Source organism: Mus musculus, chromosome 5, assembly GCF_000001635.26.
Source record: "Mus musculus strain C57BL/6J chromosome 5, GRCm38.p6 C57BL/6J".
Taxonomy (NCBI): domain Eukaryota; kingdom Metazoa; phylum Chordata; class Mammalia; order Rodentia; family Muridae; genus Mus; species Mus musculus.
The window spans coordinates 112,203,603-112,325,933 of NC_000071.6; the positions used below are offsets into that span (position 1 = coordinate 112,203,603).

General features: G+C 52.1%; 3 protein-coding genes and 4 long non-coding RNA genes across 27 annotated transcripts, besides 1 other annotated feature; 3 read left to right on the forward strand and 4 right to left on the reverse strand.

Moving 5' to 3' along the window:
* Positions 1 to 3,160: 3,160 nt before the first annotated feature.
* 1700028D13Rik (RIKEN cDNA 1700028D13 gene) lies at positions 3,161 to 6,400 on the forward strand. Of its 2 annotated transcripts, NR_045377.1 has the most exons (4): positions 3,161 to 3,369; positions 3,695 to 3,852; positions 5,938 to 6,050; positions 6,165 to 6,400. It is a non-coding gene; the product is annotated as an RIKEN cDNA 1700028D13 gene (long non-coding RNA). The 2 variants fall into 2 exon arrangements; NR_045378.1 differs by lacking the exon at positions 3,695 to 3,852.
* A 3,225-nt stretch (positions 6,401 to 9,625) lies between these two features.
* Positions 9,626 to 25,346, reverse strand: Miat (myocardial infarction associated transcript (non-protein coding)). 2 transcript variants are annotated; one of them, NR_003718.2, is made up of 7 exons: positions 25,007 to 25,346; positions 24,707 to 24,754; positions 24,453 to 24,576; positions 20,606 to 20,754; positions 17,323 to 18,272; positions 16,981 to 17,077; positions 9,626 to 16,633 (listed from the first exon to the last, which is right to left on the reverse strand). It is a non-coding gene; the product is annotated as a myocardial infarction associated transcript (non-protein coding) (long non-coding RNA). The 2 variants fall into 2 exon arrangements; NR_033657.1 differs by having other exon boundaries at positions 24,453 to 24,612; positions 24,699 to 24,754.
* Positions 32,527 to 36,918: an enhancer, noted in NCBI's record as "VISTA enhancer mm1451". NCBI's record gives its function as "enhancer in: neural tube[10/10] | hindbrain (rhombencephalon)[10/10] | midbrain (mesencephalon)[10/10] | forebrain[9/10] | cranial nerve[5/10]" and the evidence as "EXISTENCE:transgenic organism evidence [ECO:0001131][PMID:17130149]".
* Positions 34,572 to 36,051, reverse strand: Gm52821. Its single transcript, XR_003955957.1, has 3 exons — positions 35,530 to 36,051; positions 34,849 to 35,031; positions 34,572 to 34,656 (listed from the first exon to the last, which is right to left on the reverse strand). It is a non-coding gene; the product is annotated as a predicted gene, 52821 (long non-coding RNA).
* Positions 42,890 to 60,023, reverse strand: Cryba4 (crystallin, beta A4). Of its 3 annotated transcripts, XM_006534749.4 has the most exons (7): positions 59,856 to 60,023; positions 49,784 to 49,923; positions 48,145 to 48,195; positions 47,417 to 47,535; positions 45,567 to 45,708; positions 44,573 to 44,715; positions 42,890 to 43,216 (listed from the first exon to the last, which is right to left on the reverse strand). In XM_006534749.4, the coding sequence occupies exons 2-7, from the start codon at positions 49,856 to 49,858 to the stop codon at positions 43,069 to 43,071; spliced, it is 678 nt and encodes a 225-aa protein (XP_006534812.1). In that variant the 5' UTR covers positions 49,859 to 49,923; positions 59,856 to 60,023; the 3' UTR covers positions 42,890 to 43,068. The 3 variants fall into 3 exon arrangements, with proteins under 3 accessions (XP_006534812.1, NP_067326.1, NP_001299813.1); NM_021351.2 differs by lacking the exons at positions 49,784 to 49,923; positions 59,856 to 60,023 and adding an exon at positions 48,890 to 48,916; NM_001312884.1 differs by lacking the exons at positions 48,145 to 48,195; positions 49,784 to 49,923; positions 59,856 to 60,023 and adding an exon at positions 48,890 to 48,916.
* Positions 50,961 to 65,983, forward strand: Crybb1 (crystallin, beta B1). 10 transcript variants are annotated; one of them, XM_006534753.4, is made up of 6 exons: positions 50,961 to 51,118; positions 53,771 to 53,955; positions 55,655 to 55,773; positions 59,909 to 60,041; positions 63,713 to 63,855; positions 65,715 to 65,980. In XM_006534753.4, the coding sequence occupies exons 1-6, from the start codon at positions 51,019 to 51,021 to the stop codon at positions 65,896 to 65,898; spliced, it is 864 nt and encodes a 287-aa protein (XP_006534816.1). In that variant the 5' UTR covers positions 50,961 to 51,018; the 3' UTR covers positions 65,899 to 65,980. The 10 variants fall into 10 exon arrangements, with proteins under 10 accessions (XP_006534816.1, XP_006534819.1, XP_006534820.1 ...); XM_006534756.3 differs by having other exon boundaries at positions 51,106 to 51,138; XM_006534757.2 differs by lacking the exon at positions 50,961 to 51,118 and adding an exon at positions 51,145 to 51,165.
* Positions 65,984 to 67,118: 1,135 nt separating this feature from the next.
* Gm46941 lies at positions 67,119 to 67,850 on the reverse strand. Its single transcript, XR_001785046.1, has 2 exons — positions 67,684 to 67,850; positions 67,119 to 67,349 (listed from the first exon to the last, which is right to left on the reverse strand). It is a non-coding gene; the product is annotated as a predicted gene, 46941 (long non-coding RNA).
* A 5,229-nt stretch (positions 67,851 to 73,079) lies between these two features.
* On the forward strand, positions 73,080 to 111,754 carry Tpst2 (protein-tyrosine sulfotransferase 2). Of its 8 annotated transcripts, none has more exons than XR_389265.3 (7): positions 73,080 to 73,169; positions 100,298 to 100,369; positions 103,964 to 104,952; positions 106,087 to 106,285; positions 108,082 to 108,132; positions 109,640 to 109,688; positions 111,289 to 111,754. XR_389265.3 is itself a non-coding variant. In NM_009419.5 (7 exons), the coding sequence occupies exons 3-6, from the start codon at positions 104,037 to 104,039 to the stop codon at positions 109,679 to 109,681; spliced, it is 1,131 nt and encodes a 376-aa protein (NP_033445.3). In that variant the 5' UTR covers positions 73,143 to 73,169; positions 100,298 to 100,369; positions 103,964 to 104,036; the 3' UTR covers positions 109,682 to 109,688; positions 111,289 to 111,754. The 8 variants fall into 8 exon arrangements, 5 of the variants coding, with proteins under 5 accessions (NP_033445.3, NP_001313519.2, NP_001361637.1 ...); NM_009419.5 differs by having other exon boundaries at positions 73,143 to 73,169; positions 103,964 to 104,875; NM_001374708.1 differs by lacking the exon at positions 73,080 to 73,169 and adding an exon at positions 85,141 to 85,210 and having other exon boundaries at positions 103,964 to 104,875.
* The last annotated feature ends 10,577 nt before the right edge of the window (positions 111,755 to 122,331 follow it).

Sequence of the window (122,331 nt, forward strand, 5' to 3'; positions counted from 1 at the left end):
GGAGAAGGAGAAGGAGAAGGAGAAGGAGAAGGAGAAGGAGAAGGAGAAGGAGAAGGAGAAGGAGAAGGAGAAGGAGAAGGAGAAGGAGAAGGAGAAGGAGAAGGAGAAGGAGAAGAAGAAGAAGAAGAAGAAGAAGAAGAAGAAGAAGAAGAAGAAGAAGAAGAAGAAGAAGAAAGAAGAAGAAGAAGAAACTAAGAGCATGGTACTGGGGATGGAGCCTTGGGTCCTGTGTGTGCAAGCTGGGTCCCTGACTGGATAAGGGCCCGGACTCATAGCTTATTAGCTTATCAGCTGACCTGGGACATGCTACGGGAAGCACGCCAGGCCCCACAGCCATTCCACCAGCTGAGAATGACCCACCAAATTCTACTAGCAGCCTCAAGCGCAGAGCCTGTCCCCAGCACACGCGACGTGACTGTTAGTGCTGTTGCTATTGTTCATCACATTGTAGTGACATTTATGGGTCACAGAAACAGCCCACGGTCCTCTGGTCACAGTCTACATGGTGCCCTGGGCTGTTGGGTTTGAGCCCAGTGAGAAAAACCATCACTTTCTGCTCCTCACGCTTCAAATAAATGTCCCCTCTTCTACAACAGGCACCAGTTCTTTTATAATTAAGAGAGAAGAGACAAAGAGAGAAAGATACATTTGTTTCAGTGGGTAGACGCTACACAAGTTGCTGGGGGGGGAGGCTTGGGCTTTGGGGATCCGCTCTGGCTGGCCTTGGATCACACACCTATAAAACAGGGAGACAGGGCAGGCACACAGCCCACAGCTAAATCTGTCTACTTTCCTTAGCCTGGGAGACACAGGTTCTGCCAGGCAAGAATTACACCTGTGAGTTCAGATTTGCAGACATTTACCCTACTCACTCAGGAAAATCAGCTCAGCAGGACTGTCCATCAAACACTTCCAATGAAGGGGACAGGAGGGAGGGGACAGGTGGCAAGCCAAGGCCAACTCCTGTGCAGACAGGGGTGAGTCTCCTATGTTAGTTTGACTTTTGACCTCCATGGGACTCAAAGCTGTAGCAAAGACACTATTCACCCACCCTCCCTCACCCCCTGTTCCTTTTGTAGACAGGTTCTCTCTACATAGCTCTGGCTGTCCTAGAACTACATAGACTAGGCTGGCCCCAAACTCACAGAGATCCCCCTGCCTCTTCTTCCAGAGAGCTGGGATTAAAGTGGTGCACCTGACCTTTAAGCACTTTAAAGTGGTTAAAACCGGAAACTGGGAGAAGGCTGAGGTGGGGGCAGTGCTCACTGTGAAAGTTTGAGGATCTGAGGGTGGTCCCAAGACCTCTAGAGGAAGAGGAGTTGGGACTGCTGGGGCTCTGTCAGCATTGTTCCTATGGGTAGGTGCCATTTTGAATAGCTCATGGATGCTGAATTTAACTCAAGTCTCCAGCACCCAGCCTGCTCTGAACACCACTTGGGCTACTTTGGGGTGAAAGGAATGGGCTCAGTAGGGTTCACTGGCACAGGGAAGGTACATGGACCTGTCCTAAAACAGGGAGAAGGGGACAAGGCTCCAAGGGAGCCTGGATTCACCCAACTCTCAAGGAAGAACCTGAACCAGAGAGTGGAAAATAATCAGAAAACCCATGTTCCTCCTCTGTGGCCTCGCCATCCCCTCCCAGGATCACGAACATGGGATGGTTAAGAGCTGGGTGGAAGCAGGGGGCTGGAGAGATGGCTCAGTGGTTAAGAGCACTGACTGCTTTTCAAAGGTCCTGAGTTCAAATCCCATCAGCCACATAGTGGCTCACAACCATCTGTAATGAGATCCGATGCCCTCTTCTGAAGACAGCTACAGTGTACTATTATATTACAGATTACATTTATAGTATATTGTATATTGTATCATATATATTATATTATGTTATATATCACAAATCACATATCATATATTATATTATATTATATTATAGTATATATTATATAAATTGTATATATAATAAATTAATTAATTTTTTAAAAGAACAGAGAGGAGCTCACCTAGTCCTCTGAACTGGCCCAGTTGGATCCACCCCTTCCTGCTTTGGCTTTGAGTTACAACTTCCCCGTGAAGTCACTGATTGGCCTAGCTTGAGTAGATCTTTCTTCACCCAACCAGCAGACCCACAAAGCTTTCATTGGCCCAGCTTGGAGTGACCTCTGCTTCTGTTCCTATCAACAGCCCATACTCCAACAATATGTCAGCCCCTGCCCTCACAGTGGGGTGCATCTCCAGGGAAGGACACCACAAAACATAAGCAGATTACAGAGTACACATGACATCACACCGACCCTTCAGGAGCTCAGAGTCCCAAGAATGGCTTACTCAGGCAACAGCCAAACCCAGCCACCTCCCAGAAAAGGATGGGCAGATAGGCAGACTAGAGAGGTGCCCTCTCTCTAGAAACCACCGTGGCTGCCATCACCCCAAAGCTGTCCCAGGTCCTGGCGAGTGTACAAATCAGTACCACTATTGATGTCAGTGCCAATCCACCTGCTCCTGTCACAAGACATTACTTACTGCCAGGGATGATAAATCCCAGGATGTAGAACATGCTAAAAATATTAATCTACAAGTGAAAATCATTTTAATTGGATTTCGCCCTTGGGGTCACGTCAGGGGCCGGCTTTCAATCAGACTCGTCCAGTCAGCAAAGCGGGCCCCAGCCTTCCAAATTGAAACCACGATCGGCTCGCAGAGGTTAATAGAAACTCTGGGAAATAAATAGGTTATCGATCGATCATAACCATCAGCTGGCTCGGCTTTCGTCCGTGACCTGGCCCGCCCACTCCCACAGAAAACTCCGTTAGCATCTGATTACAGATGACTCTTGCAGCACTGTGTATTAATGAGCAGCTAATGCCTGGGGATGGGGTGGGGGAGATGTTTCCTGGGAACACGGAAGTGCGGTGAGATCTGATGTCCCGTGTGGGGCCTCTCCACGGGGACCTGGAGCTAAGGGATAAATCCCGTGTCCCATAAGCTATAAGGGATAAATCCCGTGTCCCATATCCCTGCCTAAAACCATATTTATTCCTGCAATGTACCTCTGCTGTGCATGGGCTTCCAGCACGGCAGCCAGGGACACAGAGCAGCCTGCCCCTCCCCCGCCCCCCATCACAGTGGGGCAGAACACCTAAGCCCCAAGTGTTCTTTCTCTAAGGAGGCGGAGCCTTGCCCGCTCCCCACACTGTGTGAGTCCCAGGGACAAGTTTCTGGAGGGGAGTATTAGTGACTTTTTTTCACTGCTGTAACCGAATACCTCAAAGGGATGAACTCAGGGGCAGGGGCATTTCTTTGGACTCTGGGCTTGCACAGAAGTTCCCTACCTGAGAGAGGCTCAGAATGAAACTCCTTGGGACTCTAAAGGTAAACAAACCCGCAAGCCCCAGGAAGCTCTGGGTCTACCAGCTTCCCAAGGCCCCTCCCCAGGGTTAGAGAAACGGAAACAGTTGCTTGGGAAGCAGGGGAGGTTCTGCCACACCCTGCTGCAGCCTGTGGGACTCTGGAAGGTTGCTTTCATGAGCTACCTGATACCACGCTGGGTTTTCAGCGATACAATTCCTTCGAGTCGGCTACACACCTATAAGTGACCCCGATACACTCACTGGTCCCCTAAGCTGGACTTGCACGCAGTAGGCTCTTTGGCCTGTCATTGATGTCCTACCTGAGGTGAGTAGATTTTTGTTCACAGCTCCATGTAAAAAGTCAGGCGCTCAAGAGACTGACGGAGGACATCATTAGGTCAAGGTCAGCCTGGACTGTATAGCAAAACCCTGTCTGCCAAGAGATGAAGAGATGGAGAGATGGCTCAGTGGTTAAGGGCACTGACTGCTCTTTCTGAGGACCCAGGTTTGATTCCAAGCACCCACATGGTAGTTCATAACTGTCTATAACTCCAAGAACTGACACCCTCACACAGACATACATGCAGGCAAAACACTAATGCACATGTCTTAGTCGGGGTTTCTGTTCCTGCACAAACATCATGACCAAGAAACAAGTTGGGGAGGAAAGGGTTTATTCAGCTTACATTTCCACATTGCTGTTCATCACCAAAGGAAGTCAGGACTGGAACTCAATTGGGTCAGGAAGCAGGAGCTGATGCCGAGGCCATGGAGGGATGTTCTTTACTGGCTTGCTTCCCCTGGCTTGCTCAGCTTGCTCTCTTATAGAACCCAAGACAACCAGCCCAGGGATGGCTCCACCCACAGTGGGCCCTTCCCCCTTGATCACTAATTGAGAAAAATGCCTTACAGCTGGATCTCATGGAGGCATTCCCTCAACCGAAGCTCCTTTCTTCGTGATAACTCCAGCCTGAGTCAAGTTGACACACAAAACCAGCCAGTGCAGCACATAAAAAATGAAATTTAAAAAATTTAAAAAGACATGGGGGAAAGGGGAGATGAGGGAGAGGCAGGCGGGTCCAACTCTGTGATGTTAACATTGTCCTCCACAAAATTCACACCTGAGAAGCATACAAATGAGTGACCAGAATATCCTAAGACTATCTCACATTTTATGTAAGTTTTGGGCAGATGTCTCTATCACACCGTTTTACGCATGGGACTCAGAGTCTCAGCCAATTTAAGTGGCTTGTGCAGGTGGCACAGCGCCTGAGCCCAGGCTAGACCCTCCATCTTACTAAGAGTCTCCGGCAGTTTTCTCAACACCTTGGTTGATGGGTGGCTAGGTGGGATGGCTCACCTAGCACAGAACTGGCCCCAGAAAGCTGGTTTGGGGTTGGGGGTTGGAGAGTGAAATCAGAGACTGGAGTGTGAGTGAGAGACCACAAAGGCCCGAGAACCTGGGAAAGTTTTGAAGTGCTTGAGACTTGACCCCTGAGCTAGAAGGTGACTCTGGAACGAGTCAAGCAGCCGGTGATGCTGGGAAAAAGCCCAGCCATCCTGCATGTCCAAGGCTTGATGTCCTGGGCCTGCTGCTGCCAGTACATTCCTTAGATTCCAAGATCTCAGTGGGGAAGAGCCTTCCCAAGAAGAATCCTCTTACACAAAGACCAAAGTCAAGGAAGCTGGGTCTGTTTTCTGGTCCTCAAGAGTGCATCTGTTCTCCCCACCCCCACTCCCGCCACAACCCCAGGCAGGTGAGTTTGCTCCTAGGTTGTGTCCTTTACACAGGAGGGTCTGTCCATCTGCTGACAGGAACCAGTAGGGACTAGGCCACCCACAGGCCAAGTAACTGTGGCTTCACAGATAACAGACAGACAGGCTCAGAGACAGACAACCTGGGATGGCTTGCCAGTGTGCCTGTCTGACCCTCAGGCCCTCACACCACACCACCCTGCTTGGTTCTGCTTCCAAGAAAAATCTGCCCAGGTCCAAAAGAAACCACAATGGGGATGAAGTAGGCCTGGCCATTACCTGTCTGGTGAATTACAGACACCCTATGACCCTCGCCCTCTGAGAGAGACAAGGCTTTGTTTTCATAAATGAGAGACTCATTCCCACAGTTTGAGATGCACCCCCTGCCCCATGCCTGGGCTTTTCCTGTGTGCAGGACTCTCCAGTTGCCCACACCAGGGGAGGACACGCTACGGTCATGCCACTTTTACCTGGGCACAGAGGCTCAGGCAGGTGGAATGGCTTGTCCAGGGTGACCCAGAACCTAAACCCAGGGCAAGCATCCGGCAGGTCTCTGGCGATCTTGAGTAGGGCTCTGTATCCTTTTTTTGCTATGCTGTGGGGACCTGGCCTATGACTATGGGGTGGCAGCACGGGGCACAGGGCGAGAGACTGAAATCAAAGACCCAAATAACCAACTTTGATGGGTCCCAGGGCAAAGCACCTTCCCCAAAGAAGGAATACAGGAGAGAGGAGCGGCAGGGCAGCCAGAATCATCGTCTGTGGCCACGGGTCTGGTTTGGTAATGGTGATGGTGGTGATGGTGATGGTGATGGTGGTATGTATAACATTCTAGTGCAGCCTCAGAGTCAATGAGAAGACAGACTCTGCACTTGGCGTGCATTCACCCCCAAGTGTATGGAAGCCATCTTGAAGCAGCTTCTCAATTCTCCTGCCATGTCTCTCTGTGTAAGTATCTTGCCTTCTCTGAATATCAGCAGCACTACTCCTCTCCTTACCCCACCCCTACACACACCATAGGCAATAGGGCCAGGGAAGATCCCATAACAGTATGCTCTTCAGTCAGGATGTTCCTGCCACTGAACCCGAGCCTGGCATCCAGCAAGCGCTAGCCAAGAGCTTAGCAGTGACCACTTGTCTACTCATCGGGGGACGGCCATCAGCCTGGAGGTGAACCAGGGAGAGTCTTGACTATAGGCACGGCCCCAGCATCAGTGGGATCTTGGGGGAGACTTTGACCATCAGCAGAGGAGGTTTGGGGGGACAATGTTATTAAAATAAAATGACCCTTGCCAAGAGCAGCGTGGTAGCATGGAACCTAGAAACGCTGCGTGCGCGTTTTGCAGAGGGAAAACCTGAGGCTGGGGCTTGGGGAGGGCAGTTGCCGGCTCTGCGTCTCTCAAACGCTTCCAGAGTTTCCGTCCTCAGATGCACTTGCTACAGCTCCTTGCCCCCACCCACCCATGCCAGACCCCACTCAAATTCCTGAAACCCTGGAACCCACCGCTGCCCCCATAAGAGCAGCCCCAGAGGTAGGCAGAGGGTTCAGTCCCAGCCCAGTAGAGAGGGGGCAGAGGATTTGTGTGATGCTGCCATCTGCTGGCCACTCCTGTGAACTGCAGCCAGCACGTAGCGACTCCCCAACAGGCCACCCAAGGAAGAGACCTACAGATTTCCTGCTCCACTTCGGAAAATAGTGACTTTCAAGAGCGTGGCTTTATATCTCTCTGTGGGACCCTTTTATTACCCATGTCCCAAGTCAGTTTCTCATCTCTATCTCATTTAAAGCACCCGGCACCGGACTGTGAGCCCCACACAGGTGTCACCTCTGTAGTGTGAGCCCAGCACCCTGGTTAACATAGGACAGTGTCAGCCACATCGTGTGGGATCTATGAGTGGTCCATTGAGTCCCGGGCATGTGGAAGTAGCCGGTAGGAAGGGGACCCGAATATCTTTCTTAGCTTTATTCTGTTTATCTCCAGACGGGGGAAAAAACTTGAAAACAACAGTAACACACACACACACACACACACACACACACACACACACACACACACACACACACACGCACATGCGCATGCATTGTTCCTCCTAAGGTTAAATAAAGCCCCTCATTATTGCTGGGAAGGAGGAGCTGGTCACATGACCCACAGCCAATGTATGCTCTATCCTGTCTCTACTCTCTCAGTTCAGGCTCCAAACACAAGGAGCAACACAGCCGCCTTGAGGCTGGGCCTTGCCACATTAGTTAATGGAGTCCGACAGATCCCCCAGACTCGCTCGGCCACAGGCCAGCCTGATCTACACAATCCCTTCCCAGGTGACTACACTGTATCTCCTTGACAAACCTTTAATCAGAGACCCAGAGTGAGGGATCCCACCTGACTAGATTTGAGAGCTGCTGCGGCACTGGGTGTGTCTGTGGGGGCTCTCACCTGAGAGACCCACGATTCACTGGACTCGGGGTGTGAACTCATGGTTTAAAACTGGGCTCATGGTGTGAAAATGGACTTGTGGTGTGAAATCATGGTGTGAACTAGACTCCTGGTGTGAACTGGACTTGCAGCATGAGCCAGACTTGCAGTGTAAACTGGACTCGTGGTGTGCAATCATGGTGTGAACTCATAGCGTGGACTGAACTCACAGTGTGAACCAGACTTGTGCTGTGAACTGGGCTCATGGTGTGAACTGGGTTTGTGGTGTGAAACTGGACCCGTGGTGAGAATTCATGGTGTGAACCAGACCTGCTGCATGAACTGGGCTTGAAACATGAACGGGACTCATGGTGTGAACTGGACTTGTGCAGTGAACTGGACCCGTGGTGTGAAACTGGACTCGTGGCATGAAACAGGACTTGTGGTGTGGATTGGACTCGTGGTATGAAACTAAACTACTTGTGTGAACTCACGGTATGAACTGGACTCACAGTGTAAAACAGACTCATGGCATGAGCTAGACTTGTGGTGTAAACTGAGCCTGTGGTGTGAACACCCAACTAGGGGCCTGAAACTTCCCTGCCTGGTGGGGAGGTGGATGACCCAGGACTGTGCCCAACCTTGCCTCTTTCTGTTATCATCCTGCTCTGTTTCCCGTCTACTCTGAGGTGAACACACACGCCAGCCGCCATGATATTCTGCCCAAGTAGCCAACTAATGACAGCCTGAACCATCTTAGTCAGACAAGTTTCTGCCTCCATGTGCTCTCTGACGGGCAATTTGTCACAGTGAGAAACAAGTCATGACTACGGGTGGATTGGCCAAGCAGATTGTCTTCAGTGTTGAGCTGAGGGTCTCGTACACCAGGGGGAAGAGGGCCCAGTTGGACCTCTGCTGTTGCCCCCTTGCCTGGTCTCATGTTGTTGCCCATCTCCCCAGGACTGCATGACAGATCTCAAAGGAACCACCCTAAATTCCTGTGGCAGCTGTTTCCTCTTGGCCTCTTCCAGGAAGCCCTGCTTCATGGTCCATCCTGCCCCACAGTGCCTGAGCCTCCGCTCCACCGTCTGGTGGGGCATGGTAAGAGCTCAGCTCACCTTAGCAAGAACCCTAGCAAATCTTCACATCTCCCACACTGACTTACACCGTGGTCCCCATCATTCGGAGCAGATGGCAGCTCAAAGAGAGCCAGCTCTCCTTCAGACACGGCACGGAACTGGACATGCCCAGACTCGAACTGGTTCCTGGGTTGACTCTACCCAAACCCTGATTCCAAACTTCTCAAAACACCCAAGCAGACGATTCACTCTGGTTGCCTAGAACCTTGTTCTGAAAAAAAGATCTCAAAGACACACCTATGTTCCCAAAGAGAGATGGGTGATCCACGTTTTGAGACGGGGACTCTTTTTTTTTTTTTTTTTTTTTTTTTTTTTTTTTTTTTTTTTATGAGACAGGGTTTCTCTGTGTATCCCTGGCTGTCCTGGAACTCACTCTGTAGACCAGGCTGGCCTCGAACTCAGAAATCTGCCTGCCTCTACCTCCCAAGTGCTGGGATTAAAGGCGTGTGCCACCATGCCTGGCTCGAGACAGGGACTCTTGACAGCTGAAGCTTAGCTGGGCCAGGCTGGCTGGTTAGTGCCCTCCAGCAGTCTGCCTACCTCTACCTCCAATGTGCTGGGATGGCAAACACATACCATATCTAACTTTTTACGTGACTCACTGCTGGGATCTGAGCTCAGGTCCTCATGCTTGAATGGCAAGCACTTTACTCACTGAGATGTCCCCTTGCCATCATAACTTTTAGAAGCTCTATTTTCTGCACTGGAGAAGGGGGCTACACCCCAGGATGCACACGTGGAGAGGTCAGAGGTCAGCCTTTCATGAGCTATTCTCCCTTCTGTGGGTTTTAGGGATCAAACATGCCATCAGACTTGCCCGCTTGCCATCAGACTTGCAGTGAGCCTTTTTGCCAGCTGAGCCATCTTGCCCCAATCTTGGCTCACCAGCAACTCAGCTCGCCCAGCAACAGAAATCCCACTGATTGATCCTCCCCCCATGACAACCCTCTCCCTTATAAACCAGTCACTCTCCAGTGTGTGTCGGTTTTAATATTGAAATGGCATCTTACACAGAGGCAGCTACAAGCATGAAAACCAAAAGAGCCCGTAATTGTGGCTGGACCCATGGAAGTATCTACATCTTTTAATCTACATCAGGTTTCTAGGGCCCCACGCTCAGTCTCTCCCAGCAGGAACAACATGGAACAGACAACTTTGCTGAGATGGTTATAAAACAATGGGTTCCCTAGACAGATTCCAGAGTGGACAGGACCAGGCTTTCCTCGCTGTCTCCAGCCCCACCCTCGGGGAGGAGCCACCGAGGCTCCTCCCTCCAAGCAGGCTATGAGCTCTTCAGACAAGAGGCCAGTCCCGCTCGCACAGTGTCCTGCTCAAACAAGCCTAAAGTTGAATGGAATTAGGGGGCAGGGGCAGCCCAGATGCAGGCGATTAGAACGAGCCTCAGGGACTCCGTTTTCTCGAGTTATAGCCTCTCTTTTCTCTACCGTCTCTCTCACTCTCTCATGCACACACACACACACACACACACACCATCACCACCATCACTGCCAACACCACCTATCTCCAGATCTTCTGGAGGAGGTGCACACCACCGGGGCCTGTGTTAAGTTTCAAGTTCCTCGTTGTCCCCTCAGTCCCTTACTTTCCGGGGATTTCTCACGATCCCCAGTGAAGGGTGGCACACTATGAACCCCCGCTCCTCTCCAGATGGACCGAAGTGTCTTCCCAGCTACCAGAAGTTCTGGTGGTTTCTATAATGTGGCCAGCGCACAAGGCAAGCTCCTCCCTGCCCCACCTGGGCTGACTCGACCAAGGCAGCCTGAGAACTCTGGCCCTGCCTGCCACCTTCTCTCTCAGATCATATGATGCTAGCTAGACTGGCTGACTGGCAGGCAGGCAGACCCCAGAGATCTGTCTCTATTGTGCAACTGCTGGGGTTACAATTACAGACTATATCTGGTATCCCAAGGAATGAAGTCTGTCTTTTACAGCCAATGAGGCCTGGGGCTTGTCACATATTGAGCTTCTCACTTTATACACCTCCCCATGAATCTTCCAGACTCTTGTTTGGTTGCTCTCTAACCCTAAATCGAGCGTGACTTGTTCCAGCCATGCCCTCCCTGCCTGTCAAGGTTTAGCTGGCATGATCCCCCTTCAGCGAGCCCTCCCTGCCTACCTCGTCTTAGCTCTCCTGATCCCTGCCCCCTTCAGTATCCAGGGCCCACCACACATAATTACAGCCACCAGGGACCAGCTACTGTCCCAAACTGGGACGCTGTCAGGCCTTTTGTGATCAGGCTTCTGCTCAGTTTCCGGAGCAAAGTCCCCTGTGCAGCCTTTCTCAGGGCATTGTTGGTGAAATGTGGAAGATTGGCCATGAGAGGGCAGCAGCGAGTACGTACAAGCCGTACCTGGAGGTAAACCCACGTTCCTACGGGGTCTCTCCATTTCCTCCGTGGCTCAGGTCCCTCCGTAGACTCTCTGGCATCTCTACAGTCAGTCCTAAGCCCGTGGGTAAGCAGTTCTCACAGCACCAACAGATCAGGCAGCCTGTCCTTGAACCTCCAGCCTTCTAAGCTCTGGCTTCCAGATCACTCTGTGAAACATGCTCTCTTCTCTTGCCCACTTCAATCTGGTGTCACCCTCAGCTCCACAAGGGTCCTATGGCCTCATGGCTTTCTGCCGCTGCTTCCAGAGGACTTCCCCTTGCCTTAAGGGTTCCTAACTCCCTGCCAGCCACACTCCCTGCCCTCTGCACACCTACCCTGTGTAAAAGATCTGCCTTAGAAGACTTGAAGGTAAAGGTCGAACTATTTTACTCTAGGGTGTAAGCGATGGAGAATGTATTTCTATCTGGAGTTTGACGTTGTCATAGGGCCAAAACTCCGTAAGTCTCCTAAACAAAGACTCAAGGGAGGCCATGACCTTGTGCTCAATGAGTCCATAGGTAACAAATTGGGCCCACCAGACAGGTGTCTTAGGCTCCTATATGAGCTAAGAACTGCTTGCAAGAACTGACGCTGTAGTTTACAGGAGCTAACGGCCAATGTAGATTGTAAGGCTATATTGGATGGAGCCAGTGGCCACACCCATGGAAGGTTAGCTGTAAGTCTGGTCCCACCAAAATGCTCAGTAGACAGTATCCTTTCTTCTGGGCTGAGCCACACCCCAGCCCGGTTAGCACTTTGATTGACATTTGGAAGTTCTGACCCAGACCGGTCACGTGTCTACTCTCACTAGCTACATCCTCCCCATAGCAACCAAGCTCAGCACCTCCGCCCATCCCTCGCCAGCCACGCCGCCATCATCCAAGCCGTTAGTGGTAACAGGGAGAGGAGTATGAGACCTGTTAGTCAGAGAGAAATCCACAGCCATTCATTTCTGCCGGAAGGAACAGACCAGAAAGGCAAACATTAGTCCAGAGGAAAGGGTGGTTGGTTTAAAGGAGCCTGGAGCCCCGCGGGTGGGCGGGGCTGGCTGCTAGTGGTCAGCCCCTGGGGCAGCCAGGGAAAGGCAGGGATTAGCTGGGGGAGAGCTAGAGTTAGTGCAAAAGAGCCAGAGGTTAGCCCAGAGAGGCCATGAGCCTACTGGAGGTGAGGCATGAAATCACCCCCAGGTGTGGCCCTGGCTTAGCAGCTGGCGGGCTCTGGGGGAGGCTGGCTGGGGCAGGGGCATGGATATAAACCGAACAAGGAGCTGGGGTGACTTCCCATCCGCCTGTGGGCTTCTAAGATTCACTTCCTGGCACCCATTTGCCCCTCCCATAAGCCCTAAGGGCCCGTAGAGACGCTTCCCGACTGTGCATCAGGACAACTGGCAGCCTGTCCTCTCTAAGTGTGGAGAGAGTGTTTCTAAACACTTCCTGAGGGAAAAAAATATCCTCACACCTACTTCCTGTGTGAAAAATGATCCCAAATAGACTTCCAGTTTGAGATTTCCGCCTCTCTCAGTGGGAAAGGCCTGGCTAGTTGACCGCCTATTTGGAGAACCTTCTTACTGGTCATCGGCCATCTCTTCTCAGGCTGAGAGAAAGGCCCTCTTACAAACTTCCTGATGCCCTCTCTCCTCGGGCTTCTCTGCGCTGTGGTGTTTCAGGGAAATGGCCCCTCACATGTTTCCTGCTTAGGAAACATGTTTATAGCTCCCAGGTAGGGCTTTGGGTTCAGACACACACTTTGAGCTCCTGTACAAGATGGCCAGCCCCTGATGTTCCTACCCCTCTCTCCCTGCCCTAAATCACAGAGGGCCCCAGCTAGGTAGGGCCCAGAATTGCCAATTCTAGAGCCACGGGCACCACAATGGTTCCCACGAGGTCCCCTGGTCCCATCCACTCCTGGTGGCAACCAGACTTGTGCACAGAGGAGAGAGGTCATGCTCGGAGCCCAGCGTCCCACGTCCACAGGACAGCCTCCTCCTCCTCCTCCTCTGGGCGTCACTAAATACGGCTGTCCCCTGCCTCAGATCTGGCCTGGACAGCCTGGGGACATCTGCTTGCCAAAAGGAGGGACCAGCCCCCAGGAAGCCCAGAGCTCGGCAGGGCTGGGTTAGTAAGAAGAGAAACCAGTTAGTAGGGCCGGGTTAGTAGCACAGCATCAGCAGACACACACAGGAGCCACTAGAGAGAAGAAGGCAGCGGGGTGGCCGTTAGTTAAGGGGCAGCAGGGTGCAGAGTGGGGTGCCCCGGGGTTAGACAATTAGTAATCAAAAGAGCTGCCTATGGGAGAGAAAGCTGGCAAGAGGGGAGAAAGGGAAGAGACGTTAAAGGACTCAAAGCACATGTCTGCCCCAGGTAGAAGGGTCTGTGTGCAGAACACCCGAGATCAGAGAATGGGCGTACCACCGAGTCCCCCGAGGCCCGCCCTCAGCGTGTCTTATTCCATTTTGAAGTCCCTGCCATGCGGCAACACCTCGGTCACCTCACCACGGGCATCAAGGGAAGTAGAAGGGTCCCGTTCCGCCAGCAGGGAGCGGCAGAGTTGGTGAGTCTCTTAGCATACCCTGTCCCGCAGGATGGGTCTGCACATAGATCCCAGCCCCCAGGCAGGGCCTTCCTGAGCCTTGTCCGCGTCCCAGCCTCTGGGAAGGCCCCTGGCCTGCAGAGTTAGTAGGGTTTGGCTGCTGCGGGGTTAGTAGGACATGCTCGGGCCAGGTTAGTGGATTAGTCGGTTGACAGAAGGCCAGGCATCTCGTCGCGTGCCACAGCGTCCTGGCCGAGCCCTGGGTTGGTTAGTAGGTTAATCACACCATGCAGCCTTCCCCTTTCAACCCCCCTCCGGCCCTCTGCCTCCCCACCACAGGCCTCCTGTCCCCACCAGCGTGGGCATGGGGCCTGACCTGGGCAGGGGGTCTGCCTCTATATCCCATCAACACCCACCGTAGGAACCCCATACTGGAAGCCCAGAGCTTCCGTTTCTAGGCTGTGGGTCTTGGAGCTCCACAGACACTTCAGATCTGCTAAAAATGTACCCAGCTTGTCCTCAGTGCAAACCCCCTGCCTGGTTGTGGCCAGCCTCTTCCCAGAAGGATCTCCTCATATGCTTGTGCGTGTGCGCACCAGCACACACACACACACACACACACCAGCATCTCACTACCAACCCCAACCCCCCAGAGCTGCTGCCCTTGAAAATGAACATCTCTTCCATCACCAACTCCCGGGTCTCTGGCTGCTCCCACCACTGGCCTCCTCTACAAAGAAAGAACTGCAAGGAACCTAGCCTGAGTCCTAAAGCAAAGTTTGGACTCCCCTAAGCCCCACCCCTCCAGCTTCTCTTTCCTCCCAGGCGACAATAGGACACCTGAGCGCACTTCTAAAGCCTAATGCTGTCTCCCAGCATTCTATATGTTTGGTAAGAAAATAATTCTGTAGCCAGCAAAGACAGATAATATCTCATCCTTCCGTCCCAGCCTGAGTGTCTGAGGTGCCCATTAGCACTTTGAGGCTCTGAAAAGTCCTACCCTGTATTTGACCTATTTGAATTTTGCTTTAATTTCTTTCCAAAAGCACTCAGTCAAGCCATACCTTTCTCATCCTCCAACGTCCCAGTGGGGGTCAGCCTGACTAGGAAGTCACTTCCTCCCTCGTGCCAGAGCTGGCCTCTCTTGACTGCCTATTGTCTAATTCTTCCTGGACACAGCTTCTCTCTGATGACTACAAAGTTGTAAATGTCTGAGGTGTGGTTGCATAGCACCTGTATTTCCCAAGATGGCTACACAAATAAAAGAACCATGGTGGGATCCATGGTCTAGCAGGAAACAAGGTTCATCTCCTTCTGGAAAACATGGTAAGCTACAACAGAAACCAAAGGTGGCCACTGCTCCAGACTGGTCAGCAAGGCAGACCTGAGTGGCCCAGCCAGAAATGCCTCTGGATCAGACTGTATCCAACCCAGATGAACCCTCACCTAAACTCCCTACACTCCCACTGAACAGAACTGTATGGTGCATCTGCTGAGTGCCCAGCACTGAGTCAGGCACAGGTCTGCCTGAGAGCTGCCTAGGCCACCAAGAGAGCATATGGTCCACATGACATGTGGAAATCAAAGCTGGTAGAGACAAGGGGGCTTGTAGAGGGTACCCTGAGACCTGAGCTGGCTCTGTACTGGCTGCAGCCACCGTGTATGTCCCTAAGACAACTGGCACAATGCCAGCAACCCTGTACCCATCTTATGTTTGTCTGTTCCTTCCTATGTGAGGAACTCTGAAGGGGAGACTAGCTGCTCATGTCTGTGAGACCACCCTGTCAGAGTCCCCCCCTCCCCCGAGAGGCACAGGCTGAATCTCTAGGCCCTCTGTGAAGGCACAGAGAGACAAGACCACCGAGCTCAGATGAGGTCATTCGTAAGCCTGGGTCCTGAAATGGCAAGGCTGTCATGGACAAATCCCTGGAGCCTCGCTCACTCACTCTGGACACAGAGAAAGACCCCGTGAAGACATAAGCTACCGCTGGCACCTTGGTCTTGTTTTGCCAGCCTCAAGTCCTGTGGTGTGAGTCTCTGGGGCTGAGCACCACAGGCCAGGACGCAGAATAAGCAACTGCCCCACCCCTACCCCAGTCAAGGGATTCCTGTTTCTAGACTGTCCCAAGGAAGGCCATACAGTGCTCCGTTGCTGGTTGTAGACCCTCCTCCAGGGCTATGACAAGAGGCGAAGAACGGACAGGTTATACTGGGCACTGGGCCCTGAGGAGGGAGTATGTGCCAGCCTCTGTCCCTCTGCAGCTATGCAATATGGATTGGGGTACAGGCTGGGCACTCCCATGTCCTGGGCAAAGCCTTTGTAACTGACTGGGTGCAGCCCATTCTCCAGTGACTAGAGGAAGCTGGGGCTATGGTTCTGCCTGTGAACCTCCCTACTAGGTCTCCTTATCTTAGACTGCCCCCTTTCTCTTTCCAAGGTTCCTTCCTGTGCTGAATAGCACAGGGGCTAGCCAGGCTCCTCCCAGACCAGGACTGGCTGGCTGTCCTCTTCCCACAACCAGCAGGGAGCTAAGCCTCACCCCAGGAAACACCCAAACAGACTCATCACTCAAGCAGCAAACAGACAAAAAAAGAAAAGGAATGGAAACGGAAAAAAGAAAGAAAGAAAGAAAAACAGACAAAGACAGACATTGGACTCCTCCCCATCAGCTCCTCCTCTGAGCCTATAGAGTCCCTGCCCTACCCACAGGTCCTTTGAGACACCACCCTGTGGCCAGGAGGGGGCCTAGCTCCACCCCATTTCCAGAGACTGGAGGATTCCAGTCCACATGGGATGAAAAGAGGCCTCCGGTGCCCCCCCCCATTCTAAGCTGCAGCCTCCCCCCAACCCCCTGGAGCTGTCCATGAAAGACAGGGTGACTCCTAAGTAGTACATCTTCCAGGAATGGCTCTTCTTCGGGGGGTGGAGGGTCCATCTCAGGTACTGGGAAGGATAGGGTCTTCAGGGAGACAGGTTGCTCCCCAGTTCCAGGAGGTCAGAATCCAAGGGATCTCCAGGGCTCCAAGACAGATCAGGGTCTGGAGATGTGCAGAGCTGTCTGGGAGAGGCACAAGGAAAGAAGGTGAGGGCGCCCCAGATGCCCTTAGTCTATGTCCTGGGCTCCCAACATACAAACATACACATGGGGCAGGAAGCACAGCTTGGGACACAAATCTGTCAGAATAAATTTAGACAGGAAGTGGTAAAGGAACCAAGAGGCGGGGTTCACTCAAAAGATCAGCACAAAGCCAATGTCAGGTGGCCCAGAGTGACCGCAAGAGGCCAGCGTCCGAGAAGGGGTGGAGTGGACTCAGGAGGAGTCCCCAGTGGCTTCAGCTGAGACCCTGTGTACACACACCCCCACCCCACACACAGACACGGCACCCCACAGGACCGAGAGCTCACCCGCTTGCTGAGCTGTAGTGATGCATTGTCGTACTTGAAGATCACAGAGGGTGGGCCATCTCTCTGGCGTTCACCCCTGGACACCCAGCAGTACCACCTTAAAGATCAGGTTCATATCTGTGTGAGATGACGACCCCTTCCCCTGAGAGCCTCCACTGGAGGGGGTTCAGATTGTTCTTATACTCCCTTACTGACGCCATGCACAGCAAACCTTCTGCTTCAGGTCCCCTCCCACCCCACCCCCCAGGGCTCCTCAGAGACAGAAGGGCTCTGGTCATGGGAGGGAATATGAGACAGAGGACCAACCACCCTCCTAAAAGGAAGCATACTTCTCACCCTTACCTGACATCATTACATCATCGACATCATGGAAGGCCTAGCTCCTAGCTCCTCCTCCACACAGACATCACTGGATGACTCTGGAAGACAGAAGAGCTACCCCCCCCCACACACACACACACACAAGATGCACCCCAGGAGATGACCTTGCACAAGCCCTGCCTTGGCTCAGGAGCCATTTGCCTCCTCCTCCTCCTCCTCTGTCACCTAGAGCATTGTGGGTTCTTGTGTGACCCAGAAAAACTCAAAGTAAACTGGGCAGATAGGGGACAACAGGGTGAGCAGTGCTGACAGAGGGGGATCTAGAACTCTAAGCTTAGAACTGTCCCGGCTGCTGGAAGCCTGTGCCTCTCTCTGATCCCTGCCCTGTCCCACAAGGGAACTATAGTGGCCATTCAAGGCATGGTTGAGAAATGAAAGCAGCCCTCTGCCCACCTCAGTCCCCTCCTTCCTGTGACTCCCACAACAAAAAAACAGGTGGCCAAAGTGTGCAGAGCTTGTGTGGACCACTGCAAGTCACCAGGGTGGTGGAAGAGAGAAGGGAGTGCCTGCATTCCACACCAGGACTCAGGTTTGCTCTTTCCTGACAGTCATGCTACATCTGTCCTCCAAACCCCGAGCCAAGGAAGGTGAGACATCTCATAGCTGCTCTTAGAGCCTACTGTCCCAGGATCCTGGAGGATCCTGAGTGGAGGAACCCTGAGGAGGTCCCCCTGTGTCTGCAAGACCCAGGAGCCTGTTCAAGCTTACAAATGACATCTTCAAGAGCCAGAGTCACAGGACGGCCATCCTCCCTCCCGTTGGGGATTCCAGAGCTGACCCTTTCTCACACGCACCAGCAGAGAGCAGGCAGGCTGGTGAAATGATACTTATCTGCAAGGCTGCTTTGCAGGCTAGTCGTGACCTTTCCCAAATCTCTCCACTCTTCCACCACCTGGGAACCAGCAGGAACTCTGTGAACAAACCCACAGTGACCCCGTCACAGCGTGCACTGAATCCTGGTCATTGTGAGGACAGTGGAGGTTTCCAGGGAACCCTAGTTCCAGAGTCAGGCTGATTCAGTCTCATAGTGTAGAGAGAAAGCTGTGGGTTTGGGAGCAATAAAAACTAGGGTGAGGCTGTGGCTCTCCAACCCCACAGGCACATCACCTGTGACTCTGAGCCGTTATTCTGGAAACTTAGCCAATTAATTGGTGACTTGAATCCAGAAACCCAGGCCCGTGTCTTAGACAGGGTTTCTATTCCTACATAAAACATCATGACCAAGAAGCAAGTTGGGGAGGAAAGGGTTTATTCAGCTTACACTTCCACATTGCTGTTCATCACCAAAGGAAGTCAGGACAGGAACTCACACAGGGCAGAAACCTGGAGGCAGGAGCTGATGCAGAGGCCATGGAGGGGTGCTGCTTACTGGCTTGCTCTTCATGGCTTGCTCAGCCTGTTTTTTTTTTGTTTTGTTTTGTTTTTTGTTTTTTTGGTTTTTCAAGACAGGGTTTCTCTGTTTAGCCCTGCCTGGCTGTCCTGGAACTCACTCTGTAGACCTGGCTGGTGGAACTCAGAGATCCGCCTACCTCTGCCTCCCAAGTGCTGGGATTAAAAGCGTGCACCACCACTGCCGGGCTCAGCTCAGCTCAGCTTGCTTTCTTATAGAACTCAGTACCACCAGCCCAGGGATGGCTCCACCCACAATGGGCTAGGACCTCCCCCATTGATCACTAATTGAGAAAATGCCTTACAGCTGGATCTCATGGAGGCATTTCCTCAACAGAGTCTCCTTTCTCTGTGACAACTCCAGCTTGTGTCAAGGTGACACACAAAACCAGCCAGTGCAGCCCCTCAGCAGAAACACAGGCTGCGTTTATACTCAGCCATCATACAACCCTGATGGAGACACACCCCAGGTAGGAAATATGGGTCAAATTAAAATCCCAAAGGAACAGATGAGATGTACCACCACACAGTGGCATCAACTGGGCTGTAAAAAGGATCTGGTGATTGACAGACCCTGGACAAACCACACAGGCCGTGCTAAGAAAAGCCAGACCCAGAACTGGGTGTGGTGGTGCACTTCTGGAATCCCAGCTTTAGGGAGGTTGAGACAGGAGGGTCATGAGTTCAAGGCCAGCCTGGATTGAATGGTGAGATTGCTATTCTCTCTCTCTCTCTCTCTCTCTCTCTCTCTCTCTCTCTCTCTCTCCCCTAAGAAGATGAGTAGTGGGTGTGGCCAAAGTTTATACAAAATGTCCAGAAAAGGACAATGAGGAGTAATACAAAGTATCTTATGGGTCACCTTGGCTTGGTGTGGAATAGGAATGGATTCCCAGGCTTGGGCAATCTCATGGGAGCAATTGACATGCAACAATGTCATTAAACAGAACTGCAGGGCCTGGTGACTGTAATCAAAATCTCTGGGCTGTACCCTTGAAACAGGAGTGTGGCACTGTGTTTAAGCTGTACAAGAAAGGGCTGGGTTACTGAGAAAGAGCAGGACCAAGGGGCACACTCCTGATCTACAGCGGGGTCACAGCCACTGGCCATCTGAAGGCTGAGCCTAGGAGGGGACCCATAGGCAAGAGACACTCAGGCATTTCTTTTGCTTTTGGGTTGTTTTTAAACTTTTAAACACGTTTATGAGTATGAGTGTTTTGCCTGCATGTATGTCTGTGTACCCTGTGTGTTCAGTGTCTAAGAAGGTCAGAAGAGGGAGGGAGGGTCAGATCTCCTGAAAATGAAGTTAGAGACAGTGGCAAGCCACCATCTGGGTGCTACAAATCAAACCCAGATCCTCTGCAAAAGCAGCCGGTGCTCTGAATCACTGAGCCATCCCTCTAGCCCCTGGTTTTTGACTTCTTACTGTTTGTCTATTGCTTGCTTGTTTTGAGACAGAGCCTCAAATAGCCTGGGCTGGCTTCAAGCTCACAATGTAGCCAGGGTTAACTTTGAACTTCTGGGATTGCAGGCTGGAGGTACCACATCCGGCTCCTGTTGTGCTGGGGCTTAAAACCCCAGGCTTTCTGAATGCTCGGTGAACACTCTACCTGTGCCAAGCACATTATTTTGTACCCTAATTTAAAAAACAAGCTAATCACACATCTGTGGGGATTGTTTTCTACAAAAAATATGTATGCATGATGAAAAGACCAGAGCTAGGAAGCTCATGGTCAGAAGCTGTGAGGACTGTGGACCTGGCTGGTGGCTCTGCCCCACCCCCCAAAAGCCAAGACCAGGAGCCCCTTTGGAAACTTGGGCAAAAGACTAACACCCATGAGACATAGATCTCTCCTACCTTGAGGCTCAGAAGGCTCAGTCCCTGTGTTGAGACAGAGCCAACTTGGTAACAATGTTGGCCTCCACCGCCCGGCTCCCTGCTTTGCCCCCAGGTACCACTGAGACAGATCAGCCATGTCCGTGTGATGAGAACAGACGGAATTCCAGCTATCACAGAGAGAAAGACAGGAATGAAAGGTGGGTATCCAGGACCAGCCAAACCTTGGCATCACCACAACAGAGCTCCTCAGAGAGCCCTGAGAAGGGCACAGGCACGGAGCCCAGAGAAACCCATCATGACTTTGCACCTTGGATTTGTCTTTCTTTTTTGAGACAGGGTCCTACTGTGTAGCCCAAGCTGGCCTCTAACTCAGACTCCCCTCAAACTTGAGGTGGTCCTTTCTCAGTCTCCCAAGTGCTGAGCTGAGCCTCAGTCCCCTGTCCATGGAATGAGTGTGGCATTGTTTTCACTATGAGTGTTACGTGAGGTGACAGGACAGGCCATCAACACTCATACCATCGACTAGGTGGTGTGGTGGTTGACTATACAGCACACTCACACCGCCCAAGAAATCACATGATTCCATTCTTGTAACAGTGAAGAGCTGCCAGGGAGATGGCGGAGGGCTCCTCTTGAGGTCCCTGGAGTTGCTCTTTCTGCCCGACCTGGGGATAAAATCTCTGCTCACGTCTCGGAGGCAGACAAGAGCCGCTGGCACAAACTGTTTCAGGAGGCTCTGGTGCTCAGAGCTCCAGAACCCCCAGGAATGCAAGTGTCAAGATCGGCAGGGCACTTGAGCACTCGGGCAGGAGACAGAGCACAGAAGAGGACACATTGGGGCCAGAGAAAAGCAAAAGGCAGGAGAAGGGAAGCCAGCTAAAACCATCTGGGTTGTGGTCCCCATTCTATAGAGGAAACTGGGGCTCTGGATACAGAAGGGGGATGAGAAAGACCCACAGACGCTGCAGACATCCGAACATTTAACGTGCGTCAGGGTCAGCTTACTGCAGCTGCATTCATAGCCCCCAAACGACTCGTTAAGTCCCTTTTAAGGGACAGGTGGCACTTTAAGGGACAGGTGGCAGCGTGTCACTCAGAGGAACAGGTTAGATCCAGGTTTGAAACCTGACTACGGTCTAAATTGATGGATGTGACCTTTGTCTCTATTTTCTCGCCCCATTGATATCTAAGTGCAAGGTTTTTTTTTTTCTTTTTTCCCTCTTAGAGGGAGAGAGAGAGAGAGAGAGAGAGAGAGAGAGAGAGAGAGAGAGAGAGAGAGAAAGGATCCCGTGTAGCCCAGACTGGCCTAGAACTTGCTAGGATGACTGTGAACTCCTCCACCCAGCTCCCAGCTTTGCACAATTTATCTTCCTTACACCGGGATAAGCTGGGGTTTGTTTTTATTGTCTCCTATGCCTCAGGGACACATGGTCAAAACTCTCATTCCCCTTGGCTCCTCCAGAGGGGCCACCTGGCACCAAGAGGAAGAGGGGACACCTGCCCCATCAGTGCAGAAAAGAATGAGAGACAGATGTCACCCTCAGCCAGCTGGTGCCTCAGAACCCTGACTATTGTTTCTCAGAGGGACAAATGAGCCAGGCCTCAAAAGCGGGGGTGAGGGTCCCCTGGGAACAGAGGCCTGAGCCGCAAGCTATTCACCGGCCCATTGAACCTGCACAAAAGGCCGGGTGCCCCAGAGGCGTACTGTCCCAACAGCAGAAGGTCACCCAGAAGGGTAGCACTGTCCAGAGGCACACAGCCAGACTAAGACAGGTACCACACGAGTGAGCTGGCCCAGCAAGTGTGTTACAGGGTCTGCCCTCAATAAGGTGGCTGACCCTGGTTCACAGCCAACAGCCCTCCACCCCCAAGAACATGGCCCCACTCTACAGCTGAAGAAACTGAGGCTGGAAAGAGCCTGACTTTGATATGGCAGGTAGGATTGACACAGAGACCTATGCTCTCAGCCCTCTCTCTCTCTACCACAACTCCAATGAGTAAATTTGAGGAGGTTTTGGTGTGGGCTGGGCCAGGGGAAAGCAATCTACCACAGAATAGGTTGATGGGGCGGGGGGCGGAGGAGGCAGCAGGAGGGAAGTCTCCCGTGAAGCCCTACCACCACAGTGAGCCTAGCGCTTTGTGAAAATTTAGTTTTCTCTTATTTCTGTCTTTTCCAAAGCTGCACAATTCTTGCTCTTATTAAATTTAGGAAGGTGGATTTCAAGGGGGGGAAATGTACCAAAATTATAAATTTTAAAAATTGAGGTAGAGTGCCATGATGTAGCCCAGGTTGGCCTTAAATGTATAATCCTTACCCAGGTACAGTGGGTGATTATAAGCATTCTTTTAATCCCAGTGCTTAGAAGGCAGATGCAGAACTCTGTGAGTTCCAGGCCATCCTGGAAACATAGTAAGATCCTACCAAAAAACAAAACAAAACAAAACAAAACAACAAAAAACTCCTGTCTCAGCTTCCCAAGTGTTGATGTCATCTCAAGATGACAGGGGTGAGCAGCCAGCCTAGCTTTTGCATGGTCTCCCTCCTTCCCTATATTCATCCCTTCTGCCCTCTTTCTCCCTCTCTCTTTTTGTTTCTTACACAGGGCCTCACTATACAGCCCTGACTGCCTTAAAACGCACTTTGGTAGCCTAGGCTATTCTCAATCTTGCCATCCTCCTGCCTCACACCACCAAACCCTGAGACTGCAAGGACCATGCCTGACCAACACTCATTTTTCTATGGATGTTAAAAGAGATTGTCTTCAACCGACTGGAAAAGCTCTTTGGGACGCTGAAAATGTCAAATGTACACCAACACACACACACACACACACACACACACACACACACACACACACCGTTATGGGGTGAGAAGATGGTAGGCTAAATTTTCTGCAAGGTCAGCGTAGGGCAGACCTCAGACCCATTCTCAACCGCAAAGGATATAAAAAGACAGATTTAGGGTGTGCAGAAGTTAAAGTTGTTAACCCAGAATTCTTTCAATAGGGTAGGGTGAGTTCAGTGTTTTCTCACAGCATGGAGCAGATGGGGTAGCGCCAGGAACCCATTTGCCCCGCTTCTGAAGCTGGGGTTGGGGGCAGTTCTCTGGCCCAGGGGACACCCTCCCCCCAACCCCCATTCCACCCCCAATCCCCGCTCCAGGATCAGGAGCGATTCTGAGCACCTCCAGATGTGCAGCCCCGCCCTAGATGTGCTGACGCAGCGCGGGGCCACGTGGCGGGACATTGGCTCACTTGAGGGGAGCCCCGGGAGTGTGGGGTTACTCATCCTTGCCCGTCGCACTCCACACCCGGAGACGCCTCCTGGAAAGAGCGCTCTGGGGAGGCAGCAAGGCTGCGCCCAGCTCAGCGCAACGCTGGCGCCGAGAAAAACAAACCGGCTTCCAGCTTCCAGCAAGTTCTCTCTCTGCCCTCGATCCCTTAGCCCCTCCCTGCAGCAGGTGGGGGCGTTTTCCTGGCGCGACTCCTCTCCGCAGTGGGGTGTGAGCGCCAGCGATCCCCGACGCCTGGAGGCCTGTGCTCGGGAGACTGGGACGAGAGTGGGGAGGCAGGGGTCCCCGGAATCCCTCTGTCCAAGAAATAATCTCGTTCGCGTCCTAGATGAAAGAGGTCTAGACCTTTCCCTCTCAAACCCCCAGCTTCTGCAGAGAGTAGTGTCTCAGAGCCCAGGAGGGTTGAGAAACCGAGCTAGTGAGTTCTAGGGTCACCCCCACACCGTTTTAGAGATGCCATGTGGGCTTCAGAGTCCGTCGTGTCAAACTCAAAAATCTTTGGCTGAGTGACCTTGGACAGGCCGCTAAACCTCTCTGGACCTCCTTTTTCTCGTCTTTAAAATGGGTTCTTACCACCTCGCAGGACTGTTGTGCCAAAGCAGTGACTCCCCAAGGATATGCAAACAGCATCCAGAGCGACGTCGCGATGAGAGTGCAGAGATGCCCTGGGTTTGAGGCTGCGCTGGACGCCCCAGGTCTGGGATAAGGCCCATAAGTGGAGGAATGGTAAGGGCTGGGCGTGTGGAGGAAGGGAGTCAGAGAAACCACCCGCTACCCCACCCTCCATGCCTGGGCGCAGTCCCTATCCCAGAGAGTTACCTGCTAACCTTGTGGGTTGGTGTTGTACCGGAGTCCCCACGCCCATGTGCATCTAGCTGTGGGGGAAGGGAAGGGTCTTTGTTCCCCCTCAGACCGTGACTACCAGACCCTGAGCATCCTCTGTGTTTCCATCCCCATGGTCCATCCACTGGACCCTCACATCTGGTCATTGCGGGTTTGGAGCCCCGTCACCCACTCAGCGCGGGCCACCATTGCCCTGGGACTGTGGGACACCCCACCCCCACCCCGTTGCCCTCCCGAGGATCAGGTGCGCACGGCGGGGAGTGAGAATGGCGACCCCGGCTTACCTCGGCTCCTCCTCGCTCCTGCGGCTGGAGTGCAAAGGGCTCTTTGTGCCCAGCTCTTAACAGAACTGGGGGAGTCCTCCCAAGCGCCTCCCCTCGCAAACTCCTCCCCGCTCTGGTCCGCAGCCTCCCTCCCTACGGCCCCCCAGCGCAACCGGCGTCGTCTTCGCGTTTACTGCAGCGCCCATGAAATTTTAATGCAGGAGCGGCTGGCGGGCGGAGTTGCCGCACCCGGCCTCGGGCGTGGGGGTGGGGTGGGGCACACGAACAAGCACCCATCTTGCGGACCAGGACTCAAGCAAAGAGATGTGGGGTGCACATCTCTCCCGCGCCTCACAAAGGGGCTACTGCGAGCCTCAGCCTCAGCATCCCCCCCCTGCGGCGCTGCCATAGCAACGCTGGCCAGTGGAGAGGCGCGCGACGGTCGGAGGCGCGATCGCGGACCTGGCGCCTAAGCGAGAAGCACTGCCTAGAATCCCAGAAGAGGACCCGGTATCCGTGCTTGGCTCTCAGGGCCGGGGCGTGGTTGCCGAGGAACTCTGTTAGGAAGAGTCCTGGTCAGGGCGGCGGCAAGATTCGAACCCAAGTCTGTGGCAGAGGTCTCTAATTTTGGCATCTGCTCTGCCTGCACTCCTTGGCACCATCACGAGCTTTACAGGGATGCTAAAGAGTCGCTAAAAACCTTGGTTCTGTGATGCTCCAGACCAGCGCCATCCACACCTTTGAGACCATGATGTAATTGTCATCTTCTAAGCCCCAATATAGTGCCGCTGGATCAAAACTTGTGAAATGGGACCACCAGTGCCTCTTCCAGTTGAGGAACCCCTGTGCTAGAACATTCCACCTACTAGTCCTCAGCTTAAATTTCAGCTCGGATCACGCCCTTGACCAGATGTGGCCGTATGGGCATGGGTGTTTCCCCAAACTGGTTCTCTATTCTCTTCCAGTCAGCGGGTTAAGTAGGGGAGAGGCACCCAGCATAAGATGGCCCTTGGGCCCCAAGCTGTTCTCTTCAATAAGCTAGCTCACCTTTTGGGATTTTGTTTGTTTTGTTTTGTTTGTTTGTTAAACTTTTTTTTTTCTTTTTTCCCCCTTCCCTTTCTCCCTCTTGCTCTGGCTCGGCTCCTTCCGGCCCCTGCTCTTTCCAGCCCATAGGTTTTTTTTTTTTTTTATTTGTTTCTCATTACAGATGGTTGTGAGCCACCATGTGGTCGCTGGGATTTGAACTCAGGACCTCTGGAAGACCAGTCAGTGCTCTTAACCACTGAGCCATCTCACAAACCCACCTTTCATTTCTTTTTTTTTTTAAATAAATTAAAACACTTATTTAGTATGATTGGGTGGGCACGCCGTCCACAGTGGGCCTCAGAGGACAACAGAATGGGCTCTCTCACCTCCCACCATGTAAATCCAGGGGGTGGAACTCAGTTGAGGTCAAGCTTGCCAGCATGAGATCTCCCTGGCATGCCCTCACTGCTCACATACAGAGGTGGGGAGGAGGAGGAGGGGGGAGAGGAGGGGACGGGGAGGGCTGCACACAGCCTCCGTGAGGGACCCATGTGAGATTTGAACTCATGCTTCCAGGTTCTGTCATCTTCACATCCTTCTCTCGATGATTCACATGTCCAATGTGCCAGCTGGAGGCCAACAACACAGGATAACTGGGAGCACCAACACTGCCTCGGATACTTCCCTGTCAGGGATGCTCCTCTCACACAGGCTGGTTAGAAAGCCAAGTGCTTGGTCCCGATTCCTAGAACAGAGCAGCTGACCTTGGCTTCCCCTCCTGACCTGCCCAAGATACAAGCCAAAAGGTCACAGAGCTCGGCAGTGAACTGGGACGGAGCACATTGGTGGCCTCGTTCTTCTCTGAGAATTCCAAACCATTCATATCAGCTACTCATCTCCTTGCTATAATGGAAGACCGGACAAGACCAACTTAAGAAAGGAAGGGTTTATTTGGGTGGTCTGAGAGTGCAGTCCAGCATGGTAGAAAAGGTATGGCTACAGAAATATGGGGTAGTTTGTCACTCTGCATCTGCAGTCAGGCACTCAGGGCTCAACTCACTTTCCTCTTTTTAGTCAGTCCCAGTACCCAGCCCACAGGATGGAGCTGCCCACATACAGGGTGGGTCTTCCCTCCTCAGTTGAACCTTTCTGGAAACATCGTCACAGGCACATCCAGAGGTGTGTCTCCCAGGTGACTCCAAATCCAAACAAGCTGACCCTGACCATGAAGATGAGCTATCAGCCATCTTTCTCCTACCATGTTCTTGAATCCTCTACCAGTACAGTTTTCAAAATCTCTCTAGGGAAAAGACTGAAGGCAGGTGCCTTACTTCTGCACCCATCTTAGTTCTTTCAAATATCAGCAGTGTCTGGAAACATGAGTAGGGTGGAGAACAACAGTGCACACCATTATGGGAGGCTGTGGGCTCCATGTGGCATAGATTGCTCAGCACTGATAGACTCTAAGTGAGATGGAAACGGAATGATGTAAGAATGATGTAAGAAAGGGGTGGATCCAATGTCCAGATGATGTAAGAAGAGGCAGGCCCAATGTCCAGATGACATAAGAAGGGTTGGATCCAATGTTCAAGTGATATAAGAAAGGGGCGGATCCAATGTCCAAAAGAAGGGAGCAGGCTCAATGACCAGATGATGGAAAGAAGGGGGCGGACACAATGTTGCTGATGTAAGGGGGCACACACAACATCAAGCTAATGTAAGAAGGGGGGAACCCAAAGTCCAGCTGATTAAGAAGAGAGCGAAGCCAGTGTCCAGCAGACCCCCAAGCCAGTCTAGGGTTGCTTGGATGACCTCTGTCCCTGATTCTCCGTCATGAGTTCATTCTTCTGTGGATCTTTTACCACCTTTTGTTTATTTGCTGAAAACAAAACGGAGTGTAGCATCCTGCGCTGTCCACCCCTCTACATGGCACGTTCTCGCAGCTTCTGTGGGATTGCACACAGCCTGGTAGTGAGGGTGGGAATCCCTCCCACCCCCTCACTCCTCTAACTCTGACCCCTCAGCTCATCACCTGAGTAGGGATGATAAGTGGACATGACCAGCAGCATCACCATGGCTGCCCGCGGATCCCGTCTCCTGGGAGATGTTAATAGACACAGCTACCTTGAGCCCCAAGGGTCCATGAGTAGACACCCCCTTCCCTGCCCAAGGTACTAAGCCATTGTCCCCTGTCTGCCTTTCTTGAAAATGACCCCAGCCAACTCCTGTTGAGTGCTGGTTGTCAGGGCAACAGGAAGAGGCACCATCAGACTTCCACAAGATGCACTTGAGAATAAAGTGGGCACACTAATCTAGACCTGTACCCTTCCCCTGCCCTGTGTCTTCTATCCCCGCCTCTTCATAAGAGGCACTGTGGGGCACACCTGGCTTGGCCAGTGAGGTCCAGGGAGTCAGGTATCTACCCACTGCCCTTTGGATAAGCTGAAGGAAGCGTCCATATGCCTAGACTCCTTACTGGCCCCAGGCACAGACCAAGAGAAAGCCAGGAGCAGGGAGTCACAGGGTTCTGTGACAAAGAACATCCCCCACAGGGACAGTGGATTGTCCCCAGCACTGCCAAGTTTCCCCACTATGTGTCCATCCTGAGCCAAGAAGACCAGGAGCTTAGTGAAGGTGGCTCTACTTAGCACTTGCCCCCCTGGCACATGAGGGCCGCAGCAGACAAACCTCCGCCTACTGGGACCCGCAGACCAGGAGAGACATGAATTGACTCACAAATGGGAGTCATCGTGATCACTGCTACCATGAAGGCAATGGGGGGGGGGGGGGGAGGCATGGTGAAGCCACCAGGTCCTAAAGTGCTTACAAAGCTCCAGACACGACACCTCACACCAAGACTGCAAAAATCTCACAGATAACTGCAGTAAATACTGGTTGCTTGCTTGGTTTCAGGACTTTTAGCCTCAAAAAGCAAAGACAAGTCCAAAGTTAGGTCATTACAGAAGCAGACAACTCCAGGTGCTTTGTAGTGATCCATTTTCTATTGCCTTAGCAAAATGCCTGAGACTGGGGGTGGGGTGGGGGTGGGGCTTATGCAGTTTGTGTAGATCCTGACTTCTCATTTGTATGTGTGAATGTGGTGTGTGTGCGTGTGTGTGTGTGTGTGGTTTGTGTAGATCCCAGATTCTTCTCCTGTATGTGTGTATATGTATGTGAGTATGGTGTGTGTGTGTGTGTGTGTGTGTGTGAATGTAGATATGTAGATCTAAGCTTCTTTTTTTACATGTATGTATGCAAGTGTTCATTGTGGTGTGTAAGAGTGTGTGTGGTTTGTGTAGATCACAGCTACTTCATTGTGTTCAAATGTGGTGCATTGCATGTTTGTCTGTGTGTGTGTTTGTCTCTCTATGTGTGAATGTAGATCTGTAGATCTAAGCTTCTTCTTTGTGTGTATGTATGCAAATGTTCATTGCGTGTGTTTGAGTGGTGACTGTGTGTGTGGTTTGTGTAGATCACAACTTCTCCTGTGTATGTGCGTGTGTGTGTGTGTGTGTATAGCTATTTTTAATGTGTGTATGTGTTCAAATGTACAGTGTGTGTGTTTCTGACAACACTCACTCAGTTACATATCTTGGCTTCCCTGTAACCTTGGCCCTGAATATACACCACACACATGCTACTCAGCACTTGCAAGGCGTGGCCGAGGCCTGTGGCCGCTACCAACCACTGCACACACATTTGTGTGCTCTCTTTCCAACACAGTGACTGAATTGTGGAAAACAAGTATGGCTTTCCTGCCCTGGTCCTCAGCATGAGTCAGATCAGTGCACCTTTGGATTGGATTGTGTCAGAACGTTTGATTTTTTAAAATTGCTGTTTGAGTCACTGACCTGGGTTTCATTTAAAATAATAATAATAATTTAGGCTTGGACAGAATTTTCAGAAGCTTCTGAAACTGTCCAAAGGTTTCTATCATTTGTACTGTAGGTGAACCGGCATTCTCAGATTTGACGCTTAGAAAATCAAACTATTAATCAACTCTGAAAAGCTGAAGATGCCCTGGGTCCTGCAGGATCAGACGTCTTGAAAACATGCTCCTCTAAAGTGTGTTGGCTTCTGCCTCCAATAAAAAGTGAGCTTTCAGATGGAAGAAATGTTTTAAGTTAAAACAACTGGGGGCCTGAGGGACAGCTCAGTAGCTGAGAACATTCCTGCTCTTGCAGAAGACCTGAGTTCTGATCCCAGCACTGATGCCACCTGGCTCATAATCCCTTCTAATTATAGCTCCAGAGGATCCAGCGCCCTCTTCTGGCCTCCTCTAACACCTGCACTCATGTGGGCATAACCCCCAACACAAACACACACACACACACACATGTGCACACTCACACACATGCACACACATGCATGCATATACACGCACATACACACATTCACTCACATGCACACAAACACATGCACATACACATATTCACACATAGGCACACTCATAGAGACACCAATTAAAAGTAAATAAAAATCTTTTAAAAATATTTTTCCATTTTCAGGGTAATGATGATATTGCATGTGTGTGAGCTCTCTGTGTATGTGCATGTTCACATGTTCGGGGTCATACATGTGCATAAACATGTGTTCACATGTATGTAGAAGCCCTAAGGTTGATGTCAGGAATCATCCTCAATGGCCCTTCCTACTGACTCATTAAGGCAGGGGCTCTCAATCAAACTCAGAGTTCACCGATATGGCTGCCCTGCTTGCTCAGGGCATCCCTTGTGAGGCTGAAATTACAGACCAAGTGCAGTGTCCACCGCCCAGCATCTCCTGGGTTCTGGGAATCCAAACTTCAGTCCTCACCAGTGCACAGCAAGTTCTGTAACCACCGGGTTTTCTCCCCAGCCTCGACATGAACTTATCTGCTGTGACGTCTCATTGATGAATGCTTCCTTCGTATGTCTCTTTTATATATCTTTACATCCAGGATCATGGTCGCAAGGAGAGGGAAGTTTGAGATAGCCTGATGTGGACCATAGGTCTGAATCTGAGCTGCCTGCATTGGCTGTGCCTTGGTGACCTGCTCCATACATCACGTGTGTACCATCATGGTGGGTGGCTGTCACACAGCGAGGCAGGAGGCATCGGAGGCCCACCTCCATCTCTGTCTCTGTGTGTCTCAGTGTCTCTGTGCCTCTCTATATCTCTGTCTCTGTCTCTGTCTGTCTCTGTCTCTCTGTGTCTCTGCCTCTCTGTCTATGTGTCTCTCTCTGTTTATCTCTGTCTCTTTGTCTGTCTATCTCTGTCTCTCTATCTCTCTGTCTCTTGTGTCTCTCTTCCTCTCTGTTTATCTGTCTGTCCTTGTCTCTCTGTCTGTCTCTATCTCTGTGTCTCTCTGTCTCTATCTGTCTCTCTCGGGAACTAACCAGGGTCCCCCCAAGTTAGCTATATTAATACATTCTAAGGATGCAGATCCCAATAACCCAACCGCCCCTCCTCACCAGGCACCATGCCTTAAAGGACAACCTACCTCCTCCCAACACCACCTCATGAACCAAACCCCACCAGAGGTCAAAGAACAGCTCTGGGACCCTGGCTTCCCTACACGCCAGTACTCTGCCACTCTGTGCACTGTGAGGACCTGCCCAAGTTGTGACCTATAGCCCCTGACTCAGCAACCTCATTCTAGTTCAGATCTGAGGCTAGTTCTTGGTTCCCTGGCCTGGACGCCATATGCATGGGCTAAGCTGCAGAAGCAGGTGCAGTGAAAAGTTCTGTGTGCTCTGCTTAGCCAGGAGACAGTAATAGAGTACATGGTTTTTTCTGTGGCCACCATAGTGCCAACGTTTGGAAGGGGTGATGGAGGCCTCACATACGCAGGAATGCAATCAAGTGTCAGGTGTTGCCATGGGCCTCTCTGGGCACAGTGAGTATGAATAGGAGCTTTCTTTGGTTTCTCCTGATCCATAGAGCTGCTCATGTGCCCATCGTCCCCTTCCTAGGCAGGAATTATGATGGTGATGGACGTGTCTGTTTGCCTTCACATTCCTAGCGATGTCCCCCACCACACACACACATAAGGCTTTACATGGATTTTTGTGTGCTCAGGATGGATACAAACCTGTGTTTATGTTCGAAGGAAGGACAGAAGTTGTCTTAGTCAGAGTTTGTATACCTGCACAAAACATCATGACCAAGAAGCAAGTTGGGAAGGAAAGGGTTTATTCAGCTTACACTTCCATACTGCTGTTCATCACCAAGGAAGTCAGGGCAGGAGCTCAACGCAGGGCAGGAACCTGGAGGCAGGATCTGATGCAGAGGCCATGGAGGGTGCTGCTTACTGGCTTGCTCTCCATAGTTTGCTCAGCCTGCTTTCTTATAGAACCCAGAACCACCAGCCTAGACATGGCCCCACCCACAATGGGCGTGGCCCTCCCCATCAATCACTAATTGAGACAATGCCTCACAGCAGGATCTCATGGAGGCATTTCCTCAAGGGAGGCTCCTTTCTCTGTGATAACTTTCAAGCCTGTGTCAAGTTGACACAAAACTAGCCAGTTCAGAAGTCGGCCTCAGAAAACGTCCTTGTTGAATTAAGACAGTGTCTCTCCCTGTCCACAATTTTCCACTGCTCGTGGACTTTATAATTAGGCCAGGCTGACTGGCCAACAGGCTCCAGGGGTCTGCTCAGCTCTCCTTCCTCAGAGCTTGGAATACAAACGTTGACAAGCACTTCCAGAGTTCTTTAAGTGGGAGCCGGGGATGGAACTCGGGTCACCCTGCTGGCAGTACTAGCTCTTTACCCACTGAGCCATTGCCACAGCCCCTCACTCTGTCCACTCAAAGTATCCTTCTGGCTCCCATGGGCCCTGTGAGAGCCCAAGATTGCCTTTCTGCCTGCACAGCATTGGCTGATCAACTTCAACCCCTGCTTGCTGTATGGCCTGATACCCATGGCTTCTCAGGCACCTTGGGGAGCCTCTGCCTTGCCCCTCCTTGTGCCAGTCTGTGCCAGGTTCCACATTTACCCAGACTGCACCAGGCTAAATGTTCCAGGACAGCCCAGTGGACCAGCCCATAACACAGGCGGCTCTCACAACCCCTAGCAGACCCCAGTCCAGTTACACAGCAGCCCCTTTGGTTGGACATCACAGCCTTTGGCATGTGAGCAAAACCCAGAAGGGCCAAGTGAGGTGCCTGGAACCCGTCTCCTTCTGTGTACAGATGCTGTTGGGGCTGCAGACACTCTGCCTCAGCTCTGTCTTGTTCCCTTCCTCTGCCTTTCAGCCAGCTAGAGTCAAGTCAGGCCAAGCTTGTTCCTGGCTCTGCCTCTGCTCATCATCAAACTAACTAACTCTCTTCTCTCTCTCTCTCTCTCTCTCTCTCTCTCTCTCTCTCTCTCTCTCTCTCTCTCTCTCTCTCTCATTGTGAAGTATAACTCTGAATTTCCTTCCCACTATTGTCCCATGGCTTACATCTCTCCCTCCCTTGCACAGGAAGACCGTACTCGCCCATTCTCAGGAAAATATCATAAAGGACCTTAGACACAAATAGGCCCCCTGTGCCGCAGAGTACTAAGCACTGAGCCTTGCCCACGTGTGTATGCCCGTGTCTTCCATGCACAGTGCTCGTGGTCACTCAGGCCTTTTTTTTTTTTTTTTCCTATTAGCAGGATTTGAACCACACCTGCTCCGTGGAGGAAAGCCTGGGGCACCCAAGACTCACCCACTTCATTTAGTAGGCCCACAGCAAGGCTCTCGGAAGCTGGGATGCTGCTCTCAAGAACAGCAACAGAGCCTCCCGCCCCCCACGCTCCGTTCCTTGTTGAGTCTCTCTGCCCTCCTGCTTTTGTGCGCCTGGAGCTGCATGCAGGCCTCTGTCCCTCTGACCCTGCCCTGTCCTCGTCTCCCCGCTGGCTCACTCAGCCTCTTTGTCCCTTTGTGTCTGGACCACAGAGAAGGGCAGGGCATGCTTGCCGCCTCCAGCCGGCCTCATCATCCGTCTGCAAACAGTCCTGCAGATGCCCTGCACCTGCTCCTGGGCTCCCAGCCGCCCAGCAGGTGCCGCCCAGCCAATCGCAAAGCTACTGCGGCGAGAAAGGCAGAGGCCAGACCTCCAGCTGCTCCCTCCGCCCCCCAGAAGCAGGGACAAAGTCTTTCAGCTTCCCGACGAGGCAGTGTATGCAGCAGATGCTGAGGGGCCAGAGTAGGGGCAGAAGGAACTGCGGTTGGGGGAGGCGAGCCCTGCGGGAGACCCCACAGACACCACACTCAGGGTACACCTTCTCGCCCAGCCCCACCTCCCACCCAGACCCATCACTGGATCTCCGGCATTTCACTGGGTCATCCCCACCCCACCCCCACCCCCACCCCCACCCCACACTGAATCACCAAACATATCTGCTCCTGCTGCCTCTGCCAGGTGCTTCAGCCTGTCCCCTCTGCCAGTTCCAGAAGACTCTGAAGATGCAGGCTGACCTCATCCATCGCTCCCCTGCTGCTCACTCCGGCCTCAGGACTAGCAGCAAGCTTTATGCTGGCCTTCAGAGTCCTCCCCTAGCCTTGGCTGCCTGCTGGCTCAGTGGTCTCCGATCTAGCTCCAGAATTGCCAGCTGGACATGCCTGGTCCAATCTCTTGTTCTCAGGGGATCTGCTCATTTCCAGATAAAGTCAGTCTTCATAGGTTTATGACCCCTGGAAGATAGACCCTCATTTGGGACTGGCTTTAACATGGTATTTTAATTCCATGCGTGCACGTGCCTGCACACATTCACATATACATGCACATACGTCTACACACATTCTCACACACGATGAAGTTGCACACACATGCACACGTACATCTGCAACACACATGTCTACACACATTGCCATACACATGCTAACCTGTGAGACTCCTCAGGGAAGACATTTGCCCCTCTCTCAGCCTGGCAAAGGGTCTGCAAGGAAGGATACCCTCCATATCTGCATGTGGACAAACAGCTGAACAGGAAGCCCTTTTGGACACATTGTACAGATGCCCAAGCCAATCTGCAGGAGAGTGAGGGCTCTGGTCCGCTCCCATGTGACCTGCAATAGGGTAGTTCAGGTCTCCATCTGTCTCCCAAAGGTCTCCTGTAGAAGGCAACTCAGCCCTCAAGTACCCCTTCAAGGATGACAAATGCAGACCCTCTCTGGGGAACATCCAACATGTCTGGATTGGTAATAGTGTCTTCCTCCACATGTGGGTTGTGGGTACCTGACCTCTGCTTGCACAGAGGCAGGGCCACTGTGTTCACAATGCAGACGCCTCAGGAGGCACTAGGGCAGACTGCAGAGAAGGGACATGCACACTCAGGGCCTGCTGAGTTCCATTTCTGGATTGGCACTGCAGTTGTTATAGACACCGTCAGCTGGTATGGTACCAGGGATTGGCACCAGACCCACTTTACAGACAAGGATATTGAGACTGAACAAACAGGTCTGAGCTATGATGCAGCCCCAACATTCTTCATCCAAGACCACCACCATCCTAGTCCCACCCAGAATGCCCAGAAATCCCAGAGAAATCCTCTCAGCCAGCCGTACCCACTCTCTTGTTATCTCACTGTAGTTGTTCTGCACAGCAGGGCATTCAGTATTTATGAGATGCCCTCAGCTTTCTGTGGAGCAGCTGAGCTCTGTCTATGTGCTTGGAGGAGAGAAGCAGACCTCTGCAGTCAGTGACCCAGCAGGAGGGGGCTGGGCTGGGTTCAGGCTCTCATCTGGCATCTGCTGAGCCTGTGAGGACAAGTGGGGCTGGGAACATATGGGTGAGTCTGGAGACCTTTGTTCTCTGGCTTACCCAAGTACCCAAGGCACTTGCAGAGAGCCCAGAAGGGGGCTGGGTGGGCAAAAGAATGTTTGAAATGCTCAGTGGTCCAGGCACAGGGGAGGCCAGCCAGTCTCGCAGGGTGTGGGTGTGCAGGGTATGGGTGTACAGGGTGTGGGTGGGAGGGTATAGGTGTGCAGAATGTTGGTATACAAGGTGTGGGTGTGTACAACATGTGCACACAGAATGGGTGTGCAGAGCCTGGGTGTACAGGGTGTAGGTGTGCAGGGTGTGGGTGTGCAGGGTGTGGGTGTGCAGGGTGTGGGTGTGCAGGGTGTGGGTGTGCAGGGTGTGGGTGTGCAGGATGTGGGTGTGCAGGATGTGGGTGTGCAGGGTGTGGGTGTGCAGGGTGTGGGTGTGCAGGGTGTGGGTGTGCAGGGTGTGGCTGTGCAGGATGTGGGTGTACAGGGTATGAGTATGCACAGCATGGGTGTACAGGATGTGGGTGTGCAGGGGGTGTGCAAGGTGAGGATGTGCATGGTTTGGGTGTGCCCCTTCTGAACCAGTGTTGGGCACTGTCCCACTTCTCGCCCAAAGAGGAGAGTTTAGAAATATGTTGTCGGACCTGGGCATGGAGCAGTAGGAGAATTCTAGTCTAACAGACACTGATCTCTGGATTTGACCTCCAGCACAGCGTGCACACACACACACACACACACACACACACACACACACGGTGCGGGTGAAGAACTGGGGAGACGGCTCAGTTGGCAAAGTGTTTGCTGCACAATCACAAGGGCTATGTTTGATCTCGAGGCATCCACAGCTTGTTCTGTGACACTGGCCCGTAATCCCAGCCCCCAGGAAACAGAGACTGGTTAACTGATCCCTGGGGCCCAGCAGCCACCAGCCTCATCTAACCATGGAGCCCGGGAGAGATCCTGTCACAAAGGAGGTTTCCCTGAGGATGCCACTATAGTGTGCCCCACCTCCCCAGACTTTCTAGGCACAGGCACCCACATGCACACCAATATTATACATGAATGTAATGAAATATTACATATATTACATAAGATAAGGTAGGAACCCCAGGGTCAGTGGCACATGTCTGTAATCCCAGCATTTTGCTGGCTGAGTCAGAGAAATCAGCTCAAGTCCAGCCTAGGCTGCACAGACAAAATAAAACAAGAAAACAAGAAGAGTAAGACTTAGAAAAGGATACATAGTCAGAGATTTAATTGTTCTAGACGCAATCACTCTGCTCTGAACAGTTCCTGGGAGTGGGCTGATCCATGTTTCTGAGCATCCTGGAAGCCAATGAGAAAACGGAACACAGTTCAGAACACAGTTTCGCACAGGTCCACAGTGAGTCAGAAAACACGCAGATGTGGAGACTGCTATGGCTGCTTTGAGAGCAGGAAGAAGCTCAGGCCCCGACCTCACCAGGAAGCGCACTCTCCTTGGCACTAACTCTTCCTTGCCGATTGGCCCACCCCACTCTGCTCCAGCACCCACCCCGCACCCGAGAGCTGCAATCTTCAGCAGCGACTAAATGGATGTGTTTCCACAGTTCACCACGAGGGGGCAGTGCCACGCAGGTCCTGATCCACAGACCGCACAAGAGAGGACCAGGATGCTGGGGAGCTTGGGAGTTGCTAGGCCTCCATAGAGAAGCTGGAGGGTGAGGCGAGGGTGAGATGGGGGACAGTAAGTGAGGGTGGGGTGGAATGAGCCTCAGCCTGTCATTTAGAGAATCACTTGAGCTCAGGGCCAGCCTAGGCTAAACTCAGTCCCTCTTCTCTCCCTCCTTTCTTCCCCCCCACCACCCCTGACCTCTCACGTCCTCCCACTTCTTCCCCAACTCCCCTGTAGGCTTGCAGGTAAAGGCACTTGCTGACAAACCTGAGGGCTTGAGTTTGAACCCTAGAGCCTACGTGGTGGAATGAGAAAAATCAATGCCCAATGTTGACCTTTGACCTCCATTTGACAGATGAGGCACATATTCACACACACTTGTAATAATAACAATGTACTTTTCAGTGTAGTGATAACTTTTTAATAGTCCTTATCTAGCTGACTCAAGGTGCCTGGCATACTCTAGATGGGGGAGAGGTCTTTGGAGAGAGTCAGGAGCCCAGAATCTGTGCAGCATCTTGGCCCTGTCTTCTGTATGGGATTGCACAGTTGGCCTCAGTGTTCCCATAGGAACTAGGAACAAGAAGGCATAGTAATGAAGGATCATGGTCACTGTGAGAGAGAGAGAGTCAAAAATGAAGGCTCAGAGCTTCGCAGCTCTAGGGCAGAAGTAGGAACATCCTCCACCAAGCAGTGTAAGCTGCAGGGCCTATGTTTGGGGTAGGTGCTGGGGAAGTAAAGTCAGGGTTGGAAAATGTCAACAGAAATTTCCTCTTTAAATGTCACAAGAAATCCAAGTCTAGCAATTGGGGGGCGGTGTATATGATGACAGCTGGTTTTGGTTGTCAACTTGACTATATCTAGAGTTAACTAAAGCCCAAAACTGTCTCTCTGGGCACACCAGTGAGGAACGTTTTGCCTCACTGGATCATTTGAACTAGGAAGATCCACTTCTAATCCAGAACTCTGGGGTAGGAAGGCACATCTCCTAATCTGGGCCACACTTCTGTCAGCAGTCTGTATAAAGGGTTTGGAAGAAGGAAGCTCTCTCTCTCTCTCTCTCTCTCTCTCTCTCCCTGCTTTCTCCCAACCTCACGAGCCTGTTCCATCACTGACAAGAGAGCCTCCTTCTTTATGATTCTGGTGTATACTGAAGACCAGCTAAGACATGCAGCTTCACAAACTGAACAACTGCTGGATACTGGGACCTTCCATACATAGGCAGCTATTGTTAGATAGACAGACAGACAGACAGAGAGGGGTTCAGTAAATTTTGTTACCCCAGAGAACCCTGACTAACACACTGTGCAAGGATGCGGCGTCTCCCTCAAGGGGCACAGAACTCTGCTGCTGTTCTGTTCCTCGATGTGCTTGCCTGATGCTGCCTTTTTGTTGGCAATGGCAAGGAAGACTTGGAGCAGAGCCAAGGGTGGGCAGGAAAGGGAGGCACCTCCCACCTGTGGTTTCCCGTCCATTAATCTAGTAATTACAGCCCCGGAAGGAGGGTGGGCAGATTCCCCACCCACAGGGCAAGAAGCAGCAATGCATGACTCCTTCTTGGGGAAGAGAGGCGACAACAGTGCAGGGGGTGGAAAGGAAGGCAGCTTCCCCCTCCCCCTCCTGTTTCTACTGTGAAGCAGTTTCCTCTGAGGTTAGAACTTTCTATCTCTGATGGCGGCTCTCTAAGACTCAGGGTGTTTACGGGAGATTAAAGTAGCAGATGAGCTAAGGGGATGAGACTGCATTCCTTCAGAGGAGCTCCTTAGCTTCAGGAAGTCCCTGAAACTGAGCAGATTCACTAGGCCCCTCCCTAGTGGTAAAGCGAATCACTCTCAGAGGAGCCCAGCTACCTGAAAGAGGCTCATATCAACTGAGACTCCAGGAAAGGTCACTCTCCAACCTGTTGAGCTGTCTGCAGACTGGGCAGCATGCTCCAGGCTCCCAGCTTTGTGAGCTGTCACCTGTGCTAGGGTGGGCTTTGGTGGCACAGCTGTCTTAAGAGTCACTTATGCTCCTGTAAGTAACCCCAGTAAAACTACCTCACGGCTCACCAAGTTTGACTTTAACGGTAACTGAACTTTGACCTGTCACTGAATCCCTATCTGGGGTGTGTGAGCTTTGTTCACTGTTCCTGGGAACAGCGTCAAACATCTTCTCTCTCACATTCAAGCTGTGGTGGTTCCTTCCCTGCCCTCAGGTGCCATTGAAGCCTAGTCTGTATTCTCTACTCCTGGACATTGGCACACATCAACAGTGGGAGGAGCCACACGGAGGAGACCAGCGGGCATTGGCTCACAGCAGCAGTGGGAGGAGCTACACGGAGGAGGCTGGTAGAGGAGGGGAGCACAAAGGCACAGTTGCTTGTCTTGTATTTCCTTTCCCACATATGCATCCTTGGACCTCAACACTGTGCCTTTAGGCAGAAGGGAACCCAAGGGTTGGAGGGGTAGGATGGCTGCTGGAGGTCACCCCATCTAATGAGTACCACCATAGGATCGAGACCCAGGTGTGACTCCCTTCCTGAGTAACCATTAGGACGCTTCGAAGAGCAGAGAAACAGATGTGGTTTTTTGGTTTTTTTTTTTTTTTTTTTTTTTTTTTTTTTTTGCTGTGTGGCCTTGGGCCAGACATTGACCCTCCCTGGCCCAGAAGCCCCTAGTTTGAGGGTGTCCTCCATTCTTAACCCTGTGGTCAGCCCTGTTTGCTAAGCTGTGTTCTCTGTGACAGGCGTTTCCTGCCTTCCAGTTGCTTTGGCCCAAATAGCGACAACACTTGAATTGTCTTTCTTTTATAACCTTGGGAGATTGACCTCCTGGGAAATTTTGAAAAATAATTTTATGCTCTCTGCTTCCCTCCCAAAATTGCCTTGCTGGGTCAACGTTTTTCTTCTTTATCACAACAGCACAGCCTCACATCTGGGACACCACCACCACCCTCTCCCCCCCCCCTTTTTTTTTTCAGTTGTCAGCTTATCTCCTGGCTTTGGCTTGAGCTGGCTCGTAATGGAGGCTCTAGTGACCAACCCCCCACCCTTCCTTCGTTCTGTACGACAATCTTCCTTGGCTTACTCCCAGGAACCTAAGCTACCCAGTTACTCATCTTACTTTCTTAACGTGATCCCATCAGACTTGCCGTTTATAACCCTCAGTTGATCCCCTTGATTATCTCTGTATTATACCCTGAAATCTTGCATCACCCATAGCCGGGTAATTTAACCCATAGCCATGGGCTGGGTAGCCTCCGGCAAATTCCTTGACTTCTCTAAGCCTCACATGCTGTATAGTCCAGGCTAGCCTCAAACTTAAGCAATCCTTTTGCCTCGGTCTCTTGAGTGCTGGGATGACAGGCATGCACCACCAAGATTGGTTTATCAAAATACTCAGGGGGGAGGGGATGTAGCACAAATTTAGCATAGACAAAACAGGACAGAGGCAGGGCTGGTTTCTAGCTCAGTGGTAAGCTATTTGCCTGGCATGCATGGGGACAATCCCTATAAGTCTCTCTCTCTCTCTCTTTCTCTCTCTCTCTCTCTCTCTCTCTCTCACACACACACACACACACACACACACACACACACACACACACACATACACACACACTAAGCAGGATGCTTTATAACTAAATTCCAGCAAACTCCAAGAGGATGGTGGTGCTAAGCCAAGTGGCTTTCAACCTGTGGATCATGGACCCTTTGGGAATTAGAGTTACCATTTCACAAGGGTAATACACAGAAAACACAGATATTTACACTGCGATGTATAACTGTAGCAAAATTACAGTTATGAAGTAGCAACAGAAATAATTTTATGGTTGGAGGTCACCACAACATGAGGAACTGTATGAAGATGTCACAGCATTAGGAAGGTTGAGAACCACTGCTCCTGGCCAGCCAGGGCTATGTAATGACAATCTCAAAAATCACTCAGTGGCAATGAGCTTGTAACACAAGCTTGAGGGCTGTGGGTCTGCCTTCTGCTTCCCACCTCACTGCTGGTGTGTGTGAGCGCTGCTCAGGCAGACAGAAAGGGGAGGCAGGCGCTAGGTTACATTCCATCCTCTTTGCTGTGGTGGTGTTGGGCGTTTGGGACAGACACCTGCTCAGGGGTGGCAGAACACAGCTGCAGCTCAGGTGAGACAGCTGTGGTTCCCATACTCCCAGACACCCAGAGGCCACTGGGAACCTCGAGGGAATCTGAATGGAGGCTTGTGGGCTGCTGACAAGCGCTGAGGGGGTGGTGGTGGAATCTGACTTAGCTCAGGGGTCAGTGTCCAGAGCACAGAGGAGCCTTCTGCAGGAGACTGAGGCAGCACGGCTGTGTATGACAATGGCTTCTCCCCACAGCAGTTCTTTTGAGAGAGACATTCCTTGTTTGTCCAAACTATCTATTCATAGTGGAAAATGGATGCATACCACTCACTCAGGGTGAACCAGAGTTTAAATACCTTTTGCAGGAAGGAATGTCTGGGAAGGGAAACTTATTGGCTAAACCCTCAGGGCCAGCCCATCTAGATACCTCATTAGCATGGAGAACTCCTGTGCTCCCTGACTAGGGGGTCACGATCCTCAAATGGGGTGTCATGGTCACATGCTCCAGGACAGGAACTGGGTTGGGAGTCCAAAACGCCTACTGTTCTCAGATATGAGAATTACCGGGATTTCAGAATCCACTCAACCTTCCAGATTTTGTCTGGAGACACAGTTCCACTTGCCCCACAGAGGACTGAGAGGAACAAATTCTCCAGACCCATGAACACTCAGGCTCGGAGCAGTGGCACAGAGGTATCTGATCTGAGTGAGATGCTGACAGTGTGTGCGAATGACCATGACTAGGCTTCTCCAGAGGACCCAGGTTCTAGTCCTTTAGTGGCTCACAAAGGTCTGTAACTCCAGTCCTGGGGATAGGGCAACCTCTTCTGTCCCTCTGTGGGCACCGCACACAGGTAGTCACAGACCTACCTGCAGGCAAATCACCCATACACAAAAAAGAAAAATCTTTAAAGCATAGATCAGTGAACTAGACAATGAGGGATCGACAGCTAGAAGAGGGCTTGCTGTTTTAGCATGTTTTAGATTTCTCACACCTAGCCCTGCTCATAATGTCATGTAACCCAGCTCCAAAGGATTGCAAACTCTTTTCTGCACCTACGGAATTCACAAGCACAGATGTGCACATGCACACCACACACACACACACACACACACAGAGCAGAGACAGAGTTAAAAAAAAAAACAGGCTGGAGAGATGGCTCAGCAATTAAGAGCACGGACTGCTCTTCCAGAGGTCCTGAGTTCAAATTCCAGCAACCACATGGTGGCTCACAACCATCTGTAATGGGATCCAGTGCCCTCTTCTGGTGTGTCTGAAGACAGCTACAGTGTACTCATATACATAAATTAATTTTTTAAAAAAAACTAAAAAAGCAGACAAATGACGGAGAAATTTTACAGAGCTACAAATTAGTTAGTCGGGAAAGCAGGTAAAATTGAGGGGACACAGTTGATACTGAGTCTTTTGTTTTTCATTTTATTTCTTTGAGCTCCATGAGCTGGCGGGGCATGGGCTGGCTGACAGGGATGTGGGGTTCCCAGAGGACACAAGGGTAGCCAGAACCAAGAGCAGCCACATCCTCCGGCCAGTCACCCAGTCGTTTCGCAGGCACCCCAGGTCGCCAGTGCGTGCTCACTGCTGGATTCTGCGCACACTCTGCACCTGGAAGGTGTGAGCATGGGAGCCCCACTCTCTGAAGTGCTTGTAGTCACCTGAGTGGTGATCGCTCTCCAGGATGTACTGAAAACCTCGGTAGCCAGGAAACTGGGAACAAACCCACCTAGAAAATAGAAGAGACAGAGGCTCCAGGACCCAGAACTAAGACAGCAAAAAGCAGCAAAAAGCCCAACCAGCGCTCGTGAGCTTCATGGCCCTGGTACTCCACACGCACGTATGGAAGCTCCACACCCACACCCACACCCAAGGCTGTTCTTTAGGGCCACAGTGTACAGTCTCAAGACTATCCACCTGTCTCCTTCAGGCCTCGGTTGTCCCTTTGTAACACTGACAAAATTGGATAATTTTAAGATTACTTTATGAGCTGTCTGCCTTCCCTAAAGTAAGTCCTGGTCTAGGATGCCTGAAGCTGATCCCTCCGTCTCCCAGGCACCTAGCTGACACTGTGCAAGCATCAAGACAGAATGAGGGGATGGACAGGATGTCTTCTTTGTCCAAGCCCCCGCTCTCCCTCACAGTTGTTTCAAGACACAGACCTCTGCACTATTCACAATGACAGGCATTCCTGACCAGTGCTCTCCATCCCGACCTCTCTGGAACAGGATAGCGATTAAAGAACACTGTCAGGCATACTGAGACAGATCCTGAACTTGGTTACTCATGCTCTAAGCAAAAGCGCCACTTCCCACCTTTTATCCTTGCCTGCAGGAGCCTAACGCCCTGCAGATCAGGCTCACAGACCAGATCTCCCTCCCAGTTCCAGTCAAGGCGGGAGGGGCGGGGGGGGGGGGGAACTGGACTTGGGGACCCGGTTGAGGGAGGTATCTCAAAAATCCAAGATCCAACCAATCATAGCATCCCATTTCCTTTGGACCTAGTGATTGGTTCAGAGAGGAGCACATGACCCAAACTCTTTTCCTGGAAACTTAGATGGAGTCGGGGTTCCTCTCTCTCCCTGGAGACAGAATGTAAAGCGAAAGTCTCCATGTTTGCATTGGGGGAGAACTTAATAGTTCAATGATGTAATAGACTCAGAGCCTGATAGTGGTGGCGAACACCTTTAGCCCAACACTCGAGAGGCAGAGGCAGGCTGATCTCTGAATTTGAGGACAGCCTGGTCTACAGAGCGAGTTCTGGGATAGCCAGGGCTACACAGAGAAACCTATCTTGAAATAAACAAAAACAAACAAAAACCAACCAAAGAGTAAGAATACTGCCAGATGGGGTAAGAAGGAGAGAAAGGCGGATCCCACTGTGCCCGTGAAGCTGATCACGGGACCCACATATGTCTGTCGTCCTTAAGCCAGCTTACCACAGGTGTCCCCCCATCACGTGCAATCCCCTAAATTCTGTCTGGTGCCCCGCGAGTCTCCATTCTCCAGCATGTTGGGAGCAAGTCTCTCTACAGATCGTGTCCCAGCCCCTCCCACATCGCTGTGTCTTGCCAGGGTCCACTTACGCCCCAGATTGAACATGGAAGGAGCCCACTTCAGTGCCGTCCCAGCCCATGGCCTGCAGAGAGGGATAGTCATCGTTCAGCTCGCCTTTCCTGCCCAGGAAGTTCTCCTGCTCGAAGATGGTCAGCCTTGAGTCGCGGTGGTTCTACAGACAACAGAGACCTGGGTCAGACTGCCAGGTGCCAGACTGACACACAGAAGCCACTCTCCCACAAGTGACACACAGAAGCCACTCAGCCTTTGCCTCACAAGTCGGCCTTCTGTCCAGAGCTCTGAGAAAGGCAATGGGCAACAAGACCCTTCAGCATCGGCCCTTCCAAGGAACAAGGGCAGGACAATAACTATAAAGATGTCCACCATAATCGTAAACCATAAAGGAATTGAATCTAAATGTCCAGTGACAGAAACCAGGCAGGAAGGTAGAGTGCCATGCTATAAGAAAATGTGTGACCATATGGGTTAAACTCCCGATTCTGCGCTTTGCCAGGGGGCTGAGCTCAGGTTTGCCACACAGTATTTCTGCAGCTCAGTTTCCCGGAGCCGTAACATAGAGCTGACCATATCTCCCTGCAGTGGGAGAATAAAGCCTATCTCCACCCATGCATCATCAACGGCAGTAATACACAACAGAGAAACCATGATGAGCTAGGGGCCTGTCTTCTCTGCGAGCCCTGCCTTGGGCTTTCCAGCTTCCACAGGGTTCTTGAACCATTAAAAGAGGGAAGTACCACCCGAAAGGGCTCCCACTGTAAGCAAAATTGCTACAGGCTGAGATTTCATGTCAGGGTGAAGCTACAACATGGCTGCTGCTGTCACCTCATTTTAAATTACAGGAGAGAGGGAGAGACAGAGAGAGAGAGAGAGAGAGAGAGAGAGAGAGAGAGAGAGAGAGAGAACACCCACATCACTCCCTTGATGGACGAGAACCCGGGTTTAGAGACCTGATTCCCAAGTGTCCATTAACAGTCACCCAGGGGTACAGGCAGTAGGACTCACAGCGCAGGCCACAGGCCGGAAGGAGGTGAGCCTCTCCGCAGGGTAGGCTGTGTTGCCACCCCAGGCATCCCAGCCCGGGTAATCGCCCCTCTCCAGCACATATTGCTGTCCTTGGAAGCCGGCGTGCTCAAAGCCTACCCACCTGCAGGCAGACAGGGCAGAAATGTCAAGAGAGAAGAACTGCCAATGTGAAAACCAGGTCAGGGCTCCCGTGGGGTGACTCACTTTAAGGCCACGTCACAATACCTGGGTGGTTATGACTTTTACGACTAGAGAAGGGCGGCAGGACAGTGATCATTTGGTTATTGGGGACCAACTGGTACAGCACTTAGGTTGGTCACCCCACCCAAGAGCAACCATGCCTAGACCTCAATAATGCCAATCAAGGGAAACCCTGCCTAAACGCCAACATAGGACATTCTGCCTAGGGCCAGCACCACTCTGGCTCCCACAGAGAAGGGACTGCCCTAGGCAGGTGCTCTGAGATCTTCACACAGGCACTGCCACCAAGTCAAGTCGTACGTGTCAACAGGGCTCAGCCACAGGCTGACCTTGGTTTCATTACCTCCTCGTGATCCTGTCAGACCCAGAGGCTGGCAGTCTGAGATGTGAGATGCTGTCTGACTTAAGCTGTTTCTCATTCTCCCTCCTCTGGGACAGCTTCTCCTGCCCTCCTCACTTCCCGTGGAGGAAGGGCCCTTCCGCATTCCCACCCTAAGCAGAAGCATGGAGCTCAACCCTCCTCAGCATTCTGTCACCCTCAGGGACAAAGAACTCAGGAGAGTTGTGTGTTGCTATCTGCGTAAGAAACAAGCACTCTGAATCCATGCATGCAGGCTCTTCTCCTCCTGTGCTGTCTTGTATGGCAGCTTGCAGGACGCTGTCCCTAGACCAGCAACTGTCCTTCCTAGCCCTGTCTCCCAATCTGAATAGATCAGAAGTTCAAAGAATAATCACCTTGTTGTGAGATGCACACAGACCACCAAGGTGACCTCCTCGGGAGGCACCCACAGGCAAAGCCTTGGCTCTGAGTTACGTAGAAAGGGTACTAGTCACCCTGTGGTCTTCTTTCTAACTTTCTGGGACCTTCTACCCAAGGAGAGAAGTATCAGCTGCCCATGACTTAAGTAGAAATAGGCTGGAAAGATGGCTCAGCGGTTAAGAGCACTGACATCTCCTCTGAAGGTCCTGAGTTCAAATCCAGCAACCACATGGTGGCTCACAACCATCCATAGTGAGATCTGACGCCCTCTTCTGGTGTGTCAGAAGACAGCTACAGTGTACTTACATATAATAATAAATAAATCGTGGGGCCAGAGCAACCAGAGGTCCTGATTTCGATTTCCAGCAACCACATGAAGGCTCACAACTATCTGTATAGCTACAGTGTACGCATATACAGAAATAAATCTTTTTTTCAAAAACAGATTAAGTAGCAATAAAAATGCAGCTCGTACATCACAGAATACGCCTTTGAAATCCTTTCTCAACGGTCACATGTGGCCAGTGACTCTCAATTTAAGTAGCTTTACAAAGCTTCCTATCCTTGTAGGAAGGGCAGTTGCAGAATGCTAGTCTCAGGGTTAATGTGTGAGTGATGCTAGCTTGTCAGTTCATGTCTAAGAGGGTATTTTCAGACCCAATCAGACTGTGCGATGGTGTCCCTTACAACCTGAGTTACCTGTATCAACAGCCATGCACACTCTTCAGCACTTGGGAGGGGCACATAGGTACAGTGCAAGCCTGGAAAGATGTACCTAGGATCATACACAGGCTCCAGCATGCCTCCTTACAGTCCCTCTTACCCTCCCGGCCACCACCCTGACTCGATGCCCTCCAGACAGACTCACGCTCCGCTCAGGACTTTGAGAGATCGCACCGTCTCAAAACCAAGTTCCAGGACACTGGGACACTCAGCTGTGAATTCATGCCGTCGGCCCTGGAAGCCTTCTTCATCCCACACCACCATCTGTGCAGGAAAGAAGGAGGGAATCTGTGGACATCAAGGTTTGGCGAGCAGAGAGGATCTTACCCTGGACTCAGAGTGAGTCAAACAGGTAAAGCAGAGGTCACATGCCTCCAGGGCCAGGTGGGTGAGCAAGGTGGACCGTGGGATCCTGGACAGCACAATTTTGTCTCCACCCTTGACTGTCATTAGGTAAGAAAACAAGCAGAGCTTCCATTTCCCAAAGCCTTCATCAAAGGCTTTTATGTGGCTCCGCTATATTATTTTTTGTGAGACAAGATCTCGCAAGACCCAGGCTGGCCTTGAGCCTACGAGCTTCCTTCTGCCTTTACTTCCCCAATGCTAGGGCAGGCATAAGCTATCACACCCAGATTTTAGTTTCCCTTTGCAAAGCCAAGCACGGCCAGAGAAGCACAGTAGAATGATTGTGTGCCAGGACTCAAGGGTGGGGACCAACTCGGGTTGCGTGCCTCAGGCAGGTTGCCCCCTAGTCTGAGCCTTGGGCTCAAGGCAGTCAGTAGCCCTCCTGCAGGATGATGGGGTTCAATGAAGTTGTTGTAAGAGGTTCTTAGATGTCGACTTCCTTCCCTCCCCTCCCAGGGTACTCCCTACCCTCCAGTGTCCAGCTGACTTGGTGCACTGCAGGGTCATGTTGGCACGGTCCTACAGAGAGAAGAACACAGTCACCTTCCATCTGGTTCCCAGCAGCATCTCTGACTGAAGGCTGACTTGGACAGTGTCAGAATCAAGATGGGTCTGGGTATCCCAGGACGGGGGCGATCCTTCTCCCACCCCACCCACGTGCAAACAGCACCAATCTCAGCCACATCTGGGTGCCATTGTCTCCAGCCCAGCTCACAGTGGACTGCAGTGCCAGATGAGTGGAGAGAGGTGGATGAATCACACACATGCACACACAGACACACACCCACATGCACATGTGCACAATCACACACATACACAAGTTCACACATGCACACTCACACACATGCACACATACATACAGGCACATACATACATGCATACATACATACATACATACATACATACATGCATGCGCACACACACACACACACACACACACACACACACACACAAGTGAGTGCACACACACACCAAAACAAAGTGCAGTGCTAGCCTAGTGCGTGGCTCTCATAGTGGACACACAGGTCACAAAATGATAGGGGAGGGGGATCTTGGCATTTAACTAAGAGTCACAGGCAGCAGTCTGACACACTTGTAGACTTCCTGGGATGTGATGGCATTCAGGGTTAGCCAGTGACATCCCCAAGATTGATATTGTAGGATGATGCCACCAGAGAGCTCGGCCCCACTCCTGTCTCCCTCTCATACTTACCAAGAAGGGCCCAGAGCACACGTCAGAACCAGAACCAGACAAGGTCAGGGCTCTTATAGGCAGGAAAGGAACAGGGGCCCCAAGGGACAAACACAGACTCAGCAAGCCAGAGATAGAAACAAAAGCCAGTCCTGGCCAAGGCCCAGAGTGGACATGTCAGCAGCTCTGCCTTTAGTGGGGAAGGACTGGTGGCTTGCCCAGGGTCAGCACTAGGGAATATGAGGGGTAGATAGCCTATTTCCATTGGTTCCACAGGACTCCTGTCCAGGACTAGGGACCCAACATCATCTTGATGGTGGGTGTCCTTCTGTCTGTCTGCATGATAGGACAGACAGAAGCCAGATCATAGAGTTCTGTGCCTGCCCTCCTCCTTCACCTCACCTGCCCCTGCCTCTTCTAGCTGGACGTCACACTTTCACTTGAGGATACTCTTTGAAAAAGTGGAAACAATGTATACAGTAGCTTGGAAGTAACCGGTTCTAAGCAAAACCCTGGGGGCCTGGAGCAAGGGCTTTGGATAACAAATACCCAGCAGTACAACTCTTCTCAGGAGGTGAGAGTGGTGGTCAGGGCTAGAACCCATGCACTCCACAAGGCAGAAGCATCCAGGGCTGTGCATGCAGAAGCAAAGGGCGGGGCGGGGGGGGGGGGGGCGCTGCAGCTTGCTAGCATGCTTCCCAAAGCAGTGCATGCCAGATAAGCACCCAAAGCATATGGAATCCCCTGATCCCTGCCTCTGAGGGGTCCTGTTGCAGGAGAGGGTAGCATGGCAGGAGCGGCTTGTGGTAAAACTCAGCCTTGCTACTGGGTGACCCAGATAAAGAGCGAGTCCTTTGATGGCCAGGAAAATAGCAACATCTCTTCCTTCCTGGGATGTCAGAACAGTTGTCTCACGTTCAGGGCGTGGCGAAGGGTGGACCGGAAGGGTGGACCGGTGCAGTCTCCACAGCCAGTAGCCTGTGTCTGCATCCCGTGCCTGGGGGCTAATTACTTTTGAGCAGGTTCCCAGTGAATGCCTCTAAGCCTCAGTTGTGCTGTGAAATAAAAAAGACAAAGCTCAGTGGGGTACCTCCAAGCCTGACTTTAATCCTCAGGACCACAGGGTAGTAGGGAGAACTGACTCCTGAAAGTTACCCTCTGACCTTCTGACCTCCATGTGAGTGCACACACACACACACACACACACATGCTCTCTCACACCCTCACACTCTCACACACTCATACACTCACACAGTCTCACACACACTCACACACACACACTCACATACTCTCTCACACACTCTCACACACTCACACACACTCTCACTCTCTCTCTCTCTCACACACACAAACTTTAATGGTTAGCCTGAAAGCACAGGATGCTATGAACATAAATATGATAAATATGTTCCTGATGAAGAGTGCCTGTACCTGTTCTAAGAACAAAGGGAATTACCTGGGTCTTGGCCATGTTTGCCATCCTGGACAGCCATAAAATATAGTATTATTATGAATGGCAGTTCCCCAAAAGCAAGAGCTCACAGAGTCTGGAATGAGAGATGTGGGAAGGGACAGAGTCCACAGAGCAATGTGGTGGTGTACACTTGTAATCCCAGCACCTGGCATGTGGAAGCAGGGAGTCTAGCCTCAGCTACGTAGAGAGCTTGAGGCCAGCCTGGGCTACATGAGACCCTGTCTCAATATATTAAAAAGAAATAAAATATGGGTAACAGGGCCAGAAGGGGACAAAGGAGCCACCCCACTTTCTCGTCTATAAATAGCTGATCTGAAGAGCTGCCTGGCAAGGGAAGCTGTTCCCATCTCCCCAAACCTTTGGCAAGCTGCCCATCGCTAGGAGGGTCGGGGTACGACGGGGGACAAAACTGCCCCAGATGCCTGCCCTTGAGGCAAGATCTGTGGGTGGCCCCCACCGCAGGCACCTTGGCCTGAGTCCCAGTGGTTGGCCTCTCCTGTGGTTCCCAGCTTGCCCTTCAAGGCCTTGGCCCAGGATGAAAGGCACAGAGGAGGCCAGCAGGGAGAGGGCTCATGGGTAGAGGGACAGGGCCATCACTGGTCCTAGGCCAGGGTGACCACAAAGTAGAGATAGGCCCCACAGGGGGTCCTGGGTTCCCCAGAGAAGGGTTTCTCAGATGGCTGCACTCCTACTGGGGTTGGCGACACAGAATGCAGGTGGCCTGGCCTGGCCAGATTCCAGCTCCACTCCACTTGGGGTTCACACTGTGGAACAAGGTTGAAGCTTCCTGTTCTGTGTGGGTTTCAGTTTCTCTGGGGAAATGGTGGGTCATCTGGCGTTCACTTGTCCACTAAGATGCTTGGCGGTCCTGGCTGTTCTGTTTTCTCCTTTGCCCTGGGCTCTCTCCTCCCTGTCCGTTTATCGACTCCTCCCTTCATCTTCTGAAAAACCTTTCTCTCTATCACCCCCTCCCTTTGCATCTCAGATGTCCCTACCCTCTCCAGTAGACTATCAGGAACCTGCCAGGGTCCAGGTCCTGGGTGAAATGCTGGCCCTTGGCCCGGTCAGGTACAGTGGGATGTGAGGCTGCCCAGAGTCTCCGTGTTCCTGACCCTGGGCAGCATCCCCTGCTGTCAGACAGTGGGAGCTGATGGGCAGTTAAGAAGGACCCAAGCCTTGAATGCTAAGCCCTTGAGCCTGAGACCCAGCCCTACCCCACCACCCTAGAACAGGGAATTCAGGCAAGCCTCAGTCAGGGCCAAGGCTGGATAGCCAGAGCCTTCCTGCTTGCCATGGTCAGTACTGGCCTCTGCACCCAGCCTTCCTCATCCAAGAAATGGGTGCAGCAAGGATCTGGATAGGGCAGGTGTGCTGCAAAGCCCCAGAGGCTGCAAACACACAGAAGCACTCAGGACCGGGCCTGTGGACTGAAAACCCGTTTCTTGCCCTTATAAAACATGTTCAATGTTGTCTTCAGTTCTGGGCAGCATCCACAGGGAGAATTGTCAACTGTACCTGTAAACTGAGACCCCCTAGAGGTAGAGAAGCCATACGGTGGGTGAAGCAGCCTGACTGAGGCCGGTTTCTATCCCAGGTCACCTCCTCCCCCATCCCCCTTCCCTAGTCTAGGCTGGCAGCCAGCAAGGCCCTGGGCCTGTCTCCAGCCAGGGAAATAGAGAGAGCAGTCAGAGCAGGGTTAGGGCCAGGGTTTCTCTGTGTTCCAGGCCAACAATAGAAAATGCTAGCCTGGGCAGTAATGGGGCAGAGCCGGCCATGGGCCCCATCCAGGTTTGCTGACCCAGCTGCCTCTTTGTGCTACACTATAGACCCTGATGTCTGCCAGGCTATAAAATGGGGGGTTGGCCCTGAGGCACTCACAGCACCCGCCTGTCCACCAATACAGGTAAGAGGGGACTGCCACACCACCAGAGAACTGAGAGGAGGACAGAAACAGAGGTGGGGCAGCTGACGAAGACAGAGCCAGGCTGAAAGCCAAACCCAGAAAGGTTGCTGGTGCATACTTGTCTAGTTAGCACTCTGGAGACTGGGGCAGGAAGATTGCTGAGAGTTGGAGGCTAGCCTGGGCTACAGGGAGGTAGAGAGGAAAGCAATGGTCCTCACCAAGAGAGGGAGGGAGACGGACACATGGCTGGGAAAGGAGCACAGCCTCTGGGAAGAGTTTCCCAGAATAGAGACAGGTTGAGGGTGGCTGAAACCCCCAGATGTGGTCCAGATGTGTGGGTAGCCGAGCATCCAGTCTTCCTGAGGAAGCCTGGGAGGAGTGTGCTCATCCCAGCTAGAGAGAGGATGTTGGGAACCCACCTGGACCCAGGGAACTTGCTCTGGGCCCCAAGAGTTCCAGTAGCTTGTAAATTATCAGCACAGTCTTGGTGGATTTCCTCCAGGAGACAGTGCAGTCAGGCATGACCCATACCCAGAAGTCTGTGCTCCTTGAGGTAGCATTGGAGCTGACCAGAGTCCTCTCCACCCAACGCCCACAGGCACAGCTCCGGCGTGGAGCAATGGAAACACCCTACTCCCTCTCCTTGTGCCTTCCAACCCCGAGTGCCAGGCTGCTATTTTGCACACCCACATCTGCCCTCGGAGGACGCCAGGGGCGGAGGGCTGGGAGAGGTTCAGGACACGCACACACTGGCATTCGCTCTCTGAACAGATGTTGCCTGAGAAGCTCCTGTGCACCTGGCATGGAGACAAGTGCTAAGGAGGCAGACAGGCGAGCTTACAAGGCTACATCTAGTAACCCAGGTGCCTGTCCATCTGCTGCCTCAGATGGGAGCTGACTGCTGTGTGGGGCTGCAGGGCACCTTCCCTCCAGCTAGACTCTAGAGGGATATCCCAATCCCAGCTAGTCCCACCATTAAGGTCAAGATGTGAGGCGTTCAGTACTGTGCCCAATGGTGCCGAGGGGGAACCATCACTGGTGAGCAAAGCCATGCTATACACACATGTGGTGGTGAACTAACCAAGCACGAGAGCACAGGAAGGGAGGAACAGGGTGTGAGGCTAGAGGGCAGGAGGCAGTGCAGGGAAGGGACAGCATCCAGGAAGAGACTGGCTGTCCTAGAGCAGGGTGGAACCCAGAGCTTCAGCCCTGTCTCCCAGGAAGAGCTGATGGCTGTGGGGGAGTCCATAGACATGGCTGAGAAGCACATGGGTAGGGGGCAGCTTGGAAGCAACACCCCAAAATCACTCACCCCAAGGACTATTTTTCTTTTTCTTTTTTTTTTTTGCGGGGAGGTGGTCAAGGGTTCAAGACAGGGTTTCTCTGTGTAGTCCTGGCTGTCCTGGAACTCACTCTGTAGACCAGGCTGGCCTCGAACTCAGAAATCCGCCTGCCTCTGCCTCCCAAGTGCTGGGATTAAAGGCGTGCACCACCACTGCTCGGCTGAACTTCTTTATTTTTGCAGCACCAGGAACCATGTCCCAGGCTGCCAAGGCTTCAGCCACCACAGCGGTGAACCCAGGGCCTGATGGCAAGGGAAAAGGGGCCCCATCCACAGGGCCAGCCCCTGCCCCTGGCCCCACTCCTGTCCCAGCTTCTGTGCCCAGGCCCGCTGCCAAAGTAGGGGACCTGCCTCCTGGGAGCTACAGGGTAAGGTTGTGGGAGCTGGGCTGTACTGATCCCATTCCTCCTCACCCTGCTCCTCTTTCCTACCCCTCTTCCTTCCCTCCCTCCTCATCCTCTCCCCTTTGCTGGTTTTCTCTCCTTCCTATCTTTCTAATCTCTGCCTCCCATCTGATACTTTCTACTCTCCATCCTCCCTGACCTGCTCTCCGTCCTCCCTGGCCTGCTCTCCATCCTCCCTAACCTGCTCTCCATCCTCCCTGGCCTGCTCTCCATCCTCCCTGGCCTGCTCTCCATCCTCCCTGGCCCACCCTGTGTGTGGGAGCTTAGAGGGTAGCAAAGCCAGGAACCTGAGAGGAGTATGTTGTTGGCCATGACCACTCATCTCAGGAGAGCCACCAGGCCACCAGGCTGACCTCTGACCTTCCTGGAAGTTCTCCCCCAGGCTCCAGATTGCAGGACTCCTGGAGAGTCAGACTTTCTGCTCTTGGGGTTTGACTTGCTGTCTTCACCCTCAGGCAGAGACCTGGCCACGCTTGGTTTATGGCTCACACCTGGTCTGGATGTGGCTGTTTTTGATTTGCGTCATTATGTTTAATCATTTAACAAGGTTTTGAGCAAACCCACAGCCCATATATAAGTTAAGATTTGATGAAAATCCTGCCTAGCACTAAGGGTCCCTCAGGACCTTAGGCTCTGTGATCTCCCCAACTTCAAGCATCGGCCATACACACCTGGTGCTGGCTGGATAGTGCCCTGACAGCACTGAATGGCGGAGTTACTGTGTGGGACAGGAAATGGCTAAAAATCCAAATAAGAGGCACAGAGGTGAAGGAGGGGTTGGCTGTGCACTGGGTTATGATGGACTGGTGAGTCTTTCTTGTATTGGGAACAAGTAAATGTCTCAAGCCCTACACTGAAGGAGCCCTTTAGGGGTAGGGTGGAAAAAGCAAAAGAGAGGGAGGAAGAGGAGGGAAATAGGGAGAAGAGGAAGAGGAGGAGGAGGCAGAGGAGTAAGAGAGGGAAGAAGAAGAGAAAGAGGTGGTGGTGGAGGAGGGAGGCTCAGAAGCAGTGGTGACTTTCTAGGGTAGTACCTGGCCATAAGGGCTATCACAGTGGGAGGCACTCAGCCTCTATCCAGGGTAGAGGAGGAGCAATCTTGGAGAACTTCCTGGTGAAAGTGGCCTCTGCACCCAGAACAGGGTCAGGACTGCACAGGTAGCCTGGAATATGAGTTAAGAAGTGGAAGGCCCAGGCTGGAGATTCCTGGTGAAGAGGTCATGCCAGGCTGAGAAATAACACTGAGGGTAATCTGAAAGGGATGGGTCTGTCGCAGTGCACGCTTAGCCCCAGCACTTGGTGGCTGAGGCCAGAAGATCACAAGATGAAGGGTAGCCAGGTTACAGAATAAATCCCAGGTCAGTCTAGGCTACACAGAACGACCTTGGATGGGAGACCCAGCCCCCATTCCTGCTCTGGATGATGGGGCTGATCTTGAGTTCAATAATGGGGAGACCAGAGGAAAGGTACACTCACAAACTGAGGCTCAGGCACTGTACCATGATGAGACAGGCCCCGGCCTCACCTGCTTTGATTGACACATGCCCTTCAGAGCTTGTTGGACTTGAGTCCTTCATCTGTCTGCTTGCTTCATTTTGGAGTCAGTGTCACAGAGCAAGGTCACCCCTCACTCTGTCTCCCGAGCAATGATGGCTTCTCTCTACAGCTGATCGTCTTCGAGCAGGAAAACTTTCAGGGCCGCCGGGTGGAATTCTCGGGGGAGTGCCTGAATCTGGGGGACCGTGGCTTCGACAGAGTGCGCAGCCTGATCGTCGTCTCGGGACCGTGAGTGCTAGACCAGGAGGGAACACTCCTCCACAGAACAGCTACATTTGCCTGGCACCTGCTAGTCACACCTTGGTCATTCCTTATTCTGTCTGCAAAGCCCAGGGGGAGGAGCACGGTGCTCCCTTGTTGACAGATGAGGCAACCAGGAGTCGGAAAGACCTGAATGGTATAAGGCCATCGTGCTGTTGCCATTTTTGGAGAAGCCTCATATCCCTGACTATCCCCTCTCCCAAATACCTGTAGTGCACAAAGTAGGTGCATAGCATGTCACCTGAGACAGCACCACGTTATGAGAGAGAGAGACAGAGAGAGACAGAGAGAGACAGAGAGAGACAAAGAGACAGAGACAGACAGAGAGAGACAGAGACAGAAAGAGAGAGAGAGACAGAGAGACAGACAGAGAGAGAGAGAGACAAAGAGACAGAGACAGACAGAGACAGAGAGACAGAGAGACAGAGACAGAGAATGCTACCTTCCTCCCCAGTCAGCAGACAGGGAGGCTCTGAAGTACTCAGGTAATGAGTGAGGTCATAGTGGCGGAGCTATGTCGCAGGCTATTGGATTTTACCCCCACTTCACGGAAGCAGTAGACTAGCTCTCCAGGGCTATCTTCATGATCTGAGGCTATGCTACCCTCTATTATTTCCCAACTATAAAGCCCGCCAAGGGGTGTGGCCAGCTAGCCTTTAAGACATCCCAGACTGTCTACAGTAGAAGGCAAGGTGCCAGGCTGCCTCAAGGTCAGATTTAGATCAGACCTACGTGGGTTCAAATGCTCACCCTGTGTCTGGTTCAGTCTCCAAGCCTCTGTTTCCTGGACACTGACACAAGGAGAGTCAGACTGATTCTGGAGTGGGTTTGGCAGCGTAGACATCCAAGCATGTCATGTAACAATGATGGCCGTCCACTCTGTGAATCTCGGAGCATACCACGGTCCATGTTCTGATTCAGGGGCCACTCATGACTCTCGCTCCCACTCTGTCCCCGATGTGGTCAACCCCAGCTCGGCCCCACCCATTCCCCAAGCCCATCTGGGACAGGAACTGCTGGTTGTGGCCATTTTGAGGTTTCAGAGTGTTTGGGATGCCGCTGACTCAAAGCCGGAGCATTTCCCTACAAAAAGAGAGGCAGCTGTGCCCATGTCCTTTTTTTGGTGTTCTGGTTTGTGCCCAAAAGGAACAGCCATGGCCCTGAGATGTGGTGGCAAGGGCTGAGTCAGGATTAGCAGGCGTGCGGGAAGAAAGGATGAAGGGGAGGTGAGCAGAGGAAGGAGGGGAGAGACATGTACCCAGGAGGTCTCCTGTACCATGAGACATGTACCATGAGATCTCAGAGACCTCAGCCTGAAACCAGACACCATGTATGACTTGGGTTGGGTACCACCTTTCAGGACTAAGGCTCCATGTCCTCATTTGACTCCTGTCCTCCTCTTCTCGTTTGTGGCTCCAATGAGCCACAGGCAATGAGGACAGACAGCAAACCACATACCAGAAGTTTCTCATGGCTGACTTGGGTCCTCGTGAGCCACCAAAAGAGGACAGAGGTGTGTGGAGGGAGAGCAGCAGGTGGCAAGACCACCTATGTCTTGTCTTTCTGTAAGCAATGGCTTCCCCCCTCTCTAGTCCCTGATGCGATTACCATGTGAACCTCCTGTTGAGTCTGCTCGATGAGCTCTTTGGTTTCAGATCCTCATCATTTTCAGTCATGCAGGTGTATCCACTTCCTCCTCCTCCTCCTCCTCCTCCTCCTCCTCCTCCTCCTCCTCCTCTTCCTCCTCCTCTTCCTCCTCCTCCTCCTCTTCTTCTTCTTTTCTTTCTTTTAAATATTTATCTATTTATTATTACATATAAGTACACTGTAGCTGTCTTCAGACACACCAAAAGAAGACATCAGATCCCATTACAGATGGTTGTGAGCCAGAATGTGGTTGCTGGGATTTGAACTCAGAACCTCTGGAAGAGCTGTCAGTGCTCTTAACTGCCAAGCCATCTCTCCAGCCCTTTTTCTTCTTTTCTTCTTCCTCTTCCTCTTCCTCCTCCTTCTTCTCCTCTTCCTCCTCCTCTTCCTCCTCCTTCTCCTTCTTCTTCTCCTCCTCCTCCTTCTCCTCCTTTTCCTCTTTCTTCTTCTCCTTCTCCTCCTCCTTCTTTACTGAAGTTTAACTAACTTCAGTGACTGCTCCCAATCATGTGGCAGAGACTCAATGATGAGCTGGGATTAGAACTCAGGTCTGCCATTTCCCAGGGTCTCTGGTCTTCACACTTGTGTGGCGCCACCTTCCGAAGTTCTCTTCCCATGTAGCCATTCTGCCCATCACATATATCACCTATCCACATGTGCGTTCGTCTATAGGCCAACCCATCCAGTCATTTGTCTGGTATCCATCACTCTCTTTTATCCATCTTTCCATCCCTATACCCATTTATTTGTTCACTCTTCCAGCTCATCAGCCATCTGCACATCCACGCTCTTGTCACCACCTATCCATTCATCAACTGTCTACCCATGCAGCCATCCATTCTACCATGTATCCACTTATACATTTACTTATTCATCCATTCCTTACTTGTCCACCTGTTCACTGACATATCCATCTATCTATTAATTAGCCTGCAACCTCATACCCATAATCCCTTTCCTTTCTTCCATCCATCCACTTAAACACCCATACATCCATCTACCCATCCATACACCATCCATCTACCCATCCATCCATCCACTATCCATCCATTCATTCATTCATCCATCAATCCATCCATTCACCCACCCACCCATCCACCATCTACCCATTCATTCATCCATCAACCTATCTCTTCATCCACCATCCATCCATCCATCCACCCATCCACCATCCATCCATCCATCCACTCTTTGATCTCCTTCTCCAATCTACTAAGAACCTCAGTTGTCTTCCTTGAGGACATGTCTTGTCTTCATTGTGTCACTTCAGTGTGGCTGACTCATCCCTCAGACAAGGTTCTGAGGCTCCTGTGATTCTCAGCCCATGACAGTGTCTCCTCATTGTCATCTTTCTGGTGAGAAAGTCCCAGCATCCCTCCGGGAGATAATGTTCATGGAGATGTTCCATTGAGTCTCTTGGTTCTTCAGAATTCCAAACACGAAGAGCAAGAATCACCACCCCCAGAATTCCTGCTTTAATCTCATAGTGAGACCACACTGAAAAAAAAAAGCCCCCACTAGATTTGAAACTTCCAATTTACTTACTCTTTGTGAAAGATGGATCCCTTCAGGCATGCCGTCACAGCATGAGAATTCAGCGGGTGCCTGACCATGCTCAGGCTGCACCACAAACCCCAGCTGTGGGGCTCCTGGCTGCCAGGCTAGTTCTCAGCAAACAAGAATTCACTCTCTCCTATCTGAACCTCTGGGACCACCCACAGTTGCTTCCTTTAATTTTGTCTCCTTGCTTAGAGACAGGCTCTCCCTGTGTAGCCCAGGCTGGCCACAGATATCATGATCTTGCTACTTTCCCCTGTGCTGGGACTTCAGGGTGCATGATCATTCTTGGCTTCTATGTTTTATTCTAAATGATCCTTTGAACCCAAGCTTGTACCACACCGACAGTTGAAAACCTACTCTTGTTGTAAGTCACGGGTACCTATGAGAAGCCTTGCTTTGAACGCAACGCCGGCCTCCAGGGCTGAGGCCAGTGCCTGGTCCTCCTACGGTTAGAAAGAAGCGACCAGTAGGTATTAGGATCACATTAGCAGCAAGCAGAGACTTTGTGCCAGCTGTTAGTGAGCTTAAAAGAAAATCCTTCTTGATAAGTTAGTTGGCCCCAGGTCCTTATAGTATTTAAAGCCTTGTGGATCCCATATGTGCTAAAATAATTTGCTCAGATAATTACACACAGTATCTCACTTAATCCTTTGTCAACTCCAAAAACTGTTACTGTAGATAAATTTCGAGACCTGGGAGAGGGGAAACCAGTTATCAGTGGTTACAAAGGGGGAGAGCACAGAGCGGACACCCAGGCCTATTGGGCCCATTCTGGGTTTTTATTTTGGTACCTGGGCTGCTGTATGAAAAGAAGCAGGAAGACAAGCAGGGAAAGAAGGTACCTGCTGATGCTTTCTCTTCTGTCTCCATCCCTCTCGGTCCTTCTTGTGTCCAGCTGGGTGGCCTTTGAGCAATCTGCCTTCCGTGGAGAGATGTTTGTCCTGGAGAAGGGCGAGTACCCACGCTGGGACACCTGGACCAGCAGTTACCGCAGTGACCGGCTCATGTCCTTCCGGCCCATCAGGATGGTGAGTGGCTGGGGCTGGGGCAGAGGTCTACAATGAGCCCAGAAGCTTAGTGAGCTCTGGTTGTTCAGAAACAGGTTCCTTTGCTCTCTGCAATTCTGCCAACACCCCATCTGTGCCCCAGCCAGGGTTTCGGGTGATACAGACAGTTCTCTGCTCTGTGAATTTGGAGTTAAGCATCCGGAGAGTGAGCAAGACATTTTAGTGTGCTCCTTGATCTCCCTGTAGAAGATCAGGTTCCTGGTTGCACAGCATACACCCCTGGGGAGCCTTTCAAAACCCAGTGTCCACTCAGGGCATGCAACATTGGGTGACACAGGCCCATGATCTGAGCACAGGGGAGGTGGAGGCATAAGGATCATAAGTTCAAACCTAGCCTTTGGCTACAAGTGAGACTATGTTGAAAAAAGACAAGAAAGGAAGAAAGGAAAGAAGGTAAGTTAGTTGTGAAGTGGCTAATAAATGGACTTTGGGGGAAGATGTGACGTCCTAGCCATGTGACAACATGTGCTGAGTTAGCTCTGTGGTGTTTAACTAGATCGGTATAAAGGAGATGAATCTAGATGGTGGAGATAGCCCTGCAAAGTGTGTGTGGTGTTTCCAGAATTATGAATTGACTATGAATCACGAGCCAACTACTCTTCTTAGCCACGCATGTCTGACTCAGATGGCAGTGACTCTCGCCTCCTGAGGTGGCAACACCCGTGAAGAAAGTTCATTAATGAAGGCTCACTGGGGACCGTGAGGTGTTACTAATGTACCACTGTGGGTCAGGCAGCCAGGGTGCTCATGGCACATTGACAATACCAGGCTGGATTTCAGCCTTCACACTGGGGACACTTAAGAACTCAGAGCTTAGCTGCAAACCATTGAGTGGCCTCGTATGTCCATCTGTCTGTCGTATGTCCGTATGTCTGTCAACAGTTCTTCATGTTGTGGTGACCCCCAACCACAAAGTTATTTCATTGCTACTTCATAACTATAATTGTGTTACTGTTAAGAATGTCTGATCATACAGGATATCTGATATGCGATCCCCGTAAAAGGGTCTTTTAGCCCCCTCCCCAAAAGGGTCATAACCCACAGGTTGAGAACGGATAATCTACATACTGGGTGCAGCTGGGAACCTTGCTCAATCAGGCACTGCCAATGAAGTACCCAGTCTAGAAGCTGCTATCCAATACAGTAAGAGCTATCCATTTGTACTTGGTGGTAGTGGTGTGTATGTTGCTTCGTGTTTTGAGACAGTGTACCACACTGAAGCCCTAGCTTCGTGTTTTCCCCAGGGTTGCAGGTGTGCACCATGCAATCAGATCCTAAGTTGTTACTGAACATGTGAAATTTGGCAGGTCTAGGTGGAGATATCCCAAAAGCATGAAACACGGTCCTGGCTTTAAGCACACCAACACATGCGTTTCTTGCAAGTGTAAAGTCGTTTTCATGTGATTACGCTGGCCAGATTAAAATTATGGTTATATTTTAGACGTAGTTGTTTAAGTAAAATATATTAGAAAAAGTTAAAGACTGCACACCTCCACCTCACCCAGATCAATTTGTTCTGATTCTGGGGTAGCAGCTGATTCTCGGGGAGCCTCTTCCTTCACTACCTTCCTCCCTGAGTCATCTCTTACACCTGGGATCATGGTCCAGTGGTCTGACTCGTCCTGTGTCTTCTGTGACTGTTCTGATTCTGAGTCACCGTTGTCCTTCTCCTGAGCACCCCACCTCCACCCCACCCCACACACCTCACTCCTGGGTACCTGTCTCTCCTTTGTCCCTGCTTTCATGAAAATTAGAGAGTTATTTCCAAAATCAAACCTGATCACAGGGACCCTGGCATGGTGGCGCACATCTTTAGCCCAGCACTCAAGGAATCAGATGCAGGCAGATGGCTGAGAGTTTACATACCAGGTCTGTCTAAGTAGTGAATTCCAGGCCAGTCAGGGCTACACAATTGAGACTCTGTCTAGAAAAGGGAAAAGTGAAAAACGGAACAGAAACTGATCACCAGAGTGATTGCTTCTGGCCTGATTCTGCGGGCTCAGCACCCAGGCCCTGGAAGCCCTCTGTAACCACAAGTCTTGGCCCATGAGGCTTCGGATAAGCGAGGGGAGCTGGGATTGGTTGGCAGTTGTCAGTGGGCGGAGCGTCTAGCCCCTGAGTGGTGGGAGCAGAGTCAGCCCAAGGAGAGCGTGAGGAAAAGCTATACAGGGTCCAGCGAGGGCAGAGTCCTTCAACAACATTTAAACACTAGCCCCTGGACAGCCGCCGCTATGGCAGCAGGAGGTGGTGGGGAAAGACGGGGAAGGAGGGAGTGTACGTGAGGTGGGGTCCCACAGGGCCTTAAAGAGTACGGTGAGGTCTCACCTCTATTGCAGTGAGGAGCCACAGACTTGCAAACTCCCCCCGCCCCTCCCAAGAGCTTCCAGATGGCAACAGCTATAGGCTAACAGTTAACCGGCATTGATTAAGTCACCTCTAAGTGCTTGCTAGTCATCTCCTGTGACCCCCCCTGCCTACCTCAGACCACACCCCGTTTCAGGGACGTTTGCTGTCCAGCACACCAACCTTTCTTTGCCTATGCCTTTTCTTCAGCTCAGTATGATCTGTACCCTACTTCCCTTTTCTGGCTCGCAACTCGTACTTGACCTACAAAACCCCTCTTAAACTCCATTCTCCTATGGCAGCTCCCTTGGTCCCTGCCTCCTGGAAGAATTAGTTCATGTTGTCTTCCACAGTGTCCACAGTGTGTGCCCACAGAAGGACACACTTGTGTCCTGCCCTCCCTTTGTTTGATAGTTAACAATGGTGGGTGAAGAACCCCTTCATTGAGCACCTGCGATATGCTCAGTGATTTCTCTTCCTTCTGTGAAATCCGTACAGCAGCCCTGGTAGGCAGAAGCCATTACAACACTTATTGTAGCGATTGTGAAACTGAGGTCCAAACATAGAAAATGAAGGGCTTCAATGTTGCACAACTTGTCAGCCATAGGCTGGGCCTCACCCTGTACTGTTGGTTGTTCATCTTTATGGCACTTCAGCTATTAAAACTAGTGTGGGCTGGGGTCCCAAAGCTCCTTCTATTGCTGGCACTCAGGGGTGTATCACAGCATCTTCCAGATCTATTGTTCAGCTACAAAGTGTCTTAGTCATGGTCCCATGGGCGAAGAGGCTGCAGACCCATTTTATAGATAGACACATTAAGGCTTGAAATGTGTGAAATGCCCAAAGTAATGGGCCACAGTCAAGACTCAAACCCAGATCTATGCTGCACAAGCTTTTCCACAACCTGTGGTCCATCATAACTCCCTCTGATTAGAAGTTTGTATGAAAAGTCATTGGTGGGCCTCCCCGTTGGCACAGAGAAACTGTTGGAAATTGCAATGTCACTTTTCTAAAAGGCACTGTCTCCGGCTGGCTGCATAGTGTAAATCAATATGCTTACCCTCTCTGAGCCTCTGTGTTACTGCAGGGTGATACCACATGCATCTCCTTGTACAGACTTGGGCCTGTGCGGAGGAGTCCATTTTATCTTTGGGCATCTGAGATGTTTTAACCATTATCTCCTCCTCCCAGATGAGGAGGGTCCTTGGGACAAGCCCCAGGGATCTCTCCCCACCTCTTTCTATTCTCCCAGCTTCTGCTTCGATTTCTGACTGTCTCCACCTCCCCAGGATTCCCAGGAACATAAGATCTGCCTGTTCGAAGGGGCCAACTTCAAGGGCAACACCATGGAGATCCAAGAGGATGATGTGCCCAGCCTCTGGGTTTATGGCTTCTGTGACCGTGTGGGCAGCATAACCGTCTCTGGTGGCACGTAAGCATCCAGGTTCTGGGACAGGCAGCAAGTGCAGAGTCAGAAGCTGAGGATATCAGAGGTGGACGGTCACATCAGGCTCCTGGGAAAGGGAACGACCTTATAAACCCCTCCCCCCATACAGAGATCGCACACAAAGACACTACGCAGATCTCTCTCTCTCTCTTTCTCTCTCTCACACAGATCTCACACAAAGATAGACACACACACACATAAATACACAGATCTCACATACAGACACACCACACACAGATTTCTCTTGTTCTCTCTCTCTCTCACACACAGAGATACACAAATCTCACACACAGATATACACACACAGATTTCACACACACAGAGAGATCTCTCTCGATCTCTCTCAGATACACAGACAGATCTCTCTCACACACACAGTCACACACAGAGATCTCACACAAAGAGAGACATACACACAGAGATAGATCTTGTTTTCTCAGACACACAGATCTCTCTCTCTCACACACACACACAGATATATACACAGACAAACACAAAGATCTTACACACACATACACGGATAGACAAGCAGAGAGATCACATGCACACACACCCCACACAGAGATCTCTCACACATATACACACAGTCTTCCGGGACTAAATTATGGGCACGTGGCAAGTTCGACCTCATTCTAAATACTAGCCCACAGGTGGAGAGAATCTCACTGCTCAGGAGTAATGAGGCCCTGGCCAGAACTGATATGGACAGAGGGTAGGTAGCAGAGGCTCCTGGGTGAGATGGCACCCTGTCTACACCTCAGTGTTGCTGGCTGAACAATAAGTGGGTGAGGCACCCTTATCCACTTTGATTCCTGAGATCTGAGGTTCCCAAGCAAAGCCCTCTATTCTACCTCCATGAGAACCTAGGGAGGGTCAGGTGCCTTACCTCCAAGTATTGTCCCCTGTAGATAAGATGAGTGTCACTTTCTGCCTTCCTGTGGTGCTTCTGGGTGGTAGCCTTCCCCCCATCCCCGTCAGAACCTGTGTCCTTCTGAGTCTTATCTGAGAGCCTGGCCCATGCTGGGCACAGAGGGGAGGCTTGGATTGAAGCCACTCTCTACTTAGAAGGGTTTCTTCTACCCAGTCCTAGAGATATCAGTGTGCTCTGTACAGCATGGGCATGGTCCGGCCTGGGGTCCCCTTCTCTATCAGGGTGGACAGAATTGGGTGGGATCCAGCTATTCCTGTTGAGAAACCAGCTAATGACAGACAGGGGGTCAGAGGACTTGTGTTCGGGCAAGGGCAGGACTTAGGGTGAAACGCCCACTGTGCCTCTCCTTGCGGAGGATGTAGACGGTGGGGATCCTACTCCTTCCACTTCTGATGAGGGCTCACTTCATTTGATGGGTGAGAGCAGCACAAAGGTAAACTGAGGTCCACAATGGCTCAGCTTTTGGGTTACCTGACACTGGATAGTGCTTACAGGAGCCACAGAGACTCACTGTAATAGAAGGGACACCCAGGAGCTCGAGTCTCATGTATTGGATTCTGTTCTTGGGAGTAGGAGGGGGAAGAGAATGTCACCAGGGTGTTGGGGGGAGGGGAGAGTGCAGCCTCACCATCTCCCGTGGGTGTGGACTGACTGCCTACAGTGGAGGCATTCACTCCATCTGATCCCCCAAGCATGCTCAAAACAGCAGCCCCATGACTGCCCATTTTACAGAAGAGAATACTGAGGCCTATCAGAAAGAGGAAGGCCATGCTACATTAACCAGGGCCGGAAAGGCCAAGCCCGGGCAGGTGTGGAGCCCCTACTGGGACACTCGCTGCAGGATGGGTGTTGATAAAGGTCCGAGAGGGAACGCTGGCAGGCGGCCTTAACACCTTTCCTGCTCCCTTTCCAGATGGGTCGGCTACCAGTACCCAGGTTACCGTGGCTACCAGTATCTGCTGGAGCCTGGCGACTTCCGGCACTGGAACGAGTGGGGCGCCTTCCAGCCGCAGATGCAGGCTGTGCGGCGCCTGCGGGACCGCCAGTGGCACCAAGAGGGCTGCTTCCCGGTGCTGACAGCCGAGCCCCCCAAGTGAGACAAGCTCCCGGCCTCCCTTCTACAGCCCGCCCTGCCTCACGTCCCATCTTCCCCTACTAATAAAGTTCTTATAGCCGATACTAGCTTGGGTCCATGAACCTTATGCACCCACCTGCGACTCTTGGTCGTAGTCACAACCGGAACAACCAACCAACCAACCATAAACTCCGCAATTACTACAAAGATCGGTTTCTTCCGAGGGGGGGGGGTGGGAGATGGGGGGTCACATATCCCAAGCTGACCTCGAGCTTTGGTGTATAGTCAAGTTGGAGCTCCACATTCGCTGTGTAGCAGAAGATGACCTTAAATTTCTGAGCCAAATTCTTCTTATGAACCCACTGAGTTTATTTGGGGCTAGGGATTGAAACCAGGGCTTTGAGCAAGCTAGGTAAGAGTTCCACTAACTAAGTTTCACACACCCCCCCAGCCCATCTGTTTGTTTGACTCCTTTATCTTTTGTTTTGTTTTGTTTTGTTTTCGAGACAGGGTTTCTCTGTGTATCCCTGGCTGTCCTGGAACTCACTCTGTAGACCAGGCTGGCCTTGAATTCAGAAATCTGCCTGCCTCTGCCTCCCAAGTTTTTGGATTAAAGGTGTGTGCCACCACTGCCCGGCTTGCTTTATCTATTAAGACATGGTCTGCAGGCTGTCGGAGATGACTTGGCAGTAAAGAGTAGCCCTGCCAGAGGACCTGGGTTCAATGCCCGGCTCCCACGTGGCAGCTCACAAAAACAGCTTGCTTCATTCCTAGGGGATCTGACACCCTCTTCTGGCTTCCAGAGATGCATTCATTTATGCCTTCATGCAGTTAGAACACTCAAGAACATCACACACACACACACACACACACACACACACAAAGCCTTGCTATGTAGCCCAGGCTGGCCTTGAACTGAGATCCTTCCACCTCAGTCTGTTGAGTGCTGAGATTATAGGTGTGTGCCTCTGTGCCCAGCTGCAGGAATCCTCACACACATTTCACAATGGTGAATGTGAACCCTTCCATTTGAACACGTAAAGAATACCAGCCGGCCCAGAGACGGGAACAGGCTTGCCTAACATCACACAGCAAACACCCATACCCAAATCCAGGCATTCTGGCTTCAGAGTCTTGCACATCAGATTCACATCCTCTCTGCTGCGCCCAGATGACTTTCTGCTCAGCTTGCACGCGGTCTGGGTGTGCTTTTGCACTCGGCACCTTAAATAGGCTCATTGATTGGTAAATAAACCTTTATTATAGTATTCTGGCAAAGAAGAAACTCAGTCTGGTGCATCGTAGACAGAAAGTAGCCCCATGAAGAGATCAAATACTGAGTGTTAAGCCTCAGCAGCAGGTCAGCTCCCCTGACACCAGCCTGCTTGCTCCTGACATGACTCAGTGTGTCATTAGCGAGTGTTGGAGAAAAGCACAAACCAGCTGAGATTTTTTTCTTCTTCTTCTGCGTTCCTGTTTTAAACAATGAAGATCAAAAGAATGTTACTTTTGAGCAATCGATTCAGCCCATAAATCTACCCAAAGAACCCTGTGTTCCGGAAATCTCTACCAGGCACTATTGACTCGTTTATCTGTAGTTAGCATTGACTGACGTTAGCCGGACGCTTGTGGTGAGAAGGGTGTTGCTATGGATATCTTCCAGGAGACGAGGCTCGAGTGATGGAGCCCGAGCCTGCTTCGTGAAGCGTGAAGCGCGGGGAAGCTATATTCTAGGCAGAGCAAACAGCAGAGCCCTGCCGGCCCAGATGGCACCAAGATATCGATGATTAAAAGAAAACAGGTGTACCTTCTGGTTGCCTGCTTGAAACCACTGGTGGAGGGCTGTGGTGTCTGCATGTGGAAGCGACACTCTGTGCAGTGGCCAGCTTGCACAGCTGTTCCTGGCAGCGGGGGGTAGGGTGGGGGTGCAGGGCAGCTTTGCTGTGCCACGAGTACGGGCGTGGGTGCCTGGAGATCGTGGTAAATGCAGCAAAGCATTCTGGGATGGGGGCAGTGGCTTGGTGGTTGTGTGGGCAGAAGTGGGGACAGGTTAGAGGCTGAGCTGGCAGGAGATGAGAGTGATAAGGAAGGTGGGGTCTCCTAACACCTCGTCTGGGCTTTCTGGGGCTCCAAAGCAGAGCTACCATGTTGCCTAACCTTATTCCAGTCTAGCGCTATGGTACCTGCATCCTGCCTCTTCCTCTTCTGTGATTCTCTCCTTCTACCTGACAAAGTGGCTAACATCTTGGGCAAGAAGACAGGCTTGTTTGTGAATCAGGATTGCGGGCCTGGCCTGCGCTTCTGTTGGACCCTGGGAGGTGTCCTGTAAATGGCTTCCTTCTGGGTCTTACTCCCCCCTCGAAGTAACATGACTGTCCCTCCAAACCCAAGATTCTAAAGCTATGGTTCTTGGCAACTCATCACTAATCTCCCAGATCTGATTCTAAGGGCAAGCTTCCGGGAGATCCCCACCCTGAGCTGGTGAATTCCTACCATCATTTCTGTCTTCCTCCCTAGTTCTCCACACTCGACCTCCTATGATGTATGAGTGCAGATCTTTTCATCTGTTTCCCTTTTGATATTATAGTCCAGGCTGGCTTTGCATTTTTTGGGTAGCCAAGGATTATTTTTAACTTTTGATCCTCCTGCCTCCACCTCCTGAGTGGAGGGATTGAAGATGTGCTATCTCGAAGCAGAGCCCTACAGTCATGAGCCTTAAGGACTTGACTGGCACACTCTCTTAGCTCCAAGGTCCTGCTGATAGCAGGATAGCACATACAAAAGAGAAAGGAGATTCCCATGGAATTGACTCAACGGCTTGCTGGGTGGTTGGTCGCTCGGAATTTTGCTCCGCAGTTGTTAAAAGGATGAGTTTGATCTTATTTACGCGATGGTGGTTATTACTCATGAGTCCTAGAAAAAGACTAACAGATGCTAGAGGCACATCTCAGTTGGTCGATGCTTGCCTGGCCTGCTTGGATCCCTGGGTTTGATTCCCTCACAGAAAATACTGGGTGTGGTACCACATGCCTATAATCACAACAATTGGGAAGTGGAGGCAGGAGGATCGTATATTCAAAGTTATCTTCTGCTATATAAGGAGTTGGAGTCAGCCTGGGCCTCGTGAGACTGGGGAGAGAGAAAGGGGGAAGGGAGGGAGGGGGAGAGAAGGGGAAGAGAGGGAGAGAAGGACAGAAAATTAGAATTCAGCAGCTTGATTCATTTTCAAATTCCTTCCTAGTTGCTCTCAGCTCAGTGATATCTGTATTTTCTCCAGGGTACTGACAGGTGAAAAAAAATTGGGCAAATTAGCATCCTTGAGATTAGATACATACACTTGCCCAAACAAACACAAAAACCCAGGAGGGATTAACAGTCAGTATTTTTTTTTATTGTTTGGCTAGCAAATTTACAAGCATATAAGACAATCTCTAAGAAAAACAAAGCGTACAAAAGACTCTAAGCAAAGTAAACACTGCAGAAGGAAAGAAAACTCACTTGGCCAGGGTGAGCAGAGTAAGCCTACAGGCTGACCTTGTCAGCCCTGCCCTGCCTGGGTCCTGACTCTGCCCTGTCCTGGAAATGTGAGGCGCTGACCACCTGGGGAAGAACTTCAGAGCTGATGCATGAGAAACCACCATGTGTTTTGAAACTGAAACCCAGTTTCAACCACAACTCAAAACATGACTTGGGGGTGACTCTAAAGGAAAGCAGAGGCTTGTGACTACAAGGCCCACCTTTCTAGAAGCTTCTCCAGAAGCCCTGGAGTCCTGTACCTCACACTGGTCTTACAACTGCAATTCAGCTGAGCCCCTAACCCCCGACTAGATCCAAGATCTTGAATCTTTGATCCAAGTGTTTGGGAAGACAAAGTGTCTCTCTGATGGAGCGCTCTTTCCATGGTGACAGGGGTAACCCACGTCTTCCAGGCTTGAGTACCTGGGCTGCTTGCCCAGTAGAAAGGACTAGCCCTAGAAGTGTTCAAGGTCATCGACCACAACCCAGACAGCATCAGGCACCGAAGGGCATGCAGCAACTGAGTTTAAGAGAGAGACATGGTCCTGTGGTGTCCAGGGAGGCTCTGAAGAGGTGAGCATCTGAGTCTGGTGATGGTGGTGTGTGTCTAATCCTTGGGAAGCAGAGGCAGAATGACCATGAGTTCAAGACCAACCTGTGCTACATAGTGAGACTGTTTAAAATAATAATAATAATAATAATAATAATAATAATAATAATAATAAAAGTATTGGAGAGGCAGACCAGTCACCAAAGCACTTGCATGAAGCATGCAGACTTGAGTTCAGTGCCTAGAAGTCATGTGAAAATGTGGGTGTTGTAGGCTGTGCTGGTAGCTTCTAGCCAATGAGACACCTTGTCTCAAAGGAGGCCACTAGGATTCTAGAACATAGCACTTCAGGTTGCTCTGGGACACACACACACACACACACACACACACACAGAGGACAAAAACAGATATGACCACTTTGTTTGGAGCCATGTTGCCATGGTAGCCAGTCATTTGAGCCAGAGATCAAAGGGTGTTTCCTGAAGCCTAACCATCCAAAAAGAAATGGTAACCGAACAAGCTTCTTGACAGAGAAGGAACCCACTGCCTGCTGCCTGCTGCTGCCAGAGCACTGGGGGGGTGGGGGGGTGGGGTGTGTGTGTGTGTGTGTGAGAGAGACCTGAATTTACATTAGCTAGCTGTAGACCTCAAACCACATTTCCTGACTGAGCCTCTGTTTTCCTCATCTGTAGAATGAGTGTGATAATAAGAAACCTCAGAAGGCTATTGGAAAGAGTGAGCAAGCAATGGAAATTATTTAGAAAAAACAAAAACAAACAAACAAAAAAACCCAAACAAACAGATAGAACAAACTCAGTGCTTCTGGGGATGGACTCTAGGGCCCTGAGAGTATCCATCTGGTTCTACCTCTCAGCCACATCCCCAGCCCCCGAATGCTCTTCTGGATAGCTTCAGGTACAGCAAGAATCTGAAGAAGGCATAGCCATTGATTTATAGCATCACTATAACCTGGGGCAGGGGGTTGGGAGATGGGATGGAGCAGGGGAGGGTCGGTGCTAGGAAGAGTTTAGAATTTCGTGCTTGGTGCTACATCGCTATCCCATGCTTCTGACAAGCATGCTCTGGAGACCCCCTAAGCCGCCATGCCTTGTGAACCTGCTTAAGGAAGCAGGCCGGAAGGCTGATGAAGGAGATGCCCATCCCAGAAGGTCCCAGGCCAGGGACATTGATGACTGGTTCACCCACCTGCCTTCAAAGTCACATTAGATTCCCAGGCTGATCCACAAGGGGGTCAGGGGGTGTCCTATCGATCCAGGAGGTGACAGATTAAGATCTGCGTGTTTGCTAATCTGGGTGGGTGACTGAGAGCATGCTCATTCCAGCTGTCCCATCAGATCTGCCTCTCCTGCCTTCCTAGCATCTGTGGAAGCAGAATCCTTCCTCTGCATCCTTTGCCTACCCTGGGATGCTTAACCACCCCTGGGATGAGCCAAAGCCCTTACCTGCTTGTTCCTCCCTAAAAGCACCCCAAGGGGGTCTCTACAGAAATCTTATCTAGCCATACTCTTCCCTGATGAACATGGACCCTGTCTCCATTTCAGCAGGATCCTGTGGAGATAGATGCCTTTCCACAGTGCACAGGAGCCAGGCCACATCCTCCCCTTCCACCACATCCTGCCTACCTGTCTTCAAGCAAGGCCCCAGGCTGACCTCCTCCTTTCTGGATCCTGCCCCCCCCCCCCCCCCGGGCCCTGCTGTGACTAATGTTCTTTTCATGACTAGTTGCACAGGCCACCCTGCCTGTGCTTTGGGTCATGAGGTAAGCACCTCATTTTTTCCTCCCTGGACTAGTTTTGGAACCTACTCTTGCCTGGCCAGTTCCAGACCCTGCTGGGAAGGCTTGTTGAGGGGAATCCAGCTTACTTGTGGAATCATAAAGCTCAGAGAAAGCCCTCAGCGGAGCAGAAGTCCCCTTCAGGCAGACCTTGCTCTTTGATCTTTCTTCACCCATAAATAGTATAAAACTCCCAGAGCTGTGTCGTTAGTCACAAAAAAAAAAAAAAAATCTCAAATATGCACTCAGTAAATGCTATGTTGTGTGGTTTCATTTTTGGTAACTGGCTTCACCAAGACGGGGACTTTGTCAGCCCAGCATCTCCCACAGGGCAGGCACTGTTTTATAGACTACATGAATGAATGAATGAATGAATGAATGAATGACAAACACATATCTGTGTGCCTTGCTTTGTCTGGCCTGTAGAGATATTTGTGTTAGTTGTAACTAGTATAAAAATGAATTTCATTTAGTTTTGTACAGGTTTGGGGTATACGGTTTCACAACACCCTGGAAGGTCAAAGGATTTGTTTGGGTGGGAGGGGTACGTCCTTGTATGATGTGGGTCCCTCATCGAACTCATGTCGTCAGACTTAGAGGCAGGCGCTCTTACCCACTAAGCCATCTCGCAAACACCAGGATTTTATTTTCAATATTTATTTTTATTACTGTGTGTCAAGGCACACGTGTGGAGGTCGGAGACAACTTTGTGGAGCCGGTTCTACTCTTCCATCTCTGCACGGGTTTCGGGGATTGCAAGCGTCTTTACCAAACGAGCCATCTAATGTATTTTAAAATGGTAAAACACACCACAACTCGTGCGCGCGCGCGCGCGCTGTAAACAGAGGCTATAGAGGACGCAGCGAGAGGCTAGCCTACACCTTCTCCTTTGCTCTGCACACCTTGGGCTGGCTCCTTTCTGGGACCCAATCCTGTACCTATAGTGCACACCCCTGCGCTGACGGACAGCCATCCCGCTCAGCGTCTGAACGCCAGCTTGTGGCTGCGCCCTCAAGGATGCCGTGCAGAGGAGGAACGCCCTGCGTAGTTAAAGGAGCCAGAGCAGCAAGCTCTAACGGCAGGGGCTCCGCCCCCGGGGAGGAGATGAGGGCGGGGCAACGCTGGAAGGGGCGGGCTCTCTTGGCCACACCCCTTGCGTCATGGCGCTAGAGGGGAAGCTAGGGGAGGGGGAGTGGCGGAGGCCGTGCGTGTGGGCAGGGCCTATCTGGGTCCCGCCCCCAACCCTCTGGGCAAGCCTGGAGTGTCGCGGCTCTAGCGATAGACGTTGGGGGCGTGGTCAAGCACTAGGCGACAGGGGCGTGATCACGAGTGGCTCCGCCCCTTGCGTCACGACACGCGGCCCCGCCCCTCGCGGCGCCTCCCTGGCGGCCGGCAGGGAGCCGGAGTCTGCGCGGGCGCCGATTTGGGCACGGTAGGTGGCAGCGGCCTCGGCCAGTACCAGGTCAGGGCTGCGTGGCGCGGTCCGGACGGTGGGCGGCGCGGACAGGCCTGGTCGCCGCGGGAGGACGCGCGTGGCCTGGAGCCCCACCCGCGCGGCGCCGCGGGGAAGTTAACTTGCGGAGGTCGCGGCCCACGGTGGTTCTTAAGAACGCGTAGACCTCTCTTGCTCTGCCCTGTTTTGCTTGCTTCCTGCTTCACACGTGGGAAACTGAGGCCTGGGGTCACGTGCCCGGGCGCTGGGACTCACAGCTAGGACGGGGCAGAAACTCTCCCGCGGGGTTTTGTGCGCGCGAGCGAGCGTGTGACCCTCCCCCCTCCCCCCAGAGGTGGCTGCCCCTGTACCCACTGCTCCCGGTGTTCATACTGTTCCTTGCCCTCCCCAACCCCTTGTTTCTTTCATTCTAGCAGGGATGCCCGATGGTTAGTTAGGCCCAGCTTCTGCATTGGGGCAGATCGGGCTGGGAGGCTCCGGCTTAGTATTGGGGACATGCCCTTTCTCCAGCCTCTGTTTCCGGACATACAGAACTGGGTTTGTTTCGTTACCCTGAAGAAGCTGTTAAGTTATTTGTGAACCGCTGTACCCGCCTTGCCTCGCCTTGGGCTCATTCCATTTACCATATCTTGTTTTAAAAACCGTATCTAAGGATTTTTTTTTTTGTAACACTTTTTCTGAAGGTCTGATCCACTAACCATATAAATCTTCTTTTGGAAGTAAACTTTAGGTGGTTGGTGGGTTTTAGGATGCTCACATTACGCACTGATCCTCGTCTACTTTTAGAACATTTGTACATCCCCCAAAGCAGCAGTCCCTAACCCTCAACTCCCAAACCTCTTTCCCCAGACCCCGGCTCACCTTCATCTACACTACTATCTGTCTATGGATTTCTCTGCTCTGGGTGGTTCTGTGTATGGTTCCTCATGTGCATAGTATTTCCTAGTGTGGATATTGTGTGTGTGTGTGTGTGTGTGTGTGTGTAGTCCATTGGTTTGTAGATGGACAGTGGGTTGATGTTCCTTTATGGCTGTGATTAGTATTGTTGCTGGGAATACACACACTGTATTTCTCTTTTCAGTTTTGCCTAAATTTCAGGATCCCTTTAAAGTTTAACCTATTGAGGAGCTGCCAAACTCCCAAAGTGCCTTACCACTTTACTGCCTCTGGAATGTGATGGTTATGATGATATTTGTGACCAAGTCTTATCTACCTCAAGCTGACCTTGAACCCCAGACTCTCCGGTTTCAGCCCCGGAGTGCTGGAATTAGAGGCTTGTGCCACTTGCCTGGCTTGAGGTTTCCCATAAATTCTGAATATGTTTCGTTTCTTCTGAAACATCAGCGTCTTCCTGGCTTCAATGCATTTGTTATAAATGATTTCCTAGTTCATTAGTGCTCTGAGGGGTACCCTGCATGTCATCCGGGCGGTTCCTGGGACCTGCTAGTAAGCAGCAGTGGTGAGCAGATTTGTGGTTGACAGCTTCAGTACCTGTTGGGGTTAGGGCCTGGACCTGCCCACCCTCTTCCTGTGCTGGGGGAGGTAAGGTTATAAAAGAGAGTCACTGTGCTTCCCACAGTGAGGGGGGGGGTGCGCGTTCATGTGTGCATGTGTGTGTGTGTGTGTGCAAGCTCCGTCGAGAAAGTGTGTATTGAGACAGGGTCTCCTGTGACTCGGGCTGGCCTTCACGTCACTATGGAACTGAAGATGACCTTTAGCCTCTGTTCCTCCTGCCTCCACTTCCTGAGTGCTATACAGGTGTGCATCGTGACACCTTCTGCATTCAGTGCTGGGGTGGAACCCAGAGCCTCCGGCAAGCTAGGAGATCGAGCTTCCAATAGAACTGAACTCCTTTTATAATTATTGTGGGTGGTGTGTGTGTCTGTGCACGTGTAGGGTCTGGGGAGGCCGGCAGTTGATGTAGGATGCCTTTCTCTGTCGAGCCTCATCTTGTTTTTTGAGGCACAGTCTCTTGCTTAACCCAGAACTTGCCATTTTGCCTAGAATGGCCGGCCAGGGAGCCTCTGGGACTAATTTATAACTCCAACTCGGGGATTGCAGGCACACGCTGCTGAACTCAGATTTTTTTTTTTTTCTTTTTGAAACAAGACCATACTGTGTAGCCTTTGGTTGACCTGCATCTGACAGATATCCACGTGCCTCCTAACTGCTGGAATCAAAGCTGTGTACCACCACACCCAGCCTTTTCCAGGCATGCAGAGACCCAGTCTCTGTTCCGCAGGCTAGCCTAGCATGATCTCTTACCCAGTGAACTATTTCCATAGCCTTGAGCTACGTTCTTGAAGGGAGTCCGATTTCTGAACGTCAGTCCAGGCTTCTGGTAGTTACCTGTTGCAGGGTTTAAAACAGCATTGCCCTACAGGTCCTGCATGGTGTCATCTGGCTGTGGCTGGTGACAGAACTGGGGAAACAGAGCCCCCGGCACTTAGTGTAGCTCCACCGTTCTCCACAAGTTCCTTGGTGAAGAAAGTAGTCTAGGAATCAAGGGAGCTCCCTGGGCCTCGAGTCCCTGCTGGGGAATGAACGTACATCCTCAGAGCTCAGTATGGCATCTTGAGCTCCAGAAAGCCTCCAGGGCATTGTGGGTGTATTTGTAGCTAGACTGTGAGTCGTGTGGCTTCATAAGTGTATCTTTCGAGAGCTCAGGTACGGTTTGGGTGGCTTTGACGTGCCAAGCGACCTCGCAGAAGTTCCCCTGAGAGGAAGTCTGTACTTGCCCCGTACCGTCCATGTCTTGCTGCCTGCCCAGTGTCAGACATACCGCAGAGGTCTGGGATGCCCCTCTCCCCCATCCCAAGCCGCGGGCTGAGGAGGAATTATGGGCACATGAGTCATTTGAAATAGCTGAAGGGCTGGGCCAAGCTGGAGAAATTGCAGTGGAGGACAAGGGGGAACAGACATTATTGCTGGAGAGATGGCAGCTGGTGGCCCGGCTGCCAAGTGGATGCTCTCATTTGCCAGGCTCTTGACCTAGGCTGGCTTGTGGGAGAAAGATGGCAAGGTCAGAGAGCTGGCACCACCTCTCTTAGTATCACCGGCTCTGCTTGGAAGCCAGGCCTGGAGCTGTTGCTGCTTCTTGCTACCCCTGGGCTGAGTTTGCAGAGTACAAGTAGCTGCTACCTCCTGGGGATAGGAGGGGGCATGATGTCATCAGCAGTCCAGTTTGCCCTTTGCAAACCTCAGTGATTACAAACCTGGCTGAACAGTGCAAGGCCCACTGAGTGCCAGCCATTGGCCTAGATGCTTACAGCCCTTAACTCGGTTCTCCTGACGGCAGAGGAGGCACAGAGCACAGAGGCCTCAGTGGTTGCTGCTGTCGGGACTATAGGGTCATGCAGCTGCCAGGTTGGAGACAGATTTGAGGCCAAGGCTATCCTCATCGGTTACGGACCTTCCTCTCTCATTTCCCTTGGTAAGGCCCGGCACATGAGCCCCTGGGCTCAGTGGTTACAAGTATTAGCCACTCTTGTGCACATTTGTATCTGCCTATCTCACTTCCTCCTGAATGGCAGGGTGGACAGACACAGGGTTCTCGCCTTGTGAAGTCCTGGAGGCTTGCAAGCCCCAGTTCCCTCCGGATGGCTGTGGTATTGGGCAAGGCGCTTCCCCTTCTGGGCCTGTTCTTCCTGCTAGAGAAGGGATTCACTGCCTGCGGGTTTTGTTTAGCTCCCTGGTGATGTGGCTGTTCTAGGTTGGCCAGCTGGCTTTGAACCTAGGATTTCTATGCATGCTGGACAGGCTCTCTCCCATTGAACTACAACGGAGGTCTACTCCTGGTTCATTTTGAGATGAGGTCTTACTAAGCTGCCTAAACTGGCCTAGAACTCTCTCTGTAGTCCAGGCTGGCTTTGAACTTTCAGTCTTCCTGCGTCAGCCTCCTAGGAATTAGGACAACAGGCCTGTGTCACTGAGCCTGGCTGCTATTCTGGTTTTAATTGAACTGGCATTCAGACATTTGTAGAGGAAACTTACAGTTCCAAACTGAATTCCTGAGGCTCCGGGCAGGTGTCTTGGGCTGTCCTGATCCCTATCACCCCCAAACTGACCCCAGTGTTACATTCAGGACTGGCCCCAGGAGTCTGACTTGGTGTAGAAAAAGCTTCAGGGTTTTGAGGGCAGCCGTGGGCCTTCCTTGTGTTTGGAAACCATCCCTATTGCTTAGCGCCTTTTAAATCTACTTTATCCTCCTTGGCGTTCTTCACATGCATCGTCACACATTCCTCGGATGTCTGTGGAACATCTCACAATCCCCAAGTCACAGAGAACCTTCACAACCTTAGGTTCAGGTCTGGCCTAAGCCGGTATGAAACAGCAGAGGCCAGCCGCAGCCCGCCTATGTCTCAGCAGGTGAACTGCAGGTTCTGGGATGCGTGAGTCTGAACCACCGGCTGCAGGGACAGATCCCCCCCCCCCCCCCCCTGCTCTGCCCTCAATAGTGACATAACCTCGTATTTCCCAAACTCTGAGGCTGGCAGTGTGTCAGCCACCAAAAGCCACTCAAGCTTGATGTAGGCTATTGGTAGAGGCAGCTGGAATACGTGGGGCCTCCAGTTGTACACAGTTGCCTCCATGACGGGCCAGAAGACACTGAACACTCGGTAGCTGTGTCTGCCCTGAGGGCACATTGCAGCTCCCTAGGAAGAGGCTGCTACCAGATCCAAAAGCAGCAAGAGCCTCTTGTTCTGGGGACCTGGGAAGCTGGATGCTTGATGTCACTATGCCCCACCCCCATGCTGCTTTCTAAAGAATGCATTTGAAACAATTATGGCCTAGACTTAAGAGTCAGGTCCTGCCCCACACCTTGTCCTGGGAGCAGAGTCATACAGGGCCAGGGACACACCGTGCTCGCTGACCACCTCTTGTCTCTGGCTGCTGCATCACAACTGAATACAAATGTATTCCCCTATCTTTTCTTCTCTGGTTTTCAATTACTCGGCGAGCTGGAAGTATTAAGTGGAAATTTCTAGAAACAGGCCATTCTAAGAGGTGTGATGAAACTTACCCTGCGGGCTGGGACTTGGCTGGTCTCCTGTATCCACAGTGTATATGCTGCCTGCCCTGTTACTCTCTGTCTGCTGTGACAGAGGACGTGGTCAGTATTTCAGAAGGCTTTTGTAACTTAACATTACTAAGTCACTTCCCCAAACATGTTACTCTCCTGCTGGCCCTATTTTATTAATCAGATCCTGTCACTGATGTGTGTATAGGAAAAGCCTGGTATGTATGAGGGAACTGTGCCTGGTCAGGCTTCTGCTGGTCTCTTGGAATGTCAGGGGGTCTGGAGTAGTCAGGAGAGTGGCGTGGGACCTCAACACTCCTGCAGAGGTCATCGGAAAGTTGGCCAAATAAAAAGTTCTCTAAATACTAGTGGTGATGATCTTGTCTGTGCACCTTCTGCACTTAGCTCTTAATGTTGATTCCCCTTGGGTCAGCTCTGTCATGGGTAGTGCTGCGGGATCCTTCTTTATACTGGGTGCTGGCTGGAGTCCCGGGAAAGGAGCCAGGTGGAAGCAGGTTGTGTGGCTTGGGTGGTCAGCCTGGCAGGCTGTTGCAGAGCCCAGAGCTGCTTCCAGTTGCTTTCTGTCCGCCTGAGGCAGGTAGGAGGCCTTTATCCCTTCTCCTTAACAGTTCACAAATGTGTGCAGGCAGTGGAGTTGGGGGGCTGTGATGAAGGGATGTGGGGTTGAAGTGGGGGTGCAGTGGGGAGCAGCAAGGCCACCCCAAAGCCCCCAGGGAGCCAGGCTCTTTGGGGGGGTGTGGAACAGATGGGGTAGTCAAGGAGGCATGCTGGGGGAGGAGTTGGCCGGGTAGAAGGGGGAGAGAGCCACACCTGTGAGAGCTGACAGGTGAGGCCTGTGGCCTGATGGGTTTGCTGGAGCTCAGTGCAGAACCCACTGTGTTTGTGGGAGCATCGGGTGGGGGTGGGGTGGGGTCAGGGGTCAGGACATGTGCTTTAAAATTGGAGGCAGTTTGAGTTAAGTCACAGGCGAGCCTCAAGCACCAGGCTGGGTTGTGCCGGGTCTCAGAGTATCAGGAACTGAGCACGGGAGGAAGGAAATAGTTTTTAAAAGACTTGAATTACTTCATAAGTAAAGAACCAAGAGTAGAAGTTTCTGGATGCAGCCAGAGGCGCTGGAGGCTCTGTGCCTGGGAAGTTGTGTCTGCGACAGCTCCTTTTCTCTAGTCCCCTCAGCTCCCTTAGATAACTCTGGGCACCGGACTGGGAAACCCACAGGCTGCCTACCCAGAGCCTTCTCAGGATGAGTGTCTTCATCCCGTCTCTTTCCTCCATGTGTGTCTCTCTGACATCAGAAATTGACCTCTTGCCATCTCTTTACCCATGTGTATCTATGTGTATCTATGCTTCTCCCCCCACCCCTGTGTGTGTGCTTGTGTATGTATGTGTGTGTACGTGATGAGGAGGCCTCAGAGGAATGCTGGGTGTCTTCCTGTGTTCTGCATCTTAGTTTATGAGAAAGTCTCTCACTCACCACTCCCAGCAGACTGGTAAGGCAGCAACCCCCAGGGGACCTTTCTCTTAACTCACCACCGCAATGCTACATTGTAGATGTCATGCTCCTACCTTGGCTTTTATGTGGGACTTGGGGATTTAAACCCAGGTCCTCTTGCTTGAACAATAAGCACCTCATCTACTGAGCCATCTCCCCCACCCTCCCTGTCTCTACCTGTGCCTGCCGCCCATCAGTCTCTCCTGGTCTCTATCTTGGCCATTTGTCTCTACTCCCTCACCTTAGTGTCTGCCCCCCATTGCTGTTGCTTGTTGTCTTCTTCATCTGTCTCCCCAGCTCTCATCCCTGTCTCTCTCCCACTTCCTCTCCCATTTCCCTCGACCCTGGGTGACGTCTGCTATCAGTTCCGTTCAGACCCTTCTCTTGGCTATGGGGGATGTTGATGTGGCTGTTCTCCAGGTCCCCTCCTTCCTGCCCCAGGGCTGTGGGAGGAAGAGGAAACCCCAGATGCCCCCATAGGGACGGTGAGGGAGAGAAAGGCCAAGACTCCAATACTCAGTGCGTGGATTACTAATCCTCAGGACTCCCTGACACTCACACACAGTAGGTGCTTTTTTTTACACCCCGTTCTACGATGCCACAGTGTCGCCTTTACCTCTCTGCTCAAGCACATAGTAGGCCCACAGTGGTGGCAGCTGTGGTGGCAGCAGAGGCTCCTCCTCCTCCTTTTTGGTGGGGGCAGGGTTTCCTCTGTTTAGCCCTGGCTGTCCTGTAACTTCTGCGTTGATCTGACTGGTCTTAACTCACAGAGATCCACCGGCTTTTGTCTCTGCTGCCACACCCAGCACATATCTGGATGAAGAATTTGGAGTCTGGGGAGGGGGAAAAATGGTGTTAAAAGCTGGGGCCAAGCCCTTTTTTCCTGCTGGGGGAAACTGAGGCCTGAGACTATAAACAACATGCCTACTGTTGGAGTGAAGAGTGGGGGAGGGGGGTGGAAAGCAGAGCATCAAGAGCATTTGTCCCATGGGTGGGAGAGAGGCCTGCCAGGCTGTCCAGGGGAACGCCCTCCTGGCAGGGGGGACCTACAACCCCACCCCACCCCAGGGATCCAGGCCACATGCTTCCTGCTGAAACGTTGGGTCTTAGTAAGGATGCTGGGGTAAGCCATGCTTCCTATGATAGAGCTTGCTCTCTGCGGCTAGAGCCATGGTTCAGCAGGAAGTCAGCTCCCAGTCTTCACTCCCAGAACTGGTGCTGCTGGAGACCGAGGACCGGGGGCTGCTGCGGGCACCGGAGCACCCATGGAAGACCCCAGCCCCTCACCCTCTTCCTGCTAAACCTTTTTTCACGGGTTATTCCTCTCTGAGATGCACACTGGTCCTGAAGGCTCTTGGAGGCTCCCATGGGGCCCAACTGTGCCTTGATGCCACCCCTGCTTCCTCTGCAGGACGTCTCAGGCTGCCTTGTCCCTGACTCCCTGGTTTCTGCTGTCTCTCTTGTCTTGGAAGCTGCTTTGACTTCCCACGTGATTCCCGTTCTTGCTCTCCATTCTGCCTGCTGCCTCCTTATCTGACCCATGAGTTTTTGGGCATCCGACTCCTTCGGTCTTCACCGACACCATGAAGATTGCTGGGGGCATCACCTTTAGCTCGTTCCTTGGTGTGATGTCTGAGAAGGAACCCCTCCTCCCCATTTGTGTTGGGTGGGGCCCTGTGCTGGAGCTCTTAGGCCAGGTCCAGGGCCTGTCTCTAAATTCAGGTTTTGCAGTTTGATGTGGTGTGGCTTTTGGTTGTGAAAGGTGTCTTAGTCCCTCTCGTTGCCGTGAGAGGACACCTGACGTTTGTTTTTGCCACAGTTTGAGGGTCCTGCCTGTGGTGTGGAGATGTCCTAGCAGAGCAGTATCAAGTGGCTGGTCACATTCCGTGAGGTGTGAAGGACAGGGCTCACACTGCTACCGCTTTCTCTGTTTCACTCACTCCAGGACTCTAGCCTGTGGGATAGTGCCGTCCACACTCAGGTCTTAACTGCTCAGTTAACCCAGTCCAGAAACTCCATCACAGATGTGCCCAGCGGCCTGTCTCCCTGGGGGTGTTCTCAATCCTGGCAAGTTGATCTATCAGCCCTCAGAAAAAAATAATGCTACTCCTGGCCCCTCTGGGCTTTGTAAGGGACCTTGTAATGCAGCTGAGCCCCTCCTTGGGAACCCCATGATGCAGCTGATCCCCTCCTTGGGTACCCCACAATGCAGTTGACCCTGCCTCCAGCACCCCACAATACAGCTAATCCCACCTAGAGTATCCCATAGTGCAGCTGACCCTGCCTGGGGCATCAGACACCCAGTAGCAAGCAGTGCAGACCTTGTCCCCTCTGTTGAGAACTCTCTGGAAGCCCGTGCCCCACTGCCTCCAGGTGGTGCTTTGACTGTCCCAGCTGCAGGTGGCAGAAGGGTGCCCAGCTGCAGGTGGCAGAAGGGTGCCTGGCATTAGGCCACATGTCTGGGAGGAAGAAGACACAGGATTCAAACCTAGATTCTCACTCTGCCTGGGTGTGGGCTCAGGCTGCCGCCCTGCCCTCCTGTGCAGGACTCACTGGAGGCACAGCTGCTTGCCTGAGGGAGGCTGCGCCCGGCAGTCACTGTCCCACACGCTACAGGGTGGGTGTAGTGATACTGCACATTCCCGAGCATGGGACACCCTGTTCTTATCCACTGTCTTCTTGTTTTCTCTGGGACCTGATTCTCCAGCTCTCCGTGAGGATAAGAAGTATCCAAGAGAAAGGCTGTGGAGGGCTCAATTGCTGGGCCTGTCTCTAGCCAACTCTTTTTTTTTTTTTTTTTTTTAAGATTTATTTATTTATTATATAGGAATACACTGTTGCTGTCTTCAGACACACCCAGAAGAGGGCGTCAGATCCCATTACAGATGGTTGTGAGTCACCATGTGGTTGCTGGGAATTGAACTCAGGACCTCTGGAAGAGCATTCAGTGCTCTTAACCGCTGAGCCATCACGCCAGCCCCTTTAGCCAATTCTTGAGTCCTCTGGCCTGCCAGGCTCTGACCAATGGCACCCTAGCTTTTCTGAGTGTTCAATGGCATTGGAACCTCTCGAGGACCCACAGGCATCTGGGTGGAGGGGGGCTCTGAATGGGACTGCTTGACACTCATGTGACAGTTACAGATTGTGGTCTCATGGTTCCTGAGGGTCGGGTTCTTCTCCCATTCTACAGACCAGGAGACTGAGGCTTAGCAATGGTAAGGAACCCTGCCTGGTGCCATTTGACTGTCTGGAAATGGCCAGAGCTTTCCCATTAGACCCCCAGCCCTTAGGAGAAGGCCCCTCACCCACTCCAGATCTACCCTGGGACTTTAAGTGTTCTTGCTCTGAACAGTTTGGGAACGTAAGAGGCCCTCTAACTTGCCTCTGTTTTGTTGTCTAGGAACAGGGGAGGAGGAGGGGCTAACAGTCAGTCTGAGAGAGAGCTAAAGAGGAGGAAATGGCCCCAGTAGATGCTGTCTCAGAACTGAGTCTGTGTGTGTGTGTGTGTGTGTGTGTGTGTGTGTGTGTGTGTGTTGTGGCTCAGATTAGCCTCATATTTGTTGTGTAGCCCAGGCTAGTCTTGAACTCCTGAACGCCTTGCCTCATACTGGGATTTTAGGTATACATCACCATGCCCTGTCTATCTGATAGCTGTGACACCCCCGCCCACCAGCCCCACTCCCCACCCTGTAATAACAAGCCCGAGATCCCCACAAGATTAAAACCCAGTGAGATGGAGCCCATACAAGCCACTGCAAAGCCTTTCTTACAACAGTGAAGTGTGGGACTTGAAGCCACACCCCCTGGGGCTCGAGGAAGGGGAAGTTAGCCTGAGACATTCTAGGTAAAATGAGCCAAGTAACATCTGAGCTTCCTGTAAATGTACTCTAGAGTGATCGCCCTGTGTAGGGCACAGGTGCACCTCCCAAGGTAAAAGAGTGAGATGAGCTGACCCCAGCCCTCACCTAGAGCCTCCACGGAAGACAGGAAATAGAGTTGACTTAGTCACGTGAAAGCCTAAAGTCTAAAGATCATGTGCTGTGGATGCTGAGGACGGGAAGGTCTGTTGTGTGTCTGTCACCTGAGTCAGGCTATGATTAGAGGCATCCTAATGCACGATAATGACGTTAAAAGAAAAAAAAAAAGCTATGTATTCGCTGTGGGAAAAGGGAAGTACAACCCACAGCTTTCAGGCACAGCTGCATCTGGGCGCTCTGGTCTCTCTGTCTGTCTGTCTGTCTGTCTGTCTGTCTCTCTCTCACTCTCTCAGATATCTTCATGGAGTTCCCTCCATGGGCAGTGCTCTCTCCAGTCACAGCTCCCTGTAGCCCTGCTACCAGCTTACCTGTCTCAGCCAAAACACAGCCACATCCCCAGAAGTTCCTGAAAGCTCCCAAGGGGTTGTATCCACCCACAGTGAAACCGCTAGGTTGTACCACTGGCCAGGCCTTGTCTGCCTCCCTGGGCTTGGGCTCAGCAGATGTCCATACTGAGGATGAGCTGGGACAGCTGCTGTGTGCAAGGCCTTTGCCCTGTGGTGAGAGGAGGCTCTCCTGTTTCACAGATGAGAAGACCGAGACCTCTCTCCCTGACTCCCTGGTGTGTAAGGACAGTCAGTGAAGTGGCCTCAAACACATGGATGAGCCTCTGAGGGTATCAAGTGTAGAAAGAGAGAGGGAAGGGCACCTTGCCCAACCCTCAGCCCACATGACTGAGAACAGCAGGGCCAGGGCAGTGTTGGGGGTCAGCTTAACCTGCGCTGAGTGTCTGGGCTCCTTGAAGAAGGTGAAGCTTCGGGGAGATAACTGGGATGGATGTGGACAGCTAGGACTCAGCAGAGACAACCCAGGAAATGGCAGTAGGTTATGGCTCCTCCAACAGAAGTGCCGCCGTGCATGGCTTCAGACACTGCTGAATCCAGGAGCCTTACATAACTCCAGGCTCCATGTTGTTACCTTCTTAGCCTGTCTTCTGGGTTGGCTTCCCCCAGCCTCTGTGGCTGCTGCCTCCCTCTAGGAGGCCCTGCATGTTGAGCCCTTACCTTACTTGGATTCACTCTCTGGAAGATCCCGTTGACCTGGGCGGGTCCTGTGTCCAGCCTGAGCCACCTCTGTAGACTGGAGATAGAGAACTGTGATTGGACAGAGCCTTAGTTTTTTCCTACACTGGGAGCATGTCAGGAGAGAGTGCATGGCGCCCTCAGGCTGGCAGAGGGACCCTTGCTCTGGCTGGAGGTCTGGTCCTTGGTGATGCTTGGATCTGAGGCAGGCCCTTCAGAGTCAGTGATATACCAATATAGGTAGGGATGGCTTCTCAGAGGACCCTGGAGGGGGTGGAGGGAAGTGGGTGGGATCAAAGGAACAGGGTGGGAACACAGGAAGGAGGAACTTGGGTGGGGCGCACAGAGCGGTGGTGTGCCTAGATTCTAGTTTGCTCCCACATGGGCAGCTGGGACAGGAATGGAGATTGGAGCCCAGGTCCTTGAGTGGGGTAAGGAAGGGGCTGTGGATTGGCCCTAATGGAGGGACTTTGGCTTTTTCTGGGTTTGGAAGATTGAGGGGCTCTCTGACAGGGTGTGGGGTGAGATCTGTGCTTAGTGTCATCTAGGAAGGCTCAGGCTCAGACAGGGAACATGTTGTTCCTTAAGTCAGCTCTGTGAGGGAAGGAGGCTGGTGGGGGTGTGTGGGGGGGAGGGGGGGAGGGATCTGCAGTGGGGGTTGATGAGATCCGTAAAGGGGCTTGCTGCTAACCCTGACGACCCAAGTTTGATTCCTAGGACCCACATAGTAAAAGGAAGAAGAAAAAACTTCTGCAAGTTGTCCTTCAATATATATGTGTGTGTGTGTGTGTGTGTGTGTGTGTGTGTGTGTGTGTGTGTGTTTGTGTGTGTGTGTGTATATAGAGAGAAAGCCTAAGAGAAGGGGAGAGGGGAGAAGGCACAGGACAGATCACTGGTGTGTGTGTGTGTGTGTGTGTGTGTGTGTGTGACTCAGGCCCTGAGGGGGTCGTCGGCATGTTTGTCCGCACACACACACACACACACACATACACGCTCCACACGCTCTCCTGGATATGGCAAGGGGCCAAGCAACGGGAGGGGACTGAGCCAAGTGAGTAGAGACAGGAGTTATGGTGGAGGAGCACAGGCCAAATTTTGATCCCAGGCGTCTTCCTGAGCCACCCTCTCTACCTTATTTGCTGCAGTAAGCCAGGAGTGGCAGCCAGAGAGCTCGGGGACCCTCTGTATTCTCTCTCAACCCCAGGGTGACAGAGGCAAGCCACCATGCCCAGCTTTTTACATGGGTGCTAGAATCTGAACTCAGGTCCTCGTGCTTGGGCACTAAACAGTCCTGCCGAGTGTCTGCCCTTCTCACTGTCTCTCTCGTTTTTTTTTTTTGGGGGGGGGGTGGGCGGGCTGACTGCTTCTCATATGGTAACCCTGGCTACTCCTGGGAAACCAGATGAGCAGACAGGGCAGAGTTGGAGGCCAGCAAGGGGTCCTGAAGTGGGCGGCTTGGTGACCCCTGTCAGACATAGGTAGAACCCTAGGTTCGGGCAGGTTCCATATCCTGACAGAGCCTGCGGAGAGGGGGCAGCTCATCAGAGGACACTCATGTCCCAGGCATTGGAGGTTCGGGTCACCAGGGAAGACCTGTGAGCGTGTCCCTTCAGCCTGGGGTAGCTGCGAGGATAGGCAGGCAGCTTGCCCACAGCTGTTGGCCCTCAGCAGTTTTATGGAGTGTGAGTCCGGAGTCAGTGCCAGGCTTTGGTTTGGGTGACATGATTGGGAGCCTTGGCGTATGTAGCCTCTGTCCCTGGCACAGAGTGCAGGTGAGAGAGAACAAGAGCCTGTGTGTCCCTCCATGACAGCCAGGAAATGTCTGCCAGTGAGCCCAGGGGTACCGAGACTCAGCCCCTGTGACCCCCAGGCACTGAGGGTACCTTGCATTTCTGATTTTCTTGGGTTGGTTTTCTGTTCTGTAAAGCCCACTGTCGTGGTCTGGTCTAATCATGTGACTGTCTGGTTTCTTCCTCTTGGCCGACTGGACCGTGTTTATTGATTTGTGTTTGTTTGTTACTCATTTGGCGACAGGTACCCAGGTTGTTCCTGGCAGAGCCTGCTGGGAGCACTCAGTGAGTGCACCTTGGGGGACACTCAGTACATGCACGTTGGGGGACATTCAGTGCGTGCACCTTACGGGGACTGGCTTGATACAGTTCTGACGGATGCACACTTTACCAGGGACAACTCTGGGTGGCAGAGATGGTCACATCAGTATGCGGGTCTGCAATCTTGCAGATTTCCCTCAGGCCGCTGGCCTACAGCTGGTTTATGGGGTGTGACTTTAGGGTCGGTGCCAGGCCCATGGGCGGCATGGCCAGATGGGCAGGCATCATTCACCAGCATTCGTGTGGAGCCAGAGAGCGCTGTTTGTGCCTATCCACACTTGCTGTTGGCGTTATTATTGTCTTCAGGCACAGAGATCCCATGGTACCCTTAGCCCATTTCCCTGATGGGAAATACTGAATCCAGGGTCTCTTGCTCAGGTGCCAGTTTCGACAACCTTTGTCTCTTTAACCCATTTGTCTGCCATGTTACCTCTGCCCGGCCCGTTTCTCTGAGCTCTCCGTATATCCTGGACACACATCGCTTGTGTGATGTGTCACAGATCTCTGTCTCCTACCGGGCATCCTCTGATCAGTAAGAGGTCTTAATTTTGAGCTTTTGAGTCATTGATGTGCCAGTCCTAGAGGGGCAAGGTGGTAATTCCGGATGCTCCAGAGACTGAGGCAGGAGGGTCACAAGGCCTGAGGGGTGCAGCATTCAGGAGGCCACGGAGGAGGCGGAGTTGCAGGCCAGCAGCCAGGGCTACAGTCACCTCATCTTAGTGAAAGGTAGAAAGAAACGGAGAACCAGCTCAGTAGTGACAGTTGGTTGGCAGTGACTGTGTTTTGTGCACCTTGGGTTAAATTTATGTCTTTAATGTCCCAGAGAACATTTAGTTTAGTGTGTGGCTTACGTGTTTCTGCAAGGTGCTATTGGGAGTTACAGAGAGATGGTGGAGTGCTCTGGAAAGGTGCAGGCAGCATGGCTGGGTGGGGTTGGACACCCCCACCTCCCCTCTCACCCCTCCCCCTCTCCTCTCCCCTCTACTCCATGGCCTAGCAGTGCTTTCCAAGGTTCATCTGTTGTGTGACCTTCCAGGTGGCTTTCGTCCCCTGGGTAGAAAGCTTGGCACGCCTTCACCCCAATGTATGTACTTTTCAGGAGCGTTCAGATCCTCCGTGGTGCAGGGTGTTCTGGGGCGGCCTCATGGAGCCCCGTGGGGTGTGTGTGTGGAGTGTTGTCTGTCCTCCTCTCTGACCTCTGTGAACAGAGAGGTGCAGCTACTTGCCCAAGGCCACACAGCTTCATGGGCAGAACTCTGAGCTGGATGCGGGCTTTATGGGTTGAAGCCCCGCCCCATCCCTGAAATTTCTCTGTATTCATCAGGCAGTGTACCACTGAGAGCCTCAGTTTCCCCATCTGTTGATCTGGGGTATAGCAGTGCTCACTTGATGTTGTACAGCTGTTTTATGTAGGTGTTGCCATACTGGCTCAAAGGACCTCATGTTTATTGACTGACTCTGAGTGTTCATCCTCCACAAAAGGAAACTGGGGCTGTACCATGCTGGGGTCCCAGGGGTGCCACCTGTTTCTTCCCCTCCCCATCCTGTGTCACCCACACACCATCCTGTGTCAATTGTGAAGCACGGTGGGCAGACTTGCTCTGTGCCCAGCCGGTTCTCAGTCCCGCATGACTGGGCATGAACAGACACTGGGCAGCCTGTCTGCTGGCACCCAGATGCCCAGCCCAGAGGCCGTCTCCTCCCTCAGAAATGCTCTATCATTTGCTGAGTTTCCGTGATTTCATGTTCTTAGAAACTCTGAAAGCTTGAGTGACCACGGGCCTGTAGGCCGCGTAGGGGACCTTCTGGGGCTAGACCCAGAGGACATAGGTAGCAGGGGACTTGGAGGTAACTGGCTCCCGGCAGCTGCTCATCCAGACACCTCCTTCAGCCTAAATCGCCATATCTGGCAAATGGGGGGACTCGCCAGTTTGGTGAAGATGTCAGAGCCAGGCAGTCCAAGGTTGGTGCTGACAGAGTGGGGCTGTGGTGGGAGGGCCGGGCGCCTTCATCATCTGGGCAGAAGGGAGCGAGCCAGCTGCGGCCTCGTGTCATTCTGGGTCCCTCTGGGTCCCTCTCAGCAGGGCTTCTGGTGTGCAGATGTGTGGGACTGGTGAGGCACAGACCCAAGTCCTCGAAGTGGGAATCACATGAGACTCCCGGCCTATGCTTCTTTCGTCTAGCAACTCCCTGGGGCATTTGCCACACGGGGCACAAGAACAAAGTCCTTTAAATGGGTGGGTTGTACATCAAAGACAGAAGGAGCCTAAATGTCCTCCAGGATGGCCTTGGCTGAGTAAGTGGTGTGTCCCTCCCTGCAAGGGTACGGGAACACGTGGAAGCACCATGGCTCTGTGTGTCCTGCCTGCTCCGAGTGGAGCGCTTCTCACAGGCAGTTTACCAGAGTGGCTCTGAGCTGGAGTGGGGCCTGGCTTGCAACAGGCATCCCAGTGGTGTGTATCTGACTGTGGGGTTGACAAGCAGCGTAGCCAACCTTGCTTTTTCTGTTGCCTATAAACAACTTGAAGCACAGAACTCTTTAGACATGGTGCGGTTCTAAGTGATTTCTCGAGGTTGGGGCTCATTGGTGGAGGATGTTGGAGAGCTCTTTGACCTCCTCCAATCCTGTCCCCTTGTTGTGACAGCTAGAGCTATCCTCAAGAGGTCACACCTCTTAGGGTGTGAGGACAGTGAGCGTCCAGAGGCACAGGTGTGTGGTGGCTGGACAGGAGAGCGGTCCACCAGCCTCCACGGGTCGAAGCATTGAAGATCCATTTGTGTAGACTAGAGCTCAGAGAGGGAGAACAATTCCCCCCAAGGGTGTTCAGCCCACCCCTGCAGGCTCCTGGGCCTCCTGGGCCTGCCCTTGAGGCCCCGTGGACTGTCTCCAGCCTCCTCTGTTTTACTGTTTGGTGTTCTCCAGCCCGACTGGCACCCAGGAACAGGGCAAGCTGTATGTGCCAAGGTGTTGCCTGTGGGAGATAGGCTGTCCTTTTTACTCAACGGTCCTGGAGGGCCCAAGGGATGGGGGGCCTGAGAAGGACCTTGGCAGACAGATGCCCTGTGTTCCTTCACTCCCTAGTACTCGAGTCTAAGTTTGCTCCTTGTGTCTGCTGGGTTGGCATTGTGTATCCTGAGAGTATTCCCTGAAGTGTTGTAGGGTTTGACCATTAGTTATTTTCAATTCCACTCACTGCACAGCCTTAACTCTGAAGTTTCAGCTGCTCCAAAATTGGGAACTTTGTTACAGAGTTTTGTTGGTACTCAATAGCTTTTAGATATTGTGGAGTGTGATAACAGACACCTGCCAACCCTAACACTCAGAAGGCTGGGGCTGAGTCTCTAACAAGGCCAGCTTGGGTTACTTAGACGATCTTGTCCCAAAATAAACAACCAGAAGGTTTCAAAGTTCTGGACTTTGACATTAGGAATGTTTGACCCACATGAATAATAGTAGTGATAACATAGTGAGGAGGGCAGTGATAACATCCAGAGTACCTACTGTGTGCCCAACATGGAGGGTGGGAGGATAGTGATAGCATCCAGAGTACCTACTGTGTGCCCAGCAAGGATGGTAGGAAGACAGTGCTAACATCCAGAGTACCTACTATGTGCCTGGCGTGGATGGTAGGAGAACAGCAATAGCATCCAGAGTACCTACTGTGTGTCCAGCATGGATAGTGGGGCTGCACTTGGCTGGCACCATGACCCTGCTGCTCTTCTGAGCACGCACTGAGCATCCCCTCCAGCCACTCCTTGAGTATTTCAGGATCCAAGGGTCATAAAGCCAGGAAGCAAATCTAGAAGTGACAGGTTTGACTTTCCCACCCGTCCATCTGTTTATGTAAATGATACGGAGTCTCAGGTGACACAGACTGGACCCCAGTTCACTGTGTAGCTGAGGGTAATGCCAGACTAAGGCACCTCCTGCTTCCATCTCCTGAGATGAGCCACAGTTCATACGTGTGCAGTGTCCTGATGCCTGCTCGGCGAACACTCTACCATCCGCAGCACATCCCCCAGCCCCAGTGTCCTTTAGGAGAGTGGGAATGTTAGGAGAGCAGACACAGGCCCTGTGTAGAGCAAGCTTCCTGCAGAACTCCATGTTCTTCAGCAGCAGCAGCAGCAGCAGGTCTTGGGTGATGAGGGCTCCCATCCCACGCACCGTCCATGTTCATTTAACTCATCCCTAGTTGAATGTGATGGCAGGTTGATGGTCCTGCCATGTGTTAGTCATCAGATCAAGCCTCTATGGCCAACTAGCCTTAGAGTGCAGATGGGGAGACTGAGGCTGCTTCTACTAACTGCCCTCCCCTTCCCCAGCTGGACCTTGGCAGAGCTACATGTGATCTCAGCCTGTCCAGAGGCTTTCCCTGTACCCTGAACCCCCAGGCCTCACAACCCCGCCCCCTCATTCCTGTAATTACCATGTGGCCTTGTGGGAAAGGAGCAAGCTGAGAATGCTGGCCAACACAGACAGACAAGCCCTACGGGCAAGCAAGGGTGGGCATGCTGATGGGCGCAGCCCCTCCTGAGAGGAGTGCCCACCTCAGGGAGAAGCCTAGCCCAGTTTCCTGGCAGACGCAGACACCCTGACCTGGGTGCTCCCAAGTCAGAGGGTGACCTGAATCCGCTCCTGGTGTGCTGGGGGTCTCTCGTAGGGTTAAGAGTACTGTCCCTCGGGTGTTCAGGGTACAAGCCTACAGCCACCGCACCCCCGCTTCCAATGAAGTGGTTCTGTTATCTGGAGGGGACAATAAGTCTCATGCAATCTCACCCACTCAGCTCTGAGTCACAGAAAGGAAGGAGACAGGGACCTGCCTGACCCTCCCTGGGGTACCGAGTGACTCAGGCTCCAGCAAGTGAGAGGTGTGCTATCTTCCTTCACTGCCCAGCTTTTGGCTGGAGGACTTGACTGACAGTGAGGCCTGCCCCGCTGCGCCTTTCAAATGCAGATCATAGACTGGGGTGGGCTCAGCGATGAGCATCTTCTCGGCAGGCATGGGCTGGTTCAGCCCCTCCTCTGCAGAAACAGGCAAATGTTAGAGGTACCAGTTCAGGTACCAGGTTACAGGAGGTGTGGGCTGTGGAGCTTGGGGATGGAACTCAGCCTCCCTTTGGAAGTCTCATGGGGAAACTGAGTTCCTGAGTAGAGAGGGGCCTGCAAGATGTTGTTCTGACTAAAGGCCACAGACTCAGAACTTTCACCAGTGGCTGGACTGAGGCCGCTGTCCTCGGGACACCTCAGGGCAAGCCTGTGTGTTCCCGAGGGTGGTGTTCTCCCCTGTGTCCCCAGACACCCTGGGGTGAGGTTGGAGGCGGCAGTCTCTGAGCCTGGCCAGGGTCAGGCCGCGGTTTAGTCCTGACTCTGGTATTTAACCTCTCCGAGCCTCCTGGCCCTCATCTGCGATTGGGTATCAAACACCATTCTCACAGAGCTTGAGGGAACTTACTGTGTGAACCAGGCTGCCTGGAGCTCAGATCGGCCTGCCTCTGTCTCCCGAATGCTGGAGTTAAAGCGCTTAAACCTTCAGTAGCAGCCCATGAGTGTCTTAAACTGGGTTGTACCAAAACCGATGCTGTGCCCGTGAAACCATCTTGCACATGTGTGTCCCACAAACATGGTGAGCCACGTGCCCTGTGCATGGTGGTCGCCAGTGGTGGTGACTCAGATCTCTTGCCTCAGTATCCTCCACTCAGCCCTATGTGTGAGAGCCGCTGCACCCATTTCACATGGGGGTAGAAACTGAGGCCCAGAGAGGCCAAGTGCCCTCCCATTGCAACTCATCCCCATCCCTGCCTGGGACTGTCATTCTGTGTTCTGCCTCTGTCTCCCTTCTTTGTTGATGGTAGGCTAACATATGGCTCTCTGCCCTCCCCCTACCCCCACCACCACCACACACACCCCAGGCTGCTCATGTAGAGCCTGTGGTCAAATTCAACCCTGAGGTTGTTTCATTCTTGAAGGTGCCAGCCAGGGTGCCAGTGAATAGAGGAGACGAAGAGGGTTATCTTCCAATGCAGAATCCTCCTGCCTCAGCTGGGATCAGGGGTGCAAACCTATACCCAGCACTAGCAAGGGCTTCTCAGCTAGGAGCCCCAAGTGCATTCAGTTAGACAGAAAAGAACTCCATCTTATCTAACTGCTCCATGTGTCAGAGTTGGTGGCACATGTTTGACAGGAGCTGTGTGTGTGCCGCCCCCCAACCCCCCACCCCCGCCCCCCCTGTGTGTCTTCCTGGCACATTGCCATGACCTTAGACCTGCTCACCTGGCTGGTGCATCCTCTTCCCACTTGGTCCTTATAAGTTGGATACACAGTTGCTCCCTGCACCTCCTTAAAGCTTCTGTTACATTACATTTATACCACTCTGTAACAGGTGTCTGCAGTTTGCAGAGGGGGTGTGGGTTGGTGTCCTATGGATTGGACAGTTTTAGTGCCAGGCTGCTCCACCCCTGCCTGGGGGCCAGCCTCTGATCTCTTCTCCTTACAGAGGCTGCCTGGCATAGGGCCATCCAGGAGGCCCGTGTACTGCTGGCTGCTGCTTTGCTGTGGGGCTCGCCTGTCCTTATATCAGTTGTTGCTTCTCGGCTGCTCTGTGTGTAGTATCCTCTCCTGGGTGACCCATATACCCATCTTGCCCCTGTCTGCCTGGGCTGCTGCTCTGCTGTCTGGACATCACCTGTGGGCAGGCTCCCTGTCTGTGCTCCAGTATAATACTCACAGTGGCCGTCAGAGCAGCTGCCATCTTCAGATGCACTCCCCAAATGTGACCTGCTGGCTCAGAGTCCCATCACTAGTACAAGCCAGTCACAGAAAACTGTCTGCCTGACTTGGGACACAAAGCACCACCATTGTAAGACCTGATGTCATGTCCCCCATGGCCAACCCACAGGAAGCACACACTGAATGCAGGGTGTGTGACCTAAGTGGCATTTCAAAGAGAGTGGGCTGGGAGGCAGCACTTGCTGAAAGTCAAACCCTGGGTCTCGCTGTGTCTTCTGAGTCAGCCATATGTGCTTGGGTTCACACAGGATGTGTTGTGACAAGCACAGAAGAGCCTCATGCTGACCACGTGGTATATGGCAGAAATGTAAAATTTTTTCTTTCCTTTTTTAGGCAGGGTTTTATGTCATCCAGGCTGGAGTTAGAATTACTGTGCAGCACAGGCTGACCTCCAATTTTTGATTCTCAACCCTGGGAGTGCTGGTATCTCAGGCTTGTACCACCACACCTCATACTTGACCCTCTGGATGGACTCAGGCAGAGGCTGCCTGCCATGATTCCGCACACTTTACTGTTGACTTCAGTAAGCCATGGCTAAATGACCCAGGTACTGTGGCACATACCAGTCATCCCATACTTGGAAACAGGCAGTTTTAGGTTCTAGGCCAGCCTAGGTTACTGAGTGAGACTCCCATCCCAGCTCCCTCTACCCGAAGACAGTGAATGTTTCATAGCGATGGTGATGGTGGTTTTAGTGCAGTTCCCTGCACAGTGTGTGTGCACACGTTTGTATACGTGGCCATGGTCAGCTTGTACACCCTTACCACCACAGGCACAGGAGGGATGTGAGGAGCTGTCACCATGGCTACTGGTGGGCAGGCTGCCCCCTGTGACCACCACTGCATTTGTGCCGCTGTTGGAGGGCAGGGCCCAGGGATGCTCATTGATGTTTGAGTTCACTTTCCAGAGATGAAACAGGATATGTCAGGAGTCACATATAATCACACGTCGTAATGTCAGCGCTTGGGAAGCTGAGGCAGGAGGATTGCTATAATCCTCCGGCCTTAGAGGCCAGGCTAGGTTGCAGAGAGAAATCTTGTGAGTGCTTGCTCTGTCAGCACGTTCTAAAGCTGGATGGAGGTTAGCACAAGGGTGACTTCGAGGAAGCTGTTCTGAGCAGTGTGCTCCAGAGAGGAAGTGTGTGCGCGCGCACAGGAGACTGTGTGTTTGTGTGTGTGTGTGTGTGAGAGAGAGAGAGAGAGAGAGAGAGAGAGACAGACAGACAGACAGACAGACAGACAGACAGAGACAGAGTGTGTGTGTGTGCTGAGTGTGTGTCATACACACATGCAGGTGAGTGTGTGTGCACCCGTGACATGCCAGAGTATATTCTTGAGCACGTGTGTGTATGTGTGTTCCACATTGCTTGCAGTCAGCAGAGATGGGTCACAGCCAGGTGTACAGACTCCACACCAGTGCTCTGCCTCCACCCCCAGTTTCCTGCTGAGTGGGGACAGGATCCTGTGTAGGAGGCTATGTGGTTGCAGGAAGCTGGGCTCCTGCAAGGTCATCCTGGCTCTTTCCTGTTTGTGCTGCCCTGGACAGAGGCCTTGGGGCCTCTTAGCACAGAGGCCCAGAGTGAGACATTGCCACAGGTCCAGGCTGAGCCAATAGGAGCTAAGCTGGGCACTGGGCAGACTGTCCCTGGCAGTTTTCGTTGAGCAGTGCAAAGGATTTAAGAGCCACTAGCTTCAGACCTACCTGGGACCTGCCAGTGCCTTAGTAATAAGTGGTACTGGTTCTGTCTGTGAGGCCCAAGTTAGATCCAAAATGTATGTAAAGTTATATACCATCAGACAAAGCGGTACACACCCAAGATCCCTGTGAGGGGGAATCTGGAGCACAAGGCCACCACAAGTCCCCATCTCAAAGACAACAGAGTAAACCCAGCCAACTAACCTCCAAGTGCACGTGGGTCTCTTAGACCTTGCTGGGTTATCAACAGGAGGCAGTGCTCCATGTGTGTCTGTGAGTTTTATGAAGGATCAAACATCATGTCCTGGAATTCTGCATTTTTTCTCTTTCTGGCCAAAGCAGGCCACCCAAGTCCTCCTATTGGGCTTTCTGAGAACCAGACACACTTTGGTCTTGCCCTGTGGATTTGCCCCATGTTGCACTGTCCCATTGGTGTTTAGTCATGAGTGCCTGCCCGCACAACAAGCCATAAGCCCTGGCCAGCTTGCCACATGGCGCTGTGAAATATCCAAGGGAAACACAGTACCTTTGGCCACATGTGGCACCTATGTTAAGTTTTGTGCCGAGGCAGGGATGTTGGTTTCTCAGAGCACTCCTGACCTTTAGAGGCCTTCAGTGAAGCAACTTGTAAACTTTTGAGGCTACACCCAGAAGCTGGGGGTGGGGTGTGAAGGTCAGGAAGCCATTGTGATTCCCAAGTCCCTGAGGTCTTGATGCACAGGGTGCTGTGGCTGGCTGTGGTCCTAATTTAAATGTTGACATGTATTGAGTGAAGACTGCATGCCAGCCTTGTCAGAAGCCACGTGGTCCATGGGACCTGCTTCATCCCACACACCTGTGTTCATCACATAGCTGGCCCAGACCAACCCAGGACTCCTAGCCTTGGAGTGGGGAGACCCTGAGGGGATAAGGCTTGCTGTCCCCCACTCCCAGTGTGGGCCTCAGAGGGCCTGGGCCTCTGAAGGGCAGGAAGGGATGCCATTGGGGTCCTACCTCCTTCACTCTAGGTAAAAATTCCAGATGAAGTCGGGGCAAGACTCTGGGCTCTGAAGAGAGGGCTAGAGGGTTTCCTCCTGGACTCCAGTTGTGTGACATTGTATGCTTCACCCCTGTAGGTCGTTGGTTCATAAAGGAGAGTCAAACAAAGACAAAAGATGACAGTAGAGGGGGACAATGACTGTGATGCCCTTAGTGCCACCTGCCCTCCCCGATGCTGTCCTGTCTGTCCTCCCCTATGCTTCCCTGCATGTCCTCCCCTATGCCTCCCTGCATGTCCTCCCCATGCCTCCCTGTCTATCCTCCCCCATGCCTCCCTGTCTGTCCTCCCCCATGCCACCCTGTCTGTTCTCCCCATGCCACCCTTCCTGTCCTCCCCATGCCTTCCTGCATGTCTTCCCCCATGCCACCCTGCATGTCCTCCCCTATGCCTCCCTGCATGTCTTCCCCCATGCCTCCCTGCATGTCCTCCCCCGTGCCTTCCTGCCTGCACCCCTCCCCATGTCTCCCTGCATGTTCCCCAAGTTTAGCAGCAGCCAAGACCTAAACTGTTTTCCATCCTATCACTTCTCGGCAGCTCCCTAGTGCAGCGAGTTGGTGGTCTCTGATACCTAGGGTCGCCTTCCCCAGTCATTCATGGGAGAGTAGGGTTGTGCAGGGTGCAACAGCGTTGCTGCCTGGCAGAGGGAAGTTGGGAGCTGTTTCCCTGGGGGCAGGATCACACAAAGGTCTGGGTTTGTGCACAGGGCCCCTGGATCCCCATCCAGGACCACTTTACAGGTGTAGCCTCAGCTACTGCCGCCTCCCTCTGCTCACAGCTCCTTGTTTTCTTGGGAGCCTCTTGATCTCTTGAGCGTAGGGAAACACCAGCTTAGAAAGTACAGAGCGATGGATTTGAGCCAAAATGTCACTTGCTTCTGTTCACTGTGGGTGTCTGTTCCTCCTCAAACTGGCTGTTTCTCTCTGTCCTTGGCTCCAGCACTGTGTCTCTTATGTAGCCCAGGCTGGCCTTGAGCTCTCTGTGTAGCTGAGGATAACCTGGTGCTCCTCCTTTGTCTTCTGCTCTCATCCAAGCCTACTAGTGTGAGTGGTTCAGGCACACAGTAGGTGCAGGCGCACAGTAGGTGCTCAATAAGTGGTTCCATCAGATCCCTCTGCCTTTGCTGCCCTCTTCCCTTCTCATGGCTCCTGAGCAGCCAGGGATTGAGCTGAGAGCTGGCATGAGGCCCCCAGCCCCTCATGGTTCATTTTGAGAGCTGTATGACACCAGGGCGGGGCACGGGGACAGCAGTACTGAAGGACAAAGCTGACTTTTCTGTTTCCTTAGCTGTGTGGTCTCGGCTCATTACGTCACTTGCAGAGCCACAACCTCTTCCACTAAATGGGACAAACACACTTCATGGCACCTGCCGGGCAACACTTGCTCCGGGCAGATATCCCTGCACAGATTCACTGACAGTCTCTCCTCAGGCTCCAGGAGTCCCCATGGCCTTTTGAAGTTGAGTGTGATGAAGCCCAGAGGTGCCGGCAGCCCTGTTTCTCAGAGGATTTCAGGGAGATTAGGCAATGTCAGGCCACACAGCTGGGTCTGGATGCAGGTGGTCTGCACCCTTTCTGTGCCTGGCCCACATGTGGAAAGCCTGATAATCAGTTGATGCTACATTACAGGGAAATAGTGTGAGCTATGGGGTCCGAAGCTGTTTTAGAAAATGTCCCAGACCGCCAGGACTCTGCAGGGAGCACCCGAATGGGCGCCAGTTGGCCCACCTTATTAGTGATTCTGCCCCTGGGCACAGTTATACTTGTCCTGCATCCTCACAAACCTAGCTGGCCCCTAGAGGGCAGATCCCACTGTGCAAGCACAGGGCTGATGGGAGGATGTGGATAGCCCCTGGCTTAGTGCTGACTTGTGATCCTCCTGTAAGAAGGAGAGCTGTGGACCACACCCCTGCCTCTCACTGTCCTGTGTTGCACGAGCTCTGAGCAGAAGGTTCCAGAATAGAGGCTGACAGTCTATGACTGTTCTTGTGGCTGCTGCTTTGGGGTTTGTGGTGTACTGACAGTTTCTGAGGCTGCTACGCCTGCAGAGTTCTCTCCCTTCTTTGGAGAGAAGCACAAAAAATACACATGCTTCTCCTCCTTCTCCTCCACCTCCTCCTCCGCTGACAGGAAAGGTCTCAGTGGACAGCCTCCACCGTGGTCTGAGTATGGAGATCAGAAAACCACTCCGTGGGGTCAGTTCTCCCCACGTCTCTGCGGGTCCCGGGATTTGAACTCAAGTCGGGCTTGTGCAGCAAGAGCATTTACCCGCTGAGCCGTCTTGCTGGCCCACCTCTGTGTGCTGCAAACCACCTCGAATTGATTTGTACTGCAGTGCACTGTAAATGCAGTGGGAACAGTAAGTTGTCCCATGCTACTGTCCAGCTAAAACAAACATGAAGTCCACACAAGTCAACACCCAGGCAGTTTTCCCTCCAAGCTCAGGTGAGCCTGTGTACATAGAACCTGCAGGAGCTGAGTACACACAGCACCCGCGCTCCAGGAGCCACAGAGGCCGCTATCTAGGTCAGGGTGTGCACACAGCACACCACATTCCAGAGGCCACAGGGTACTGTCTAGGTCAGGGCTATCCAGTACGGTACTCCCCACTGACTCCAGTGGTTTCTGAGCCTCTGGCATATGACCAAAACAAAGCCAAGTGAACTTTTTATTCAGTTTGGCTGAATTTAAACCTCTCCTCGACCCCTGTGGTGGTACCTCGGATGCCTGCTCTGAGGTGGAAGGCCCATCAGTGGGTCCGTGGGTCTCAGTGAGCCTGTGTTCTTTGGAGAGTGATTGGTGCCAGCCATGGGGTTGGCAGACCTGGGAACACTTAGCATTTCAAGGCCCTCCTGGGGGCGTCCAGGCTGCCTCCAGGTTCTCTGGAAGCTTCCAATGCCCCGTCTGGATTGCTTGCTTTCTTCCTGGGGAAGTCAGCCACCATGCCCATGAGGCCTGGGCCTGAGCGGCTGGTGGGGTAGAAGCAAGGTGAGATCCCTTCTCCAGCTGAGCCTTACTGTGTTAGCAGGGCTGCATTTCCAAGGAAAAAAAAAAAAAAAAAAAAAACCTTCAACAAACAAACTCAATGATAAGCGTGAGAGAATTCTCTGGAAATGGAAGACTGAAATGCAGGTGGTCACTCCTTACTCCTTCCTGCTGTGACACAAATGGCAGTCACTGCTGGTGTTCCAGGTCCTTCTTTCTAGACTGAAGCCTCCCAGCAGCCCCTGTGTACAGACTAGGGCAACTGAGACTCTGGTCTAAAAGATCAGGGACTTTCCCATCTCTAGAGCCACGTCCTGTACCATCCGTACCCCAGGACCTGAGACAGGACCAAGGAGGGATGTAGACTGTGAGATGGTGCATATGTGTCTGTGAAGCTTGCCTTCCCTGGACCCCTCCCAGGCTGTGAGTGTCCTCTTGGCGTGTTAGGTCTGTGGGAATACAGCCTGAACCTGAAGCATGGTGTTTGGAGCTGAGTTGTGAATGCTCACAGACTGAGATGGGAAATGGATTAAGTTAGTTCTTGCGTTAGCTGGTTAGAAAGGTCCTCTCTTTTCAGTGAGGCTTCAAGACATAGGCACTGGTTGTGTGTTGGGTGGTGGAAGCCAGGCGTTATCTGACTACAGGTAATGCCACACCTAGGTACATGGTACCCTTTTGGAGCTCACAGTGCCCAGCCTGGGTAGCCATGTCTGGCATTCCCCGGGTAGTGACAGGCATGCTGTTGTATCGTTTTCTTTTCCTGATGCCCAGAACCGAGAAGAGGGCAGAGGCTGGCAGAGACTCCCCATAGTAGCAAAAGTCTCTCCCCTAAAGGCCCTTGTCTGGTACCTTGGGGAGCTGAGAAGCCCCTCTGCCTCTGACACAGTATCTCCATTGCTCCGCAGGACTGTCAGGGCAGGAAGCCGTGGTGACCAGGCTCGAGGACTGGTGCTTGAAAATGAGGGCGCCCAGGGGAGGTGAGTCTACGCAGAGACCCCACAGCTCTGTCACAGCCCCTTCATGCTTCATGTTTCCCGTCTCCAGCATTGGGTGGGCGGGTGGGCGAGCGGGTGGGCGAGCGGGTGAACTTTCTGCACAGAGGCTGGTACACACCAGGAATACCAGCACACAGGACACTGCAGGTGGACTGTGGGTTCTAGGGCAGCCTGGGCAGTGCCTGCTGAGTGCCTCCTGCAGGCACCGTCCAATCTTCACATGGTTGTCGTTGGAAGTGATTGCCATTACCCCTGCTCCCCTTGGCTGGAGGGAAAAAGGCCCTTCTCTACACTGAGAGCCAGTGAGCTGCAGAGGTGGGATTTGAACCCAATTCTGCAGAACGAGTGCCTACTGCCTTCACTGCTAGGACAGCAGTGACTCCTCAGGCTGCCCCCCTGGCTCATCCCACCTGCCTAAGAGGAGCCATTTTCTTCTGAAAAAGCATGGCTTTGACCCTGGCTGTGCAGCTCTGAGCATTCTAGAACTATAAAAGCATCCTGCCTGCCAGACTTTAGATTCTGAAACACATGAAGGACATAATTGGGGGGCGGGTGGCCATTCTATAACCTTTTCCTGTCCCGTGTTCCCTTTTCCTTCTAGGGTCACTGTGTCAGTCACCAGCCATAGGTGCATACATGCATGTGTGCTCACACTTGAGTGCACACTCATGTGCATGCACATGTGCACTGTACAGCGCCATTCTGAAAGCAGCCTATGGTTAAAGCATCCCCCCCCCCCCGCCACAGCCCCTTTTCACCCCAAAGGGCAGTGGGTCTCATTCTAGCTAGAGTGTGCTTGGCGGTTTCCACGGTGTCTTGGCACAGCAGTCACTGCGAGTGGCAGAGTCTGCATCTCAGGTCCACAGGGCAAGCTTTATGAAGCACAAGAAGGCATCCTTCCATATCCAAGTGACTGTGACCTTGGCAGCCTGCTCTGTCCCCTAAATGTGTCTTGGAATTGGTTTTGCCCATCACAGCCCAAAATTGAAGCAGAGAGCAGCCCAGCATTAGCAGAAGGAGGCAAGCAGTTTCTCTCCTGGAAGAGGCCCCACTATGGTCTGATGTTCAGCTAGCTTGCTGGCCTTGGGCAAGAGTTACCTGCCTGGCAGATACTTCTCAACCATGCAGCCCGTTAAGCCCAATGGACTGCCCCAGATGATCTGTAGCAGAGATGAAAACCACCCAGAGATAGCATCCACCAGGAGCCCTGGCTGTAGCCCTCCTGGTCTTGACACGTTGGCCTCCAGGCTCGAGACTGCTTTCTCAAGGGGTATCCATTTCTCACTTGCCATGTCCCTTTGGTGGCAAGCTCTGAACCTGCTCTCTTGATGATTTCTGTCAAGCCTCATGGGTAAAATCTGATATCCTGTCTCTTCTCAGCTCGCCAGACCTTCATGTGGTGCTAAGATCACTTGATCACACAGGGTTCTATCTCCTGGGGTTTTCCCAGTGACTGCTCCCTCTTCCAGGAACACCCTTTCCCGCCTGCTGCCTGTGAGTGCTGTCTGCCATTTAGATCTCAGCGAGGGGCTCAGTTGCAGCAAGCCTTTGCTGCCCATCTCCGAGGACCTGTCACCTCCCAGTGTGAGCCCACAATGCTGGCAGAGTTAGAAGTGATAGCTGAGGGTAGTAAATCTGGATCCACCCAGCTGATTCCAGCAAGAGGCCAAGAGGAATAATGCAGAAGATTCAGGCTCAGAGACCCTGGGGGCAAGGCAGAGAACACACCGCATTCCCCCCCCCCCCAACCCCCAGTCTGTACTGCCCTTCAGCAATCCGGGCAGAGGCTGAGAGTACTGGCTCTGCTTTTCATAGGAAGCCCCTGTCTGAAGAAGTGCTGCTGGGTTTCTAATCTTTAGTCAGCAAGGCCTTGGGAAGGGGGTTTGTTACTTTTCCTGTTCCAAGCAGTCCCCAGCCACCTAGTCCTGGAGCCCAGCAGGTGCCCTGGCGTGGCTATGGGCCTGGCCTGTGCCTTTGCGCCATCCTTCTTCCCCTCCCTGTAGCCCAGTAGCCCTCTCTCCACTCCTCTCCTGGCCTGGGAGCATCCTCCCCAGCACCCTGCTGTGATCGGATCCTGCTGCGCTAGCTCCCAGCTGGGACAACATTTCCTCCCCTCTGGGTCCTTCCAGCAGCAGCCAGCTCATTATAACACTAAGCATGCCCCCTGTGAGTTCCCCACTTGTTCATGAGGACCTGGACTGTGGAGGCCGCTGTCTTGGCTGCTTGTCTCCTCTCTCACCTGGGCTTAGTGCACGGACTTGAGTGCCAACTAAGTCCCAAGTGCAGGTGGAGGGGAGGACAGACATGTCCTGCCATGACGGGGGAGTGGGGGGAGTGCTAAAGGAGACCACCCCTGACGTCGGGCACAGAGGACAGGGGCAGCCCAGTCTGGATCCTGGCTTGGCTGCTTTCTTGTTGGGTAACTGTGGGCACCTCTCCTAGCCTCATTCCCTCCTCTGTGCCAGGTCCTGGTCATTCAGGCACTCATCCCATCATTATTAACTGTGCAGTAATGAGCGAGCTCATGCAGGGAGCTGAGAACACAGTCCCCTGTCCGTGCTGCAGGGAACATGAAGGCCTGTGGCCTATTCCCATGTGCTTGCTTGCTTGCTTGCTTGCTTGCTTGCTTGCTTGCTTTTTTCCAAGACAGGACCTCCTGTATTTCAGGCTGGTCTCAAACTCTCGATCTTTTTGCCTTCACCTCCCACATGCCAGATGTCATAACCATTAGCCACCATGTCTGGTTTATATATGGTCCTGGGGGTCAAACCCAGGGCTTTGCACATGCTGGGCAGGCACTCCACCCACTGAGCTACATCCCCAGCTGGAAGCACCTGCACTTCCAGACCAGACCATGGTTGCTTGATATGGCTAGTGAGAAATTAAGCCCAGCTTGGGTTGGAGGAGACACAGCCAGACTCAGGCTGTGACGATTTTTTTATCGAGTGCTATCAGACTTTGTATACCCCTATCAGAAGCAGAATATAGTGCAAATTGCCAGGATCAATACAGTTGTACTTGCTGGGGTACAATGATGTAAGCTGTACAGGGTACATAAGATTAATGTCTGAGACCAATAGTCTTGTCAGAGGAAATTAGAGTGGCCTAAATATGGCACAGCCTGCAGGAGTCAGTGTGTCTGTCTCTCAGAATGCACACTGTGTCTGAGAAACCTGTGACACACGCCTCTCAAGGCAGCAAAGCCAGGCTCACTCCATGGTTCCCCGCACCCACCCCGATTTGTTTGTTTGTTTGTTTAAATACACACAGGCTTAAACTTGAAATCTTCCTGCCTCGGCTTCCCAAGTAGCTTGCTTACAGGCCTGGGCTGGTGTTTATAACATTTTAATAATAACCACCGTCACTGCCCTCTGTCATCAGATAGCCAACTCAATCGCTGATACAGAACTCCAGCTCACCAAAACCCCACACAGCCATGGTGGTGAGAGGGTTGAATCTTGCTGTCCACCTGAGGCTCTGAGGCCACTGTGGTCCCCTGGGGTGAAGGGAGAAGCACCAACCCAGCATCCTGTTTGTGTCCCTATGGGCCTGCTGACACCGTCCCTCTCTCCACAGATGTATACCAGGTGGGCCTGCTGACCCGTCCATGAGGCGGGCCCCCTGGCTGGGCCTGCGACCCTGGCTGGGCATGCGCCTGTCGGTGCGTAAGGTGCTGCTGGCCGCCGGCTGTGCTCTGGCCCTGGTGCTCGCTGTGCAGCTTGGGCAGCAAGTACTGGAGTGCCGGGCGGTGCTCGGGGGCACACGGAACCCACGGAGGATGCGGCCGGAGCAGGAGGAACTGGTGATGCTCGGCGCCGACCACGTGGAGTACCGCTATGGCAAGGCCATGCCACTCATCTTTGTGGGCGGCGTGCCACGCAGTGGCACCACGCTCATGCGCGCCATGTTGGACGCACACCCAGAGGTGCGCTGTGGGGAGGAGACGCGCATCATCCCTCGTGTGCTGGCCATGCGGCAGGCCTGGACCAAGTCTGGCCGTGAGAAGCTGCGGCTGGACGAGGCAGGTGTGACGGATGAGGTGCTGGACGCGGCCATGCAGGCCTTCATTCTGGAGGTGATCGCCAAGCACGGCGAACCAGCCCGCGTGCTGTGTAACAAGGACCCCTTCACACTCAAGTCATCCGTCTACCTGGCACGCCTGTTCCCCAACTCCAAATTCCTGCTAATGGTGCGTGACGGCCGGGCGTCCGTGCACTCCATGATCACGCGCAAGGTCACCATCGCGGGCTTTGACCTCAGCAGCTACCGAGACTGCCTCACCAAGTGGAACAAGGCCATCGAGGTGATGTACGCACAGTGCATGGAGGTGGGCAGGGACAAGTGCCTGCCCGTGTACTATGAGCAGTTGGTGCTGCACCCCCGGCGCTCACTCAAACGCATCCTGGACTTCCTGGGCATCGCCTGGAGTGACACAGTCCTGCACCACGAGGACCTCATTGGCAAGCCTGGGGGCGTCTCCTTGTCCAAGTGAGTGGGGCCCCACAGCTCCTCCCAGGCCCCAGGCGGCAGGTCAAGTCTGCCCTTCCTGAGCTGTGCTACCTTAGGCAAGTGTCTGTGCCTCTCTGAGCTTCAGCATCCTTCTGTTTGATGGGGAAAGAGTTGGGAATTGGGTCTCTCCTCCCCTGTAGCTGTCTGTCTTGTGCTGTTGAAGAGCACAGATAATACGCTGAAATCGTGTGTTGCAGACAGAAGGCCAGGCACCTACGGGAAGCTGGCATCCCCCGGACCTTCAGCCTCCACAGTAGGATTTGATGTTTTCTTTTTTTTCAAGGCCAAGTTGCCCATGTTAGTTGTAGATAGGACAAGTTATTTTTAAGGAAGCACAGGCAGGGCTGGCAGTATGGCTCAGTAAGTAAAGGGGCTTGCAGTGCAAGCCCAGAAACTGAGTTTAATACCCAGAACCTACATAAAAGCAGAAGGAGAGAAGCGACTCCACCAGGTTGATTGACCTCTGACCTCCACACATGCACCATGGACCTACCCAGACCTTGTACATCAGGCACACACACACACACACACACTAAAAATAAATAAATAAACAAATTGAAAAATAAACCACAAATAAAAGAGGAGCTAGGGGATGGCTTAGTGGCTGTAACGTGCTTGCCGCTCGCCATGCAAGCCTGGCGGCTGAATTCAGCAGCTCCAGCACCCACATAAAAGTCACCCACGTGTGGTTGCCAGGGCTGTCTCGTGAGTCCAAAGGGGCAGAAGGCAGATCCTGGAGGGTCCCTGGCCAGCCTAACCGGGCACACTGAAGTTAGGGAGAGACGGCCAAAAAGCAAAGTGGAGAAGCAATGGAGGACATCCACACCTGGAGGCCTTGTGAATACTCGTGAATAGACATGTGCACACAGGGGCATATGTACACGTGTACACACATGCACTCATACATGTGTACACAGGCATGTGCACACATGTACACGGGCATGTACACATGTGTATATAGCATGTATACACACATGCACACACATACATGTGGACTGCATCACTAGAGCACATGGCTCCTGACCACAGCTCCGCTTCTTCATACATGCAGCTTCCATGAGTCACAGCTCCCTGACTGCACCCTCACAGCTGATGGAGAAGGTCACAGGGATGCCCACCCATCCCCCTGCCCCATAGCCTTTGAGCAGGGAGTGTCCTCCAACCTGACAAGACTTGTCCTCTCTCCGCAGGATCGAGCGGTCCACGGACCAGGTCATCAAACCGGTGAACTTGGAAGCTCTCTCCAAGTGGACGGGCCACATCCCTAGAGACGTGGTGAGGGATATGGCCCAGATTGCCCCCATGCTGGCCCGGCTTGGCTATGACCCGTATGCGAATCCACCCAACTATGGGAACCCCGACCCCATTGTCATCAACAACACACACCGGGTGAGTATGCACACATTGGAGAGTGTGAGCAGGTGTGTGCGCACACAGGAGAGTGAGCAAAGGCTCCGGCAGGAAGGGGACTCCAGCCTCAGGCTCCCGACCATCGTGCGTTCTGCCTGATGGAAATAATGCACAGATGCAGGGTTTCCCCTTTGGCTTGGGCCAAAAGGAAGTTCAAGGCCCACAGGTGTCCCCTCGCCCTGTTCCTCTCAGAGCAGATCTGTTTTTGCCTCAGGTCTTACTTCACTGCATTTCCTGTTTCCCTGGCTACTCATGTTCACGTGTAGTCCTATTTACCCTTTCCTTTCTGCTGTCTCCCTGGCTCTGTGTGTGTGTGTGTGTGTGTGTGTGTGTGTGTGTGTGTGTGTGTGTGTGTGTGTATGCACGTGTCTGTGTCCCTTCGAGTCTTGCAAGCAAACACATGTAAAGAAAGAATGGACACACTATTGTCCCCTCAGTTGTCGTGTTGATTTCTCAGACTGGGAGCTGTTGAATTCCCTGTTCTCTATGGTGGAGATGGTTCAGGGGAAGTAGGTGGCTCTGGCACAGGCATGTTGTAAGAACAGCTCACTAGGTCATGGTCAAGTCTGCTTGGCGTCACCCAGCCCCTTGAATGGTTTGAGCAGCTGACTTATGTCAATTACAAATAAGAAGAGTCTAGGTGTGGTGTACTGGTGGAGTCCTTACCCAGCATGCATGAGGCTCTGGGTTCCATCCCAAGTAACAATAGTCTAGAGCCCTCACAGTAACAGAAAGCCAGCCCTGGGCATCCAGAAGCATCCACAGCCCTTCTCTCTCTCTCTCTCTCTCTCTCTCTCTCTCTCTCTCTCTCTCTCTGTGTGTGTGTGTGTGTGTGTGTGTGTGAATGCAGTTGTGTGTGTGTGCCATGGTTTCTGGCCTTGGCAAGGGCCCTGTCTTGATCTCCACGGTATTCAGTCCCCATGGCAAAGGGACACCTCCAAGAAAATGCCATGTGGGAGCCAGTGGTCAGGCATGGGTGCTTGAGTGCTGCAGGCCGTCTGTCTCCCCGTCGTGAGCCCTGGGCCTCAGTAGCTCTGTGATAAGAGTCGCACTCATGAGATTGTTCCAGTGTGGTTGGTTACTGTGGCTGCAAGCCGCAGGTGGCTGTGTCACAGGAGCTAGGCCACAGTCAGGGCTCCATCCACACCCTCAAGGCTTCATTCTTACCCTCTGCCTGAGTACTTTCTCTTCTCTGATTAAGCTGGCTGGTTTTACTCGTACTTCGGGTCTCATCCCTTATGTGGTTGCAGAAACCCAGGGTCACTCCCAACTACACCCCTCTGCCTCACTGCCTTCCTGCCACATCCCATGGCTTCACAAGCCTGTGGTGTGGTTCATGAGCACTGTTACCTGCAAATCATCTGTGCCCCTTTCAGGAATAGAGGCTACAGGGGAACAAGAACTCCAGTCCCCTGATTAACACTGTCCCATGTATGTAGAATAGGAGGCACTTGGTAAATGTTGCTGAAGGAAGATGGACAGATAGATGGATGGGTGGATGGGTGGACAGATGGGTGATAGATAGATGGACAGACTGATGGATTTGTGATGACTATATGGAATGATGGGTAGATGGGTGGGTTGATAGGATACATAGATGAATGGAGGGGTATGGGCAAGAAATGTGTACCTGACAGGTGGATGGAGAGACAGACGGATGGTGGAGGGACAGATGTATGGGTGGAGGGATATATGTATGGGTGGTTGGATAGATGGATGACCTGGATTTCACTCCCTGCCACTTCCCCCACAGTGACACTTATGTTCTTTCCTAGGTCTTGAAAGGAGACTATAAAACGCCAGCCAATCTGAAAGGATATTTTCAGGTTAGAAAGTCAAAGTGGGGTTCTGCTTTTTGTTTCCCTGGCTGGGCCCCAGCTCAGAATTGGTCCATAGCTACACCACGTTACCCTGGATGGATGGATGATGGATGGGTGAATGGATGGATGGATGGATGGATGGATGGATGGATGGATGGATGGATGGATGGATGGATGGGTGGGTGGGTGGGTGGGTGGGTGGGTGGATGGATGGGTGGGTGGATGGATGGTTGGGTGGATGGATGGATGGATGGATGGGCAGGGCAGTCGATGACACTTCCCTGTCATAAGCCTGGGTAGTACTGGGTCAGGAGTGTCCGTAAGTGACTCGTCTAGCCACAGTCAATCTCAGCAGTCCTTTTCTTGAGCCCCCTGTCCTCTGGCTGGAAGGTGCCTGGAGTCTGTGAGAACTTGATGTTTCTAACTTGAACCCCATCCACTTAAGGGGACAATCCCCAGACACACTTTTCTTAGAGCTGCAGGATCACAGGGCGTGTGGCCAAGTGGCCACGAGCCAGAGCCAGGTTTCCCTCAGTCCCCCACAGCTGGGCCCACCATCCTGAGATACCCCTGAGGGTCCATCGGTGCAATGTCAGGATCAGCAGAGCTTTACCATCTGACAGCATGGGCTTTACTCTGCTAACATGATGCTCCTCTGAGGGCTGAGATGCTGCCCTTCAAATGGTGGGATGGTCCTGAGACGAGTCACCTCGAGTGCCTGTTTGTTTTTGCATGTATGGTAGTGCATGTGTGTACATGTGATTACATGTTCACAGGCCAGGTGCAAACATCAGGCATCTTTCTTGATCTCTACCTTCTATTATGAGGCAGAGTCTCTCAGTGAATCTGGGGTTCACCGATTGGGCTGCACCAGCAGGCCAGCAAGCCCCAGGCATCCTCCTGCCTCCACCTTCCCAGCTGTGTGCCCCTTGTCTAGGTGGTTGGTGCTGGGTCTGAACTCAGATCCTCAGGCTTGCAGGCCAAGCCCTTCAGCTGAGCGTTCATTTAGAAAAACAAAGCGTGGGACCAGCCCATGGGAGTCGGCATTTTAATGGTCAGGCTATCAGTGTCTCCATTCAGGGACTGCGCTTTTGGCTCGCTGTGTACATGTTTGTGCTGATTGTGCTTCCATGGCATGCCCTGCTGTCCTGGGAGTCCCCTGTCTGCTGGATGAGGCGCTGACCCTTTTGGACGACCACATTGTGCTTACTGATGAGCCAAGCTACCCAGCTCAGATGCTTCCTTCCCATGAGTTCTGGATGTCCTATGTGGGGACCAAAACAAAAACGAAAACACCAAACGTGTTCTCTTAGATCACAGCTTTTAAGGACGGGGCTGGCACTGAGGGTGGGGCCTGGGAGTGTGGAACAGATGGGTACAAACAAAATATGGCCCTTGTCACCTAGGAGCTCCTAGGGACACAGCTACTGTCACCTGTCTTAAGCACAGTGCCTCCTTAGAAGGGAAAAGTGAACCCAGTCACCCACCACTTGGTCTTCCCGTCTCCCTGCAGGTGAACCAGAACAGCACCTCCCCACACCTAGGAAGTTCGTGATTTCCAGGTGAGCTTTCCCCGCCCACCACAGAGCCTGCCAGCCCTGGCTGAAGTACCTGTCCTTTAAATCCCCCCCCTCTCTCGGATATGCCCACTAAGGTGGACAGACCCAGCCCCATCTCGTTTCCATGGTGACAGGCTAGGAAGCTATTTATAGAATGGAGGCTTACTCTGGGCTCTGGATTGGGGTTGGGGAGGGGGTTAGTAGGGAATCAATGCTAGACCAAAGCAAAAGGAGGTTTCTCCTGCTGGGAAGGAGCATGGAGATGGCGATCCTAAGCCTCACAGATACATGGTACAGCCTGTCGTATCCGCCCAGATAAACAGCCTCAGCCTTAGCTCAGGGCAGCCAGTGTTCTCAGTAGTCATTGTTGGGCTCCTCTAAGAGTGTATGAGGGAGGTGTCAGGCCAGATGCTGCTCTGCACGAAGAGACAAGAGGCCCACAGCTCCATCCCTACAGAGAGCCCCATAGCCTTCTGTGTCACACAGCGGGAGGCTGGCTTCCTTTAGTCCTTTGTGCAGCCTCGGCACTATCAGAGTGACTTTAAGTGCCTATTTCACTAAGAGGTAGGAAAAGGGATTTTGATCTGGAATGTCCAGACTCTGTGACTGTCAGGACTGCCTTGGTAGCTGTGCTGATGGCTTCACTCCAGAGAAAAGAGTATGGAAGAGAACCCCACCCCCTAACTGCTTCCCTCACCTCTTGCCATTCTGTTAGGATCCCAGACCAGCCTACAGCCAGTGCTAACCTGATTGGCCGTTTAGATGAGATGCTACATACAGGGTTCACCAGCCAGCCCTGTGTGGATTGGCCTGGAATGGGTGTATCAATACCTCTTTTCTCTGAAACTCACTGTATCAAACACATCACTTTCTGAAGGGTTGGGGCTGTTGAAGCCAAGACTTCATGCAGCAATGCTCAGGCCTGGCTCATGCAGGCAGGAGATCTACCGAGGAGCTGTATTCTGCCTTCTTTTACATTGAGATGGGAAGATGGGACCTCACAGAGCCTGCCCAGTGTGGCCTTGAACTCACTCTGTAGCCTCAACAGCCCTCAGAGAAGAGGATCGTTGAGGCCAGGTTAAAATGTAGGTGAGAACCCAAGAGCCAGTTTTAAATATAGATTCTCCCTGGCCATCTGGGGTGTGTGTGTGTGTACATATGTACATGTGTGTATTGTGCACCTGCACCCACATGTGCACAGACACACTAAAAATAAACTAGGTCCAAGCCGGGTGTGGTGGTGCACGCCTTTAATCCCAGCACTCAGGAAGCAGAGGCAGGCGGATTTCTGAGTTCGAGGCCAGCCTGGTCTACAAAGTGAGTTCTAGGACAGCCAGGGCTACACAGAGAAACCCTGTCTCAGAAAAACCAAAATAAAATAAAATAAACTAGGTCCCATGTGACCATGTATACCTTTAATCTCATCACTTAGGAGGCAGAGTAGGCCGGATCTCTGTGAGTTCTAGGCCAGCCTGGTCTACATATGGAGTTCTAGTACAGCCAGTGTTAGTCAGCAAGACCTTGACTCAAAAAACAAATAAAATAAACAAGCAGAAACTCTATTCCAGTGTCGCCTGCACTGACACCACCTCCCCCTTCTCAGTCCCTGCAGGGCTCAGACGCCTCAGTCCTCGACCTGCACACGGAAGCTGGACTAACCCAAGCACATGGCTTGCTCTCAGTCACGCCGGGCGGGGCCTGCCGGGTTGGAGCATTCATACATCTCGGCCAAAGCGGGCTTGGAACCTCCGCTCCAGGACAACACTAAGGAGGGAGAGACTACTTCCGCTTCAGAAACTTGGAGATTTTCTAATTTTTCTCTCCTTGGGAACTTTTTTTTTAAAGAATTGAATTTGCTATCTTCCCTAACGGACAGACCCCTTGGTGACCTCATCTCCTGGGACAAGACCGGAGACCCGTGCCTCTCCTTGACTGGACGTTGAACTCAAAGGATCTATTTAAGAGTTTAATATATGGGCTCTCCTTGCTCTAGTCCTACTCAGTTTCACAGAGAAAAGAAATTAATTATTTGAATAAAGTAGACAGGCTGCTGTCTGTGCCTTACTTCACACGAGTGAGTAGCTTTCTTCTCTTCCTCACAAGTGGGAACTGGTGGCACTGTAGAACATGGCGACGCCACTCCTGCAGCCACCGCTGGGCTCCCGTCATCCCCACAGTAAAGGAAAAAGCGAGGCTCACAGGCAGAGTCCCGAAGGATCACTGAGGGGGTAAAGTTTGTGTGCATGTGGGTAATTCTCTCCATGAGGATGAATGACAACAAGGACGAGCGGGGTCAGACAGCCGGCTTTCTTTGAAGATGAAGCAAGCCGACTTGACAGATCATATCCACCAGCCCCTCGAAGCATGTGGCCTGAGGCTGGCTCTGCCCTCTGAAGGGTTTGGCCTGGGGCTCCCTTCTTACATGGTTTTTCTTGCAGACCTTGTAGACACTTCTCTGAGGGAAAATGTACCAGACGATCTCTCTGGAAATGCCAAAGACCCATTTTCTTTTAGTCCCGGGCCTGCTGGGTGGTCTCTAGATGCTCTGTAACCAGCTGGGCCAAGAACAACTTCATAAGAGCTCAGAAGCTTTGCCTGGCTTCCTGGGAGCAGCCATGAGGCTTAGGGAGGCCATGGCTTGCAGAGTCCTTGGGGTATAGATTTTAGAGGCAGACTGATTTTGTGTTGCTCCCATGCCTGACATAAGCAACGGCAGATTTATGTTGGCCCATAGTTCCCATCGTGGCAGGACGCATGCAACAGACTTCAAGTCACAGTGGGCAGTGAAGCTAGAAAGGGAGTCCCAGGGCTCAACTGGTCGCCCTTCCTCTTGAGTCTGACCCCCAGCTGTGGGATGCTGCTGCCCACATGCAGGGCTAGTCTCTATTTTATAGCTCGCCTGAGTGTGTCTGAAAAAGTCCCTGCAGACATCCAGAGCTCTGGTCAGGCGATCTCCCAGGTGCCTCTACACTCAACCTCAGGCAATTACTAACAACGATCAAGGGTGACAGGGCCGATGTTCCTGTGTCACAGCGTCTGACTCTTCTTCCAACTAGTGAGAGGTAGCCAGGCCTCTGAGGTGTGTTGGCACACATGTACTACATACTATGTGTAGAGATCAGAAGACAGCTTGTGGGAGTCTTCACCACGTGCAGAGCCAGGGACTGAATTCAGGTAGTCAGACTCGGCAGCAAGCACCTTTGCCTGTGGCTTCTGAGATTTTTCTGTTCGTTCAGTGACATCCACAGTTAGCCTGGCGTGCCTCCTTTCACATGACCCCTGCCCTGCTGATACCAGGCATTCCTGGCTTTCATGTATATTTGCATACACATCCATGAAGCCTGCCCCTGCAGCCTCTGTTGGGCATTTACAGGATCAGCCAAGTGTGACTAATACCTAAGAAAACTGTTGACTGCTCGGCCTGCTTCTGGTCAGGTGAGCCAAGCACGGTGTACCATATTGAAAGCCAGGCTAGACAATCTGAAACCCTGTCTTGAAAAGTTTATATCTTTTTAATGTTTAATTCTGTGTATGGGTTTGTGGGCTCTGGCATGTGTGGGATACACACAGCCACACATGGCTTTACATGGGTGCAGAGGTTCCAAACTCATCCTTCATACACGAGAGTATGTTTTCCACAATGTTCTACTATATGAAGCATTGTTAAGTCATGGAGAGGAGATTCAAAGTACAAAGGCCAGGGAGGGTTTGATCCCTGGGATCCATGAAAAGTTGAAAGAAGACTCTACCCTGCTGTGCTCTGATCTCCACACACGTTAGAAGTAAAAGAGCTTCCATGCATCCTCCTCAAGGTTCACACCCGTGCGCCTGACATCCAGTCACAGGAGGGGTCACAGCAGTGGCTGGGCACCTGCCCGTGGTTACAGAGTTTTTAATCAACTGCTACTGTTATTGTTGACAGCCTGTGCCGTCAGCTCCTCTGGAGAGCTTAGTAATTTCCGTTTTTGAAAGCTAGTGAGAGGGGGTCTGTGGGTAAGATTCCTTCCTGGGGGAGGTGTGAACAGTGCCCCCCCCCATCCTGACAAACCAGGATCCCACCACAGTGCACCCTGGGAACCAAAACATAAGAAGCATGGGGGAGGGGCTACTGGCAGCAGTGTGAGTGCCTCGGAGCAGACAGTGGGAAGTCCTCACACGTATGGATAGTAAGCTTCCCTTAGTCTTTCCTGCCTTTATCCAGCCCCTCCTTGGGGCCCTGGGCCAAGTACAGTTAGGACAAGATCTCAGACAATGCTTGGGAGGGGCCCAGTGACTTCCCACTCTGAGGGAAAGTCCACGGTCAACAAGCCCGGGTATGGTGATCGTGTGAGCATACACAGCTGCTCTCTTGCAGATGGCTGCACTTTGGCTTGGAGACCAGCACCTCACAAGAGACACTTGCCACACAGCAGGGTGATGTTCATCCCAGGAACCCACTTGGTGGAAGAGGAGAACCAGCTAACTCCTTCAAGTTGACCTCTCTCTCTCTCTCTCTCTCTCTCTCTCTCACACACACACACACACACACACACACACACACACACATATACACACACTAGTGCATGCACGTACATGAATGAATACAGCACAGAGGGTGGAGGGAGAGGGAGGAAGGGAGAGAGAGAATAAATTTAAAAGTTAAACAAAATTCTCAAAGCTGGGTATGACACACATCTGCAGTCCTAATACTCAGAGGGTATTAGGCAGGAAGATCACAAGTTCAAGGCCAGCCTTGGCTACATGGTGAGATTCTGTCTGAAAAGGCAAGACAAACCTGGACTGTTGATTCATGACTTTAATCCCAGCACGCAAGGGGGCAGAGACAGATGGATCTCTGAATTTGAGACCAGCCTGGACTACATAGTGGGACTCCAATCTCAAGTTTAATGTGTGTGTGTGTGTTTATATATATTCATTCTTGAGCTGATATTCTTGATTCTTGGGGCTCAGTGATAGTACTTACCTAGTATGCATCAGGTCCTGCCCCTAGCATACACACCAAGCCTTCCTGGGCTACTGCACAGATGACTAGGGAGATCCAATGGTTAATTTTAACTTGCCCCAAACTAGAGTATCGAGTCTCCCCTGCAGAACTGTCCTGGTTGCCTTGGTTGACATGGGAGGACCAATCTTAATTGTGGATGGCACCCTCCGGCAGCCACCAAGTTCTCAAGATCCACGTCTCAATGAAGAGAGATAAGGAAATGAAAATCATCTGCCTTCTGCTCTCATGGCCTCCCCGTCACCGCCATGTTAACTGACATCAGAACCGGAGCCTGGGCTTCCATTGTGGACTGACCAGCAGCTCTCCAGGAGCCTTCCGGAGTATTGGAAGCAGATGAGATGGCGGAGGTAGGTACCGGCTCAGGGACTGGGCGACTGCCGGGTTGTCCGGTCTCAAGTGTGAGACGGTGGTTGTTATTATTGTAACATAAGCTGACTTAGTAAGTAAGTTCTTTTGCTGTATCTATTCATCCTGTTGGCTCCACTCCTCTAGAGAACCCTGACAATGAGTAAGAAGCCCACTCTGTAATCTCCAGGACCTGAGTTTGAATCCCTGGCCCTCACAAATCTGGGCATGGATGTATGTGCCTGTAGTCCCAACCCTGAGGTGGTGGCAGTCCTTGTGCTGGTCACAGTGACACGTGGATCTTGAGAACTTGGTGGCTAGCCAGTCCCACTGACAGAGTGAACTTCAGGTTCAATGAGAACTTACCTCAAGGCAATAATATGGAGAGTACGCATGCTCTCATGGCCTCCCCGTCACCGCCATGTTAACTGACATCAGAACCGGAGCCTGGGCTTCCATTGTGGACTGACCAGCAGCTCTCCAGGAGCCTTCCGGAGTACATGGTCATTTGCACCCACACATCTGTGCATGCATCACACACACACACACACACACACACACACACACACCATATAACACACAATACTAACCCGTCTGTCTTGGTTAGGGTTTTACTGCTGTGAACAGAGACCATGACCATGGCAAGTCTTATAAAGAACATTTAATTGGGGCTGGCTTACAGGTTCAGAGGTTCAGTCCATTATCATCAAGGCAGGAACATGGCAGCATCCATGCAGGCATGGTGCAGGAGGAGCTGAGAGTTCTACATCTTCATCTGAAGGCGGCTAGCAGAAGACTGGCTTCCAGGCAACTAGGGTGAGGATCTTAAAACCCATGTCCACAGTGTGACACACCTACTCCAGAAAGGCCACACCTACTCCAACAGGACCACTCCTCCAACAAGGCCACACCCACTCCAACAAGGCCACATCTACTCCAACAGGGCCACACCTACTCCAACAGAGCTACACCTTCTAATAGTGCCACTCCCTGGGCTGAGCATGAATAAACCACCACGGCCTCTTCCACCTGGGGGCAGTGGCTCACATCTTTGATCCCAGCACTCAGGAGGCAGAGGCAGGGGATCTCTGTGAATTGATGCCAAACCTTAGCTCTAAGCCAGCCAGCCAGGAGACAACATCAAAAACCCCTTCCTATATGTATCCAAAACGGAGCCCCTGTCTCCAAGGATGGACACTCCTAGGGGCACAGGAGGCTCATGGCTTGGCAGCAGAAAACACTCAGATCTTCCCCGTGCCTCCCGCTGGGCTGTGTGCAGAGAGCTATCTTTGTGGCACCTTTGGTTTTGAGTAAAGCTCCGTGGCAGACACTGACAGTCTTGCCTTCCAGAAGTTTCCTCATTCCTAGCCAGAGTGCCCGGAGGCTTCCTGAATACCTAGTAGGTGGTCTCTACACTCATAGCCGAGCTTCCTTACCACATGGCGGTCTAAGATAACCAGGCTTCCCATAGTGTCCAGGCTTCCCTGAACAGATGTTTCAGCAGAGGGCATTAGATCCCATTACAAGATGGTTGTGAGCCACCATGTGGTCACTGGGAATCGAACTCAGGACCTCTGGAAGAGGAGTCAGTGCTCTTAACCACTGAGCCATCTCTCCAGCCCTGGCAATTTCTCAAAATGAGCCTGCAGTCTTCTGCTTCAGTTTACCTGAAGTCCTCCCTCCGTGAAGAGATAGAAGAAAACACAGAGTGGGGAGGGGAGAGTCACTTATAGAGGGGCAGGCAGACAGACACGGGGCAACCCCTCAGACACGCTCATCATAAGAAATGCACTGACTAGGCAGAGACTGCAGGTCGTTCCTTTGGTACTGCCCACTAGTTGTTGAACTAGTTCTTGTTGGCCTGGAACTGGCCCAGGAGGCTAGATCGGCTGGTAAGCAAGCCTGAGGGACTCAGCTGTCTCTGCCTACCCAGGGCTGAGATTAAATGTGCCTGCCTTCACCCCACTCTGTAGACCAGGCTGGCTTCCAACTCAGAGATCTGCCTGCCTGTCTCCCAATCGCTGGGACTTAAAGTGAGCACCACCACACCTGGCTTAGGTCCTCAGGCTTTGAGGCAAACTTTTACCTATCCAGCTACTTCCCCAGCACACCTGTGTGCTTTAAGGTTTTTTTTCTAAATATTTTTATTTTTATATGCATGGCTGTTTTGCCCACATGCATGTCTGCGGACCCACACGCATACCTGGTGCTCAGGGAGGCAGAAGAGGGCAGTGGAGCTGCCTCTGGAACTGGACTTCCAGACAGTTGTAAGCCACTGTGTGGGTGCTGGGAACCGAACCCAGGTCCTGGGCAAGAGAAATAAGTGCTGCTGTAAGTGCTGAGCTGTGTCTCCAGCCCCTCCCCCACACCACGGGTGCCTCTGAGAGTCCTGGCTTTGAAGATCTCATCAGGCAAGCCAGCTCTCTATAGCACAGGGCCTCCTGAGAGACAAACCGTGCGCAGAGCATTTTAAGGGAAAACAGGTTTGCTGATCTCAGCCCATCTGGGTTTCCAATCCTGCCAAGTTCAGTACATCGTGTCTATTTTTGTAACAGACTTCAGAATAGGAACGGGACCTGTGCCACGGCATAATGTCACCACTGTCCTAAGAAAAAGTACATGTGCTAGACTTTAAATATATCAGCCTTAAAATTGCCACCTAAGGATTGTTTCTATGGTACCAGCCTATTTAAAGTTGTAACTGAGCCAGGCTCCCCACACCCAACACCATCTTTTGAGTGGATGCAGAAACTGCACGGGGAGTGGTCAGGAGCATGGGTAGTGGGGTGGCAATGGAAGCACTCTGTGTTATCTTAGAGAAGAAAGTGGATATCTTGAAGCTGATCTCCTGCATTGCTGGGTTCAGGCCTGGTTCTGTTCTTCAACTTGCTGCACACTGCAAACATTTGCCCTCTTCCATGGATGGGGGCGGGAGGGATGAACCATGAGTGTCTGAGGGCCCTGTCATACTCCTGATGAGCCTTGTTGTTTATAACCCCCATCTGAGACAGCTACAAGTGTGAGTACCTCCCTGGGAATCTAGACACAGGTCTGGATGTCCCTAAGTTCCAAGGCTAGCATTCGAACTGAGACATCTTTGGGCAGGGGTTGGTTCCAGACAGCGTTTTAGGCAACAGGCTGTGAAACCCTAGCTGTCCTGAAACTCACTCTGTAGACCAGGCTGGTCTCAAGCTCAGAGATCCTCTTGCCTTTGCCTGCCAAGTGCTGGGATTAAAGGCATGTGACGCTTCCATCCGACCTTGAACTGAGAAACCTTGATGAGAAAAGGGCATAGCAACAACCTTTGAGGTTGGGGGCCTTCCATGTAGAGTGAAGTCGCTGGCTTAAGTTCCAGGGTCTCATATCCATCCAATCTCCTGTCACTTCTCAGAAAGAAAGAAAGAAAGAAAGAAAGAAAGAAAGAAAGAAAGAAAGAAGAAAGAAGAAAGGAAGGAGGGAGGAGGGAGGGAGGAGGGAGGGAGGGAGGGAGGGAGGGAGGGAGGAAGGAAGGAAGGAAGGAAGGAAGGAAGGAAGGAAGGAAGGAAGGAAGGAAGGAGGGAAGGAAGGAAAAAACTAGCTGTGATGGCTATGGCTTTTCTCGGTTGTCAACTTGACTGTGTCTAGAATGAACTACAATCCAGAAATCGGGGGGGGGGGAACACCTGTGATCCCCATCTTGAGGCAGGAAGACAACATGCCTTCCATCTGGATCTTGAGACTGGAAGACCATGCTTTTGATGCAGATCTTGAGGTGGGATGACACACGCTCTTATTCGGGATCAGCACACACCTTCAGTCTGGGCCACACCTTCTGCTGGAGGCCTATAAAAGGACAATGGAGGAAGGAGAATTCATTCTTTGTCTGCTTACACTCCCTTTGCCCACACATCCATTGGACTCCCTACTTCTTCAGGATTCCAGCGTATAGAGCAGACCAGCTGAGACACTCAGCCTTGTGGTACTGAGCAGCTACTAGACTCTTTCCATTCACAGCTGCCCAACGATGTTGGGTTAGTTGGACTGCAGCCTGTAAGTCATCCCAATTAATTCCATATCTATAATATATATATTATATCCCAATACACTAGCCTTGGGATTTGAGGATAGCCAGGCTCATGTCTCTGAAATCTCTGCATCCTCAAAAAAGTATAAAGACAGATCCCTATTTCTCCCATGTGGGTTCTGAGTCCTCTACAGGAAACCTTTGCCTTACTGTCTGCCTCTGGTACTGGAACCCTGAACTCTCCTCAGAGCCTCTACCATGCTACTCTCTGTCTGTCCATTAGCTTTTCTAATGAACTTGTTACTAACAAGCGATCTGTTTTGGTGTCCCTCTTAATGTTCCCTGCAAACCCTTCAACCATGTTGCTTAGTATACTGTTTGGGTCCAGCTTCTAGGAACTCAGTACATTTTAAAAGGATTAGTGAATGAATGAATGAATGAATGAATGAATGAATCTACCAGCCAGTTCTAAATATCCTAGTTGGCTTTAGTTGCTAAGTTGACATAGTCATGTGAAAGGGAAGTTTTGATGAATTATCCAGATCAGACTGGCCTGTGGGCATACCTATTCAGAATGGTCTTGATTGTTACTGTTGGCATCTGAAAATCCAAAAGAAATCCAAGACGTCAAAAGACTCCAGCAAAGCAAGATCTTTATTTTACTTAGGGAGCAAAAATTGACCCATCAGGGACAACAGCACAGACTTGGGAGCTGGCTGCATCTTCAAACATCCGTCTTAATAAATCTTGTACTCCGGCTGCTACTGGTCAGTCAGGGCCACAGAACAGACTCAGAACAGACTCGGGAGCTGAACTGCGTCCTCATGCCAGAATGTTACGGAGTTTTAAAGCCCAAGGTCCACAAACATCTGTGCCAAGTGACAGTCAGAACCATTTGTTCATGGTTAGGGACAAATCATTATGCTTGGTGGTATGGAAAAAGAATGAGGAAATTGGCTAGCCAAAGGGAGAGTTCCCCTTAGAGTCTGGGAATCTGAACTTCATTTCACCTTGGGACCAAAATGGAGTCTGAAAACAAAATGGCAGTACTTAGGATAAGCCTCATTTGTTTGATTGTAGCATTACTGGATGCAGGAGGACCCCGTACCATGGCAGATGTTTCTGGGCTGTATAAACACGAGCCTTTGAATGAGCCAGAGCATTCAATAAGCAGCATTCCTCTATGGTTCCTGCCTGAAGTTCCTGTCCAGATTTCTCTCAACCACAGACAGACTCATTAGAGATGCCTCTAGGGCCATGGTTCTCAACCTTCCTAAGGCTGCGACCCTTTAATACAGTTCCTCATGTTGTGGTGACACCCAACCATAAAATTGTTTTTATTGCTACTTCCTCACTGCAATTTTGCTACTGCTACAAATCGTAATGTAAACATTTTTGGAGATAAGAGGCTTGCCAAAGGGATCATGACATGAGCTGAGAACCACTGCTCTAAGTGGGGCCCATGCTTTTGTCTCCTCCCTTAAGGGTTAGCCTAGTGGGGGCAAATCAAGGAACTGCTTAAAGGTGCTCACCTTAAACTAATGTACATTCCCAGAACATCCAGAGTTCTGACGCAGAAGGGTATAACTATTCCTTTTTGTTGTTGTTCTCCTCCTCCTCTTCCTCCTCCTCTCCTCCTTCTCCCTCTCCCTCTCTCTCAACAAGGTCTCATTACTTACCCCTGGATGTCCTGGAAATCTGGGCCAGGTTTCACTGAGATCCAACCACCTCTGCCTCCCCCAGTGCTGAGATTAAAGGTGTGTGTCACCTGCTTTCTTTTCCTTTCTAGTCTTTTCCACTTGGATTCTGGTCACAGCCTAAGTGTGAGAAGTTTTTGTTTGTTTGTTTGTTTGTTTGTTTTGTTTTGATCAAAGATGGCTAGCTTGCCCAAGGTCCAGTATTCCATAGTCCGTGCTCCCAGCCCCATCTTGGGACACTCTTGTAGTTTATGTCAAACCCCAAATACCAGGCATTTTTTGATACTTGCTGGTCATAAGCTTCCTCTTGGTGTGGTTTATGATGTGCCAATCCCATCAGAATGACGCTGAGCTCCTACCAACGGGATGAGTCACCTGATAGCACGATAGCACGTGTGTCAGAATGGAATGGAACGGAACGGAAGTACCCTTGCAGCTTGCGTGTGCTTGTCTGCCAACTTGGGGTCACTGCCTTCCTGGTTTACTTTCACTTGGTTCACACGCAGGGATATTCTTTCCCAACACAAGTATGCTTTCAACTTTCCTGTACTGGGATCCCTTGCTCATGCGCTGAAGGCCCCCTGCCTGCTCGTGGCCGACCTCCACACTGGCTCTCCCACACCACCATGCCTCTTCCCTTCTTCGTTCTCCTCCCGGCAGCTATGAGTTACAACTTGCCTGCCGTTCCCGCCCCCACCCCCAACCCTGGCCCCACTGCCCGCCCTCAGCTCTCTGTATCAGTTCTTAGATGCTTTCATTCACGTGACCATAAAACCCCAAGAAGGGACCCTGATCCCACAGTATCACATTGGCTCTGACGGACTCCCCAAGAGCCTCACTAACAAATCCTCCTGCATGTTTTTTGGTTAGGTTTTATTGCTGTATTGTAAAGACCATACCCAAGAGCAATTTGGGAAGGAAACTGATTTATTTGCTTTACAGATTACAGTCCAAAGACATTTTTAAAAAGAACTGAAGTAGAAGCCACGGAGGGAACGCTGCTTATTGGCTTGCTCCCTGTGCTTACAGCACCCAGGACCACAGGGGGAGGCCCCACCCACAATGGGCTGGGCCGTCCCACATCAATCATGAATCAAGCAAACGACACCAGTCTTGCCTACAGGCCATCCGATGGAAGCACCGAGTCCTTTTCCTAGATATCTCTAGTGTGTATCAAGCTGACAGGGGAAAACAAAAATAAGTCCAGCCAACAACAAAACCCACCAGGACCCAGCCTTTTAGGGTATTAGAGAAAACAAATTAGTTTCAGAACCAGAGATGGCACCAGACTATGTATAGATTTGTAAGATGTGTAAAAAGATGACATATGCTCTTTGTGGGTCGCGTTGGCACACGCCTTTAAGGCCAGCACTCAGGAGGCAGAGGCAGGCAGATCTCCCGAGTTCGAGGCTAACCTGGTCTACACAATGAGTTCCAGGACAGTCAGGGCTACACAGAGAAACCCTGTCTTTCTTTCTTTCTTTTTTTTGGGGGTGGGGGGTTTCGAGACAGGGTTTCTCTGTGTAGCCCTGGTTGTCCTGGAACTCACTTTGTATGTAGACCAGGCTGGCCTCGAACTCAGAAATCCACCTGTCT

Coding starts and splice junctions, on each gene's coding strand:
- Cryba4 (XM_006534749.4), bottom strand. CDS start 49,858: ATGCAGACACAGGCTACTGGCTGTGGAGACTGCACCGGTCCACCCTTC. Junction 47,536..48,144: donor AGTCAGCTGGACACTGGAGG/GTAGGGAGTACC, acceptor TTTCCTGCACAG/ATGGTGGTGTGGGATGAAGA. Junction 44,716..45,566: donor TCCGGCCTGTGGCCTGCGCT/GTGAGTCCTACT, acceptor TGTTGTCTGTAG/AACCACCGCGACTCAAGGCT.
- Crybb1 (XM_006534752.3), top strand. CDS start 52,766: ATGACCCATACCCAGAAGTCTGTGCTCCTTGAGGTAGCATTGGAGCTG. Junction 53,956..55,654: donor TGCCTCCTGGGAGCTACAGG/GTAAGGTTGTGG, acceptor TTCTCTCTACAG/CTGATCGTCTTCGAGCAGGA. Junction 55,774..59,908: donor CTGATCGTCGTCTCGGGACC/GTGAGTGCTAGA, acceptor TCTTGTGTCCAG/CTGGGTGGCCTTTGAGCAAT.
- Tpst2 (XM_006534849.4), top strand. CDS start 88,804: ATGGGGGGACTCGCCAGTTTGGTGAAGATGTCAGAGCCAGGCAGTCCA. Junction 106,286..108,081: donor TCATCAACAACACACACCGG/GTGAGTATGCAC, acceptor GTTCTTTCCTAG/GTCTTGAAAGGAGACTATAA. Junction 108,133..109,639: donor ATCTGAAAGGATATTTTCAG/GTTAGAAAGTCA, acceptor GTCTCCCTGCAG/GTGAACCAGAACAGCACCTC.